At 39.8% G+C, this 136,383-nt stretch overlaps 4 protein-coding genes across 9 annotated transcripts; 1 reads left to right on the forward strand and 3 right to left on the reverse strand.

The window, feature by feature from the left end:
• The first annotated feature begins 4,305 nt into the window (after window positions 1-4,305).
• Window positions 4,306-79,178, forward strand: CYFIP1 (cytoplasmic FMR1 interacting protein 1). 4 transcript variants are annotated; one of them, XM_021546663.3, is made up of 31 exons: window positions 4,306-4,488; window positions 21,778-21,901; window positions 22,460-22,549; window positions 23,346-23,423; window positions 24,464-24,565; window positions 26,044-26,225; window positions 27,033-27,129; window positions 27,267-27,395; window positions 28,824-28,928; window positions 29,090-29,181; window positions 30,454-30,571; window positions 31,253-31,375; window positions 33,875-34,000; window positions 34,302-34,468; window positions 36,221-36,368; window positions 38,226-38,379; window positions 39,583-39,739; window positions 40,285-40,381; window positions 40,769-40,845; window positions 40,941-41,049; window positions 41,629-41,748; window positions 43,670-43,869; window positions 50,706-50,793; window positions 61,607-61,750; window positions 63,290-63,380; window positions 71,738-71,868; window positions 74,126-74,198; window positions 75,320-75,414; window positions 76,542-76,780; window positions 77,690-77,837; window positions 78,300-79,178. In XM_021546663.3, exons 2-31 carry the CDS (start codon window positions 21,785-21,787, stop codon window positions 78,462-78,464), a joined length of 3,762 nt encoding a protein of 1,253 aa, XP_021402338.1. In that variant the 5' UTR covers window positions 4,306-4,488; window positions 21,778-21,784; the 3' UTR covers window positions 78,465-79,178. The 4 variants fall into 4 exon arrangements, with proteins under 4 accessions (XP_021402338.1, XP_021402340.1, XP_021402339.1 ...); XM_021546665.3 differs by lacking the exon at window positions 38,226-38,379 and adding an exon at window positions 37,778-37,925 and having other exon boundaries at window positions 4,379-4,488; XM_021546664.3 differs by lacking the exon at window positions 4,306-4,488 and adding an exon at window positions 13,526-13,775.
• LOC110479391 (fibronectin type III domain-containing protein 9) lies at window positions 54,903-59,559 on the reverse strand. Its single transcript, XM_021546672.3, has 2 exons — window positions 59,147-59,559; window positions 54,903-56,847 (listed from the first exon to the last, which is right to left on the reverse strand). The coding sequence occupies exon 2, from the start codon at window positions 56,724-56,726 to the stop codon at window positions 56,055-56,057; it is 672 nt and encodes a 223-aa protein (XP_021402347.2). The 5' UTR covers window positions 56,727-56,847; window positions 59,147-59,559; the 3' UTR covers window positions 54,903-56,054.
• A 2,280-nt stretch (window positions 79,179-81,458) lies between the features above and the next one.
• NIPA2 (NIPA magnesium transporter 2) lies at window positions 81,459-94,242 on the reverse strand. Of its 3 annotated transcripts, none has more exons than XM_021546671.3 (8): window positions 94,129-94,242; window positions 91,110-91,166; window positions 87,296-87,356; window positions 86,715-86,930; window positions 84,966-85,022; window positions 84,061-84,151; window positions 83,366-83,526; window positions 81,459-82,431 (listed from the first exon to the last, which is right to left on the reverse strand). In XM_021546671.3, the coding sequence occupies exons 4-8, from the start codon at window positions 86,851-86,853 to the stop codon at window positions 81,794-81,796; spliced, it is 1,086 nt and encodes a 361-aa protein (XP_021402346.1). In that variant the 5' UTR covers window positions 86,854-86,930; window positions 87,296-87,356; window positions 91,110-91,166; window positions 94,129-94,242; the 3' UTR covers window positions 81,459-81,793. The 3 variants fall into 3 exon arrangements, with proteins under 3 accessions (XP_021402346.1, XP_031360020.1, XP_031360019.1); XM_031504160.2 differs by lacking the exon at window positions 94,129-94,242 and adding an exon at window positions 93,958-94,060; XM_031504159.2 differs by lacking the exon at window positions 94,129-94,242 and adding an exon at window positions 93,706-93,944.
• Window positions 94,243-97,873: 3,631 nt separating this feature from the next.
• Window positions 97,874-113,262, reverse strand: NIPA1 (NIPA magnesium transporter 1). The gene is made up of 5 exons (XM_021546611.2): window positions 113,075-113,262; window positions 109,857-109,904; window positions 105,873-105,963; window positions 104,460-104,620; window positions 97,874-103,206 (listed from the first exon to the last, which is right to left on the reverse strand). The coding sequence occupies exons 1-5, from the start codon at window positions 113,232-113,234 to the stop codon at window positions 102,695-102,697; spliced, it is 972 nt and encodes a 323-aa protein (XP_021402286.1). The 5' UTR covers window positions 113,235-113,262; the 3' UTR covers window positions 97,874-102,694.
• Between the last annotated feature and the right edge of the window lie 23,121 nt (window positions 113,263-136,383).

The raw sequence follows: 136,383 nt of genomic DNA on the forward strand, positions 1-136,383 counted from the left end.
GTGCTTTTTAATCTTACTAACTAAAGACTTGCAAGTTTTTCAGCTTTCCTCTTGTGCTACTTTGCACACTTACAGAAAAACCTTTCCTCACTGATTGCATTGGTATTTGCTAGCTGTTGTAGTGTCTTGTTGCTGCACTGTGCATTTTTTGCTGGGAAGGCTACACAGGATCATGGGTCTGAGGGCCTAGAGAGCTAATGAAGGGATAGAGGGGCAGGGCTGGGGTGAAGTGCGGGGCTAAATTGCCTAACATACATGCCCTGACTTTTGCACTGATGTCCTTATGACCAAAATGAATGTAATTTGTAATGGAATCAAGAAATATTTTAATGTGTGTTCATGTCTATCAGGGAGCTGGGTGGGCTCTGGTATGGCTTGGCAGCATGGTGTGCAGCAGGTTTGGAAAGCAGGGTGGGGGGACACAGGCCCATTGTACACACATATAGAGTTAAATCCCTATGAGTTTACAATAAAGCCTTGGTCTAGTGTTTCAGGGAGCTGGAAAGCAGAAGTAGGGAACCCTGCTTGCTCAGATCCATTTCAGATGGTGTCACTCAGCACTAGGAGGGAAATGGGAACCAGAGAGCTGCAGGTGTCATGTGCTAATGAGTATTTATGAATATGCAGCACACCTGCTGTTGTCTGCTGTGCTCTTGGCAGGACATGGGCACTCGGGGGTAGGAATCTGACTTTTCCTGGAATTAAAGGTAGGTATGAGTGACTGGATCACTGCATTTGTGTAAGGGCTTGAAGTGGAGGGCTCCTAATAGGAGTTACATGTTTTGGTAGCTAGTGTAGGCTTCCTGCTGTGGGTCAGGTTCTGACTTTGAGACCTCTGAGATGCTTGATCTCTTCTGCTTAAGCTCTCCCAAGTGCTGTGTCCTCTTCATAAGTGTCTGTCTCCTGAGAGCTGAAATAATGTGTTACTGTATGCAGTGTGGAACCATGCCTTCCTTGTTGAGCTTTAAACCTTTTGCCACATACAAAACCAAGTCTGTGTTGACTTCTGGTGTGAAAAATCTTGCCCAGTTATTTAGAGTATGGACAGGTGGCTGATATGTTGCCAGAAGTTTGATTTAATTTTTAAACACGATTTATAGACAATTACCTATTTTCTTGTATGACATCTCGTTCTTGAGGTCATCAGGTCTATTGTCTGACATGATTTCTTAAATAGCTTTATGTGTCAGGTCATGACAATTTCCTATGTTCTTTATGAGGATGAAGAATCTCTGAACTCAGCAGGTAAGAAAAATTAAATTAATAACTAGATATATTGTTAAGCTTAAACACCAAAATGTCTGCAAAACCAGAGAGTAACATCACCAGTTAAGACATAATAGACATCCAGTGGCAGAACCACAAGATTCCTGTTGAAGTTCTCAGGCTGCTGTGGAATGAAGCTCTTCAGTGTAATCCTGTGGGTTCCTGGAAAAGATTCTTTCATTGCCTTTGGATAAATACTTAAAAGACCATAGAAGAAAAGTAAGAAGAAAGTGAAATTAGATGGAATTCAGGAAGTAGACCTGTGGCTGTCCTGTAGCATAGTGCCTTGATCAAAGGCAAATCCAGTCTTCAGACAATTGCATTAAGCTTGTTACTACCATATTATCTGATACTTGTATGGTTTAGTTACAGGGTACATAAATTGCCAGGAGCATGATACATTACGGTTGCAGATCCTCCTAAAGATTGTTGACAGGCATGGGTTAAAATAAATTCCACCCAAGAAAGGATCTCAAACTGTCATAAGTCTGGCCTGATAAAAACCACACCTAACTTCCAGAGGCTAGGATATCAATTAGGGGCTTGATTGGGAATATGTAGATACATGCCTCTTTCGCTACACCTAGAAGGCCTGTGTTCAGTGTGATAGGGATAATTGAGAAGGGTGAATACAGTAGAGGGAGAAGCAGGTCATGGAGATCTGCTGAACATCTTAAATACTGTCATTGCAATCCTTAAGTTTCACTAAAGTGGAAAGAGCAGGGAGTTGTGGGAGCATTACAGAATTAAATCAGGCATCTGGAATGGTATTATGTGGGCTCATTTAACATGGTTCTGATGGGCATATCATATGTTACATGAGGCCATAGACATTCAGATGGTAAAAAGTGATTGCCATGTAATTCCTACATCAAATAATAAGAAAAAAACCAGCACAAATATTGAGTAGCTGTGTACCATCATCTACTTTTTAAATTTGATCTTATGTATAGGAATGCTAATAAAAAGCAGATTGCCCCAGCAGTGGGGAAGCAGCTCCTTTGACCACACAGTTATTTAGATGGAGATAGAAAGATCTGGGGCATCAGCCAATCCTTGTGACAAGCTGTTGTTTCCTGGACACAGGATGGTGCCAGTTGGCAGTTTTGCTTTTATACAAAGCAGCTGCTCCAGGCAGCTGGCTTTCAGCAAGTAGGGGAGCCACAGTGATGGTCTTGCTTGGGACAGGCTGGCAGACTATGAAGTATTGTCCATGTGGGGGCAAGCTGCTGTTGATCAGATCTCATGGGGAGCATTCGACTTTACTGTCCTTGCTGCTGTGGCCTGGTAACAGATGTCTCATTGCTGATGTAGGCTGAGTGGTTGTGTTAAGACAAGGCTGTTTGGAATTTGCACTTGCTCAGAACAAGGAAACAAAACTAATCCTGCTTTACAAAGATGAGTAATTTACTTGTCCCAAGCAGAGTTTGCAGAAAAGGGCACAGGATGGATGGCACTGGAGACAATCAGGTGACACTTTAGAAATGAAAGCATCCAGTTCTGGTTGTATCTTACACTTCTGCTTGAGCTGGGTTAAGAAGTTAGGTTGATAAAGAGCTGTGATGGTTGAAAGGAATTTAAATTAATTCATTTGGTATATACACTCAAAATGTTAATGAATATACACAGAGAAGAATAGCAGCCATGTCCTAGAAAATGAATTGTTGAGTAGAAAAGACTATGTTGCAGTACTAGGAAAAACCTATGGCTATTAAGATGTGTCTGTGATATGATGAAATGCTAATAATAACATTTTGCAAGGATGCATAACTTCTCCACAAGCTGTAGAACTTCTTGATAACATGGAAAGGGTGGAATAATTGGATTAGGTTATACTTGGAATAATGAAAACTGCTGGTCTAGGACCTTATCCCCACTCTTCACAGGCTTTCTTGTAGATGCTATTACAAAAAAAGTTATTTAAAGAAACTTGAGGCAGTGCAAACTTTTTGGGGAAAAACCCAGCAACCAATAATTGAAGTAAAGCACTAATTATTCTGTTCTCAGCACAAAAACCATTAATAGCACAGTTTCCCCTGAACAGCTGTTGAAAACAGAGACTTAGAAGTACTTGCTATGGCAACAGTATGCCGTTTGATTATGATTTTAGAGAGGGTTTTCAAGAATAAATAAAATATTGGATGCAATTGAAAGCAGACAAATACAAGCAAATAGGCTTTGATGAGAAATTGGAAGTTCCATGCTCTCAGGTGACTGTTCCCTATATGGAGTAGTCTGTGGATTCCCTCTGCCATAAAATAGTGGCTGGAAAGAGCAATCTTAACAAGCTTCTGTGAAAAAGAACGGGCAGTTTGATTTTGTCATGCAGTGTCAAGTTCATTAGATGGAATCTTGAACAATTAGGTAAAGCTGAACTTCAATGGAAGAACACTGCATAAAAAAGTAAGAAAACTTTAAAATGAGAAAGTACATATGTTTGATATTGTTTATAGAAAAGTTAAAGTGGCAGACGGTCAAACAGCAACCTGCCTAGGTTTTATGGTTTTGATTTTAATGAAGTGTGGTTATTTCAGATGCAAACACCACAGGCATGAGCACCTTCTGCAGGATATTTAAAGGGGTTTCCCACGCGATCCCGTTTGATTTTTAAAGGCTAGATTTTTCATCCTTACGGCTGGCGTCTTTCCCTTGCCATGCTAGCAAAGTTGTGAAGTGGGAAGCCCCGGCACTGACCTGGTACTGCCGGCCCCGGTGCCCCTGGGGCTGGTTTTCCTGCAGTGGTGCTGGGGCGGGCACCGGATGGCACTGTGCGGGGTTTGTAGGAGTGGGCACGGTCGTCCTGGGCGTAATTTGTGTTCCGAGAGACAGACTGGCCCGTGTACAGGGCACAGAAGAAGTGGCTTTCATTAACAGCAAAGGGCCAGTCCCGGACGCAGCTCCGCCGCCTGCGGTAGCTCCGGGACTACTCCCGGCTCCCCGGGAGGAGGAGGAGCCGGGGCCGGAGCCCGCCGGGGGCGGGAAGGGGCGGCAGGTTTGGGATGAGGAGGAGGAGGAGCTGGAGCGGCAGGAAGGGTGTTTCCCTGCGCAACTCCCGGCTGAAGTGACTCAGACAGGAAACTCCCTGCCAGGCGCGGCCCAGGAGCGGAGCCGCCGGGCCGACGCGACCCTCGGCGGCCGGGCCGAGCGGACGGACGGACGGACGGACAGACGGGCTCCTCCCGCCGGCGGGCAGCGCCGCTCCCGGGAGCCGGCGGAGAGCGGGTGAGCGGCGCTTCCCGGGCCCCTTCCCCGAATTCGGACGCTCCATCTGCGGCGCCGGGCGGCTCCGCGCCCCGCCGCGCCGCTCTGGCTGGTACCCGTGAGCCCCGCCGCTTGTCCGGGGTTGGTTCGCCCGCCCGCTCGCTATCTGGCGCTCCGCGGAGCTGGGAGGTGCCGGCGGTGCCGCGGGGGTCCCGCTGCTCGGGCGGAGCCTGGGGGCGGCGGCAAGGGCCGTGCGAGCCGCGGGCAGGCGGCCGTGGCCTCAGGCGGGCTGGGTTCCTCAGCGGTGGTTACCTAAAAGCCATTCTTGGTTTTTGTTTCTGGGGGTAAGGTTTAGCTTGTTCCCGCTCACGCGTGGCCCTTGTGTCTGCAGCACTCGAGTGGTCAGAGGTCTGCCTCCTAGGCTGTCTGGATGGGGAAAACATAAAAGTAAAAAGCTCAGTTCAGGTTCATCTCCCTCTTCAGAGGAAGGAGGTGATCTGTAGTGTCTGTGTAAGGACGGGGAATAACTTCCTCATGAGGAACTTGAGAATTATCCAGCAAAAATAACTATGCTGTAATGACAACAGCGCTATAAGCTTGAAAATCCCCACATGGATGGTCTGCCACCTCATCCCTCCTCTCTAATGAGCAAAGGTGAAGACAGACGTGCACTTCATCTTTCTGAGTATCCCTGTAGTTCATCAACATCTTTGCTAATTTTTTTGCATTTCAGCAGGCTCTCATTGCCTTGAATTTTATTCCTGTGCTCTTTGATGGCAGGTTGAGGTAGCATTTAGACATGTAAATGGTTGTTTGTGCCAGGAAGGCTGTTGGGAGGAAGTTGTGTTTGTGGGATGCAGCCAGTCTGCCTGAAGTGCTGGCTGGAGAGCATGTATTGGAGGAGGAGGAAAGCTAGCTGGAGGAATTTCTTCTTAATTAGAAGGTCATACCAGCCTTTTCTGTAAACTGTGGGAAATGGAAAGCTTAGGCTAATGAGGACTCTAGTCCTTATTGCATTCCAGTTACTTATTTGGCATAACTTTATTATAATAAGCTTACTGATCATGTACGTATGCAGTCTTGTGTGGTAGTGTTTTCTTCAAAATTGAATTTATGATAATACTGTAGTGTAAGTCGGCAATCTCTGAATTATGTTTTTATTAATTGTACTTAAACTGTTTTATGCTCAGAGAATGTCTGAGCTATGTGATAGAAAAAGCATTGCTGCTCCTTACTTAAGTTCTGATTCTCGACTTCATTTAAGTCCCACTTCTACCTCTAAAAAACTTTTTTTTTTAACTTTTGTAAACAGAGAGTTTTTCCTGTTCTAGTGTAAAAGATTCTTTAAGCTTTCGCAGGCAACTGGTCCGTGAAGTCTGGCTGTGTAGGCAGCCAGTTGTCTCTGTAGCTGCCAGGAGGGAGGAGGAGGAATTTGGAAGAAGTCTGTATAGCATTGGGAAGGCTTAACCCCAGTATCATGAAAGCTTGCTTGGCTTGCCTTCTAAAAAGTGTACATCAGTCTTTCTTTGTAGCAACTTAGATTTTTTTTTTTAATAGGGTCTATGTACCTGATGGACTATCTCTAATGTACTTTGGTTTTCAGGTTGTCACAGCTTATTTATGTATTCTGAAAATAAACCTCTCTGAGTCTTAGGAAAACACCTAAATACTCCCCCGCCACAACATCCCTGCTTGAAAGACTTTGTTTTGTTTGCAGGTCTTGGATTTGTCAGTTTCTTTTGAGGGTACTGATGCAGGGAGTGGAGTGATGTTTGACAAACAATTCAGACTTTTCAGTTTTTATCTTCTGAATGTGTGAGTTATAAAAAAAGCTCATAGTGTTTTAGTGATGTACCTGTAATATTCAAATATTCATATTTATTAAAAAAATTCTTTTTTCCTCAGTTTGTCTTAGATAGAAATTGTCCTCTGGGCTTAAACCAACAGATTCTCTTGGTCCATGATGCTGACTTTGTAGCATAATTAAATAATTACGAGAAATCTGTTATAGCTATGTGTTCCATGTTAGATGTTTTCCTGACATACTCCTTAAATTTTGGGTAGTGCTTTGTTTATTCATTCTGGGAGAGAATTTTCTTGGAAGGTGGCTTGTTCCTGAGTGTAGGTTTTAAAATCTTGCCATAACTCTCTTGTCAGAATAATCAGATTTTTATTTTCAAGTTTGTTTGTTGAAGATTTCCGAGATATTGAGGTTGAGGTGGAAAATCCAGAGTAGTTGGAATTGAGCTGCAAGGTTGGAACAAAAAGATGGAACAAAAAAATCCCCACAAAGCTTGTTTTTTGTGGGAGCAGTTGTATTCAACCTCTGACCTGAAAGCTCCTACAACTGCTTGTAATGCTATACAAGAGAAAATTAGTTTTAATGTAATTTCCATGCCTATTTATGTGCCTGTCAAGTGGGTTTCATTTTACAGTTTTTGCCCTGCGTTCTCTGGGCAGGTTCTTCAAGTGGTTCCTTTGGTGTGCCAACAAGTAAAGTAAACTTGAATGCTGGGCAGTGAGTTTTACCCTGCTGAGTCGGAAGTCAGCTGTGCAATTGACTTCACTGCTCGAAACAGTGACTGTGTGAGCTCCTGAATTTCCACTGTTTATACATTTTAAAATAACTGCAGCTACTATGGCAAGCCCCAACTTAATAAGCAATTACGCTTGAACCCAGTGCTTGTTTACCTAGGGATGCTGCAGGAGCTTGGCACAGCCCAGGCGTGAGTGGCCACTTCAAGGTGGATCCATCAATGTGTGTGGGATTGTGATTCATTTGAACGGTCTCGAGCTTCCCTGTGAACATATTCTCAGGGATAAAGGCAAAGAGAGAGGAGTAAATGTAACAGAGTTATAAATTTTTGATCTGTAGAAAATATACCTTGTTACAAGTGGCCTCTGGCAGACTTGACTCTTGAAGGTCATCTTGCTACACTGTTATTTGTATAGACAGCAAATAAAAGCCGCCTATCCTTGTCCTCGTTTTTATGCAGAACTGAGACAGTAAAATGAAAGAAGGACATTTCAACGTTGTGAAATATGACTGTATGCCTACAAAAACTCACAAAGAGCTTGGTAATGGTGCTTTATATTTTAAGCTACATACGTCAGTTCAGTATCCTCTTTACTGCACGTCTGCCCTTAGAAGCTGACATTAGTAGGGCTCGGGGGCACACTTTGCTGTGTAATACTGATAACAGAGTGCGTATTGATTTGCTTTGTTAAAACGTAATTCCATTAATCCACATCACTGCCTTTCTGGTGGTAAAAATAGCATACGATGCATTGATGAGACTTGCTACAAGAAGACAGAGGTTTCAAAACAGCAGTTAATCTTTCTATCTCTTGGCACCAAAAATGTTACGAGATATTTTGGGTAGTTCATTATCTATCATAAACACACTGGCAAAAATCCTGAAGCTTGTTTTCTTCATAAGACTTGAAAGATTTTTCTCTGCATTAGTATGTACTGTTTACTGTCTGCCTCTGTCTATAAATATATGTGCACTCACAAATGTTTGTGAAGAAAATCCTCTATTCACACACTTCAATGTTTTGAGGAAAAAGTGGTTATCTTGGACTTAAACTGTAAAAAGTAGAGCTGTGGTAAAGGTTGGTATGGCACAAATAATCATCAGGCATTTGCCATCTCAGAAGAACCCCCTTTCCCTCAGACTGAGCACTAGGTATCAAGTGAACTTATACCTTTCTGCAGAAAGACCATTGTGGGAGAGGTGATTAAAGGTTGTGGGTAGCCAGGTTGAGCACAGATCTGGCTCAGGGTGTTGGAGAGGGAGCCCATCTCTCCAAGCCTTCCCAGCTGGGAGACGGTGGTGGTCCCTGCTCCTGAGAAGCAGCACTTGTGTCCTGCTGCTCTGTCCCTTCCCCACATTTTCTGTAGCTGTTTCATTCTGCCAGACCTCTGCTCCTGCTGGAAAGGACCCCAGGAGGGCATCAGTCTGATGGTGAGCTCAGGGAGGACTCTCAGGGTGGAAATCCCTTTGTTGCTTAATTAGCTGCCTGCTAGGCACCCACCATGTGGGACTTAGCCAGTTGTGGTCTGCTGTGGATTTGCAGCCCTCTTAGTCAAGCTGTGAGTCTTCTCAATGACTGCAGAGAAGTGAAAGTGAACATGGTAGTTCTTTGACTGGGTGGTTGTTCTGTGGCTCTCTGTGTGTGTGTTGCCAGGACAGGTGCCCTGGCCTAGGCAGAGCTTAAAGTGAGTGCTCTCCACAAGAGTGGATGTCCTACATGTTAACTTTACTAAAGCTTTTCTATTCAAGTAGTCAGGTAACACATATGGAATTGGCACTTCTGTTCTTGCTTTCATCAGAGGTAAATGTCAGGGCAGCAGGCTGCAGTGCCCTCCTTTTTCTGGTTTGTGAGTGCTCCCAGCTTACAAAGTAGTTATTTGTGGGGTGAACTTGTATGATTTCTCTTTGCTTGAACCATATACTGTGAGATTTTCTCAGTTTAACAGTCTGTCTTTCTGCAAGCCTTTCACATGGCTGGTTTTTGCAGGTCTCTTTTCCAGCAGTGTTAGTCAGGAGGTAACAGAGTGACAAACAAACTTTTTGAAGCTAATAATTACTCATTTGGTGGAAAAAAAAAAAAAGCCATTACTCCTCTCCCTCCACTGAAATCATCTTAAGAATTCAGGCAATGTATAGACTTATACTTACTAGATTACACTCTCTGCAAATTATTAGGAGGGTTGAGTCTCTGTGATGTTATTATGAATTACTTTATTCTAAAGTAAAAAAAAATTAAATGGTGCTTTTGGTTTTAGAAACAAATAGATTTAAAAACCAGTACTGTGGTTTTGTGCTAGGACATGAATCTCAAGAGTTGCCATGCTAAGTAGTGTTTCCAGCTGTGCAAATGACACAAGGTCTTTTGGAGATATTTGCTTTATGTACTACACCTATACAAGAGATTTGTTTCCACAGTTTAGGTAAAACTATATAAGTGCTGTACTTCACTTTAAAATACTTTAATTCTGATAGGGACATGGACACTTTGTTGGCAAGAAATAAAAATACTATTGACCTGAAGCTATTTATAGCCTTCCTTCAGTATAACTCTAATTATTTTAAGTGGTTTCAGTGATACTAAATCAATAAGGAGAGTACACTGAATTGTAGATTCTGAGGTGACGTTCAGGCAAACTGTCATGACACATGGCTCAAGATAGATGTGAATGCTTGTCAGGTGATATCTGAAGTAATGCTTTGGGTGAATTTTCACTGAAATAATATATTTTCTTGTATAAAATACTACAGATGATGAGCTTTTTCTGAGGAAAAAGAGAGCTTAAGAAACTAAAATTTATTTATTTTTGTTTTCTCTTCTACTCTGTCCTGTACTATTTCCTTAGATTTTTTAAAGAGAGCTATTAAACCATTATTTACTTCTTGTCTGATTCACTCTCCTCACAGAAATGCACATCATAGTATTTTTTTAACAGCTTGTTGGTGTTTTTAAAATTTTGTTTTCTTTTTAAATACCATAATTTTTCAAAATTGTGCATTATTATTGTACTGATTTAGATAATAAATAAAAAGCTACTTTTAAGCATGGATAGTACAAATTTGCCTAAAATATTTCCAACTTCCTTTTCAGATGAAGCTGTGTAATTTTTTTAACTGAAAGTGGAGAGTGTTGTATTGTTGACTTACCAAGTACCTATAGGTATAGAGAAGGAGTGGGAATGACAGCAGACAGCCTGTATTTCAGAGTAGTTTTTTTAAAGCCTTTGTTCATTTTTTAAACTCAAAATAAGGCAAAAAATAAATTTTTAAACTCAAAATAAGGCAACGCTGAAGCCAGAGCTTCAGCTTTCATTGAAAAAGCCTACTGGATGTAATGAATGCCTGACATGTCATTGGGGAACATAAGCTGGATGCAAAATGCAGAAGCACTGTGGAAGGGAGACCTGGGGGGCTGCTCCCAGCAGTGGTGTGGTGGGTTTCCTTCCCACAGGCAGGGGTGTTGCCAAGCAGACTCCCCTGAGAAGCTGTAAGACTGACCCTGGAGCAACCATCTGTGTAACTGGGCTAAGGAAAAGAGTGCTGTCCTCACCTCCCCTGAGAAAACAATGTTGTTTTTCTTTATTTCTCTCTGTTCTTGTGAAATAAAAGTACAGAACTCACATGCTCTATCAGGAACTGTAGTGATAGGACAAGGAGTAATGGGTTCAAACTGAAAGAGATGAAATTTAGCCAAAAGATATGGAAGAAATTCCTGACTGTGGAGGTGGTGAGGCACTGGAACAGGTTGCCCAGAGAGGCTGTGGGTGCCCAATCACTGGAAGTCTTCAAGGCCAGGTTGGATGGGGCTTTGAGCAAGCTGGTCTAGTGGAAGGTGTTCCTGCCAATGGCATGTGGGACAAACTGTATGGTCTTTAAGGTCCCTTTCAAACAAAGGGACCTTTATTTGGACTCATTTACTTATGAGTCCAAATAAACAGCTTGTCTAAGGCTGAGGAGTTGTGTTGTTGCTTAGATGGAAACCTGAAGACTCCAGACTCTTGTATTTCTCTTCATCTTTGAGGCTCATCTCTTTTACCTGTGACATGACAGTCTTCCATCCATTGAGGTGCTCAGTTCCCCTGTCCCCGGCTCCTTTCAGCCCATGTACACAGGTGTGCCCTTTTTGATTAAAGCACTCTGTATACACCAGACACAAAGGGCAGCCAGCAAAACCCATGCTGAGCAGGTGTGAGCAGTCTGTGATGGAAGATTTCATCCTGAGCCATGCCAGGCTAATTCCACGTGAACTTGATTTCCGTTCTCCTTTCTGGGGTGGTTAGTGCTTATGCTGCTCACTTTCTCATTCTTTGCAGAATGTTCACAGTGGGAGTGTTATCTTTGCTAAGTGAGAGAGCTTTTCGCAACTGTAGTTGTAGTTTCCACATGCTGTAAGTGCTGTGCTTCGGTGCTTGGCTTCTGTGCTAAACTTCAGTCTGGTCCAAAGCACTGCTGTGAAGCACTGCTTCCTACCACCCATGCAGCAGCAGGATCAGGAGCAAGTACAGGAGAAATGCTTGTTGAGAACAGCTGCGGGAGAGAGCAGCATCAGCAGAATGCAAAAATGGCAGCAAACAAGATTAAAAAGGGGTGTGGAGGAGTGAACTGGGTGAGAGAAAAAGAATGCAAAAAAGAGAACGGGAGGGAGTTGGTCAGGAAGGTGAAATGGTGCAAGTCAAAGGTGTAATACCAGAGAATATTAATAGGGTAAGGCAAGTAAGTGTAGCAAGACAGATCTCAGCACACCTAAACTAGAATGAAACAGTGCTTAAATCTCTAGCTTCATTGCAGTCTGAAGAGAGGTCAAATATTGCAGAAGGGGGTTCATTCTGTACATTAGTTAGTTCACTCAGAACTAACTCCGTTCTGTGAGAATTAATTAGTAAATCAGCACAAACCCTCTCAGCCATCTAGCCCCATCAACAGCAGATTTTTTTTATTTTACATTTGTGACATATTTTGGGCTTCAGACTTAGGTTCACAAATTAAGCAAACCAAACAAAGCATCTCTGTGAATTCTTGTAGCACTAGTGCCATTGCAGAGGGGGGTTGCATGCTGCAGGGCAAACTTCAGAGACAAGCCCTCCCTACTTGTTCATCTAAGTGGGATACTTTTGGAGGAAATTTTAGAGGCTTAGGCTTCCCCCATGCCATCGCAATGGATTAACAAATAAGTGGAATGAGCAAATTAATTTTTCATTTTTGAAGTGTGTGCATCCTCCACTCCAGCTTCCTACAGAGGGATAGCATTCCACCCTATATTTTAACTTTTGGAAATTGTATCTATCTTCTAAAGCTTCAAGATGTGGAATGATGCTGCAGATGCATGGTACTGGCCGGGCTGCCCTTTGAAATACCTGGTTGTTACTTGCTTGCATCATCATCATCCACTACAGATGCTGCTGCTGTAGAATTAGTATGTGCTCATCCATGTGCTCCTGCTGGCTGCTAACACTAATAAATTCACTCTTGTGGTGCCTTGCTAGCAAAAATATAGTGACTCCAGCCAGGTGCTATGGTACAGGAGTGCTGAGGTTGCACTGTGTTCTCTAGTTGTGGGAGAGTTTTCTTACTGATGCTGTAAAAAAGAGTAGTTAGTAGACATACACGTGGTGGCAGGTTTCAGGAAAGGCAATTCTGGACTACCATCAATTACCAGTCTTGATCTAGGGTTCGTTCAAAGAGCCTGAGATTTCCCCATTCCTAATCTGCTGTGATGATAGTAGAGTGCCAAACCTTCATTTTATTGGAAAGTGCTTGAATTAATATTGAAAAGGAAGTTACTTGACAAGCATAACTAATTGTTCTCTGAGTTCTGGTGGTCAGTGTGTCAGCAAGCCATTTCAGCCCCATGACAGCATCCTTAACACTGGTGTCCTTTTGACCTTGATTATCCTGTGGGAGGAACAGTACTGACTCACTGAAGTGTGGCTTTTAGGTTGCATTAATGGTGCTGCTGTTGCTTACTGATACTGCCCAGCATTCAGTTTTCCAGGTGATAAGACTGGTGTATCACTGAGCACTTGAACCTTGCTTGCACAATCATAGCACAGGCGTTGCTTGTGTAGAGATGTCAGGGATGGGGATTGCTTGCTGGGATGTTTCCCTGCAGGGAACAGAAACTGGACAGGTGGTACTGTGGATTGCATGAAAAATTCACATGTGACTGAACACAAAGAGCTTTTAATTTAGGAAGCTGAGATGTTCTTTAAAAAAAAGCCTCCCATGCTATTAGCCTCATGTTCTTCCCCCAGTCTATGGCTGCTTTTGGAAGCCTACAGTTATTGTGAGCCACATCACCCTGTAGCAGTCTAATACTAAATTAATCGTTTCTATTATATGGCCATTCTTCTGGGACTTGCTATGATGTTTGGATGGGAAAATACAGTGCTGGAATTTTTTTCTCTTTTTCACGTATTAAGCCTTTTAAAAAATTCCATTTGCAGATGTATTTTTGAAAGCTTAGCAGTATGTCAAATCTGTTGCACAAAGGACTGTCAGCTGCTGTTTGCTTTCTTCTGTCTCTTACTTTAATCAGGCAGGCCAGTAAATGATGTGAAAAGCATTTTGCTTTGCTCCTTCAGCTTATGCAAATCTGTTGCTTAGGAACGGAAAGGAGCTCCAGTCCCAAAAGGAACATCTTACGCTGATCTGCATGGCAAAAAGGCAGATTGTCCTGTCCAGAGCACAGAAAAAGAAATCCATCGTATTGCTGTTCTCTGAAGTGCTTTGGCTATCAGGGTGTTAAAATATTTTCTTCTCAGTCTGAATTGATAGGTAAGCACTTGAATGGCTGAAGTGTTAGAAATTTAATTAAAATCGAACTAAAAGGGAGTTTTTGAGAGAGATCTTGGAGATTTGAAATAAAATTTAATAATTTTGTAATGGCTGTGCTGTTCTTGGAAGAGAAAATCCATTCCTTTTGTTCTCATTCCATTACAAGGGTCCTTTGTGATTGGAATCTCATGGCTTAAATTGAGCAGGAACATTACACAGAAAATCAAATCAAATTTTCGTAATAGAAAAATTATTTAATTGATTTTTTGCAATACAGTAGCATAATAAAATGACACAATGGGACAGAAGAAACATGAAAATGTTGTGTTGCTATAGGGATAAAACTTAACTTCTGCTGCTGGCTGACCAATTCTATTCTTGCGGGAATGTTGTCATTAGTTGCCATAGAATTTGCTGTGGCTGGTCCTGAAGACCTCAGTTCAGCAGGCCAGTCAATCATCTTTTTAAATATATATTCATTTGAATTTCTTTCCTTCAGTGCTTCAGTGTGTGGACTGTGAATATCTTTGCTGCTCTTTTTTTTTTTTTTTTTTTTTGTGAATAATATGCTTCTCCCTCTTTAACTGCAGTACATAACATTTTCCTGATTTTCATCACAGAATTCTGTCTTTTTAAGTAGGGTAAACTTTGATTTATTTATACAAAAGGCATTTAAATTGTTTATTAATATTTATATTCATATATAATAGTTTATTTTAGGCAGAGCCACTCATGTGGATACATATTTCAATTAATGGATTGCACAGCAATTTTAATCTTCAGTAGCCATGGTACTATATTTTAATTTAAGATGCAAAGATTCTGCTTTTGCAGACTTGGGAAAGAATGTCAAAGGAAGTTGCTGTTCAAAGTGTAGACATACTTCCTCTTTGTCTTATTTTGAGCCTGGGAACATGTACAAGCACTTGGAGATCAAATGCATCTATTTAAAAACAAATGTGTCCAGTGGACTGAAAAAAGACATGGGGCATCCCCTCCCAAAATCATTTTTCAGTCAAATGAAACAATATTTTCATTCTGCAAAGTCAGAAAATATAAAAAAATTTCTGCAGTCCAGCAATTCTTTGTCATTGAAACTCCACCTTAATTAACTCACTCTTTGGCATGATGCCTCTCCATATTTTTAATATGAAATAATTTTTTTGCCGCTTTAAATTCCAGTCTTGGAGAGATTTTTGGGTTACATAATCAAAACCAATTCCCTTGATGTCCCAAAACACCTCTGCTTCCTTGGGCTGCATTCTCGAGCTAATATCTGCATGTGCTGCTGGATTTGCATTGTTTTATCTGCTGGTGTCCAGGGCTTGCACTGTGCTGGGCGCAGCTGGAGGTGGGGTGTGCTGAGCACATCTGCTCATCCCATTCAGAGACCTCTGAGTGTTCTGTGGTCACTTCTCCTGCCGTGGGGAAAGAGAGAGAAACTGTGCTTGAGTGGGTCAGGCTGTGCTGACCCCAGCTCAGAGCACGGTGCGAGGCCCAGGCTGCCAGCTGCAGCCCAGAGCTGCTGATCCAACCCTTTGTGACCAGGGGCCCCAAACTCGCCTCTCCAGGCTGGGAACTTGCCCTGCAGTTTGATGACTATAGGATGTGTTTTTCCTGGACTGGTTCAGGCTGTTAAAAGTGTAACTATCTGCATTTTGAATCCATGCATCCTACGTTTAAACTCAGATTTCTGTGAGCTTTTGGTTAAATAAAGTTAAATATGTGGAGAACAATTTTTTTTTTTTTTTTTTTCCCAGAGGTGTTTAAGGTACTAGTATAGTGTATAGCATGGTATCAAGAATGGTGAGATAAGATCAATGCTGATATTCCTCTGACTCTTCTCACCCGAGATTCAGCAGTGGCTCAAATCTTTGCACACTTGGCTCTTCCCACATGCCTGGCCAGGTGCTGTCAGAGGTGCTGGGATGGATGTGGCTTTTGGGGTAAGGAGGGAGAGGGTCTGTCAAGAGACAGTAGCAGAGCTGCTCCAAAGAGTACAGGACTTCAGGAGGGGTTTACTCTACTGTCACTGCAGAAAAAAAGCTCTCGTCAGCTGTGGGATTTAGATGTTAATTATTTTTGTTTCAGGGAAGTTTAACATTTTAACTCCAACTTCCATAAAGTAAAGCAAGAATTGCAATAGGCACAGTTGTGGTCACTGTCTGATCTTTCCAGTATGCAGCAATATCCTAGGAGGTGTACTGTAAGGAGCTGACAGCAAAAAACACCTGGAAATCTGTTTCCAGGTTATTACCTGCTGCAATCCACCGTGCTTGAAGAGGGAAGCCTGCTGTGGTACTGCTCTGATGGATGTGTGAGGATAAATCCTTAGAGATTTCAAAGTGAGCATGTCCTCAGGGTGTGAAACCTTTGAGTAAGTGATGCAAAGGAAAAAAAGTGCCTGTCAGTTGTGGGATTTAGATTTTAATTATTTTTGTTTATGTCAGGGAAGTTTAACATTGTTACTTCAACTTCCATAAAGTAAAGTAAGAATTGTCATAAAGTAAATGCCTCTGCTTGCTGTATCTATATCTTCTGAAGTTGGCTTTCACAGTAGCTTGATATTTTCTGCCTTTATTTTTACAGCTAAAGGACTGAATTATACTGTTTATCAGACTTCTGTGGGAATGTTCACTTGACAATCATAGTACAGGTGATAATGACAGTTTGCAAGTAATTTAAATGGCATATGTACTGGTATTCTCCAAGGACTTTCCATTCTTTCCGTATGTATTTTCAAGACACTCAGTGTACCTTTCGGGTTTTTTGAAATGTTTTGTGGTAGCATGATACCAACCTCATCATCTCCCTACCTTGTCTAACGCAGTCGTAACATTGCATCTGGTAACTTTTGTGGTGAAGGGCTTTATTTTTCACCAGTAACTAGATATCATCAAATCTAGTTATTTGAGATAGAATTTTTATGTTGGGAATCAATGTCTGTTTGAAACTCAGCTGGATAATTTCATAAGACCATTAGAGGACATTTCTGGGAAGTCCTGGCCATAGGCTAAAGAGGAACTGTGTGGTAATTTCTGCACTTATAAGAAGATCTCAGTAAGGGTACAGTTATCTAAGTTCATTTGCCTTACCTACATTTATATAACTTGGTTGCTAGCTACGAGTTATATCTGTTGGATTCTATGCACTCCTACTGAACATGTATAAGAGCTGTCTTGTATCATCAAGCATATTTTTTCCTGTTTTAGCTATTAATAGGCTGAGTCCTGCTTAACTCTATCACTGAAAGAAAGCTTCAAAGCTTGTTACTTAGCTCTCTAGTATTTGGGGGATTTTTTTACCTCTAAGTTTGAGAACGGAATAGTTACAGCAATCCTTTCTCTCTTTCTCTCACAGTGATTCTGAAATTAATGCTGTATTATCTGATTTCTCAGTCCTTATCTTCTGTAGTTCTTACTATTTCTTCTTGTCAGTTTTAATTATTTTTTTTTGTTCAAAAATTTTTTCCCCATAATTTGTTCCTGTTCATATTTTCTTACAAATAATCTGAAGTTTCAGGAGGCCCAAAAGAGCATGGCTGAGAGATGCATACTGGCTGTTTTCTGATGTGCTTGGAATTAAGAATATAGACCTTCTGCAAAGACTTAGACATTATTCTGTAAGGATGAAGATGTGGAAATGGTATCTCTACTAGGACTGACAATCATCTCCTCTAGATATCAAATCAATTGTTGTTAGCAGGGCACTGCTTACATGCAGTTGCAGGGCTGAGAGCAATGGTGCAAAATTATGATGTTTAAAAAAGGTTGCCAACTCTTTTTTTTGTGAACATTTTCAATAATAATCTGGTTCTGAAGTTAAATCAAAATGTAAACAATGCTAGAGGAGCTTCCTTTTTTTGGCTTGATTTTTCACATGGACAGAATGTGAGAGACAGCTCAGTGCACTTCTCTACAGCACAAGCTGTTCTGAGCAGGTCAGGCCCATGTGGTGTTCATCTCCTTCAGAAATGAAGAAAAACAGGATATCCTAGTTTAAGCTAGTCTGTGGCCTTTCACTAACATTCTAAAAAAAACCCAAACCCTGGGATTGATATCTCTTGACCCTTGGACATGGTGGGACTTGGTACTGTGAGGCTGAAGATCTTTTTAAACAGGGATTTTCTTGCTTTGAAATCCAGAAAAAGGAGCTGAGAACTGGCATAGGCATTGCTCTTTCCTGCTTAGGAAGTTGTGTGTGCTCATCAAACACCAGCATTTAGCAAAATATCTTGCTGGTGTATGTGATTCTCTCTCCTCAAGGGAGAATGTCAGACCATGAATGTTGAATGTTCACTAATTAAATTGTGTACAACCAGGAAAACATGTTCTTGTTCATGCATTTTTACTTTAGTACTTTAAGGATGGGTCATGATCCAAAGATACCAAAACGAAAAATATTACTTCAGAAGTAATGCTTACATGTCTTCTGCCCGAGAAAAGCTGCCCTGGGAAATCTCATGTGGGTACAGAACTGAAAATACAGCTTTGTAGGAATTTAGTATGAAAAAAATTCTCAGTTTGGATAAATGTCCTCATATAACTATAATGATGACTATGACTACAGTATTTTAGTCTGTTCTCATTTATGTAAAATCCTAATCAAACTTTTTTTAAAGCATGTCTTAGAAGTTTCTTATGTTCTCTGCCATAAAGGAATCTGTTAAAATATTAGCTCTCCTGCCCAGTAATTTAATCTGTTAAAAGCTCATGACTATTAAAGAGGCAAACCTATCCAAGTTTGTGTCTTGGGAAATTTAGCTTTTCTTAAATTAATTTTTCTGGAAAAAAAAAAAATCTAGTTTTGCCAGCCCTTCATCATTGTACATGAGAAACAGCTGTTGTCTTTTGGAACTTGTTTATCAACAAAGATAAAGAAGGGGAGAAAACCCCTGAGCCAGTTCCAGCTGTCACCCTGCCACTGCTGTTGTCAAAACTCCTCTGCTCACTTCTGGAGGGGCAGGGGGGAAACGTGCATCACACCCTTGCAACATTTGCAAATGTGTCAAAACTGGGCAGGAAGGAGCTGCTTCCTCTTTCATGTCTTGTTAGATACTGGAGTGCAAAGGCTGGGGAACAGGGACATTGAACTTGGCCAACCAAACACTGGGCATGTGGATACCTTTGGCAGAATCGCAAAGCGGAGATGTCAGCGAGCAACCTCAGAATCAGAAGGCATTTACAAATGTCTGTGCCCAGTGGCTTTTGTTTTCCTGCTTTGAGAAATGCTGATCTTTGGGAAATCATGCCGATGGACTTGAAAATATGTTCCTTCCTGTATGTCTTGTCACAACCCAGAGGGCAGCAGGAAGCTTTTGTTTCTTACTTCTGCCCCTGGCCTGTTAGTGAGCGTTTCCCAAACCTGTGCTATTAAACAGATGGCAGTGTAAGTCAGCTGGGATTTTGGGTTCTAGTTTTAAATTGTTTTCTAAGTATTAAAAAACAAGTCCACAGAAAGTCTAATGTCCTATAGTCTGAACATAGCTGATGCTGGAGGAATACTCCTGTGCATCTGTAAACATTGAGGACAAAAGCATGCAGGTGTGCTTTCAGAATTGGGATGTACGGGCCACATCTTCAGAATATTCACTTCTAGTGCTGAGGAGGTACAAGTCAGGAGCTTGGATTTTGTGAATACGTGGCTCTGTTCAGCAGGAGGGGCCCAAGTCATTGGTGGACCGTGTTTCAGGAGGAGAAGGAAGATGTGTGGACTGGGGAGAGGGTGGTGATACTTAACCTTGCATGCAGTGACACTTCCCCTTTACATAGATAGTTGCAGTAGGTTTTGGTATAGAACAGCTGGCCATTCTTCACTATGGGTTTTATAACAATTTTTGTTGTGCTTTCTTGGAGCCAATGCTTTGTGGCCATTTGCCTGTCCAGTTGGGGAGAGGGCTATGGGCCCATTGATCCCATCCTGTCATATCCCAGAGCAGCTGCACACTGGGTGTTTCTATTTTGACAGGGAGGCTAAGAGGATGAAAAGTTTTAAGTTGGGAGGAGCCTCTCAGTTAATGTTTTCTTTTATAGCTAAAGCTTGATATCTAGATACTCAGACTCATCTATAAAGTGCCTATAGATAGAGACTAATCTGTAGACTTGGCAGCTCAGTTTTCTCTAGGGTAAAACTGTTCAGTCTGACCTCCTCACAGGACTTTTGCCCAGCCATAGGCAAGTTTTTTGGCATGTGTTGATTTATTGAAGGGAGGACACCATGTTCTTTGCTCTAATTTGAGCATAATTCTATTCTCTAATTTGAGAATAATTGTGGTTCTTTTGTTGGAGCTTGATCTGGGTGTAGGCAGGTGTTGGGCAAACATCCTGGCACAGGTTTGCCAGCCAGCACTCCTGTCAGTCCAGTCCTTTATCCCTTTTCTGGCAAGGATCACAAATTGCACAATATGAACACTGGTTTATTTATTTACTTTAAGAAAAACTGATATGCTCAGGCTGGGAGCAAGGTTTGGGCTGGGCATTCAAGAAGAAACAGATGTATGAATTTTTCTGTTGGTTGTTATTTATAAAGTTGTTGGCAAGCTCTCTCCATAGCTTTGCAGCAATGGCTTGGTATGCAGGGTTGGTCTCTAGAGATAGACAGGTAATCAATCACTCCTGGTTGTTTTCTCTCCTTGGGTTTGGGTTTTGGTTCTGGTTTTTTTTGTTTGTTTGTTTGTTTTTGTTTTGGGTTTTTTTTGGTGTTTTTTTTTTTCTGTTTTTTGGTGGGTTTTTTTTTGCCAGCTGAGCCCTTCCTTGGAGGTAAAACTGCTCTTTCTGTGGATCTATCTTTCTCCAGGAATCTATAATTAAGAAAGTGAGGAGGTGTTTCTGCTCAGCCAGTAAAAGTTCAGTGAGTGGTGGGATCACCAGCCCATACCAGCTATCTTGCAGTGAGTTTTTGTCAAAGCTGCATTGGGATCTGCTTGTACCCTCCCTGTATGTGGGGATGGAGCAACTCCACGAGGGTGTCACATGCCAAGCAGGGTCCTGTTCCTCTAGGATATAGGTGCTCAGTGTTCCTTTCCTCCTGGTTAGAGCTGAGAGCAGTACTCAGCTGCTCCTTGCACCATAGATATGTTTTTTCTCTGGTAAATGAGGGAAAATAACACAAAAAATAAGACATCCTGATTAGATATATTACCTTAAAAATCAAAATTTTTTTACTCCACTGATGAGAATGTGTAAATCATTATACAAAAGTGGATGACTGAGTTGTTCCATCCTATGTTTTCTTCCTAAATTTTCACAATATCACAGGACAGGTACGTTTGGAAGGGTCTACAGTAGCTCACCTGGTCCAGCCTCCCCGGTGAAGCAATCATCCTGGAGCACAGGACTGCAGCCAGACAGTTCTTGAAAAGTTCCAGTGAAGGAGACTCTACAGTTTCTCTGGGCAACCTGTTTCAGTGCTTGGTCACTGGTCACAGATGGCCCAGATTTCTTCCCATTGCCCTTCTAGGTTCAGAACCCCAGGCAGCAGCAGCAGTCAAAGGTTAATAAAGATTGCCATGGCCCTGAGGAGTCTATCATCTGCTACCCAAAACAGAACTGGATGTCCTAGGGCATGAAAGACTGGAGACTGCTGGCACCTTTTGACAGCCTGGTCTCCTGAAGATGGCGTGGTTGTAGAAGCTGTAGTATGTGAAGTTTTGAAAGTACATTGGCTCAAAACTGAGCTTTAGAATCATCATTTACTCTATTTTTGATGTATTTCTGGTGTCCAGTAGTGGGGGAGGAGAAACATTTCTTTAGTTCCAAAAATAAGGACAGGGATGTTAGTCTAAAAAGTTTTATTTAAACTTGTATTTAAAAATCAACTGGGTTTCTGTTTGACTGTTTCCCTTCTGTTTTGGTTGAAGGGAAACTTCCCATTTTCCACAACATAAATAGTTGCCAGCTTTCATGTTACTCATTTGTTTACCATGTATATAGTAACACATATAAAGTTATACCTATGTGTATACATCTACATATCTACATTTATGTATGTATTTTCTAACCAGGTGCAAAATGACTGCTCAAGTAACTTTGGAGGATGCCTTGTCCAATGTGGATCTCTTGGAGGAATTACCATTGCCGGATCAGCAACCGTGTATTGAGCCCCCACCATCATCTCTTCTCTACCAGGTATTTTCTCATTATAGGAAAAGGTTTTTACATTTCCCAGTGCTGTTAAGAAAGAGTATGTTTTGCCCAAAACCAAATTGTGTTCATATTGGCAATATGTATAAAAATTCTTTTCATAGAACCATAGAATGGTTTGGGTTGGAATGGACTTCAAAGATCATTTAGTCCAGCTCCTCTGTCATGGACACTTTCCACTAGAGCAGGTTGCTCAAAGCCTTAGCTGGCCTGGCCTTGAAGATTTCCAAAGATGAGTCAGCCACAACTTCTTTGAGCAACCTGTTCCAGTGCCTCACTACCCTCACAGTCAATAATTTCTTGCTAATACCTAATGTAAACCTACACTTAGTTTGAATCTGTTCCCATTTGTCCTGTCACTACATGCCCCTGTACAAAGTTCTTCTCCAGCTTTATTGCAGGACCCCTTTAGGTCCTGGACATTGCCATAAGGTCTTCCAGAGCCTTCTCTTTTCCAGGCTGAAAATGCCAGGCTCTCAGTTTTCCTTCATAGGAGACATGCTGCTACAGAAGACTTAATTCCATGTTTTCCTTTCTCTGCAGCCAAACTTCAACACTAATTTTGAAGACAGAAATGCATTTGTCACTGGTATTGCAAGATACATTGAGCAAGCTACAGTCCATTCTAGCATGGTAAGTAGATGTTTGATACACACATCTGTATTACATAGAACAAAAGGAGAGGAATGTGTCTTCTTGCAGTTCATTGAAAGAATTATGGTCACAGGAAACAGGTTACCTATTACCTACTTCCAGGAGGAAATAAGATGAAAAAGTGTGTGGCTTTTCTTTTTTTTCAAGCGCACTTCTAAAATTTTTTATAATTGCCTTTCCTCTTTAGCAACTAATATTGTTCCCTTCTTTCATGGTATTCTTGGAAAATTAGGAATACTACATCTTATAATTCTAGAGTACAGTTCACAAATGGTGGAATGGGCAGATAAAGCACCTGGTTACATGCTACTGAAAATCATGTATGTTTACATCAATCTACTTTTAAAATTATATGATTACTCCTTTACCTGTTTTGATTATTTGGATATTGGTACACCTCTCCTTTGCCAGGTAAAAAATTGCTTCGCATGTGCTGACTCTTTCATCCTTGAACATTCTACCTGGGTTCCCTGAATTTAAAAAGAAGAATAAATCCCATCACCCTCCCCCACCCCAAGATCAGCATTTCTGTTTATACTTATGGATCATAGTGTCATTAGTTTTGGGAAGAAAGAGCAACACATAAACTAGTCTAATGTGGGGAGATAATAATTGATGATATATCATTCAGCATGCAATACATATGTGTTTGTGTATATATATTCTGATAAGAGAAATAGGTTCATTTGGACAAAAGCTTGGAATTGACAGAAGACACATGGATATAATCCTTTTGTATTACAATTCCTAATTGTATTGAGTGTCTGCCCTACAGAACGAAATGCTAGAAGAAGGCCAGGAATATGCAATCATGTTATATACATGGAGAAGCTGCTCAAGAGCCATTCCCCAGGTAATGGTTGAAAACTCTACTGTCAATGCAATGTGAAAACTTCTGTCTTGTTTTAGGATGGATTTACAGAGACAGCTTTGTCAGTGAGATCCAAAGTGGAGTCTACTTTGGTTCCTGCATTGTTAAGCTGGGCATGCCATAGAACAGTGTCTTTTAGCACTTGGGGAGCAGTTGGACTTTATTTTTTTTATAAGGCATCTATAGCAATACCTCATGGGGTTTGTGTTAGTCTTACTTTTTGAATCAAGAGCAGTGTAGGGGTACTGTGTTTTAAAAGGAAAACTTTTGATTGTGGGATCTGCTTGAGGTCAGCATTTCAGTCAAGAGAATGGACTCTTCCCACTCCCCAGTTTAATTCTTAAATTCAAAACAGGTAGCATAGCATGTAACAATTAACGTTCAGGTCAAACATGAAGTTTCTAGACACTACTGCTTCAAGACAGCCACTTTCTAAAGGCCAGAGCTACACAGTGCATTCTTGTTCTGTATAGAAAAAAAAACATACTGTGAATAGGGCACAAGTCAGCTTCAAGTGTCTGGGAGTGGCTGTACAGGAGTGGGGTGGGAAGAATATTAAGAGGCATCAGAAAACTGAACACAATTACTTCCATGAGTTGACTCCTTCCTTTTTAAAGATTTGTAATGCAATTATTTTTATACTGAAATGCAAGGAAGGCTTATCCTCTGGTTTAAATATTTAGAGTGGAAGTCAGGTAATCTGTTTTAATTTACAGTTCTGGCTCTATTTTAGTGCATGATTTTGAGCAAGTGGCTTAATGTGGAAAGGTTACTCCCTGCACACCCTATAGAGGTGTTTGACAACTAAATTACTTGCTGTAAGGTAGAAGGAAAAGCTTAGGTTGTTTTGGGTTTTTTTACACTCAGTTAAGCTTAGATGATTAGCATAAGATTACCAAACTTGGAAATTTTTGTCTGTAAGTTTGTCTCTTTAGGATGATACTGCATTTGCTCAGGATCTTAGTTGCTGAGGCTTTATTGTGGAAAATTCCAAGTATAACAACCTCTTTAATTATCCACAGGTCAAGTGCAACGAGCAGCCTAACAGAGTAGAAATTTATGAGAAAACTGTGGAAGTTTTGGAGCCAGAAGTCACAAAACTGATGAATTTTATGTATTTTCAGGTAAAAGGAATGAAAACAAAATTTGTCAGTAGGCTTGTAATTTTATATTCCTGCTTTGTATACTTCATATTGTGTTCTCAGGTACTGAGCCTAGTCATTATTTGTTAGAAAAAACACACCATATTCTCTCACAGAAGGGCAGAATTTTTAATGCCTGTCTCAAAGACTTGAGTCAATCTCTGTTAAGACTTTCAGCATAAAATCAAATGTAATTGCATATAGTCCCTAGGCAGCACATGGGGACAGAGATCTGTCACTTTAGGAAGAAAGGAAGTAGAAATGTGTTTCGCATGTATAAAAAAACATCTCAGCACAAAAACCATTTGCTGGGGAGTGAGGGGTCCACAAGTCTGGACAGCAGAGCAGCAGGTGCAACATTGCTATGGAGATTCATAATTGAGGCAAGCTAACCCAGTTGTTGTGACCTGCCAGCCACCCGAGCTGGAGAATAGCAGTCTGTCTTGCCTTCTCCTCCCTCCTGGCAGCTTGCCATCTATTTCAATGGACTGAGGATGTTTCCAGGCACTATTCAGAGATGGTGCAGCTAGAGCCTGTGAGGCCGAGCACACAGGAAGTAGGAGATTGTTGGACTCAGTAAGACCCCCGGTTGGGGAAGACAACAGGAAATTTTGCATTTCATTCAATCTTCTTTCATTCAAGCAGATTAGAGCTTTAAAGTCAGAACAGATTTCTTTTTATGTTTGAAGTTGTGTCTTTTTGGTATTTCTAATCCATCTGAAGTGGCCCTGCTTGGAAATAAGCCCTCAAATAAACATGTGCCAGGATGACTTAACAGACCTGGCATTTACAGTGTGCTGTGGATTTTTGTTTGTTTGAAGGGAGGATTCCTATAATTTGCCTTTTAATTCCTATATACTTCTTCACTAAAGAACATGAAATCCCTTTTTTCTGAGGGATTTTAAACTTCACAGAATCACAGAATAGTTTGAGTTGAAAAGGACCTTAAAAACATATAATTCAACCCCCCTGCAGTGAAAAAGGGGTATTTTTTATTAAAGCAGGTTGCTCAGTGCCCCATCTAGCCTGGCCTTGAACACTTCCAGGGATGGGGTATCCACAGTTTTTCTGGGCAGCCTGTTTCAGTGCCTCACCACCCTCACTGTAAAAAGATTTATAGCCAATCTAATTTGACCCCCTTTTAGTTTAAAAAATACTACTTCTTGCATTGCCCTATTTTTTTATTTGTACTTTTAATTACTTTTATCTGCAAAGAAGAACCTTGGCTCTTGGGTCAAGCAAGCTTGGTGGCAAGAATCACTGGTGACACTTGCAGTACACATCAGATACACAGAGGAGGAGCTGAAAAGCCTGTACTCATGCCTTGCTAGTTTTGCATACTTTAAACATTTTTGTGCTTCACTGGAGCTTTTTCATTGTACCTAGGTACATGATGAAACTTCTTTCCTGGGAATGTCATGGCTTTTACTCCTTGTTTTTCTGTCTTTTGCTCCCATTAGAGAAATGCAATTGAACGGTTTTGTGGGGAGGTGAGGCGTTTGTGCCACGCTGAGAGAAGGAAGGACTTTGTGTCTGAAGCCTATCTGATCACACTGGGCAAATTCATCAACATGTTTGCGGTGCTGGATGAGTTGAAAAATATGAAGTGCAGTGTGAAGAACGACCACTCAGCCTACAAGCGGTAAGTGGCAAGGGGCAGCAGGACCCAGCCCTTTGCTGCCAGGATTCAGGCCTCCCACGAGATGGCAGCAGCTGCTTTTTTTCTGACAGCTTTTTCTTCAAGAATAGTGTTCCATGTGTGGGACAAACTACCTTGAAACTAGGGGAGGCTTGACTGCAGTTAGGCAGTTGAATACATCTGTTTTCTTCATGCTGTTCTTCCAGCAGCAGAAGGTTTTTCTGCCTTTAATGCTTCTGTCTTCGTGTATGCTAAATGCAATGCATGCACTTTGTTCAGTAAAGCTTCTGTTTTTAAGTTTGAGAGGAACAAGGCTTTTTGGTCACTTGTGCTACACCTGTTCTGATCTATTCTATTCTTGGCATCCATTTTTGACATTTGTATACTGAGAGCTGTTATACTTGTTCTTAAGATGCTTCAGCTTTGCTGTTATACTTGTTTTCAAGATGTTTCAGCTTTTCTGTTTAAAATACCTGTGATTGCAGGTATATCAGGGAAGGCCAAACACTTGGTTTCTCTAAGACTGACTTTTCCTAGGTTGTTGAGTGGCTTGGATCTATAGAGCCACAGCTGCACCCAGCTGAAGGATATAGTCAATGGTTTTCAATTTGTTTTTTCATTTCCTTTTTTATTGGACCACGTACGTAGGGGTATATTGAGGAATTTGGGATAGCAAACTAGTTTATTTTGGATAAATTAGGTCCATCTCTGTCTTCTAGTGAACTTTTCACCTTTTTTTTTTTGAGGAGATATATTTACTTGCAAACAGTCCTGGCCAAAGGAAATACGGTTTTTCTTCTGTTTTTAAAGAGCTGCTCAGTTCCTGCGGAAAATGGCAGATCCTCAGTCCATTCAGGAGTCTCAGAACCTTTCCATGTTCCTTGCCAACCACAACAAGATAACACAAGTAAGTTTGAATTGTCTTCTTGAAAGTTACCTAATGCTTTGCAAGAGTATTAAAATAAAGCTCTTCCATTTTGGTAGTAACATTTTTCCCAGTCAGTGTAACTAGTTAACTAATACCCTTCTTCTTTTTTTCTCCAGTCTTTGCAGCAGCAGTTGGAGGTTATTGTTGGCTATGAAGAGCTGCTTGCAGATATTGTGAATTTGTGTGTGGACTACTATGAAAACAAAATGTATCTAACACCCAGTGAGAAGCATATGCTTTTGAAAGTAGGTTTCTTTTGGGTACAAAATTAAAAAAAAATATGTTGAAGCAGGGTACAGATTGTTGCCAGTTGTTTTTTTAAAATGAACCAGATTAAACAAATAAGTCAAATTACTGCTTTTCCCCATCACTGTCTTTTTGTTGTATTACTTGCTAAAATTATATGAAAGCTTTTAATCTATTTTTGTTTTTCATAAATTGAAGTTGACCCATTTGAACTGCATCCAATTCTATGGAATTGTATTTCTATGAAGTATAATGACAGCAGAATGGAACTACTGCATTTAATTTTATATATGTGGCAAGGTTGTTTAAAAAGCTTTTGGAAGTGAGGCTGTGTATCAAGTATTTCAGGGAACAAGTATCTTGGAATTAGGAAGTCGGTTTAGTTAGCTGGACTATGTACCTGTAGTAAAAGGGTGCCTGGGCAGTGTGAGATGTGGCTGATTTTATCAGCTGTATGATGCAGTGGAAGAAAAGATATAGAGTAAAAGATAAAAATTTGCCTCATGACAAATATTTTGAGTCTCTTCAATGTTTAACTTTTGAAGAGCTCTGTTTATTAGGAGTAAGTGAAAGTCTTCTGAAAACACACATGAACTCTAGAGCATTTATGTTCTATCCACAAGGGTGCCCAGTGTGACTTTTGTATTTAGACCTTTTGTTCAGAAGAGATGCTTAGAACACAGTAAGTTGCTGTGCTTGGCTCCTGTAAATAAATACTACATAGAATCCAAGAATATGCTGAGTTGGGAGGGACCCATAAAGATCATTGAGTCCAACTCCTGGCCCTGCCCAGTACCATTCCCAAGGGTCACACCATGTGCCTGAGAGTGTTGTCCAAATGCTTCTTGGACTCTGTCAGGCTGATGCTGTGACCACTGCCCTGGGGAGTCTTCCTGTGCCCAACCAACCTCTGGGTGAAGAACCTTTTCCTAATAAATTCCTAACCTCATGTTAATTAAATACATTGGACAAAATGTAATTAGACTTTTTTTTTTTGATGCTTCTGAACTCTTGCATGTATAATTCAGAGAAGCACTGAAAGCCAGAGAAGCAATCATTCAAAGATATTAGATCTAAACTTCTGTTACCAGATCAGTTTGCATGTACAGAATTTGAATCAAAGAAAAGCTCTAAAAATAGCCAGACTCTCATTTCAGTTAGTTTTTTTTTTTATGCTAAACTTACAAACAAGCATCATCTTTTAAGGGTAACTGATCAGGCTAATGTCAATGTAAAAACTGCTAAAACAGGTAAAAAAAATAATTGTACAGAAATGTACATATATAAAAATATATTCTGTTTGAAGGAGGTAGGGTGTTTCAGGACTGGTTTTAAAATGTTACTTTTTTTAATTATATGAAGAACATATGTACAGGTTTTTACTTCAGAGGTCGTTTCATGGAAGGCTTAATTTTTTCCTTTTTCAGGTGATGGGCTTTGGATTATACCTGATGGATGGAAGTGTCAGCAACATCTATAAGCTGGATGCAAAGAAAAGGATAAATTTAGCCAAGATAGACAAGTACTTTAAGGTTGGTTAAGATGTGATTTTAAAGAAAATTTCTCTTGCATTTTAAATATATTTAAATAGAAAAAAAGATCACTTTGGGTTATAAAATGGGTAAATAATGGTTTCCTTTCACTATGCTTTGTGTCACTAATTTATTTAATCTGATTTGTTCCCTGTGTACAGCAGTTGCAAGTTGTCCCACTGTTTGGTGACATGCAGATTGAACTTGCAAGATACATTAAGACCAGTGCCCATTACGAGGAAAATAAATCCAGGTAGGAAGGAGAAAGGAACAGAAAAAAGAATGGAGCATCTGGGATGGGGAAGGTCTGTTTAAAAGAGTGTATTTTGATTTTCATACTCACCTGTTAGTCCATGGGTCTGTGGTAATTAATAGGATTTTTGCTTCATCATCTTTTTGGTGTGGGTATTTCACTATTAATGTAATTAGTGTAATGGCTACAACTAAAGAAACAAATGGTTTGAAAACCTTTCTATGCTGCTGAGCTCGTTCTTGTGTCTGTGACATTTCTTATACTCTGGGTTGGAAGAAATTAATTCTATCTTACACTAATTTAGCTTTTATTTTTTCCTTTAAATATGAAACTTTCTTTAAAAGAAATGAAGGATTTTACTAAGCAAGGTGAGCAGTAGTAGTGCATGGGTGAATAGGCATGTGTACATTTGTACATCAAGCAGCAACTTAGCTTATCTCCCCCGCACATTTTTTTTTTTTTTTTTTTTTTTGGGCTAGGTGTGCAGCACAGCAAAATAGTTGGAAAATGCAGCCAGTTGTTGCATTAATGGATCCATGGTTTTTGGTTTTGCTTTGTTTTAGTGAACCTTTCTGTGCTCCTCCAAAACCTTGCCTCTATGCAGTTACATCAATTTAGAATGTTGTGCTTTGCATTTTAATTCTTGCAGAAAAAAAACCCCACATAACTTGCATGTAATTGCTAAGAGAAAATCAATGGCAATGGGCCTACTCAGCTACTAAAATATGAGGCTACTTAACATGACATTCTTGGTAGCATGTTTTGTGTGTGCCTCTTTGTAACATGTTAATAGTCTTGATAATGGCTTTTTTTATAGCTGGGAGCATACTGTACACTCTTCCGAGTTCAAGAATAATAAACAAAAAAGTATCTGCAGGTGGCTAGATGTATCTTAAAGTCTATGCCTGTACTTCTGCCCTACCTTTTAATCCTTTCTGGTCTGTTCCTAAGTGCCCTTGAAGAGAGGTACTGGTTTGTATTTCATAGCAGCAGCCTTTAAAAAACAAAAAGAAAAACTCCCAAAGCAGAAAATAAAACATAACAGTTTTTTCTTAAATGGATGAAGTGCTATTTGAACTCAGAAGGGCAGTTCATCACTAATGGCTTCTGCAGGGGTAGAGGTGTGAAGAGGGAAAATGCTTCAAACAACAGAGAAGGAAAATGAGTAAAATAAAAAAAAGTAATGCATTATGGATCTTTCTTTGCAGTATCTATTGTGCTGTTTATTGTTAAATCTGATTTCAGTGGGTGTTTTTTTGTCTTCTGAACCAGATGGACATGCACGTCTTCCAGCAGCAGTCCCCAGTACAATATATGTGAGCAGATGATCCAGATCAGAGAAGACCACATGCGTTTCATATCTGAACTGGCTCGTTACAGCAACAGTGAGGTGAGTGGGGTTAGAGCTACATGTGCACATCACTCATTAACAGTTTTTATAAAATATCAGAAAAGCAGGTAAATCTCTGGCTAGCTAAATGACAACCTTTGCCACCTGAGTCAAGAAAAACTGGCTGCAGGTCTAATTCCCATTCTCTGAATTATATTTGCACTATTTAAATTTAACATAATAATGACACATCATACAAACTCTAACATCCTTCAGCCTCTTTCTCTCTATGTATCTCAGATTTATCCTAGAAAATTTTGTGTGTCATTTAGAATGTGCTGTCTAGTCCTTACTCCAGACAAGTGCTTGTAACAGTTTAAACAAAGCTAAGATTAGTAAAAGAATACAGAAATGCAGGTGTATACACACATTTATACATACATAGTATATAGAGACAACAAATAATTATGCATACCATATATAATTGATATCTTAAATTCATCTGCAACAATATTGTGGTCATTATACCAGTGATTTCTGTCTCTTGTGCCTCTTGACCAAAATCTGTGAAGTTTCCTAAGTCTCTAGAAGAAAAAGCTGATGTTAGATGGAAAGGCAGGTGTTGGTGCATGATGCTGTTTTAGTGCTTCAATGGATGTAGAAATTTGTGGATGCTGAACACAGCACATTCTGATGTGGATTTGAGTGTGGAGTTTTTGTGTTTTTTTTTATAATGTCTAGGTGGTGACTGGATCTGGTCGACAGGAAGCTCAAAAAACAGATGCAGAATATCGGAAGCTCTTTGATCTCTCTCTCCAAGGCCTGCAGCTTCTCTCCCAGTGGAGTGCCCATGTCATGGAAGTGGTATGTAACATGGGAAATAAATACAGATGAAAAAACGGTGGCTTGGTGAGGTTCGACAGAATAAAATTGCTTTGCTTTACTGGACTGAAAAATGTATGTTGCATTTTCAAAGGATCACTGAATATTCTGAGTTGGAAGGGTCCTAACAAGAATCTTGTTCCATTAGTTTCCCTCTCCCTTCACTCCTTTTCTCCTTCTGCTTCAAACCTCATTCTTAGTGGATGGCACATGAAGTCCACAGGATCTAGGAGTAATGTTGCTGCTTTGAACATCCAGTAGCTCGTAGCTCACACAGTACATTCAACTTGTTCAATTTAATGGATAGGCTGTCACCTGTGAACCTTCACAAGATGTTTTAATGTCACTCTTGATACAAGCATTTTGTAGGCTAAAACTTCATCATTTCCTAATAAACATTGTTTAAAATTATATTGTTAGAAACATCTGTACTGACATGCAGTCACTGAGGAGGTGACAGAACAGCTCCAGCTGGCTGTGTGTAGACATCACCACTGAGTAAATAGAAACATGTATGGTTTTAACACACAAAAATGGATGGAAGGGCTCCCATTGGCTTTATATTGGGCTTTTAGTCAAAAGGAAAGTAAAGGCAGGAAAAAGAAAATGTGTGAGGAGATGAGGGAGGGGAAATAAAGAACATACTGAGTTGTTTCTCTATAGTGTAGTAATTTATTTTTAAAACAGTGTTATTTTTAAAACAGTTAGAAAAGTGACTGTGCTTTTTTCCAGTAAGAAGCTGCTTAAGGTAGTAATTGAAGAGAAGGATGCAGGAGTCCTTGTTATGCTGCAGATGCTGGATAAAGCTGTGTGCCTTAGCTGAACCAAAACGTGTTCTAGGAAGGGTTGAAACGTGACTTACTGTATGAGAGGAGCCAGACTTGCTCCTCTTCTGCCTCAGATGTGTCAGGGACATGAAATAATTTGCACTGTGTGACTCCACAGTGGGCATAGCTGGTGAACCAGTTTTCTCTCTGATTTGTATTTTTAACTGCCTCTTTTAAAAGCCAGTAGATGAGTCATACTTTTCCCTGTATTATCCTATCTCTAAGTCCATAGTGTGTTTAATGGTGAAATCTTGTTCTCCTTTTCTCTTCTTAAAGGAGTTTGCTGTCATCTATTTCTTGCCTCTGCAGCTTCTAGACTTGCACCCTTTATTTCTGTCATCACAAATTGCTGCATCCAGGGTCTCCTCACAGTGAAAATCTTCCTATTTTATTATATCTCTGCGAGAAGTCTCTCATTCTTAGCTCTGTTTCTGTCCTGCTCATTCCAGGACAAACTTTCTCTGGGATTCACAGCAGGTTTTTTGAGTATTCTTACCGCTTTTCATTGTCTTTCTAGTTTAAATGGATTCCCATAAATATTTCTCATCTAAGTTCAAGTTTGTGTTCACCTTCTTCCTGTCCTACTGAGAATTTATTCTGATACAGAGTATCCTAATTATTTACCTGTCTCCACCTTCACTGAGTATCCATGAACATAGTTACATGCATCATGTTCAGATAAAAACTTGCAGCATATGTTTGTTGTGCATGTTAACCCAGTCAGTGTAATGCCCTCAAAGAACTTCTTTATTTAATAATTTCCCCAGTGCCCTCTTTGTAGCTCTCAGGTTGCAGGGTGTGATGCTCCTCTTTGCCATAGGTGAATTGGTGCTGTTAATCCATTATAGTAGGCACAATATAGTATATTACTCTGTAATCCATTATTTATGCTAAGGTGGTGTCAACCAGATCTTGCTATGTGCTGAACTCAAACTTTGAGAAAATTGTATTTAAATGTGACTAGGATTTTTCACTTGATGTACCTTGATGGATATTAGGCCAGCCTGACACTGCTCAGGAACATTTTGAGCTGTGTTTGCAGTGGCTGAAAAGGCAGTATTTAAGAGAAGTGCATGCTGTGCAGATTATATTGTCACACATAATACAGCTATTTCCACACCTTTCAGCCTCATAAACTTAAAATCAAGACCCCTGAAAAAATCTCCAAACCAACAACAACCCAGACCTGAAGCTTTTTTGTTGTGTTTCCAAATCTAAATGTGAATATTTCATCAAGTAGAAAGCTCCTCTTTTTATCTGTGGGTCTGATGGATTTTTTTCCTTACGTTCTGAAGTCTTTCTGTGTTTCTCATATTTGAAGCAGAGAAGAAACTTTTGCCTGTGTTAACATTTGCACAGTAAAAAACACCATAACTTTGAGTTCCATTTCTTTGGAATAATACAGAATCGATGGTTTTCAGGAAAAGTTTTTAGGAAAATTATTGTTTGGCATTTCCACCAGGTAGTAGTTTCAGAATTTATGCAAGATTTGAACATATTACCAAATACTATTCTTCAACTATATATTAAAACACTGCAGTATTTCTTAAAGCATGTTATTTGTGTCCAGCTGTATTTTGTGTTTCTCAGGCATTTTTGTTTCTTTTTGTTCCCCCCATCTTTTTTTCTTCCTCTTCTGCCTTGTGAACTGCAGTACTCTTGGAAGCTGGTGCACCCAACTGACAAATATTCTAATAAAGATTGTCCTGACAATGCAGAAGAGTATGAAAGAGCAACAAGATACAATTATACTAGTGAGGAGAAGTTTGCTTTGGTTGAGGTAAGAGAAATGTTTTTCTATAGGGATTTTCCAATGATTAATTCTATACAAAAGAGAACATTCTCTATAAGCATTTTGCATACCCAGTGCAAAAAGACAGCCTGCCCTGTGCTGACTCTGAAACAGGCTGTGTTCCTCCATTCAGTAAATAGGAGGAGAACAGCAAATCTATCCTTTGTCATTTGTAACTTGTTAATTCCTCTTTTCTCAATTTTTGTATTTAAAAATCCATCTTTTGTGCAAATATAGAAACAGATTAAGAAAAATACATTTGTCTGTTTTGGTTTTTTTTTTTTTGCAGGTGATTGCCATGATCAAAGGTCTTCAGGTGCTGATGGGACGAATGGAAAGTGTTTTCAATCATGCCATTCGTCATACAATTTATGCAGCTCTTCAGGACTTTGCCCAGGTCACACTTAGGGAGCCATTAAGACAAGCCATTAAAAAGAAGAAAAATGTCATTCAGAGGTAGCATTACTGTTCTCATATTTTTCTCTATTCTTTTCTCCAGACCTTAGTAAATTAGATGCAGAATTGCACAGATGTTGAATTTTACCTAAGTCTGTACTCCCACTCTGTCTGGCATTCATGGTTAGCTTGGTTGGATACAAGTTGAAGTTGGAGCAGGCTGAAGTTAAAAATGAATGGCTGCAGCAGGAGTCCAGGTTATCCTGAGCCTCTTAGGACTACTTTAGGAAGTCTTGTGTTCCCTGTTGTTTATTTTTATTTTAAGAAAATACAAATGCTGTAATAATGAAAGCAAAATCAGTGTTTGTATTTTGAAGAAAGGTTTCAGTTTATGATTCCACTGTTTCCTTTGTGTCTTATGTTTATCCCATTCTCTCTTCTTTCTTCATCTCTTAGTGTTCTGTGTTATTTCTCAGCTGTTGCTGCTTTTGGTTTATTAGCCTTACACTTCTCTTCCAGTGCTCCATCTGGCCATGCTGATTGGTGACATTTCCTGACCTTATTTTTTTTTGTCCCAAATTGTTTGCTTTTAATCTTGACTTGTTTATCATTAGTTTACTCCCACATTTCTTTGCAAAGCTCTTAGAGGTGAAAGTCCTTAGCTAATTAGGCTATTGCTAAGTGCTCTGGCTGCCGCAAAAATATCATCATAAGCTAAAAATAAATAAATTACTCCACATTATCAGGTTTGCAGGGAGAGTGTTTTTGTCACAGGATTTTAATGAAATAGAAAAATATTACTTTCATACCTGTTTAGATTTGGGATGAGACGTTTTCTCGATAATTCAGCACGCCACAGATTATGTCTGACTGTGTTCCTGGCAAGTATCTGAGTTCCAGTTCAGTATTTGGACCTAAAAGTATGAAACTGTGTAAATTTCAGCTGAGTTCTGGAATGTGAATGTCTTCTGGAAACAGGAATTCTGCTTTTTAAAAATTTTAAGCCATCATTGTCTCTCTTTAATTTGGTTAATAATCTGCTTTGGTTTGATTGAATGCTAATTGGATTAATTGTGAATATGTATTCATATTAGTATGAATTTGGTTTGATTGATCCAGTTCTGGGGTCCTTGACACAAGAAAGATGTGGACCTGTTAGAAAGGGTCCAGAGGACCATGAGGGTGATCAGGGGGCTGGAACACTTCTGATATGAAGACAGGCTGGGAGACCTGGGGTAGTTCAGTGTGAGGAAGTAAAGGCTCTGGGAGGCCTTATTACAGCTTTCCAGTACTTTAGAGGGGCTTATGACAAAGAGGGAGAAGGACTTTTTTATGCAGGCAGATAGTGACAGGACAAGGGGCAATGGCTTTACTGAAAGAGGAAGGCATGTTTACATTATGTATTAGGAGGAAATCCTTTATTTGGAGGGTAATGGAGCACTGTAACAGTTTTCCCAGAGAAGTTGTGGGTACCCTATCCCTGGAAGTGTTCAAGGCCAGCTTGAATGGGGCCCTGAGCAATCTGATGTAGTGAAAGGTGTCCCTGCCCTTGGCAGGGGGAGAGTTGGAACCATATGTTCTTTAAGGGGTCTAGTCTACCTTTTCTGACAAACAGCATAGAGTGGTGATTTTGTGCATGTGTCATTCTTGAAAACATTGGTGAAATTCTTTGTTCTTGGTTGGAATTATCCTGAGATCCTGTATGCTTTTGCAAAGTTTCTGTGCTCATGGAAGAATGTTTAAAAAAATGAGAAGTGTTCTATCAGGGCACTTGGATGTGCTGCAGTCTGAAGTCGTGGGAATTGTGTTCAGTGTTTTGCAGGCCATAAGGAAGACAGTGTGTGACTGGGAAGCAGGTCACGAGCCATTCAATGACCCAGCTCTAAGGGGAGAGAAGGATCCCAAAAGTGGTTTTGACATCAAAGTCCCAAGACGTGCAGTTGGGCCCTCCAGCACTCAGGTATTTTCCTGTCTGGTGGTTGTGATGCCTGTCAACAATTATTGCATGAGGTGTTTTCTTTCTGTCCTGAACTATTTTACAATTGCAGGTTTTATTGTGGTCTTTTTTAATGCTAAAAATCTACTCTGATTTATATTTGCAAAATTAGATGCACATAACCAAGATCCTTTGCCTGGATTGCTGTAATTTTCTACTCTGATACATAATTTTTCCAAGGATTCAATCTCTTTAGTTTGATTTTCTGGGAACGAATATTTTCTCATTGCGCTCCTAATGTTTTTAAATAATAATTTTGAACTGTATGAATTATTTCTTGACTGACTCAAGACTGACTTCTGTCTCTGGTATGGCTAGTGAAATTTTTTTTTTCTTAAATCACACTATTTAGTAGATGTCTAGTAGTTTTAAAATATTTTAAAGTATAAATTAATGTCTGTTAAAATGTGGGAATGTATATGACTTCTGACAAAATCCCACTGTTCAGTAATGAATGATAAAGCTGGTCCTTAGAATCTAATTTGTCTGCTGCTGCCACTAAAATGAGATATTTCAAATGTTTCTGTGGTAGTCATCAAAATCCCATACCTAGATACTCATGCCTGTTACCTCCATATAGTTCTCTTTCTTATTTCATTTGTGGATATGTTTGGAGAATGTATGGTCTGATATTTGTAGCTCATCTGAGAAAATGAGGTACTGAGTACTTGGGGTGAAAAATTGAAGGCAACTGTGGTTTGTGAAGACAATCTTTTAATACCTAAAATGTGTGGGAAAGAGAGCACATATGGTTAATAATTTTGGATAATACAAAGCTGCTTAGTGTGTGATAAGATTGGTTTAATGAAGATTTTGTTTTGATAATTGCAGAAAAAATGTTTTGATTTCTAATTTCCTGGGGTGAAAGAAAGGGTTAAATATCACCACCAGTTTGCTTATCCTGTGCTTTAAGGACTTTACTTCACCTTTGCAACAGGCTGTTCAGAGTATGTGGTTCTCTCTGCTTTTTCTGCTCTTGGGCTGGCACATTTGTCTGTCTGGGTTGACAGGAAGGCAAGAGGTCAAATATATCCATTTTAGATAGGTTTTCCTCAGTTTCATGTGGTTCTAAAATGGCTGTGTATGAATGGGTAATTGGTGCTAAATCATTTTTGAAATAATTTGATAAGCTAATGGCTCTCTGAGCATTCTCTGAAATTAATGGTAACTTTCCCTTTGCTTGAGGGAGCCCCAGATTCAGTGATTTTTCTGAACAACCTTTCTGTATGACCTGCTCTGCATGCTTACTGTGCTGCTTTTCATTTTTAACAAACTAACATGGTTTCTCTGCTTCTCTTCCCATTCCTTATTTACCCATGTGTTTTTATTAACGGATTCTCTTCCCCTGCCTGCCCCTGTCTGTTGGTTTTTAGCTCTTCATGGTTCGCACTATGACAGAGTCCTTAAACTCTGCTGAGCTGTTGAAGCAGCTCAAGTCTCTGGGATTGGAAAAGCTATTGCATGTGACACACAAGTTTCTGAGGCAGTCCTACATCTATCCGCCTCTTTTAAACTTTGGTGGTAAGACATTACTTATTACTTTTACTTTTTGTGGTGATGTGAACTGTTCCACTGCAAATGGTCTGCTGCTGTCAGTGGAGGTCCCCTTGGCATGGGTAGGCATTTGTGCTGGTGTGTAGGCTAGTGTTGCATCTGTTCCTCTTGCCTCAAAGGCTTTTATCCACACAGTGCCAGTTTTCAGTTTGAAATGGAGCAGTCGCTTACTGATAGTAATTCTCAGTGTTGCTCAACTAATGTACCATGTGTATTTTCCTTTTTTCCCTCCCCTTTCCACCATAATTGTTTCCTTTAATGATACAGCTTTACATGGTGAGAACTATGTTAGAGTCCCTCATTGCTGACAAAAGTGGTTCCAAGAAAACCTTGAGAAGTAGCCTTGAGGGGCCCACCATATTGGACATAGAAAAATTCCATCGCGAGTCTTTCTTCTACACTCATTTGATAAATTTCAGTGGTAAGATATGTAGATGATCAGTGTCCAGCTTAGCATGTCCTAACACCTCTAACACGATCTGGAAAATGTTTCCGATTGCCTTAGTCAACTTAACCTTTGGTTTATTTATCAAAAGCCTTGGTCTGTGCAAACTTTTTCTGAGATGGTACTTAGCATTGTGGTGGGATTTTTATTTTTACTTGTTATACGTTTGTTTATAATGCGTCAAATTTCATATTGTTACCTCCTTTTTCTATTTTCTTTATGTATGTACTTGCATAAACAATAAGCCTATATACACACTGAAATTTTTTTAAAGGAAGTAGGTTTTGTGTTTTGGGAAATTTTTTTTGTTTTTGTTTTGAGTACAGAGGAAACAAATTCTCTGTTGTGGTAAATTTGATGTCATTTCACTACTCTTACTATTCAGTTAATTGTAATCGGAAACATGCTGTCCTAAAGAATTCACCTACTGACATTGAGTGTACCTAGTCCTTGTCATCACCATGCTGTGTTGTCTTTCATTTTTGTTTTGCTGCTGGTCTCCTTTACCCTTGGAGAAGAGGGAGCCTGTTGATACCAGTCATAGTGCTGCAAAAGGTCTTCAGAAGGTCTTAGTGTAAAAAGTGCATTCCTGTTTTAGTTCACGAGCCTTCAGGAAAGGCAGGATTGTACCAAATGTTCTGGAGAGGTGGGAAGCACACCTCTGTGCCCTTGATGGCATCCTTAGAAACTTCTTGTTTTAATCCCTATTTCATCTGTCTGTCGGTCATTTCCTGCCCATTTAACCAACAGGAACATGTGGAGCAATTCAGTCCTCCATAGGGAGGGGTGGTACTGGTAGTTCCAGTGCAATTTTGCCTCCTTCACTTACTGCTTCCCAAATTCAGTGTATGGCTTTCTCAGACCCCAACTGAGAAATTAAACTTGAAATCCATTTTTACTGATGTACCCAGTTTTTATGTTTAACTGATAGTCTCATACAGTTCCACTCCTTTTTTTCTGTAAGAAGGCACTACATTGGGGGCCAGTGAGGAGTTCAAAACTCTTACAAAAAGTCATGGGCTTTACATTTTGAATTTGCTTTAGATTATACGGCTTATGTACAGCTCTAGTGACTTGCACCTGCTTTTTTTGTTTTGCATTGCACCATCAGAATCACAGTTGTATTGTACCTGATGTATTTGTATGAGAAGTGTAATTCTCTCTTATTCATTCTGAAAGAAACCCTGCAGCAATGCTGTGATCTGTCCCAGCTGTGGTTCAGGGAATTCTTCTTAGAGCTGACCATGGGCAGAAGAATCCAGTTTCCAATTGAGATGTCTATGCCTTGGATTTTGACGGATCATATTTTGGAGACCAAAGAGGCATCAATGATGGAGTAAGACCCATTTGTGATCTTCCACTGAATGATTATTCTTAATGATTGCCATTCCTTATTATAATGTTGCTCTTTTAATTGGTTTTAACAAGTAGTCATTGAGAAGGTATTTTAAACTTTGATAAAATTTTTGTCTTACATTTGCCCATTTTCAGTCTCTTAAGTTTTGTTTTTGAAGTGAATAATTGAAATGCTAAAACTTTCATATCATTCCACCAGCCATGTATTTTGCTCTTTGAGTTCTCCTTATTTATTCTTGAAAGATGTCAAACATAATGTATAGTGGTTAAAGCCTAGTTCCATGAACAGCTACATCTAGAAAACAAGTTTTAGATTTCATACATATAATTTATAACCAACAAATAATTTCTTAAAGGAAAAATTGCGATCCTTTTTATATAAACTGAAAAAGGAAAATACCCTGTTTTCATGAAACAGTTGTGGATTACAATATTGACTGGCTTACATCATCTTTACTGCACCATCCTAAAGAATCATGACTTTTGTGCACATGTAACTCTCATGTTTTATTCTTTTTCTTGCAGGTATGTTCTGTATTCTTTGGACCTTTATAATGACAGTGCTCATTATGCACTTACCAAATTTAAGAAGCAGTTCCTCTATGATGAAATTGAGGCAGAGGTAAAGTAACCTTACTTACTGGAGAAAAATCATCTGTACCTGAATGTGAAAATTATGCTAATGGGAAAGGCCTTTTTAAGGGATTCAGAACAGCTGGAGATAATAGAAAAACTGAGAAGACCAACCAGAGCATGAGTAACTGGTTGGGTGATATGTTGTGAGGAAAGCTGTAGACCTGTGCAAAAATGCCTCACAATAATGCTGGAAATTGTAGACCTGTACAAAAATCCCTCACATTTATGGTGAAAATTGATCGAAATCTCTTGTACTGGAAAATTTGGATCTGTTAACTTCCTTAACTATGTTTGATCAACAGTGGGAGGTCTTAGATAAACTGTTTTTTTAAGTTTTAAGTATCTCTAGACATATCATATTTTTCTCCCCAAGGTAAACCTGTGTTTTGACCAATTTGTCTACAAGCTGGCAGACCAAATATTTGCATACTACAAGGCAATGGCTGGCAGGTAGCTATTTATTCCAGTATGAGAGCTTTTCTTAACACTTCTCTGTTCTGCTTTGCTGTTTACTATACCTTAAGCATTTTCTTCCTTTCTTATAGCCTGCTTCTGGATAAACGGCTGCGTTCAGAGTGTAAGAACCAGGGAGCAACCATTCAGCTGCTGCAGTCCAACCGCTACGAGACTCTGTTGAAACAGAGACACGTTCAAGTGAGTTAACTCCTGCCATCTTGTATCTGAGTTGATTGGCAGCTTTCCAGTGGTGTTGATTTATGTAGGTAGACAAAACTCATTTTGTGCTTCATGTTCTGTCATCTCAGTAGCATAACTGAACACTTGAGATCTGCTTTTTTGTCACGTGAAGGTGTAAATTAAGAAGGAAAACTTACAAGATCCTATTTTAAAACAAATGTCTGTTGCAGTTAGGAAAACATGAGCCAAATAGGAATGCCATGGGTGGTAGCATTGTCTTCCTAGTAATGTCTTTCACCAGTGTTCAGTATGTTGTTGGCACAATGTCATTGAAGCATAAGATGCTGATGTAAGTACTTAAATGTAGATGCAATGTGTACTTTTAATTTTTTTTTTTTTGTGAGAATTGGGATGCAAATTGGAGTACCACATTTGCTCATGAATGTATAAATTTTGTCCATCTGCTTTGTTTCAGTGTGTTTGGGATGCAAGTTCACAAAGTGACAGTCTGTTAATCTGGGGAGTCTCATAGTCCTTGTACAGTTTGTCTTGTACCCTGGCTGTCAGTTCAAAGCCTCACGGCATGTTTTCCTTTAGCTCCTTGGCAGGTCCATAGACCTGAACCGACTGATCACTCAGCGCATTTCGGCCGCCATGTACCGGTCCATGGAGCTGGCCATCGGCCGATTCGAAAGCGAGGATTTGACTTCCATCGTGGTGAGTGTTGTGCTGCCGTTTTACCAGATCACTGACACACCAGTTGAGATGGAACTACCCCAAACCTACTGCAGCTGAGGGCCTTGGGAGTAAAGTGTAGAGAAGGCATGTATGCAGAGCTGTGAGAAAACAAGGAAAGCGATCACCTTGTGATTTAAATTTTTGTAAGCGCCCATTTCTACACGTGCTTATAAATTAATTGCACATCAAAAAAACAGCCTTGTGCTCGGTAGAATCAGAATTCGTTGATTTACTCAGGCAGCTTGGTTTTGTAGCAAGACAAAAATAATTTTTTTTGTGAAGGAAAGAGATCTGACTTGTGCCTATGGAGGAAGAGCATCTGTGCAATATTGAGGTGTCCTTTTGAGTTAGTTTCCTGATTAAAATGCTAAGAAACAAATTTTATTTCAAGACAGCATAAATTTGACATGTAAACATGCAGTCAGCAAGAAAAATATCAGGCACATTCAGTTCTGCTGGAATGAAAAATTAAAATAAATTGAAAGTTGTACAAAAGAGTTTACTGTTGTTCTTTCTATAATAAGATTTTTGCCAATGATATTTTGTCATGCAGTTAACTATCATGGTTTAATTTCATTCTTTACTGAAGAGAAATCAAATACTGAGACCATAGAGCCCCTAGACTTCTGAATGCTTGGTTTTATAGCTTTGAATTATTGAAACGTAGTTTTTTTTTGTTATGTGTGGTACACTCTTAGTGGCTGAGTGAACAGAAACCATCAGTGATGTGTTCCTTAGGTCACAAGTTCTTATTCTTTGAGTAAGAAAGTGACAAAACTAAGAGTTGTCCCTTTGCCATGGTCCTTTTTTTTTGTTGTTGTTGTTTTGTTTAGGTTTTTTTGTATTTTTTTTTAATTTATGCAAAATATTTTCTGTTGAAAACTGGTTGGTTTCCTCAGCAAGAAAATGATCCTGATAGATTAAGTAATTTGTAGTTTCTGCTGTTTTTCACAATAAATAAAATAAATCGAGGTATTTACAAGACTAAGCTATTATTTTCTCCTCAAACTGGACTTAGTTCAGTTTTCTTGAACTAACTTCTTCACAGGTTTAAAACTCCTTTGAAATATGGAGCACTAAAATCAGAGAGCACTCCATGGGAAGATAGTAGTAGTTTGATACACAGCTAGAAGAAGACATTGGATATTTCTTCAGTAGGTCATTGCACATTAATCTTTAAAGCAGTGCTTGGATTTTTTTGAAGTAAAGGTTGTGTTATTTGTGCTTGATGTTTTCAGTGTCTGATGTCAGATATGGAGTTATTTTATTTTATTTTAAAGAAATTTCCAAAACAGATTGTAGGAATTTCTTGTCAAGAGGAGAAACATTATGAAATGCAGTACACATATATAGTCATGTAGCCTGCAGCTAGTGATTTTGTGGATACATTCACAACATTTGTTAATGTCTGATCTGGTCTTTCATTCCATCTTTTTATCTCCTTCACTGAAGTATACCATGAGAAGCATTTATGGTAAATGTGATGTTAGGAATAACATTACCACTACAATGGTTAGTTCACCAGTTACTCTACTGAGCAGAAGTTACTTTGTGATTGCTTGTAAAGTAGGAAATGCAGAGAGGTGTTTCTGACCTATGTCTGACCATATTTAAATGTTGGAGTTTTAAGTTTTGCTCCGTGGAGGAAGTGTTGGTAGAAATCTGTGTTTGAGACCTATCTGCATCTGAACACCCTTAAAGTTTCAGAAGGTTTAAGAAACCATCCCAAGAGTACTGATTATTTCCAGCCCTTATTTTTAAAGTAAGACTGGGAGAGAGTCAATTGCTCCTTTTGACTTCTTTCTAGTCTTCTCTTCCCTCAAGTTTATTTGTGTACTTTGTTCAGCTTCTCCACTTTATTAAATGCATCATTCTCTTTCTTTCCTCTTGTTTTTTGTAGGAGCTGGATGGCTTGATAGAGATAAACAAAATGACTCACAAGCTTCTGAGTAGATATATGACCTTGGACAGCTTTGATGCCATGTTCAGAGAAGCCAACCACAATGTTTCAGCCCCTTACGGCAGAATCACTCTCCATGTCTTTTGGGAACTCAATTATGATTTCCTTCCAAACTACTGCTACAATGGATCAACTAACAGGTTAGCAAGGCAGCTTTTTTGTTTGCAGCTTTTTATTTATTCTACCACCCTTTTGCAACTTCCTTCTTAGCAAGTGCTGACAAGTTCATCTCCATTCATTTGGTGTTTTCCACTTCTAAGGCTTTACTTGAAATGAAGCAGAATGAGTCATTTTACCAAGTACTGCTAAATGTATGAAAGCCTGTTATTTGTCCACAATAGGAGGCAAATGGAACCACAGCATCCAAATTCTGACATAGTTATGATACACTGAAAAACAGAGTGTGTCAAAACACTGCTAAGTGTATATCAGGAAGTTATTTTCAAACAGGATCCTCAAGGGTGAGATGATGGAAATAAAATTATATTCCTGATTCTGTGCTAGTGTGAAGAAAAAGATTGTTTCTGGAGAAAGGAACAGTTCAGTACTTACTGCAAACTGCAATTGTAGCCTTTAAGGAGAGTGAGTTATGGAAATAGAAAGAGGAAGGTAGGATCTAAGGTCTGAATGAGGGGGAAGGGGAAGCACAGTGTTCAAGATTTTGCATATCTGTGCTTCCTGCTTGTGTGCTGTTTTTAGGATTTGTGCTACTTTTAGTCTTTACTCAGGTTTTGGTTAAAGCCCCATAAAGTAACAGTAAAGTGATAGTGAATATTGAGCTTTAGGAAGAGGAGGAAGCCTGTTCTCATGTTTTACTGTCTCCTTGGAGAGCTTTCCTTGTCTGACATGTTCTGTGATGGTTATGTTGTACTTTAGATCCAAGATTCTGTCTGCAAAGGAAAAAAAAAAGTGTATTTTTTTGTGGTTAAGTTTTACCCGAGAAACTTCTGTTACAGGAATCTGTTTGCATGGGAAAGTTGAATTTAGTTCCAAGGGAGCTTCTATGCAGTTAATGTATCTGGAGATCAGTATTTAAATAGTGTGCTGTATAAAGAATCATATAAAAATCTTGATGAAATGCTACTCTTCCACCCATCAGCTTTATTGAAAGGCATTCAGTAGCTCCTGTACAGTTTAGTCTGTGTTAATCCTGGCTGCAAAAGCTGACATACTGCAGACCACAGTGCTTGGGAAATGAGTGTGAGGTGCCAAAGGACATTAGCAGAATCCTGTAGCACTGTGGTTTGTCTGTTTTAAAAATCTGTGCAAGAATTGAGTCAGGCTCAGCTTGCTGGGTAATTAATTCAGGATAATTAATTTAAGAGATGTTAAAGGGAGCCAGATCTTAGGCAGTATGTGTACCATGTGTCTGATTTCATCACAGAAGTGCTTTGGTTTCAGTCAAAAGCTGCAGTATGGAGAGAATTAATGTATGTGTTGTACATGCTATACAATGCCCTTTGATATTTTTGGTGAGAGAGAGAACAGGAAGTTTTTAGCCTTTTTATAGTCCTTAAGCATGTTCATTGTTGCCTTGCTGTTAGCATGAACTTTAAATTGATGCACTCTCTCTGCATTCAAGTATAGAGGTTATTGAGTGCAAACACAGGAGTGCACTGTGAGGAGCTGTGTGAGAGCTGCTGGTTTAATGCTTGACTCTTCATAGGTTTTGTCTTGCATGAAGGTTACATGTAAGCGAGGGAAGAAAAGTAGTAATTAAAGGCTGGAAGAAAGAGAAATAATTGTGATGAAAAGCAGAGAGGTTACTTGGTAGTGTGAGGGGCTGGAGGCAGAATTCCTAGAAAATGTGTAATACCTGTGGCTAGTCTTCTTTTAATATGATAACTTGATATAAGGGTTCTTCTTTTAAAGTTAATGTTTTGGTCAGATTAACTTGTTTCCAGTACTTTGTGAAGCTCTTTTCCCAAGGATGCTTGAACATGGTAATTTCATATATATGTAGAAGCATTCAACTATTTAGAAACCCTGCAGGTTTAGCTCAAAAGCTAAAGCTCTTCATGAAGTGCTGAAGCACATTGCATGTTTAATTATTTGGGACTTAGGAAATTTTTTTTATATCTGATAATGTACTGAGATTAAACAGTGAGACTGCTATTAAAAGATTTAGCAATTTAATAATTGGAGTTGCCATTTATCTGAAATTTAGCCTCATTAATGCTGGCCAGCTGCACAGACTCAGGGGCAACAGTTTGTGGAGAAGGAATGGAGAGATGAGTGAGGGTACCTTTGCAGATGGGCCTTAGCAGTGAAATCCAAGGGTATTTTTAATCCACTTTTTGACCATCATGAAAGAAAGAAAACAAACCTTTGGATAGTGCACAAGCATATGAACTGCAGGTGAGGACAAAGCTGTCTCTAGTCCAGTGTCCTGATGCTGTCAGTAGCCACGAAGGGGCTGAATATGAAAACAAGGGAGGCTTGAGGTGATATTTCTCCCAGGAGACATGCCAGCCTGTAGCAGCGATTAGGTGTTTCTGTAAAACAAAAATGGTGGGATGTTAGTGCATTTGTAGCCCTTTACAGGGGTATTTATTTTTCCCCATTGGTTTGTCCCATCCCTTTTATAAAGCTGTGTGAGGCTTTGGCATTCATTATGTGCTCCAGTGAGGAGTCTGACATGAAGTTTGTGCTGCATCTCTTTTAGATGCTCTCAAGCTTTTGTACACCAGTTCTTTTACTGAAAGTGACCACAAACAGGTGTTTCCCACTTGTTGTCTTTTCTGTACTGCCTGGGATTGTTTTTCAAGAGCCCACTCTCCTGTTGGCCCTCAATGGCATGTCTTCTCAAGCCAAGTCTTTCCACATCAGAAATATTTGTCATGCTTAGGCCTGCATCTCAACTTTTTCCTTGTCAAGTTAGGTTATCTAGATTCAAATGACTCAAACACTCAGTCTTTGTTCCTTTTCCACTGTCTGTAGTGTCCCTTTTTCTGCTTTATTTTCTTTATTGTTTCTAAACTGATATTTTCCTTCCTTGACAGCTTGCTTTGTACTAAGGACTAACAGAGGAACAAGTGTGAGACAGCCTTATATTTATTTGAATTGAAGATATTCTGTGCTTTCTTGACACAAATGATACAAGCTTCTGGAGACAGTAGTCAAACTAGTAGCTTCATCTCCTTTAACACATTACCCAAATCTGTGTTCTCTGGTATAAATTCATGTGTATAGCACTCTTCCAAATGTGCAGTTTGACATGTTTCTTCCAAGGGTACAGATTTGTCACAGAAGGAACAAAAAGACCAGCTTTTTATTTTTCTCTCTTCCTGACAACCTCTCCCATTTCCTTTTGCAAGCTCGCTCTCTCTCATACTGCTTTTGAGACTGGTTTTCAGAGACAACAGCTGTGTCTTCTTGTGTTGCATATACTCTGACAGTCACTGTTCAGAAAAATTCTCAGCCCTTGCACATAGTGCCGGAGCAAACCTGAAAAGTAGCAGTGAAAACCATCTAGTTTCTGCTACCAAGATCCAAATGGTACAGGGATATAGGCTCATGGAAAGTAGGGGTGACTGTAGTCAACTACCATTCCCCTCCTAAAATAACAGGCAACCAGCCAAAGTCTTTCTGCCAAAAGGAAAAGTGACAGCAATGGGTTGGCAGATCTCTTACTCTCTCATGCAGTATTTTCCTTGTTGTTTCCTCTGTTCTCTCCATCTTGGCAGCTGTGTTTGAGAAGGGCGAGTCAGATCTAGTGTTCACTGAGAGGGAGTGTAGGGCTACCATTAGTTCTGCTAGACAGGACAAACTAATTTGACCATGCCTGAAGCAAAAAGTGTTCATACCAATTACACAGGGAGGTGCAGAGGAATGCTTTCTGTAGGAGCAGGGAGGGAAGACTGTCATATCTTATTACTTCTAAGATGAAGCTCAGAAAGTTTATGTATGGGGTTTGTCTGACCTGGTGCCTGCAAGGCAGCAGGCTCATTGACCAAAGCAGTCTCTTTCAGTTATCTCCTTAAATAGATTATAGTAAAATCATAGAATCATTTAGATTAGTGTGTGAAGTGCTCACTATGAACTCTTTCCTGGTAGGTATCACAGAAAAATTAATATTAAATTATTTGATCCCTAAAACGCCTAATTTGGGGGCTCATGTTGTCCTCTAGCAATCACTTGCAAAGCTTTGGTAAGCCAGTAGGCTTTTCATCTGCTTAATCTGCTTTGACTGCTTGCAACCTGTTCTGATTAAAATGGATAAATTGCTGTGAGATCATCAACACTGATTAAAAATGAAACTGATTGTCTTGGAATATACTGAAACCTGTAACCTACCAGCATCCAGGGGAAAGTAAAAGTTTGCCTAGCTTTAGCTTTGATATTCAAAGAGCTCCAATCCTTCAAAGAGACGTTCCTCTTTCTTGGAGGGGGAGCAGAAGGAAGCCAACCAGCAGAATGTCAGAAAGAAAGCACACACATAATACACATGGACATTGAAAAACTTTGAAGAACAGTAGATGATGCTGTAAGGTTTTCATATAGCCCTTCATTTTTAGGGAAGAAATTTCTAATATTTACCTGAATGATATGTTTGGATTAGTCTGTAGATGAACTGTAAGGTTTTCATATAGCCCTTCATTTTTTAGGGAAGAAATTTCTAATATTTACCTGAATTATATGTTTGGATTAGTCACATTCCTTTAGGATGATGCACCATTTCGGCTGCTGTAGCCTCAATCTTAGACATTGCCTCTCCATAATTTAACAAGTGGCTGTTCTATTTTGCCCCTATCTCCTTACTCTTTTTCTTCCTATCTTAGCCTCTTTCACCCAAGACAGTATAAGCAAGTGTGTTTGCTTCAAGTCTTTAAGAAAACTTTAAGACTACTTTGCTACTACTCTGAAGCATTAGAGATGGAGAAACCCCCAAACATGCAGAGGAGCACTAGGAAACACACGAGTTACTTGAGCATTTACTTGCACTGACTGGTTTGCTCACAGACACTAATTACATTGTAACTGACATATACACATACAATAACTTTTTGATAAATCTAGGAATTATATCATGAGATGCACCCACTTACATGTTGAAATACTCCTTTCCTTGTGAGTGTTTTAATTTAGTAGTAACAAATCAGCTTTTGCCAAATAATGTCTGCACACTGAAACCTTATCTCAAATAACATGATATCTCTTATGATTTTATTTTAGAGATACTCTTAGGGCTTGAAAATTGACGTCAGTTTAAAAAGGAGTGGGATTTAGAGAAAAAAAAAAAGGGGGAATAGAGTAATCTCTGGCACTGTCGTATGTTGCAGATTACTTTGAATTCCATCAAATGTTTGCATCATCTCTGGTAAACTCATTAATGAAGTATCTGCAGAATACAGACTCAAGTAATCTCTCTCAAAGGAGTTTTCAGTTTCTGTGTAAGTGAGAGAGAATGGGAGAAACTTGCAAACTGAGGAAATAGAAGTGTAAGGAGATCTAAATAATATATATAGTATTAAAAATAATGCATGTAAAGAATGTATTTTTCCTCAAAAGCTCTAAATGCAAACTCTTTCTGGACTACAGCAAGTACAAGTATTTTTGGGAAGAGTGGCCAAACTATGTATGAGCAAGTATCTGTACCTCTTTTTGAGAATGCAGGAAATATTGTTCTGAAGTTATAGATTCTCACAGGAATGATTCAGAAATAAAACACAGTGGAAGTAATTTTAAGCAACATGATGTAATTTATATTGTTCTGGGTGAAACGATTTTTGATTAGCGTGGCTGTTTTTGTTTTTAGCTAGAAGACAGATATATGTTAAAAATAGAGAGTCTCTGTTCTTTCTAGGAAGAATTAATAATGAATAATTAATTTTATGTGCTGATGAAATGCAAATACTTGAAACAAAAAAAGATCAAGATATAATTGTGTAAGGCAAGTTTTATGATACTATTTTGTAAGGCAAGTTTTCTTTCCTGAAACATTTTCCTAGATATGTTTGTTTTGCTCAGTTATGACTCAGACCAGCCTGATACTATACAACCATTTAATGTACACTTCTTAAATAGCTGTTTTTCCTCTTTGTTGTTTATATACAGCTTTGCACCATTTATCAAGTGATACTTTTTAGTCAAGGTAAAAAATAAAGTAGCCATCCAGCTTGTAAACACACATCCCCTAAGAATTTTCCTCTGTTTAGTGAAGTTAAGCAGACTCAGAATAGTAGTAGATATTGATTAACCTCTTCCTGCACTAAAACTGAGGTGCTGCCAAATGTGCATTACAGAGTCAACATGGAACAAGGGGGAAGGTTTGTGATGCTTGCTCACAAGAGAACTGGGAGTGGTCCTTCAGACTCTGGTGCCCTCAGTTGTGAGTGGAATGGCTCATCCTGTCTTTGGCAGTGCTCCATAACTTTGTAGTTCTCTCACCATCCTCTTAACAGTATACAAACGTAAAGCTAAGCATGATTTTTATTGGTAAATGCTCACACTGAAGTATGATCAAACTTTTGAAACATTGATTTTGCTGCAAGGATTATACCCTTCCTCATGACTTTTAAAAAAAAGTTAACATCTAACATATTTCTCCTGATGTGAATTTTGGGGTAAAAAGCTCTGAAACATTAAACAGGAATGCCATGTTCCTCTTTGAAGGCGTAATTCTTTCTCAAGGACTTAATTTTGCAACCATATTGTGCCCTGTGAGAGGCTATTGCTACTTTGTTAGTTACTTCTCTGTTTGCTGGCCTGGGCTAGTGGTGAGGAATATTTTGGGATCCTGCACACCTTGGGAAGGAAGAACAGTAATTGTTGAACTGCAGTATTATTTGTGTCCATGCTTTTGGGCAATTCAGGCTGTGTGCTTCCCCAGTTAATATTAGGGCTAAAAGGCTGCTGGTCTGGCTTTGACTGTGTGTGCAGACGAAAGCAGTCTTCTGCAGGGTAGGGGGCATTAGGTGCACACCTGCTCACATAAATATAAATAATGAATTCTTCTTTTTATTTTTGTATATAGATTTGTTCGGACCGTGCTGCCATTTTCTCAGGAGTTTCAGCGTGATAAACAGCCTAATGCACAGCCACAGTATCTCTATGGATCAAAGGTTGGATTTAATTCCCTTTATCTTTATGGTTTGCTAATGTTTAAAGGATTTTTTTTTAAATTATAGAAACTATGGTATATGAAAGTTATTAGAAATGGACTGAAATGCATTTTATGTGTATTTTAAATTGAACATACGCTTTTTTTAAGACTTTGCTGTGAAGCTCACCATATGTTTCAGCCAAAGTGCAGTTGCTTAGTCTGATGGGTAGTCTTATCTGACAAAGCTAAAAATAAACTCTTCTCTCAACCACCTTGCATTGTTCAGTTGCTTACAGTGGCAGAGCAGACTGAAAGTAAAGATTAATTACTCATTAATTACTCATCTGGTAAAGTGAGAACAAGAGCCTGTCTTGGGTGCAGCTCTCCCTTGTTCCAGTGATGAAGACTGTGATCACAGAAGAAAAGGGAATAGATAGGAAAAACTGCTTCAGATGTTATCTGACTTAAAAGGACTATAGATTCTGACCATCTTAAACTATCAGATACCTAATTAGTTAATTTTTTTTTTTTTTTAATGTAATGTCTCTTTGTACTCTACAACCCCAGAGCTGCAAACTTGCAGTGATGACCTTGGTGTCTTGGCTATCTCATCTTCTGTATTAGCATCATATTTCCTGCTTTGCAGTTAGGTGGCTGGGAAGGTTTGTGCAAGTTTTCAATAGATGGGTACGTGATGTGCAGTCACATACTCTGTCCCTATGGCAATCCCCAGTACTGAGGTTGGAAAGAAGCTTGTGTGGGTGACAGACTGGAAGAATACTTGGCAGAAGAGAACAGCTGTGGGCTACCCAAGTGAGGAAAGTTAGCCTGTACTCTCACAGGACCAATGCTATGCTCATGTGTGATAGATTTGTTCTCCCTGATCACTGCAGATTTATTTTCTTATTCTTCAGAATTATTACTTGTGTCTTAATGACAGTTAAAGACAAAGTACATTAACATATATTTGCATTTTTTATATGTAGTCAGAAATATTGATCTACTTCAAACAGCAGTAAAAACCAGCAGTGCAAACCTTCAGCAAATCATTTGGAACTATATGATAAGGTGTCACTCTAAAATTTGCAATGTTTTCTTGACTATCAGGGTAGCAAGATGAAGTATGGAAAAGATAAATAAAAATATAAAGATTAAATTAGAGGGCAGACAATAAAAAAGCTTAAAATATTTATTATTATTTAAAATTATTTAAAATATGTACTCAGTTATATGTCTAATTTATGCAAGTGAGCTGTAAGTCTTATGGGTGGCTGCTCTCAGTATACCTCCTGCTTAAACATGAACATAATTAGTCCTTGTCTTACTCTTATTTTCTGCACATCATAGCATAGTTGTATGGTGCAGTTTCAACCCAGTAATCTAGGTTTTGAGATATCTCAACAGTTATGAATTTCAGTGCTAAAATATCTGCTGCATTTGTAAAACTTTCATGCCTTTAAAATATAAAGGAGGTAGAAAAGGATTTACATGTCTTAATGTGGAATGTAACAGCTGACTGTCTGCTCCTGTAAATAGTGTTTTATGTAATTGTTCTCCAAAAAAGGAACAGTATATTATAGGAAAGTGGAATTTTCTTACATTAGAATTATTGTGTTCCTTACTATTTTAGGAACTGACCAGATGCAGCATAGAAGAAAAGCCTGACTGAATTTCATAGAGATTGCTAACTTAATTTATCTAAGTGATGATACAGTGGGGTGAGTGACAGAAGATTAACTGGGGTACCCTTTTTTTTGTCAGTCAGGTTACATTAATAAAATGAATTTAGCAATCTTCCCACTGAGAGCTATATATTTTCAGAATTCTTGAATATTTTTGTGTATGAGCAGCAGCAATCAAGGGGGTAGGTCTTTCTTGCCTTTCTGGGGCAAATTTTATAACTAGATAGGCCTATATTAGAAAATACTCAGGACTCTCTCTAGTTTTAAATCTGAACAAGTGCATATTTTTTATTCTTGAATTAAATGTATTTTGAAATTGAGGATATCTGGATGGAGTTTTTAACATTTCTACTTTATATAGCCAGTACAGATAGGAATTGTTACATTATAGAGGCTGCACTACTACAGGAGTAACTAAAGAAATTTTTTGTTTGTGTCTCAAAGCATTCACATATTCCCAGATATTTCTAAATGGATCAAAGCATCTGGTCTACATTACTGAGTCTTGATACTTAGCACAGAGTTGTAGTAACATTCTCTTTAGCACCTAAAGTTTTCTGAATGGTATCTTCATGTAATTAGCAAAACAAAAACCCACAGATACAGCTTCCTTCTTCTGGTTGATATGGAAGCAGAGCTGTCAGATGGGAAATAGCCAGCCTGCAAAAGCTCTTTAGCCTTTTATGTGAGCTGGATTATTTTAAAAGTTTGGTTGAGCACGATCACTGAAATCCCTTTACTCAGGTAAAGTACGTGTAGGATTAATGATATTAATGTTAGCAGGTTGGAATTCGGCAACATTGGGTGAATGCATTAAATATTTTATAATATACATATAAGAAAGTATCTTTTCTGGGGAATTGAACTAACTTTCCATGAAATACTTGGTTCTATAGAGGTTGTGTAGACCACAATTGAAGGGCTTTCTATCTGTCTTATACAGCATTTTCCAAATATTGTCATGTTTTTATGTCTCTGGCACTTTGTAGTTGCTAACTCGTTTATTTTGTGAAAAACACATGTTTGAAAGATACTTCTCACTGTGAATATAATGTTTTTTATCTACTGTTGGTGCACAAATTAAAGTCAGTTTGCACTATGTTGCAACTTGCTATCAGTTTGGTAATCACTTGGAATGTTTGCCCCATACTTGATGATTGTTAATAGTGAGTAGTGAATAATCAAATCTAATACAGAACTGCCTGAATGAACTTGAATTAATCTGTAATAAAACTTTCTCAGCAAGAAACAAAGAATCGTGTAGTTCTGTGAGCATGTGATGACATGAGTTTTTCAAAACTAGAGCAGAAAACAGATGACACTCTGCATGAATTGCTCATTTGCAGCAGCTGCAAGATGGTCCATTGCTTGTGAGATGGTATAAATGTTTATCTTAGTAGCACACAGCAAACTCTGTGGGTGGCATGGTTTTATATTTAGAGAAGGTAAATCCCTTGGGAGGCACTACCATGGTAGCTCTTTGCCTTCTCAGTCAGATATAGGCATGTCTTTTGGTTATTTGTGTTTGTGTATAAATAACAAAATGCAGTAGGTGAATTGCCTCAAAACTGCTTTAAGCAGAACTGCTCCTTGTTCTTGGTGTGGTGTGTACATGTGTATTCAATATAATGTATGTCTATATATGTATTGGACTGCCTTAAAACCCACATAAAGAAACGGACATACAGGGAAATAAACAGGTCTCCAAGAGCCCAAAATATTGGCAGAGATTGACTGTGTGTCTCTTGGCTTCATCCCATTAATATTAAAATAATCTTTTCTTGATGAAAACCCAATCAGAGAAGTGTTAATGTTAATTTGATTACAAGATAATTTTAAAGCATTTTCTCTGTTCTCGCTACCCAGGCACCCCTTTATGGCACTAATCCTGTTGTGTTGGCTTCATGTAACACTGTCATTTGAAACAGCAGTGAACTGTTATTCTCACAGTTTTGAGACTGACGTGCAAGACAAAGAAAAACATGTCAGTTGAAGGAAGTGCTCTGCAGCAGGTGGAGAACACGTTATTGCTAACTTCACACAATAAAAATGCCTTTTGAAGTGTTTTCTGAAAGTCATACTCGCCCCCATTCAGCAAGTGTTCCGTGTGTCATGCTTATCCTACTCAAAAAAAAAAAAAAATGTAAAGAAAGATTCCTCACACTTATGCCAGCTTCTCCTTAGCACTCAGAGTCGGTGCATTTCACAAGTTGTGGGAATTGTTGTCAAAATAGAGTAGCTGAAAAGATCCACTACCTGCTGTGAAATATTCATGGGGAGCTCTCCTGCCAAAATTGTAACCCCCCTTAGCTGCCAGGACCGGTGGAGAGGGATGGCAGCTGCCCAGCCAGCAGCTCTCCAGCCTTCACTGGTGCAGCCGAGCTGTGTCAGAGAGAGAGCTGACTTCACACATACATTCCTACCCAGAGCAATTAAGTGTCTGCGATCACAGTGCACCTTTGGTTTTTTTAGGCATAATATACAGCAATACTAAGATTTATTATGTTTTTATGGAACACAAATGCACTTCAGAGGTTTTAAACAGGGTGACTTGTACATGTAAATCAGACAACACTTGTCACGTTGTGAGGGTGAGCAAATTTCTGTCCAAAGGACCTTGGCACTTTGCCATGAAGCTCAAGGCAGAGTGAGATGATCAGCAGGTTTTCTTGTTACAAAAATAAAATGCATTTTGGCATGTTTTTACTGTTTTGCCCCCCTTCATTACATAGAATGTACTGTGCAATTGGAAAGAAATTTGCAGCTGATTAACACATGTTATCATTAAAACTGAAAGGGAAAGAGAAAAGGAAGGACCAGGAGCTGCATCTCTGAATTCCATTTCTCTGCAGGGAGTCTCTGGCCCATGGAGCAGAAGGTAGCTTGAGGTGGGAGCAGAAGAGTGAAAAATAACCCAGGATATATCCTTAATTAGACACATCCTTACAAAGTCACTATCTTGCATGTATTAGACTGAGGGAAAATAAGACAGATGGGAGGATACAATTAATTACATTCTTACATTCTATGACTGACCTCAGTGCACATGGGAGGAGTGGACAACACCATGGGCAGTGAATTGTGTTGTCTAAGTATAGTACTGCTTGTAGTGTGTGTTTTGGGAAGCAGCTGGGATTGTCAGGGTAAAACTCACACTGGCAAACCAGTGCACTCTGTGTGTATGTTCCAGTTGCCTATAGTGTAGCAGTCTGGGTTGCCATCTGAAAACTCCTACTCAGTTTTATTCATGCTAGTTAACAAAAATTATTTTGGTCACTTTTGGTTACTTTTTATATTTGTTTGCTGTTTTAGGCTAAATAAAAGCAATGAAAAAAATCCCCTTAGACTATAAACCAATTACTTGCTACATGCTTCATTTTTAAATAACGGAGGGTGTCTGAAGTGCTCACTTCTTGGGCATGTGGACCTTTGCATACTGTTTGCAGGCTCTTGGAAAGGGTGTGATATCAGATGTACATCCAGGAGTGCTGCAGCGAGCAGTTGGAGCTCCTTGTTGTGAGCACCAACAGTGCATGTGATGCATTTGAAGTAGCTGGGTACCTTACGTAGCAAAAATCTTCTCCTGGACAAAACATTTCTATTTTATAGCAGAGCAATGTCCCGTTACTGGGACACGCTCCTGACTTTTAGAAGATGGCACAATGGGCTCATTGCACACTGAGGGATTCTCTATGATTGTGGCCAGCTGGATGCCACCTGGATGCTTTTCCTCAGCATCCTGTGTGTGCTGGCTCTGCCTGCTGAGCTCATCTGAGGCGTGCGCCGCGCTTTTGGTCCATGGCTCCTCATGCTCTTGTTTGGAGGTCCTGTTGCGCTCTTGCGAGCGCTCGTGTCTCCTGCGGCACAGCAGGTGCAGGCAGCCGTAGAGCAGGACTGCGGCGATGGTGAGGAGCAGGACGCTGCTGGTGAGCCAGATGCCCAGCGCCAGCTCTTTCTTGGTGCTGCTCGCCGAGGCTGGGTCTCGTTCCAGTGTGTTAAAAACTCTGCACTGGTCGCTGGAGGGGTTTGCGGACTGGCAGGTCACGCACATGATGTATGTTGTGAGGGGAGTCAGGTTTTCGACAACAAAGGAGGAGCGAGTGGTGGGCACCCTCTCTTCCCTCTGAAAGCTCTTTCTGGAGTAGCTGGACAGCATGCTGTTCCAGTTAGGGTGGTACATGATGCTGTAAAAGCTGTCGACACAACTGGCCATTTTTGGCCAAATTACCATTGCTGTGTTTCCTGTGATGTTTTGGATGGTTATTCCCATCAGGATGTTGCTTGGGAGGTTTTTTCCCCTCTCTTGATGCTGATCTCCCTGTGGAAAGGGAAGATGTTCTTTGGAGAAGCTGCAGCACCAAGGATGTTGTTTGGATCTTAATCGTAGTGCTCTGTAATGTAGGAATGGAGTTTGTTAGGAAGGTATGCTCTCATCTTTGGCACTGCAGTGTAAAAATGGGAATGAAAGTTCATAAAGTCTGGGGTGTTTTAAAATGTGTATTTCTCTTCCAAGTGAAAGGGTAAAGATAAACTTAGAGAAATTTAACCAGAGCTGCTGCCTGTACAAGTGACCAGTTGTATCTTGAGAGATGGAGAATTTACAATTGGGGAATCACTCCCTTTCACATTTTTTTCCCAGGTGATTGTAAAAAAAATGCAGCAGGTGTTTTTTTCTCTAGTCTGTGTATCTTGTATTTTATGTTAAGTGGGAAGAGGGGTTAGCAGGAGTGGATATAGAAGAATAAGTGCCTCTACCATCCACAAGTCTTTAGTTTTGCCAGTCACAATCAGTTGAAGAACAAAAGAGTATGTGGAAACCTGACCACGTATTATTTTGTCTCCGATATCTTATGTTAGTTTCTTATTTACAAGTTCACATAGGAACAGCTTCCCTATGAAGACAAGCTGAGAGACCTGGGGCTGTTCAGCCTGGAGAAGAGAAGGCTCCAGGGAGATCTTACAGCATCTTCTGGTGTCTAGATACAGCAATACAGCTGGAGAGGGGCTTTTTATGTTGGCAGATATTGATAGGACAAAGAGAAATGGCTTTAAGCTTAAATAGGGTATATTTAAATTAGATATTACAAAGAAATTCTTTGCTGTGAGAGCAGTGAGGCACTGGAATGGGTTGCCCAGACAAGCTGTGGAAGGTGTCCCTGCCTGTGGCAGGGGTGTTGGAACTAGGTGATCTTTAAGGTCCCTTCCAAGCCAGACTGTTCTATGATTATGTGATACTCTCTGTTTTGCTGGTAAATTGCACATCTGTAGCCACTGCAGCTACACTGCAGCAGTGGCTGTGAACACTGCTGGTATCAGTATCACAATATTTAGTCTTGATGCTGGTCAGCCTCTTGGAAAAGCTTTGTCAAGCTTAGTGAAACACAGCTTTCACTATGTTTTACCTTTTGGATAAATAGTGGGGATTTTAAAGAAATTACTCTCTGCTCTCTGCTGTTTTAAGTAATTTTATGTAATCCCATAGTCTGTCTGCCCTGAATTTATACTCCTCCTCGCCCTCAATTCAAATTAGAAAATCTGCCAGTATTTTGAGATTCTCAGCATATGTAACCACTGTGAATAGTGAAAGGAAAACATCTCTTTTCTGCAATTTCTCTAAACACATCTATTAAAAAATATATAATAACAACCAGTGGATATTTTCATTTGTTTGGCTTGGGTTTTATTCTTTTACTGTCGTGATGGTAACTTTTGAAAAAGAGCTTACCTCAGCAATTTAATCTGATCCCTTAGTTTGATTGTCAGTTTCCAGTGGCACTCATGGAAGTTTTTTACACTTTGATAGTTTCTCTTTTTTTTTTTTTTTTTATGGCTATAAATGCCCATGACAGTAACACTGTATTTCATTGTTTATGACTTTGTTGTGAAAAATAAATCAAATATACTTTTTTAAGATCAAGTTTAAAATGTTACATTTCCTTGCTAAATAACAATTAATTATTAAAAATTCTTCTGAGGAAGAAAGATTGTGAGATTTGCTCATAACATATTTTGAAATTTTTCTGTAATACAAGTATTTTGTACTAGATAGGAGGCTTGGAAAATGTATATTTTATAAGATATTTTTAATGGGATTTAGATAGTGACATTACATTAATAGTAAGAATTCTGTGCCTGTTTATGTATGAGAATTGTTGCTCAAGGGTTTTGGATTCTACTTACTGGGAAGTGGGAAGAAAAATATGTATGTTTATTTTCATGACAGTGTAAAACCATGGATATGACTGATCTGGGTAGATGCTGCTTTTCTAGTTCTGTGGTAAAGGCACCCTTTCTAATACAGCAACAATATAAAGGAACTGAGTTTGCTATCAGATGAACTTACCAAACAGACACATTTTGGCATCTACCCAGCTACTGCAGATATTATAATAGGGTGCATTAGTGAGATCAGAGTTATACTTCCTCAGTTACCTTATGTTTAACTGGTAGATCCCTATTACTTAAAATTATAATCTATTTTTTAGAACACTTTTTAACATAGCCTAGGAATGATTAATTTCAACAGTTTAATCCTCCTAGCATTTTGTAAGTAGAACAAACTGTAATTAAATAACAATAACACATTTCTATTGTTACAAACCATCAGTTATTAGAAAACACACAATTACTGACATGTAAATGTTTGGAGAAGCCATCTGATGTTTTATGGATCATAAAGTCAGTACTTACCGTCGCTCCCTGATGGAAATTCCAGAACAGAATTGCTTTATGGTGATGCTGCTGTGAAATGTTGCAAGCACCAAATTTTTTGTATCCCTTTCTACATGAATTATTTCCTGACTGATCTCTGTTTGCCAGTTTGCTCTTTCTTCTCCTCAGAATCTCTGGATTGAATTCTCATTGCTTGGTGATTTCAGTTTTTTTCTCTGATGCTGCTGGTGGCATGATTTCTTTGTCTCTTCCACTTAAATTCCTGCAAGAGCACATCTTGTCTAAAGATGCTGTTGCCTTGCTTTTCAAAGACCACACACAGGAGAAGAAAATAGTGTCTTTTCCCCCCTCTCTTGCTTTCCTCTCCTCCCCTTGACAGTATGCTGCCTGAGCATCCCTGTTATATACTCTTGTGTGTGGACCAGTGATGCTGTGAGTGATTAATGTTAGCACTTTGATGACATCAGCAACTAACAACTCTTTCTTTTTTTTTTTTTTAATTTAAGTAGGGGAGGGAGCAAGTATAGCTTAAAAAATAATGAACAGCAACTTCCCCTCCCTCCCTTTCCACCTCCACTCCCCTCTAGTTAATGGCTTCTTCCCTAAGGATTTTATGCCTTTGTGTCTCACTGGGGGGGAAGTGGTGTTGGAGTGTAATGTTTTTTAAATTCCTTGTTGCAGTTTAGAAAGATCCACTAATCCAATGTTTACAGGTGGACTGTGAATTTTAGGTACTTCCCCGTGAGGTTTACATGTAGGGTATATTTTTAGATTGGCTGGCTTCTTATTGTTAGGTAGTGACAAATGTTTTAAATACCAAAATCATGTTTTTAGGACTTGCTTTTCTATGACAAATTCCTGCTGTGTGAAGAGACGTTCCTTCCCCTTAACCTTATGGCAGTAAAAGACCTTAACCCACTAAAATAAAATTCTCCATGTGCAGTAGCTGAAATAGATAGTTCTGACAGGTTTGTTGTAGGAGAGCTACCTAACTGGAAACATCAAAACCAAAAAACGAAATCTCATCTCTTAGGGGCAGTTGTGTAAGTCCTTAGTTTATCAGAATATTCATCTGCACATATGTTCTTAAGGTTTTACCAGTTCTCTCTGCTGTCTTTGGCCCAGACCTCATTTTTGTATGTGGAGAGCTATGGAAATGCACAGGTGGTACTAGTGGGACGCAGCTTTAGGCTGTCCCCTGGTGGGACACATTTGGAGTTTGGCCTTTTAGTCAGCTCTGATGTAACAGCAGGACTGTGTTATATACTAGGATTCTAATAGTTATCCAAGTGTCTATTTCAGTTTGCATCTAGAATTTTTATATTTCTAAGACCTCAGTTGGAAACTGGTGTTTATATAGAGACATGCAACATAAATAAAAATGTGCATATTCTATTCTGATTGCTTCAAGAGATGATTTTTAAGTCCTTTATAAGAATAAAATCCTTCAAGAGCTCGGTAGAGTTTTCTGAATTGATTTCCAATTAGCTTAATGCTGTGTGTTTACAGTATCTGGTGTTGACTTGCATGGGTAGTTAGGGCAGGATCTGGATTGAAGAGAATGTTCTTCATGGAAAATCTTCTGTTACAATTGTGTGTGAAGTTGAAAGTTTAACAGTATGCTGTTTAGAGAGAATGAAATTTCGAAAAAACTGAAGGAAACACACTAAGAAAGGTGGCCAAGATTCCTGCTAAAATTATATTTCAGGTTATTAGGAGAACAACCCACTTGCAGAAACGGAGGATGCTAAGTTAGTCAACCCCGCCTAATCTGCACCTTCAGCAAGCAGTTCCTAAATCCTCACATCACATCAGTCTGTACAGCTGTGTTCACTTTCATGGAAGTAAACGTGACTGTGGCAAAGCACCTGGTCCTATTTATACAAATCTTTTTTTCCAAATAATTTCTATGAGGTTATATCCAGACTTAAATTTGCTTTGATCTTGTGTACAGCAAAGGGGTTTGAAAAGGAAAGATCCTTATTAATTAATTAGAGAGGGATTTTTTTTTGTAGTTGAGTACTCAGAGACTTAAAACACCTATTATGAACAGAAAATGGAGGTAATTTCTTTCAAGATGTTTTGCGCATGAAATGGAAGATAAAGGAATAGAAGCTGTGCTTTAAATTCAGGGATATGGACATGGCATTGACTACTTTTACCTTTTTATGCTTGTGTAAATAGAAAAGTACAAAAGAGAAAGTGTTTGTGGCTTTATAAATGATAAATGGAAGATGTCTGCTTGAAAAAAAAAGTGCTTACAAATTTGTCTTGCTGATAGAGAGATTTTTGTTGATGTTCCTGCCTGAAGAGAAACTGCCGAAAGAGAAACTGTATAGTTAAACCTCTTTGAAAGACAGTGAGATACAAAGTTTTTATTTCAGTTTTAATATACTTTAAAGTTATATTCAAATTACATTATTATTGAGCTACAGGCAGACAAAATTTTCATTAATCATATCTGTTTTCTTGTTTTAGGCATTGAATTTGGCATATTCCAGCATTTACAGCAACTACAGGAATTTTGTTGGTCCCCCTCACTTTAAAGTCATCTGTAGACTTCTTGGATATCAAGGCATTGCTGTGGTCATGGAGGAATTGCTGAAAGTTGTCAAGAGCCTGGTATGCTAATTGTCTTTATTCTTCTGCTAGTCCACATGGTTTCTTATAGGAAATGTCTCAGGAAAAACAAAGTGAAATTGAGATCCTGGAAAAAATAATTAAAATAACTTCCATTGAAATTTGATATAAGCTGTGCTTGACAGTACTCAATGTCTTGTGTGAGCAATAGAAAGAAGTGCTTTGGTGCCCTGAGCAGTGTTTTGAAAATTTGGATTCTTCATTGGAGATTCATGCAATTTGTGCCCTGAGCTGTTAGGGCCTAGGTAGGCCCTGGAAATGTATGAGTATTTTAAATTAGTTTATTTCAACTTAAAGACAATACTGTACATTCACTTTTTTTTACTGTTCATTCACATTTTTTGAGAACAGCTGTAGTGTGCTTTTCTGCCTGCCACTTAACTTCAGGGCTCTCATTAATGACATCACTCCTTAACAACAGGAGTTTAACCTCTGTGCTTGATTAGCAATGCTGCTCAGGCCAGTTTTGAAGACATTATCCACACAGCCTGGGTATCCTGTATTGGAAAGGGCCTTCTTTATAACTGGGAGGAGGCTGAGGTGCTGGCTGTTTGCTATACTATTAGAATCTATATATACAGCCATAGTGCACTGAGGTTAATTTAAGCCAAAGAAATTATATTTTCCTCCCTGTTGCTTGTAGGAGCATGCTGCCAAAATAATCCAACTGTACCAAGGAAAGCCGTGGTGTTTGTAATCGTACTTCAGGCACTTGACACATTTGGCAGTTTGTTTACAGTAATTCCCACAATGTTCTAAGTACATTTTTGATGTTCTAGAAAAGCTAAATCCTACTTGAAAAATGCTGTAATTTAGTCTTCAGAGATAGAGGAAAACACTTCTGTTTTTCAGGGTTTGAGTGTCAAGTATTGGTTTGCTGTGTTTTATGAGAGGGAATTTTTTATAACTTAGTGGTAAATTGTCTCAATTCATTAAAGGTGGCATTGAACACTTGGTCACTTATAAAGAAGATTAAAAGGCCTGGGGAGGGTATCCTGCTAATGCCTGATGCGGCTGCTCAGATGTAGGGGAACAGATAAGGGAGAGGTGTCTAGTGGTAAGAAGACAGGCTGACTGCAGGCTGGGACTATCTCAACTGGTATTGCCCAGAAGAACTAGCTTGGGCTGTTGCAGCCAGTCCTAATCACAAGGGCTTTTTTCATGTTGCTTTTGAATACATTCAGATGCTTTTTGAATGGTTTTGAAAACATTCAAATGCAACTTTTTAACCAAAACCCTAAAAGTTAGTTAGACAGTAAAGAGTCTGTAAGAGAAAAACATATTTTCCTTTATTACCTTCCTGGCCTTAGCTGTTGTGCCATTCTTCTTGTACAAAGATGGTTAATGCCATATGAAGTCTTTAAATTTGAAAAAGTTGCCTTTTTAAAGATGATGACTGGCAGAATTAAATGCAAGATTTTTTAGAGCTGCTTCAGTTCATGTATAGTTTGAATGCAGTTTGTTTTAAAGTTTCATAGTTCAACAGCACTGACATGTTTACATACATCTGTTTTCTCTTAGTTACAAGGGACCATTCTTCAGTATGTCAAGACCCTAATGGAAGTGATGCCTAAGATTTGTAGGTTACCAAGACATGAGTATGGTTCTCCAGGTTAGTTTGTGTTTGATGTTACCTTAGCAGCCTTAATAAGATGATACTAACCACTATCTTCTGAATCTTTTATATCTGTTTTTCCCTCCCTCCTTTTTTTCCTGATAATCAGATTTTAGCCTGGCTTTGCTTTTGTATTTTTTTTCCCATCAAAAGAATCATTGAATGCTATGCTTTCTGAAAGTTTTAAGAATTCTGTATGTAGGAAAAAAGGATGACAATCTGTATACACACAGTTTATGACATAATTGATCTTGAGCTGGGATGTCCACAATAGTTTCTGTTTCTTGCCTTTCTCATAAGCGTGCTGAGCTTTTACCTCAGCAAGTTAGCCTCTCACATTTTTTCTGTTTAAATGTCTAATTTAGATAACCCGGTTCTCTAGAACAGCCTCTTTTCTCTTTTCCTTTGCCCTCACCAAATGCAAGATAAAAGGAGTGATACTGGGAGGTAAACTGGTCCTGCCAGAATAGTTGTGGCTTGTGTGGGGTGCATCTTAGCCTCTCAACAGGAGGTGTGACAGTTGCAGAAGAAGAAATGGCATTGAAAGCTGCTTGCCACTATGGAAAAATAATTGGCTAATTAGTATTTATCACATTGTTCACTGAAATTCTGAATCTGCTTTCCCCTTCAAAATATTCCTCCTTCACAACTTCTAATTAACACAAATTAGTCCTTCCATGTGCCACCCACCTCCTGAGTTTATTTTTCCAGAGTCACTTAGTTTTATTAAATGCCACTCTGGAATGAGGTTGGGTTTTTTCTGCTTCCCACAGCTTGCTTGACGTTCATTACCAATGTTAAACGAAATTGAGGTCTTACTAAGTGTTTCCTTCCTGTTTTTCTCCCTGGAGCATAGAAATGGATGAATCATGGTAGTTAGGAGTATAAAAATAATCTCTCTGAGGCTTTTAGCCATTCATTAAGGTCTGACCGCAAAAGCAGTAGGTATTCTCAAATAGAGATAATGCATCACCAAGATCTGTGATGCTACAGGTGACATTAGGAAGCTTGCCAGAAATTCTCACCTGTAAGGGCTAAATATTTGGCAGGAGATGCCCAGGGATTTTAGGAGAAAACTTTCTCTTAAGGTTGAAAGACAATCCATCCTACAGGAAAGGAAGAGCTTTACTGGTGCAAGGGTAATGAACTACTTTGACCTCATATTTACTATTCCAAAAGAAATGCCATTTGTTTAGATGCCTACTGTACCAAGAGATCAAAGCAACTCTTGGTTTTACTATGGAATATCATACTTAGTTTTAGAATTGGACTGGCTCTCAAAACCCTGCCTCATTCTCTGCTCCTTTACTGCCAATGTTCCTGTCAGGTTTTGTCTTAACACATACAGTTTTCCTGTTCTGAACTATTTCTAGCAGAGGACACATAATAACCCCCTGGAGAGTCTCTTCCAAGAAATGCTGACAGCCTTTATAGCACAGTTATGCTGTCTCTCCCTTTCCTTTCCAAGTTGCCAGACAGAAAAGGCTTGTGGAAGATCAGGACACCTCCATTGCTGTCTCACATCAGGGAGAAACTGCCCTGTGCTCCCTGACACCTCCACACCATGGAGCTGTCTGCCCTTGGAACAGCACTGGCTGATGAAGGAAAACATTCTCTGTGATGAGGATGTGCTGCAGATTTTAGCCTTCACTGGGATAGGAACTGCCAGGCTGTAGAAGGGCAGGCTCAAAGCATGCTCCCTTTTGAGTCACTGTCCTCTCATTTCTGTGCTAAATTCTCCGCTTTAGCAGTCTTTGCCACACCTTGTTTGTGTTTTGTCACAGAAAATGCAAGCCAATACACACCAACTGTTGTCTGTTCCCTCCTCTGCCTCCAAAAGCTTCCTCAGAAGTTGTTAGTTGTAGTAAGCCTGAGTGCTGTGGGGTATGTCTGTGTGCTGCTTTTATTCTTTCATAACAAATAATTTAATAACTTCTTTATAAGTGGCACAACTGATATATATAGACCAAAAGCGTGATAACAGACTTTAGATGAAGTATGTAGATTCTCATCTATCTTGATTCAACATGCATTTATTAATTCAGAATTAATTTCCTGAGTCTATTCTCCATGGATTTAAGCACACTCAGTTAGTAAGCCTCTAGCTCTTTCATGCACTTTAGACTTTTCAATTGGAGAGTTTTTTTGGACTCTGCTGATTGCAATTCCTTGGCCCCTTCATAATCAGCCTTCTAGACTTGTGGATTTCTAAATGGTGATTTATTGCTGCTAAAAGGAGCAGGGTACAGACAGTGGTATCAGAGTTGTTCAGGACTCCTCTTTGCCAATGGGTTTGTTTCCATAGGAACAGTCTAAAGCAGTGGGGAACTTGTTCATCTTGTAGTCATAAAAATATTTGTCTAAAAATACATTAAGCATAAGGATTTTAAAAGGGACCTTTTAAAGGAATATTTGCCTTGTAAGAGTTTAAGCTTGAAATTTCATCTTAGAGGTAACATTTGCTTCTGCTATTTTTTGAACATTTCTGCTTTTAAGGAATTGAGTATCCTGCCACTCTGAAGTGTCATTGAATACCATGAAGAAAAGTAGTTTGTCAGCTCTGCTGTGAGATGAGGCTCTTGTCATTGGTATACCACCCCTCCAAAACAAACTTTTTAAAATATCAAGGACCTTAGCAAGATACAAACTTCATGAGAAAGTAGCCAATTTGTGTATTTTTTCCTAAGTGTAACATTTCCATGTTTCTTCTTTAAAAAAAAAACGCCGCATAACAAAGTCAAACCAAAGAAACAGAAAACTCAAAGCTGGTTCAGGACAAAGCACTTGTTATTCTAGGCCATGACCTCTTGAAATCCCACAATTTGGCATGGCATTTTGGGGAATTCCTCCAAAGCCGTGTGCCCCACTGGCTGCTGTGTTCCCATCTCTCCCTGGGCTGATTGTGCTGCTGGCAACAGTGTGGGAACTATTTCTGCACATCAGTCTGGCAAAAAAAAGAGTCTTCCACCTCTTCTTTTTCTGGAATATTTCAGGTCAGAGTCTAATAGGAACTGCAGCAAGCCTGGTCTGGGAAACGTGGGGAAGGGCATCAGTGGCTGGAGGCTGTGAGGGAAGCATCACTTGGGGCATAGCAGAAGGGTTTGTAATTCTACATGTTATCCCAGGTTTTTGATCAACCTCAGATAAGGAGGAGAAAAGTTCAGGTAAGGGCACAATGGCTTAACTCCACATTGGATAGAGGAAATGTATTCATAGGTCTTCCTGAAACCTGCCCAGTGGAGACAGACTGTTGGAAAGATTTTAAAGGAAAGCCAGATCACCTTGATGATTTTAAGAGGGTGGTAAGAATTCATTAGATATGCAGAAAAATTGAATATTCCTTTCTAGCAAAATGAACACAGTACACAGGCTCCATGGTCATAAGTCCTGGATACATGTATATGCTTAAACCTGATGAATATTTCCATTGAAGGGAATGAATGGCAGCACTGTTGATATGCAGAGTTAATGATGCCTCTTGTAAGCCAAAGAAGTATTTGGATGCAGCATTTGAAGGTCTCTGTGAAAGTGAACATAAATTAAAGGTGATTATAGCACCCAGTTTCTTGGGAGCAGCTGTGCTATTGCAGATTAGTAGATTTTATTTGATAATAGTCAAGTCAGTTCTTTGCAGAAAATAACTCAAAACACAGCTAGACCAAGAATTATAATCAAGGTCCAGTTTGTAGTCAGAAATTCAGTTCTATAATTAATACCTCATTTTTGTCCTAATCTTTAGCTACCAGAATTGTTACAAGCTCTGGAACAAGCTCTGTTTGATTTCAGTCTGTAGGTGTGAATTGAGAAATGAAAGGTGACCAAAGTGAAGGAATCCAACCAGCTTTGAGTTGGTGTTGATTTTCTCTGACTTCCTAAATTAATCAGTGTACAGACTGCACAGCTGAAACTTGGCATCTGCTGTTTGAGTGCTGGTGAGATAGGATTTTGGAAGCAGAGAGGGAACCTAATCCTTTACTAATCTCCTGTACTTTACTGATCTATTCTATATCAACAGTCTTTGCTTCTGTTGAGCTCTGTGCAAATCAGAAACTGGGATTATATAATCAATTATTATGACACCTAATGTTGTCCCATCTGCAGGAATAGAGGGATTTAATTAAAACTGCTTTCTTGGAGAGGGGGAGCAAAAAAACCTTGATTCATTTACCTTGCAAAGTTCTCTGTATATATAACTAATTCAGTAACTTATGAATTCCACCCACAAACAGAATTAGAGGAAGAAGGAAGGTTGCAAGCAATTAAGTGAAATTAACTTTCCTAAGACACTTATTCTTTTTCCAGGGCTTTAGTAGGCATGCATAATCTTTCATAAAAATACACTTCTGTGTAATGTGCACAGAGTGTAATTTGGAATGGCATTGCTCAAACATTAGTGAAAACATGATTTATTTCTGCCACAGGACTCCACTGGGGAGCAGATTGGTCTTTCATAAGAAATTGCCTGTGTAGCTCTGTAAACATTATTTTGTTTTGCTGGTAAATCAAGCTCTTGATCTAAAGGGAAGAAGTACACTAATGATGGCAGCATTTGGAGCATCTGCATGCTAAATACTGGCTGTCAGATTTTCAAAATAATATCACAATTTGTTCATGAATGTGTGTGGGTGTGCATATTTGTATATCTGTATATGGAGACTGGGACTTAGAGTGAAGAAATAAGGAACTTTGTTAAGAACTTTGAGAGGAGCTCTGTCACCTGGAGTGACTGTAAAAGACAGTTAGTAATTTTTATGGTATGAACCTCAAGCCTCTTTGACTTTTACTGTTCTGCTGCTTTTGAGTGGACTTAATGTCTCATTTTTGTTTCAGTCACACTTTCAATATGAATCTCTTGTTTCTCGCCACAGTTCTCTGTGCTGCTTGTGGTTTCTCTCTGTGCCATCCTGCTCCTTCATATTTGCTTCAGGTGACATGGGTTATTCTCAGGATTTCACTGACCGTGAAAAAATATTTCTTACCTTTCCAGATGTCAGTCTTTTTTCCTGAAACTCCCCACAAAATCCACAGGTTGGGTAGGAGATTGAATGGAATCTGAAAACCCTACTCTTTGCGATCCCTGTCATGACCAATGGTTGTTTCCATGTTGCAGCAGCAGAATCTTCCTTGCTGTTCTGCTCAGCTTCTGTTTCTCACCAAGCTGCTCCCCACCTACCACACAAGCTAAAGGGAAGAGCATGTCCATGGCCACGCATGTCACCAATATCCTGTTTGCTTGGATAGTGCTTTCTCTCCATGGTGACCCTTTGGAGAAGTCCACAGTTCCTTGTGGTGTTTCACGGAGTCTTCCAGGCCTTCTGATGGTTCACCATCAATCTCTGTGTATGTGACACAGATCATAAGACCAGAAACATGAGTAGATGTTCTAGTTTGATTTCCTCCATGGCACAGACTTAAATCCAGGATAATACATCAGACATTTGTTTGCAGAAAGTCTTGGAATGAGGAAAGTATTTGACTTCTTGCAGTTCATCCTTAGAAAACCTTTCTTTCTAGATGTGGAAATCCTTTCATCAACAAACACAAAAGAAAAACTAGGGTGTGTAACTAAAACACACTGGAAGTTTGTGATAAAGCTGATTTCAGTTCCCCTAACTTTGCATTTTCTTTCTAGCATCAAAAACTTTTTTGGGAAAAATTTTCAACCTTTTCAGTCTGATCTTTAAAACAGGAGTCCTGGTATTCAGCACTGCAGCATCCTATTGCCATGGTGGGCAGGTCTGTTTAAATGACAAACACAAGTATTCACTGCTCCTCACACACCTGGGGATTGTGACTGGCTGCTAGCCTGCAGTGCTCAGTGAGCACGGACAGCCATTCCCACAGCTTTTCCATTCCACAGTCCCTGCATTGTGGGGAGGTGGGAATTGGTGATGTGCTGGCATTGTTTGCTCTTTAGCTAGTTGTAAATGTGTTACTTTGGAAGAAATTAAGCTCAGCAAGCACTCACTTTGTCTGACCTTTCTCCATCAGTTTTTCAGTTCTGTTTTTCTCTGAAGTCACCAAAGTACTAAAGTTAGGTCTGAAATTCATCTCCATGTGGAAGCACTCATTTACTGTTAATTTTCTATTGACAAACAGTTCTTTGAGATGTTAACAGAGCCAGATGTGCATCCTATGATCATACACTTTACAGATGTTTTGTGTTACTAATTTTAATGATATGAGGCTTTCTGTAGAAGTATGTGGGTTACCTACGTAATTCTTTCCTTCACTGTATGTTTTCAGTTTCCTTTGTGTCAAGTTTTGAGTGGGTCTTCAAAGAGACAAGAGCAGCTTTGGCTGCTGTAAAGTTGTTTTTGCATGAATACCTAAGTCTCAAAGGTGAAGAGTTCAGAGAATTAAAGTCCGTGCTTTCTGGAATAGAGTCCCAATGTCCCGAGCAGAAGCAGCAGCAGCTCCTACACCTTTTTTTTCCTTCTTTCTTTTTTTTACCTCAGTACAGGGGGATTTTATTCATAAATCGTTCAATAAGCTAAAAATTATTCTAAAACATTCTTCCTGCACCAATTCGAGCTTGATTCTAATGTGCGAAAGTAGTGTCAGTACACAAAATCTACATATATAATTCTATCTGTTCTAGCTAGATATGCAAGCAGTGTTCTGCTATGTTTTCATTATGCCTAGAGCTAAATTAATTTTGTGAAATGTAACACTACTGAACTTTAAGCTAGGCTTTAGGCCTTTTTACTAGCTAATACAGTTTCTTAAGGCACTTAAGATATATTTCTACTTACTTAAACTTACACTCTTACTTCATATCTGTGTGGCTTAATGTATTTCAGTTTCTCTAAAGGTTCCAATTCAATCCCTGCATGCCTTTCTCTCTCTGAGGGACCCAGAGGCTTCTATTTCATGCATTCCAACACCTCTGAATTTGAAGAATTTCCTTGGAAGAGATACGCTGCAGGCTGGATTTCATGTTTGTGTGCTCTTTTCAGCCATTGCCTCATTGGGTAGATAGCCAGGTCTGATCTCCTGCATGAGAAGTGTTCATCAGCTGTGTCAAAGGAGCTCATGGGAAGGGGCTGAAGGGCGTCTGTGTTATCTTTCCATGTCTTCTCTCAATTGCTTTAGATGCAGTTGGGTGGAGATTTATCTGGCTTGATTCAGTGTAATGGAAGTGAATTGCTATGTGCAGCATGCAATTTGAAAGCTTTTTATGATGCATTTTCTTCTCAGTCACGTGTTTTGGTGTCTTTTTAGAAGGGACAGGCTTGTGCAGAAAGATAGAGCAATGCTGCAAAGGATTAACTTGCAAAAACTGAAGAGCTATCTGACCTATTGTAGTTTCTGCTTCTCTTCCTCTCCCATCCTGCACATGGCTTTAACCTCTGAAAGATAACCAGACTGGGTCTCTGCAAAAGCTACTGAGCCTGTGTTTTCTTGGGCTTCTCTCTAACCAAGGGACTGTACAGCCTTTCTGGGGCTGGAGGGCAAGGACTGGCTGTCCATCAGCGTGTTACACATTGCCATTGTTTAGGAGAAGTTTGGTGGAAAAGATACATGATTATGTAGACTATGTGGGTTTGAAAATCATAATTTTAGCTGTTTTTAACAGCTTTTGCAAAACTTTGACAGAAACTGTGTTCTGGTTATGCTTGTCAGCAGGATCTGGTGTACCCTTGCCTGCAGAACTTGACTTGCTTTGAGAGGTCACAGATCAGCTCTGGCCCTCTGGCACTGTCAGAGTTATAGCCTGACACTACCCTTCTTCCCTGTTATCTGAGGTCTCAGGTCTGTGCTGGCTCTGTCATCCATAAAAATAGCAGCTGTGAATTGAGTGTGTCAGTAGTGCAGCAGGTTGGGGAATGGTGGCTGGAACAGGGCTTAAAGCAGATGAGAGCTCTAGTCTCTCTTCCTGCTCCTGGGTATTTTTTTCTTAGCTCTTACACTGGCTCCCTTTTCCAGGAGTGGAAAGTTAGGCACTCCACTTTGCATGATTTATCCAGTTAAAAAGGTCAGTGCACTGGCATAATGCTTCATAATCTCTGAGTTTTAATGCATTTAAATGCTGCTCATTTCAGTTTCCTCTGGGCTGCACATCTGGAGATGTAACCTCATGTGCTGATACATGGAGAGGGAAGTCTAAACCTGCGCCTGTGGTGTTTGGAGGCACAGTGTATGGAGGCACATTTGTGCAACCTTTGAATAGACAAATTGGTTAGAAAAGGGTTTTTGAAGCAGAAATTTAAATTAATCCTCATCTCTATGACTCTTACTCACATGGCCAGTATCTTTTGTCTGCTTTCCTGAGGTAGCAGTGTGCCTGTGTGGTCATCACTAGGTTTGTTCTGGCTCCTGAGACTTTTTTTTGACTTCTCTTCTGATTTCAGGTATCTTGGAGTTTTTTCACCATCAGTTGAAGGACATTGTTGAATATGCAGAACTGAAGACTGTCTGCTTCCAGAATTTACGGGAAGTGGGAAATGCTGTCCTGTTTTGCCTCCTCATTGAACAGAGTCTGGTAGGTGCCTGCTGTGCTAGTTTAAAATCCATCTGTCTCTCAAAATGTACTCTCATATTTTTGTTACTAACGTCATCAATAACAAGGTTGAAATCTGTGAGTTTGCTGTTACTGATGGGCAGATGGGTAGGAACAGTTCCCTGCACTCATCTCTCACAGTCTTGCAGGGGCTTTCATGTCTGTTAGATACAGCGATGCCTGACTTTGCTGGGTGAGAGACATTGCCTCATGTATGGAACCTGAGGATCTGACATTGCAATCTTCACCATAAATTATAATCACATATGCCACTCCTGCAGCCAGTCCCAGTGTGGCCACTCTTTATGTCAGTGAGCTGTGCATCTGGTACTGCTGTATTCCTTTCCTGCATGTCATTCCTGCTGAGGTCTGAAACATCACAAGGTTAACGTCGACATCCTTGGACGTCCTCCTTGCTGCTTGGATGGCTGACAGTGGTGCAGAAATTCACTCATCTGTCCTAGCTTGAACAAAACTCTGAAATGTGTCAGTCTTTCAGCTGCTTCTGATATATCTAGAGTTTACCTTACACTGTGTAAACCTGCCCACAGCTGGCAGCACGGTGCTATAATTTATCTTTATCCCTACCTCCAGTTTTCTTTTCCCACCCTTCTCCCATGTTATTATTATTTGTTGATCAAACAAAATGCTCAGACCTGTAATTTCTTTGTTTTCAATGCTATTGGGTACTTACAGAGGAAAGGTGGGCATTGATAATGGATCAGAACAGCAGCAGGTCTGCTGGCTTCCTTTTCCTTACCCACATGGTGGTGTTGAATGTTAAGTGGGGAGTGTCTCTTCCTGCTGTGCATGCAGGCACCCTGCCCAGGCTGTGCCATCTCATGGTGCTGCTGAGGTTGGGCAGCATGCAGAGATCTTTGCTGACTGCAAACGAGCCACGTCATTTCCTCAGCAAGCTGGCTAGGGGCCTGCTGTTGGACAAAAATAAACCCTCACGGAAGGCTTCTCTGGGGTGTATTAAAGCTGTCAGTGTTAGATAAGGTAACGAAGACAGGCTGTTCCTCAGGATTCCTGCTCATGGTGTTAGAGGATCCCTCCCTCATGGTGGAGTGCAATCGTAGGGCTGGGGGTCACGCAGCAAACCTGTAGTCAATAATGGCACAGCGGAAACAGAATGAGAAGCTGGATTCCTTTGGGTTCAGGCTGAGGGGGTGCGTGGTGAAAGGGCAGGCAGGCGAGGGCCATCACTGCCTCCTGGGAGCATTGAGGGTGTACCAGCGTGACACCAGCATGGAGGTACCTTCTTTGGGACACCACCGAGGTTACCCTTTCCGGTCACACACCCCACTACAGACACATCCAGTCACCAACGTACTCGCTGCCTCACCTCTTGTTTTTGTCCTCAGTCAGGCCCCCATGTCCTGTCATGTATTTAAATATTTTTCCATTGTGGTCATCCCTCATAGCTAATCTAGATTTTAGCTCAGTGTAATTCTGAGTATATCTGTGGTAGTGGGTGGGTCTCATGCATTTCCCTGGTTGACACCAAGGAATTAGAAAAGGAACTGGAAAAGGTGCATGAGCCCCAGCACCTTGCTAAGAATATGGATGATGACCAACTTTTCTAATATTAGTGCTGAGGGATTACAAATTAGTATGGTCTCTGCTTCAAAACTGAGGAGAGGGTCATAGCAAAGTCATGCATCTGCTTCTGGTCATCTGCATTTTCCGTGTGTACACACAGGAGCAAAGAAACAGGAGACATCTGTTTTCCTTTCCCCTGTCCCTAAAGATGTAGAATACTTCCTAAGACATGATTCTCTGCTGTTGTCGTATGTCTCAGCCTGCCTGGCAGGGAGACACTCCCACCACGATAAGCTCCCATTAGGATCATGGGTTGTGGCTCTGGTAAAAATAACCAAGCAGTGAGTCATCTTCTTCCCCCTTTTGTCTGTGCGGGAGCTGTCTGCCACTTTCCCACCGAAATTACTCATTCTGCATTAGTTTATTTAATAAATACCCGACCTTTATGAACTGCCAGCTGAGGGTGGGAGGGGAGTTGCTGGAGTTTCTTTGGGAGTTCAGAGTGACCTGGTGGAATGAAGTGGTCCTTGGGAGTGGTCCATGAGGAGAGGCAGCGCTCGGAGCGGCTCCTGCCGTGGTGACAGAGGCTCGCTGCCCTCTGGTGTTTGCGCAGCGGCATCGGCCTGCCTTTGGAATCCCGCTCCGGGGACTGATGCTTCTGTCCTAAATGCCTCTCGTTTTCTTTCTGTCCCAGTCTCTGGAGGAAGTGTGTGACCTGTTGCACGCGGCGCCATTCCAAAACATCCTGCCCAGGGTTCACGTGAAAGGTATCGGCAAAGTGAAAATACCTTCCTCGGTAATGCTTTCCCCTTTCCCTCCCTGCTGACGTGCTTCCAGTAAGCACCTCTAGCCACAGCGCTGGAAATTACAGGACAGAGGTATCAGATCCAGGTCTGTTTGCCTGGCTGAAAAACAAATGTTTCCTGGGGATGCTCTGTGCAAATTACAAGGGGAAGAGGAGGAATGCCATGAAAAAAAGCAGGATGGATGCCCAGGGGCAGTATTATCCTGCTTTGTGGATACAAGGAGAGGCCTTTTTGAAGCTGCTGTTTAGAATTTATAGAATTGTCAGTTAAATGGAGTGTAGTGAGTCTGTCAGCAAGTAAGTAAATAAAGGTGATCCCTGTAGATTTTTCACTTGCTTTTCACTAAGCTGAGTATGCAGCAGTGAATATTTGCAGGATTGCTTCCTATGGTATCTGCTCTCCTCATCTTTCATCATCAGAAAGTGACCTGTTCCCCCTCCCCTTTGCCTTCTCTTCTTTTTGTGTTCCTCCTCTGTGTCCTTTGTTTTCCATTTCTCACTGCTGGAGAAGCTGATTTGTTCTGCTTGGAGAGATCCCTTCAGCTACAAAACTCTGAGAATATTTCCAAGCTCACGATAGCTACTTGCATCTCTGCATAAAACTAACCAGACCATTGTAAATGGTATTTTCCCATTTGCCAAAGAACATTTCCCACTTGCCGGTGTTGAGGAAGTGCCAGCTGCTTTTTAGCCTTGCTATACACAAGATGGCATCCTCATTTTACCTCACCTTCTAGAGATAAACATTTTATGCATAAAGACAACTTAGTTGTCTTAGTACAAGCGGGGGGTCAAATATCTTGGCAACAGCAGCATAACAGAGCTGTATATTCTTCCTTGAATTTACTTAATTAGATGTACTCTGCTACAAATCCTCCTTTCTGTTTGCACATGTAATGTAGCATTTTAAAATATGTGTGTATTGCTCTAAAGTGCATGGAAGATTTACCAGCTATGTAATAGTAAAATTGCCTAAAAAGAACACAATTTTCTTCCTTGCTGGGTAAAGATTGTGTTAAAATAAGATTTCTCTTGGTTAATTGCAATTTATGATTTCTCTCTTCACTTTCTTTTTTCTTTCAGAGGGTGAAAGACTTGATGCTAAAATGAAGAGACTGGAATCAAAATATGCTTCACTACATTTGGTTCCTCTCATTGAAAGACTTGGCACACCCCAGGTAATCTTTCTCATTTGTGTCAGAGGCAATTCAAGAAATTTCTGAGCATCAGAAAGCCTGTCCTAATAGTTCTGTCAGAACTTCAACCTGCACATCCAGCTTGTTCACACAAATGATTTTTATTTAGATCCATAAATTTGGAAAAAGCTGTTAAAGCTTAGAAGTTTAAAACATTCGAAACCGAGGCAGAAGTGACACAGAAGTGACATTTGGGGGAAAATGCTAATTGATACGTTTATCATGAGATACCCTCCAGTGTAAGGTCCAGCCTGGAGCTCCTCCTGCAAATTCCTGCAAAATGAAAAGCAATCGGTTTTCTTGTGCACATGTATATATGTTTTTAAAACATTTTGTCAATCTTAGCAACTAAGAAACTCTTAGAAAGTGAGTTGTCATTTGAATTGAGGTCTCCTGGAAACAATGACCAAAGAGAACATTTTTGAACTGCCTTTGCAGGTTCAGCACTGTTTTCCTTTCTCCTGGTGTGAGGGTGCATTAATCCCCTGCTAATCTTAGCAGTTTACTAGTGGTTGAGATGTGAATAGTAGAAAGTAAGAGCAGGATGCCCCAGAGTTCAGACTGCTGTTGTCATCGTAGGTGCTGCAGTTCAGTAGATGCTGCTGTGCTAGGAGAGAGCTGTCTGTGTGATGGCACAAGCTGGGACAAGCACAAGCAGCATTCCTCTTTTGGATTTTGTCTGAGCCTGTTGGTGCTCCTCTTTGGAGCTTTCTCATCTCTAACAGCAGCAGCTGAGGGAGGTGTGCAAGAGAGTGCACGCAGGAACTACAGCAGAGCACTGAACTCTTTGGTTTTGCTTTCTGCCTCCATTCAGACAAAAAATTCTTTAAACTTCCCTGAGATAAATCCAGGACTAGCATTACTGCAGTTAGTGTTACTTACTTTAAATCTGCTTAAGAAGGATTTTACAATTTTCTCTGAATGTTTTTCCACTCATCTGATCCCCAGGTTAGCAGTGTCTGACCTCACTTTAAATCAGAAGACATTTCTCCTAGAATGAGCCACGTGAAACTGAAAAATGTACATTATTTTTTTTTTTAAATAAAATTCTGTGGTGAAGTGGCTGTTACCAGATTTTATGCTTTGTTTCTCTGTTTGTTTCTCTCCAGCAAATAGCAATCGCAAGGGAAGGCGACTTGCTGACCAAAGAACGTCTCTGCTGCGGGCTGTCCATGTTTGAGGTCATCCTGACGAGGATCCGTTCCTTCCTGGACGATCCCATCTGGCGTGGACCCCTGCCCAGCAACGGGGTGATGCATGTGGATGAGTGTGTGGAATTCCATCGCCTCTGGAGCGCAATGCAGTTCGTCTACTGCATCCCCGTGGGAACGCACGAGTTCACTGTGGAGTACGTGCTGCCAGCTGCCCGCAGTGCCCTGTGGCAACAGTGCTTGGCTTGTCCTTGTTGTGGCAGCGGGGCTGTGCCTGTCTGCAGGAGCTTAGTGCAGAACCAGGGAGAAGTGCTGCCATCACCATGAGGGGCTCATCATCCACAAACACAGATATTATTGTTATCTGTAGTGAAAATAACCCTCTATTTTAAGTATTGCCAGTGTATAATGAATGATCCCGTGACAAACAGGCCCTAGCAAGTGTCTTTCAATAGAGGTCATGCCCCTATGGACACCCGGCTTAAATAAAATAGCAGAATATTTGTGCATCTAACTTTTAACAAGTATTTTTTCTCTGAATTTAAGATCAGGAATTTAACATGATTAACACAAGTTAACCAGGAACTGTTGTTTGTTCTTGGTTTTGTTGGTTTTGAGAATATACTTATTTTGAAAAACTGTTGAGCTGTAACATGCTGTTTACTGAGCAATCAGAAAAGAGCATAGGGCATTTACTTCCTTTCATGCCTGCAGCCTAAAAAAGCAGAGTGGTGTTGAATTCCCATTTTGTTTTCTTTGCAAGTGTTGTTTCCACTGAAAATGAAATGTAATGGCACAGGAGTCTAATGGGGAGTAAATGTTTTTGGAGTAACTCTGATATGTGAAATTCAAGGAGGAGGAGGAGGAGTTCTGTTTTTTTTTTGTTTTTTTTTTTTTTTGTTTTTTTTTTTTTTGTTTTGTTTTTTGTTAAGTATCTATTTTAATTGTTTGTGATATCTCCAATGATAATTAATATACCAGAGCTTTTGCTTTCTAGATTAATGTCTAACATATTTATTATTTAGTGATGTGGCTGATTACTGAGTGTTTGCTGTGACTGTGTTTTGAAGATGTAGTTGAAACCTGCTCTGTGATGTGTTTTCCAGGCAGTGCTTTGGGGATGGCTTGCACTGGGCTGGATGTATGATCATCGTGCTTTTGGGACAGCAGCGGCGCTTTGACGTGTTGGATTTCTGCTACCACCTGCTGAAAGTCCAAAAGCACGATGGCAAAGATGAAGTTATCAAGAATGTGGTGAGTTGAAAAATATCTGTATTTATTTACCTTAGTAATTAAGACAACAACTCTGAGCTGTTTTTACTCAGATGCAGCGTAGATGTGGCAATCCTTTTTTAGAATGAATGCTGAAAATGAGGACACCAGGATTTTCAGAAACAAAAGATTAAGGCTGGTGGGGTTGGAAGACTGGTCAAGCAGAATTCTGATGTCACAAATATTTTAGATTTTCTTAATGCCTTCCATCTTATATATGTTCATTCCCAAAATGACAAGGCAGGTGTAAACTGAGCTTCTTTGTACTCAAAACAGCACTGTCAAAAACCAAATTGCACCGTGTATTTCCACTGGTTTAGCAGTGCAAGGGAAACATTTGTAAACATTGCTGGGAGAGATGAGGTAACAGCATTTGCTGGTTTTCTGGCTAAGGTATTTCATATCCAAAGCTAATTCCTGGGTCTGTTCTTTTGATGTTTGCAGCCTTTGAAGAAAATGGTTGAGAGAATTCGCAAGTTCCAGATTCTAAATGATGAAATAATTGCTATTTTGGACAAGTATTTGAAGTCTGGTGATGGAGAGAGCACACCCGTGGAACATGTGCGCTGCTTCCAGCCACCAATTCATCAGTCCCTTGCCAGCAACTAGATTCTCACCTAACAATACTTTTTGCACCTCTTTAGGCTAAAAGTGTGAGGAAAAAAAAGCAAGAAATAATACCCACACCAACAGTTTTGAAGAATACTCTCATCTGCATTTTTCAGTATGCCTGTGCTATTTGAATGGCACACTGTTCTCTCCAGTCTCCAAGCACAGTAACTGTATACAATCCATACTTATTTTTCTAGACTAAAATTTTATACACTTTGATTAAAAGCCTGTAAGATTTTTGAAATCTCTGCATTCCTGTCCAAGGTGGCCATTTTAGACTGGACTGGTATAATCTTCCCCTGAAGCTACAGAAATAATGGCTGTGGAGGGTAAAAAATGGTTCTGTAGAAAAAATTTTTAGAAATCAATAATTGTTTGTATTAGAGCCTTAATTGCTTAATTTGCCTTTATTAAAAAAAAAAAACAACAAAATAACAAAACAAACTCTGCTTGTGCTTTGTGAATAATTTTCTAGTCAGTTGATTCCTTTTCCTGTTTGCAAATCTATTTTCAGAGATCAGTAATTATGGATATGAAGGCTATTTAAAGTGTTTCAAAGTTATTTAACATGGAGGTGGCCAATATGAGTCTAATCTTTTAAAAAGATGAAAGTTTGAGTGATTAGAAGGGGGACTGTTTACTTTTTCCTAATGAGAGCTTTAACACAGTTTATATTTTGGTTTGCAATAAATACCTGTGTACACAAACACATTTACAAGTGATGAGGAATTCTTGTTTAAGAGAATCTTGACTACAGTGATCAGGTGTAATCTATCCCAGTACATAAACTCTAATGATGTTAATCATTCTTTATTATGGAAAGTATTTGTTCAATTACACTTGCCGTATAATGCAAACATTGCATCAGTAAAATTGTAAAACTTTGCAACTTTAGAAGTTAAATTTTAAAGCAAACCATTCAGCCAAAAGTAGTAACTTCTGCTTGCTTACTCCAGGATCCTGTCAGCTGGCTTTGGGATCAGCCCTAACCAAGATGTTAAGATGGCCAAAACACACAGAGACAGATAATTACATGTTTTACCCAGGATATGGGTTTGTGGAGATGTTACTTGGTTTGTTTCTAACCTATAGCGTGAAACCAAGAATGCATCCCTTTGAGAACCTGTTTTTCTTCCTTCCCTCTTAGTAGTTCATGGCTAGGTTACAGTACATCTTTTCTCCTGCTCAGCTCTTTCCAGGTGCTTCACAGCCATGGAACTGATTTTAACAGTGGGTAGAAATGTGCATCTGACAGAAGAGGTACACGGGAAGTGAGGAACGTGTAGGTACTGGAGTGGCAGAGAACTTGATTTTTAGGAAGGAAATTAACTGAAATTTCCTCAGCAAAACAGGATGGAGATTTTCCAGGCAGTCTATCAGCAAGTTTCACAATCACAGGTTTCCCTAGCACATCTGTGATTGAGAGCTGCCATTCTGGAGTGGTGTCTCTCATGGTGAGAGTGTACACAAGGCTGTCCGGTGCATGGGAGACAGAAGTCAGAAGCACTCGTGTTTTGTCACACCACTTTGTTTACAAGTTGTTTTACATATTATTTTCTTTAAGAAACAGTCTTTTAGTTCACAGAAGACTTTTGGTCAGCCAGATGCTTCCCAATGATTCCAGCCTTAGTTAAACAAATTAACAACTTTCCTAATTTGCTGACATCATTGTTGGTTTAAGGATGTCTCACACGCCTGAGATTTTGGCTTGGCACTGGTACAGAAATGGTTAACTAATAAAGTTCTTTTTATTTAAGAACTGTTTAAAAATAACTAATCATGATGTGAATCATTTCTGATTCTTACCAGTTAGCTTTCAGCAGTAAGAGAATTGGTCTCTTAACATCTTAAAACTACTAATAAATACATATTTTATGATCACTAAAGGGGGAGAAAGTTTAAGACAATTCAGACATTAGTCCTAGGAGATGTTTGTTTCCCATTTTTATAATGTAAAATTTTATTATTTTTCAAAAAGGATTATAGACTTGATAGAAGCTAAATATTCTTTGCCTAGTATAACCTTTCCTACCTAAAAGGAAAAATGCAGCAAGGTGCACAAAAGGCATAACTTTTTAATTTCTGATTAGTTCTTATCAAAAATCTTTTTATTGTTTGATACCTTCTGACACCTTTGACAGTTTTCTTGTTTGACTCCTCCTGTATGTTATGACATGTAAGAAAGGAAGGCAGCAGAATTTTGTTTCACAGGTGATAACTTGGGTTTTTTTCTGTCCTAGAAAAAAATCTTTATTTCTCTTAAACAGTAAGCACTAAATCTGACTAAATGGAACAGTAACTATTAGTCTCTGTGACAAATATTTCCATTTTTCACATGCATGGTAGAAAGTTCTTATAAAATGTTCTTCCCTTATTTTTATTTTCTGCCTTTACTAAAGTGAATTACCATCTACCTGCCTCACTCCTCCCCTCCCCCCTTTTTTTAAAGCAATATCATTAATGTTTCTTTTTTTTTTTTTTGGCTCTTTTTGAAAATCTCAGTGTTGCAGCAAACAAAACAGCAATTCTGTGAGTTCAAGCTGTAACATCAGGAACAAGAACAGGTCTGCAGAGCCAGGGCAGCATGGTGCAGCACAGACAGACCTGACATCTGTTACAGAAGAAGAAGGAGCAGCTTCTTTGGCTATGAGTACTGATTCAGAGCCTTCCTTCTGCATAAATTGTCATGGCAGGAGCTACCATCTCACCTGTCCACTCAGAACACAAGCTCCTGCCTTCCTGTTTCTGCTGGCCAGTTACTCTGATTTGGTAAAATTGGGGTTTTTTTTATGCAAATCCAACAAGTTTTGCATGCAGCTTTACCTAACCAATATTTTCAAAGGATCAGTTGTGCTTGGTAGCCTTCCCTTTTTTCTTCTACAAACTAGGACAGGAGTAGTTGCTGCAGCTCCTGTTTCAATACGGTTACAGTCACTCTGTGGTCAGTCAGGGCACAAGGATTCAGGTTTGCTGCAACCTTTTTACCACCAATGCAGAAATAAAGCCATTTATTTTTGATAAAATTGTAATTAGTGCAATACATCTTTAAAACAGAAGAAAGAAATGAAAGTATTTACACATAACTTAAGCAACAAAACCAATTGTGGTCTGAGGTCATTTTAGTACTTTTTAAAGTAAAAGTAAGGCAAATAAAAAACATTTCAGTGTTCTTTATCCAAACTAATCAAACTCAAAAATCAACGATTGTCTACACATACTGTTAAAAAGTACATGACTTTCCAGACAAGCTCAGACATTTCACAGCAGGGAAAAAAAAATTCCAGGGTTACAGAATTGTTCTTTTCTTAAGTAACACGTAGATATTTTCAGAAGGCTGACAGGCTTCCATTTCTTCTGGCTGAGAGACTCTCAGTGGATTGCATTTCACCTAGGCAGGAAGAACTTTCTTCATCATCATTAAAGCTGTCATATGTGCTCAGCAAAGTGCCATTTGCTGCTCTATCATCCTTCCGCAGAGAGAGGGGCAGGTTTGCTAGGGTGAAGTTAACATCTTTGAAGGCATGCAATAAAAAGATCCCCACAATAATAGTCAGGAAGCCACTGAAGGTGCCAATAATGTCATCAGCCCCCATGTGTTGCCATTCCTTGAAAAGGATGGCAGAACAAGTTAAAACAGATGTTGTGAAGATTACATAATATATTGGAGTCACTATTGAAGTGTTGAATATATCCAAAGCCCTGTTTAAATAGTTGATCTGCGTGCTCACACAGACAGTAAGGCTTAGCAGCAGAATCCAAGACAATGGATGCTTCAGCACTGGTTTTCCTGCAAAAAGTTCCTTTATAGCAATGCCCAGACCTTTGACACAGGAGACTGATAAGGCTCCAATTACAGAGCAAATTGTTATGTACACGAGAATGTTGGTCTGTCCATGGCGAGGTCCCACCACACATATTAGAATTAAAGACACAATGACAACGAGTGTTGCGAACACCACAAAACCTGTGGTTGGAGGAAAAAAAAAAATCTTGTTATTTATAGACACAGTTGTTACTTATGGACTCTATCTATCAGAAGCAGGGGTATTTATCTTAGGGGTGCAGGGAAAACACTCATTAACAATGGGACCGACTCAGCTTAAACAGAAGAGTTCAGGATGTTTCTCATTATTCCTCCAACATCACGGTTTAGATGATTTCAGAGTGAGCAAGCCAAAACAAAGGTTGTAGCTCTGGCATGCTGTATTACCTTTACCAGTCTACTGGCAAGACTACTACAGGATTAGATTACTAAACTGCCTTACACCCAGTCTCACTGAAGTGTAGATGCCACTAGACACAGGCCTGAATGTGAATTGAGTCTTTTTTAGGAGATATGTTTTGGCAGGTGGCTGTATTCATCAGCAAGTTTCCAATAATCAGGTCATTCCTTAAGAACAACTTTTTAATCTCTATGCTGGCTATTTCCTCATGTTTAAGATGAGAATTGCCTTTGTATAAATTGTATTTTGCAGACGTGCATTTGTGTGTGCCTCATCTTCCACATGGGCGTAGCAGCTCATCTACAGGACTTTAATTCTCAGCAGACACCACAACACCTACCTTTTCATTTTAAGGACAGGTCAAAGTTGGGCTTAGAGGTGACACACTTCAATCAAAATTTATAGAAGTTTTGTTTATCCACCTGTGCTGCTGCATTTGTTTAAACCACCACCTCAGTGGTTGCCATCAAGGCACTTTATTCAAGGCTAGACAAGTTCATCTCGCCATCATGCAAAGTTCCCTACAGAATTATGCTACAGAATTCAAATCTCTACTTCTTTTGGACATGTCTACATGAAGGAGACACAGGCCATCTTCCTGGAACTTGAATATAATGAAACTATAAAATGAAGAAATGATGAGCTGTGTACAGCTCAAACCAGCATTTTTCTTACCTGGATCACCTAGTTTGTGGGACATTTCATCCAAAGTTTCTACTTCTTCCTCTTGTGGAGCATGAATTACCATCACAGTTGATCCCAGTATACTTAACAAACATCCTATTTTTCCATGTAAATTGAGCTTTTCATTTAAAAAGAAGGATGACAGAATGGCACTAAAAATAAAGGCACCAACAAACATGGGATTAGTAATATTCATTTGCTCATCAAGTTAGATTGTTTTGACTGTACAAGTCACTTGCAAACACAATCTTGAGCTTAAAAATAGCTGTTTTCTATCTTGAGATACTTGCTGTGGGCAGAACTACCTGTTAATATCTGGCATCTCTGCCTAGAACCCCTTTTTTATGATGCCTGCCAAAAAAATGCTGTATCTAAGAACTTACAAAAATAGTTTTCGAATGACAAAAATCTTTACTTAGGAATGAAAATACTGCTCTGCTGGGATCACCATGTTTTTGAAATGCAGAAGACAATGGCTTTTTCCAGAGATGGACATGTAGATGCATAGATGCATAGAACCCTTTTATAACATAACCACTACATATTTTGAAACTTAAAAGTTATTCCTGATGTTTATAAGCACTCCATTGTGAAGAGTGCATCTATTGCAGCATAGTTCAGTGACATATTTCTAAAGAAATAATTTTCTGCCTCAAGTCACACTGCTTTCTGTTAGTGTTTCTTACCTTACAAGAACACTGAGAGCCCCTAGAGGAGTCACTAACGTAGCTGGTGCAAAAGCATAGGCAGCAAAGTTCGCTACTTCGCCAGCTCCCACTGCAGAGGAACAGCAATTAAAACCCAGGAGTTAGGTTGTCTCCTGCAAGAAACCTCTGATCCAGGGCAAGTAAGTGTCTACAGTGTTCATGTAGACACAAACATGCAGCAAGGGAACAATGCAAAATTCTAATGACAGCATTCAGCTAAAAGTACTAGCAGGACCCACCCCTGCCCCTCATCCCCACTATTAAGTTTTAAAAGCAGACTGTGAACTACATACAACAGGTATTAGAATTAATTCTACCAAATCAGGAGGTGTTTTATTTTAGTGTCTGTGCTGTAGTTCCCCAGCCTGCCAGCTTGACTCATGAAGTTCTGCATGGAGAAATCTGAAATAGCAGGATATAGCACAGCACATACAGTAAGCCATAATTACCTAAATACAGACAGTAACTTGAGAGTTCAAGCAATGACAAAGACTAAGAAAACGGGTATAATCCCAAAATATGTTTCCCTTTAAGAAATCCTATATATATATAAGCACTTCTCTGCTAAGACAAAAACCAAAATGCATATGGGTAGCAAAGGCATACAAAACTCAATGTCTGCCTAGTTCCACTGCACAAAGAGGGCAGTTATATTAAAGGAAGAGCTTCTGGTGTGAGAGAAGTTATATTAAAATCTGAAATTCATCCATCAAATCACCAGGTGATAGTAATACAATACTACCATGTATTGTAGTAATGTAATCTGGTTCCCTTTTTATAACCATGCTGCCATCTGTGGCATAGTTATTTATTAAAATTATATAATGCAGATTGCAATTTTAATACTTAGATGAATAATTTTTGATATAATTTTTGATACTTACTTGAAAGAAGTCCAGCCCACCACAGCCATTCCTTAAGGTATGCATGACCACCTTGACCTAAAATTGAAAGAATGTTGGCTATTCCACTAAAAACATTGACACCCTATCACTTACAACACTGCCATGACATAAAATAATTTTTACAACCCATGCCCTTAAAAACATGAGCAGCATTTGATACCTAGGCTCTCTAGGTAAAAGGGTTGAAATCAAAGCATCTTCAGTTTCTGATGTGCCTGTGCCTCCTACAACCAGTTATTTTACTTCTTTTGTGTTAGAAATGGCAGTTTTGATCATATCTGCATTACCCTGAGAAACAGTTCTTTCAAATCACTGAAATTACATGAAAAGCCAAGTTATGTGTCTCTTACTAAGACTGATGCTCTGCAGAAATTGTGCATGGTTTGGATGTGGTTGATTACATGTGCAAGCACATTTTCTGATTCCAATCCAGGGTGCATGAATTATGTATCTTAAGATCAACCATCTTTTAGAAGCAAAGATGACAGGTACTGAATAAAAATAGTCAGAGTCAATCTTCTGAATCATCTGAGGATGCTGTAACTATCCTACCTAAATTTATCTTCTTTCAATTTAAAACCATTGCCCTTTGTCCTGTCAATACAGGCCCTGGTCAAAACCAAACCAAACCCAAAACTAAGTCTCATCTCTTTTTTTATAAGCCTCTTTAGGTACTGGAAGGTGCTATAAGGTCTCCCAAGACCCTTTTCTTCTCTAAGTTTAACAATCCCAACTCTGTCAGCCTATCCTCAGAAGTGTTCTGTCCCTTTGATCATTTTCATGGACCTTCTCTGGACTTGCTCTAACAGGTCCATGTCCTTCCCACACTGGGGATCCTGGAGCTGGATGCAGCACTGCAGGTAGGGTCTCACCAGAGCAGAGGGACAGAATCCTCTCCCTTGCCCTGCTGGTCACACTTCATATGGACACGTGGCTTTTTGGGCTGTGAGTGCACATTGCTGGGTCATGTCCAGCCTCTCATGTACCAGTATCTATCTCCAAGCCCTTCTGGGCAGGGCTGCCCTCCATCTGTTCATCCCCCAGCCTTGTATTGATATCAGAGGCTGCCCTGACCCAGGTGCAGCACCTTGCTCTGGTTCTTGTTGAACCTCATGAGGTTTGCACACACCCACTCCCCAAGGCCATCCAGGACCCTCTGGATGCCACTTCCTTTGCTCTAGAGCACCAAGTGCCCCCCTCGGCTCGCTGTGGACCACAACCCCACTGCCAGCACACTCAGTCAGTGCCACTGTCTGTATGTATCACTGATGAGGATTTTTAAAAGCATTGCTTCCAGTAGGAACCCTTGAGGTGCTCTACTCAGCACACTCAGTTCCTACACATGATTTTTAGTTTTCTCAAACAATCTCCTGACACCCAAACATGGTTAAAACTCTCTTAAATTCACTCATTCAGGAGCACATAGTTAAGAGTGCTGCTTGCAATTTGCAAGTACAATTTAGACTTAACTGACATACAAAGGAATCCTTTGACAAGTGTCCCCAGAGGGCATTACATATGCATTAAATAGCATGTGCCACACACACAGTTAAGGGTATCTGACACCAGAGAAAAAACACAGCAGCTCCATGTTTCAGATTTCATATACATGTAACAAAAAACAAAAAAAGTCAAAACAAGATCATTAGTTTAATGAACAGAAGTAATCTTCTGTTAAAACAGCAAAACCTAAACATCAGCAATGTATTAAAAGATGTATGTATTTACCTGCTCTCATGGAGCCTTTCCTGGCTAACCGGAGGAGACCCTTCTTTTTCAGGATGAAACTTCCTCCAATGAAAATGCTGGAACTCATAGCCAACACCAGACCAATACAGAAGTCATACTTCCCACGAGTTTGGCTCATCTCGTAAACCACTGAACACTGTCACATTGATCAATGAGGAGCGCAACTTCTGATACTCAACAAAAAATGATGCAACACTGAAACATGAGCAAAATAAACACATTAGAATTAAGCTGGTAGAAAAAGGTGCTGCATAGGAAAATCCTCAACAGCTCACATGACTCCTGCAAGTGGCTCTGCAAAGAGTGGTTAGCAAAAAAAAAAAAAAAAAAAAAAAAGGCAATCTAAAGCATGTGTAAGCTTGCACTAAGAATAAGTAACTAAGTCTGAACACCGGGAAGGAAGGATTTCTGACCTGGCATATAAAAACTGAAATCCAAACAAACAAAAATTCTTTGAGAAGCTTTAGGGAAATTTTACAAATATGTCATTTATTTCTCTTTTCACTGAGCATGCAAGTCTGTGTCTGGCACACCATGATACTGATCAAAAAATTACTTACATTGAAATCAGTCTGTAAGAGAGTTTGAGAACAGTCGCAGCATTTCTTCCATATAAGCTCCCTAAAAAAATGAGAGTATTAGAAGGCTGTTTAATCACATAGCCATTTCTATAATACAAACAAACCTCACATGCATGCGTATGCAATTACTCTTTAACAGGAAGATCTGGCAAGAAATAAGTCCTTTGTTAAATTATTTTACAGTTTCCCATACTTGTGTGAAGCACCTTTCAATATTACTTTTCCCTGTACTTTTATGCTTTAAACTTTCATTAATTTGCTACACCTCTAGGAAAACCTAACAGAGAGCTACTGGTAGGTCAGCATTACAACTGAGCACAGATCCTCTTACTCACACCCAGTTAGGCTGTGAAAAAGTAGAGAAAAACAATAAGCACTCAACATAGCACTACTCAAAATACTGCATGAGCCACAGTTCAAAATTCTCAAATCCATTTCCCTTAATCCTTGCACAGTAATTTTTAAATCTTATTTTGTAGGAGAAACTACGTAAACTATCTAGAAGAGAGTGCTTTCACTTTCTATAAACTTTTAAAAATAAACTAGATTCTTGCATGACACAAAACCACCTAACAAACGAAACTAAGAAAGACAAACCATCAGTGTGTGAGACAGACCAAACCCATCTCACCAACTACATAAAACATTATCCTGGTTTTAAATTCAAACAAGAGGTTCAGCCCCTTGAAGTTTTCAATGCAAGGAAAAGACGTACGACTTTTGTGACTGTTCTCTCCACCATCTGTTCTAGCACGTGTAAGGCACTCTGTTCAGGTAATCAAGCTAAGAATGTTCTTCCAGTTCCAGCTGGTGCAAAATGTGACAGTGGTATAGCATCACCTGGGGGAGGGGCTGTTTTGCAAAGTTTTATGCTTTACTGTTTTTTTCCAACAGTTGCTACTTTAGGTATATTACTAATGGGATTATTTTTACTTGGGTAGCTTTTTATAAAAGAGAACTCTCCATATTGGCAAAACCAATTTTTTTCCTTTTCTTCTCTCCCTGGCTTGCATACCTTCACCTACACTGACAGAGGAAAAGAGCATCAGTTAGTACCATCCTGACGCCTTCCACCCACTGCATTCCAGAAACAAGGAAGGAGCGCAGGCTGCTTTTCTTTGCAGCAGAGGAAGAATCTGATTGCAGAAGAATGAAGAAACTTGTGTGCTCACAGGTAATTTTATGAATTTACACTTGAAAAGGATGCTATACTTCAAAACTAGTATTTTTATTTTCCCTCATGTCTCAAATACACTGAAGTGCCCTGTCACCCATTTTGTTAACCTTGTAAATGACTCAATTCGCAACCACTTAAATTACATCAATTCAGATAAATTGCTGCTAGCTCTTCCCATCACATTTATTTGTCCTCATAGACATAGCCAGTCCCATTCCTGCTTTGGCTGGACTGCCTTATTTCCTCCTAAGTTTTATTCAGATGTCTACAGTTGTAGACACATGTCACACAGTCATGGTGGACCCAGCTTCCCTCTGAAGAGATCTGGTTGCCTCTGTACGCAGCAGATATAATTTGCATGTGCAGAACTGACGTGGAAGGTCAAACCAGTATCAGGCACTGGAAGTTTTACACTTTAGGAAATCAGGGCTTTAATTCTAACCCTGAGACTTACTAGAAGAAGAACTAATGCATGCTTATAAACATAATCAAGAAAAATTATCTACGAGCATGAGAAAATGCCATGAAATGAGCAGTGTCTGGAATAAATAATGCCTCTCATTTTCTGCCTTGGGACATGCCAAAGCTGTTACATTCCAGCAACCAGGGCCACTACTACGTTATAAACAGAAAAGCCAGAAAATGTAGGAGTTAATAAAGCTGGCAGTCTTGTAGTTCTGCAAAGGTTCTCTAATCAAGTTCACAGCTGATTTTAACACATAGAACACTTCATCCACTCAGGACCAGCAGTGTCATGGAGGAGTACTAGCTTCCTCCTCTGATTTCAGAGAAATAAAGAAGGGCTGAGACTCTCCTACTCACAGAAACTACAACATCTACAATGCCTCCAAGAGCCATTCATTAAATTAATTTCCTGTGGATCTGCTGGTGTCATGAGTCATAACTCCCAGTGTGCAACAGTGCAATGACAGACCACACAGGGAACTGGGTTTGAAGGTTATCAGAGAGGGAGAGATGGAGAAACTCAGAATGTGAAAAAAAACCTGTGGGAGATAAGCAAATCCAGATTAGCCACAAAGTTTTTTTTGCTTATTTTCAAGATGTAACCAAATACATCACAAATGCTAGCAAGATACAGACTCTCTGATCTAAAACACAGGATAACACTTCTTTGCCTCTTTGCTCAGAAGTCATTTTCTCTCAAAAGCAGCACAAACACAGTGCTACAAAGATGTTACATTAATTGCAGCAACTGACCTCTCTAAATATTCGGAAACATTAAAAGTGGTTTAATGAGAGAAGTAATATTTTACATTTAAAAGCAGATAAGCATAAGTAAGAATATGGGAGTTATCAGCCAAAGAAAATCAGTATCACTTCCACAAGCTGTACATTATATGTAAGCAATAATTAGAGCTTGGAAAGGCAGACATGGTGCATTGTTCCAACTTTGCTTACTTGGCCACGAGCCCCCTGGAGTAAAGTAGACAGTCTTAAAAGACTTACAAGAAATAACCTAAATATACACTGCATTATTTAAATTCAAGAATCTTTTTTAAACCTGCTCTTTTCAACTATGATTAGGATGATGCCATTAAGCAAAAAAAAAAAATGACCTTAAAAGGTCATTTACTTCAACCCTTTGCCATGTACTACATAATTCACTGCTGCTCCTCATTATACATAATTCAGCCAAGCTTCTCCCATGAAATACTTGCAAAGGAAACTTCAAAATCTGGCAGCCATGCTTTGATGCCATTAGCAACTCTCATTATTTGATCATCTTTACTTTTACTACCAAATTCCACTGCTGAAAAAAAGATACAAGTCCCTTTATCTTCAAATCCACATATCAGAATTACCCTCCAAGTGCCTCCTGCTGTGCCACCTTCTGAGTCCTTTCCCAAAAGTTTTTTTTAAGTGCAATTTCAAAAGCTGTATATAGTATTGTAGCTTGAGTTATTATCACTTCTGCAATAAATGGTAGACTGTATTTATTTTTAAACATCCAAACTAAGTGGGGTTTATAGCCCTTTTTCTGCAGTCACCTACTGTTGATTCATTTTCAACTTCTCTATTAGTATAACCTCCTGCACTTACATAGCAAATTACTCCTGCCTGGGTGTAATACCTTACATTTATTCCTATTAAAAAACCCTCTTTTTTTAGAAATGTTTCCTGAAAACATTTAACCAAGGTTACATACTGGAAATCCTTCCCTGCCCAATGGTATTGACTATTTCTTTGTTTTTTGAGCCAGATCAATAACATTAAACAGCCAAAGATTCAGACATGACAGATTTTTGAACAAAAGCCTGCTTTGACAAGACAATAATACTCTAGGTACAGCCATTCTGCATCTTTTGAACTGTTCTCTGGTATTTTACTGTCAATTCTGCTTAAGTTTTATGTTTTTAACATTGGAATTAAGCACCTTTAATGCCCTCCTAACCATAAAGCTTGTCAGGGAAGAAAAGGAGGTTGAATCAACAAGTTGCTTTAACCAATACACACTGACTATTATGTGTCATGTTGGTTATTATGTGTTCCCTTCTTCCTTTCCACAAACATAAAACTACATGAAACAAATATTCCCTAAAAAAACAGAAATCCAGTTATTCAGTGATGAGCCTCTAGAAGGCTCATAATACATACCAATCTTACTCCAAAATCCAGAGGCATTCACTTCTTAAGTATTTCCAAGTTAGGTTTCTAAAACAGAAATCAAAAATAGCATTAATTGGCATGTTAGGAATTTGGCAAAAAATTATGTCCATTATTTCAAGACTATTTAATTTTCATGCATGACACACAAGACTTTACAATGTCCATCTATGCTGCAAAAAGGAAGAGGATTTTTGTTTTAGAAACACTTGTACAACAAATCAGTGTGATTTTAGATTTGATCTTCCTTAGACACATCTTGCCTGAAGCTGTAGTTATTTCATCCCTTTGCTTTTCACTTCACAAATCAAAGAATCTAACCTGTGATGTAAGTTATTCTTTAGAAGGTACCATATTAATGTTGAACTAAACACTTTCCTAGCTTCATTCTGTAACTAACGTGCTAAGGCATTTTTATTGCAAAATAACTAATATCAAGTTTTAATTATTTGCTTTGATATGGTGAATTTTAAGATAATGTTTATATAGAATCACAGAATATGCTGAGTTGGAAGGAACCCACAAGGATCATCAAGTCCAGCTCCTGGCCCTGCACAGGACAGCCCCAAGAAACCTACCATGTGCCTGAACACACAGAAGTTTAAACTCTGGCAGGCTGGCACTGTGACCACTGCCCTGGGGAGCTGTTCCAGTACCAGCCACCCTCTGGGCTCGGAACCTTTTCCTCAAATCCAACCCAAACCTTCCCTGACACAGCTTCAGGCCATTTCCTTGGGTCCCGTCACTGGTCACCAGAGGGAAGAGACCAGTGCCTACCACTCTGCTTCCCACAATTAGGAAGCTGTAGATCCTGATGAGGTCTCCCCTCAGCCTCCTCTTCTTCAGGCTGAACAGACCAAGTGGCTCATACAGCTTCCCCTCTACCCCCTTCACTGTCTTTGCAGCCCTCCTTTGGATACGCAGAATGCTGGGGCAGTGGGGAATATGAACACAGAAATGTTCTTAGAAGGTTACCAAAACCCCCCAGATATACCTAATTATTAAATCCAAGCCTTCCTCAGTCATATTTCATCCACTCACAAGCGTGTATTTTAAACATACGTATAGAGAGAATATTGATGCATAGACACAACAGAGTGTTAGGATAAACGAGTTCAAACCTTAGTGCACCTTTAAAAAACCAAGACGGATGCACGCAGTACCTACGGATTCTGTACACACTGTTTAGGAAAAAATACCTTCAATTTTGTACTGCACATTTGCCCCAATACAGGATACAGTCTTCCAGCTCTGTCAAATTAAAGACTGCCTAAATTTATACAAATAATTATTTACATATTATACACAGGCAAGCTAAAATCATATTTATGTTATATATATGCACATACATGTGATACATAACATTATATATATGCATATATATATAACTCAGAAAGCAAACCATACCTTAACTATCCTAAAGTTGTCTATTTTAAAAGGTTTACATAAACTATAGGGAAAATTAATACTTTAGAGCAGATTTCTATTTATAAAGCAAAAGCAACAAGCACTTCATCTTATGAACCCAGAAGGAAACAAAAAAATTCCACATCAAAAACCCATTCTTTGCACATGCTGCTTGTAGTTGTTCTATAAAAAACCTGACCTTTAATTAAAGCACTTTCACATAAAGCTAGAAAGTATCTTCACTGTAACAGTGTTATTCATTAACTGAATACAAACTACAGGCAGTGCTTTATAACTGATACTGCATTGACTGTTTTCACGGAAAGCTATCAAAATAGACTCAAGATAAGACTTGCCTCATCTTTGTTGCACCTGGCACATGAATTCCACTCTTGTGGGAGGAATAACCAGCATAGGGTCACTGAAGTTCTACCTTTGGTATTTAATATGGGCAGGTTCAAATTTAAGATAACTCAGGAAGCTGAAGTCCAATCTATACATTAGTCACAGCTACTCTTTTGACATGACTGATAACCTGTTATAACATGCTTTCTTGTCACCAGAATTTTATCATCAGAATTAAGTACTTTAACAAAAGCAGAACTAGTGTGACACTGAATTCTAAATCCAGTGATACCAACAAAACCTTATGAAATAATTTTCTGCCGATGAAGCTGTGAAAAAGTCCTAATTGTACACAACAAGGCACATCAAAGGCATTAAGATAGAACCACACTGACTTACATTTATCACGTTTTCAATACAAACAATGTTAAAGCTATTGTAATGAAATAGAGAAAGTTGACTGTTCGAAAAAGATTGGGGAAAAAAAAAACAGGGACAAAGGAGTTAGATCCAGGCAAAATCTTCACAAAGTATTTATGAATGAGCAAAAATCTTTACTCTGAATCACAGAATCAACTAGGCAGGAAAAGACATGCGAGATGGAGTCACACCTATGAGCCAGCCACCACTATGTCAATAGACCTTGGCACTGAATGCCATGTCCAGTCTTTTCTGAAACAGCTCCGAGGACAGTGTCTCCACCAGGTACTTCCCTGGTCACCCCATTCCAACATCTCATCACCCTGCCTATGAAGAAATTCCTTTTAATGTCCAAACTAAACCTCCCCTGGTCAGCTTAAGACTACAATGAACTACAATGCAAAGCTATGGTTACTTTTTCCACGTCAAAATGATCCACCAGGGCTCCGAAGTTCTGCTGCAGGTGCTCTGGAAGCAGGCTGGACCAAACCGAAGATGAGCCCGCTGAGGTCCGTGGTTAAGCACAGGCAGACGCCAGAGCGGGGCACAGCGGCTCCAGCACGGGCAGACCCAGCACAGTGCACCTGCACGCCTCTGCCCGGCGGGAGAGCCCCGCAAACAGCGCGATTCAGGGCTTTAAACCTCGGCCTCTCAGAGCAAAGCGCACCTTTCCCACCGCGGGCAGACCACCCTGGGGCTCGTACAGCCGGACTCAAGGCCGGCCCGCGCCCCGCTCGCTCCTCACGGCAGCGCCCGGCGCGGAGGGCCCTGCGCCGAGCTCCGCTAGGCAGCCCCGCCTCCCCCGGCCGGGCCCCCTCCCCGCCTCTCCCGCCGCTACCTGCGCTCGGGTCCGCTCACAGCCCCGCCGGGAGCGGCGAGCCAAGACGAGACGGGGGCGGGGGAGGCCGGAGCGGGCGGCGGGAGGGGCCGGCGCCCGTCCGCTGCAGCGCCATGAGGGGACGGGACGGGGCGGGGGGAGCGGCAGCGCAGGCGAGGCGGTGTCCCGGCCCGCCCGCCCCTCCCGCCGCGGTTCCGGCAGCGGCCGCCGGAAGGGGCGCGGCGCGGCCCCGAGCTCCGCCCGGCGCGGCGCGGCCCTCCCCGCAGCCCCGCCGCGGAAGGGCACCCGCCGCCCGCCCGCGCCGCGCGGATTTTACACGCGCAGAAAATCGTAGAGTCACAGAACGGTTTGGGTCGGAAGAGGACCTTGAAGATCATCCAGTTTCAACCCAGCCTGCCCTGGACAGGGACGCCTTCGACTAGAGCAGCTCGCTCAAAGCCCCATCCAGCCTAGCCTTTACCGCTTACAGAGATGAGACATCCGCAACTTCCCTGGGCAACCTGTTTCAGCTCCTCTTCACCCTCACAGTATGGAATTTTTCTTAATATCTAATCTAAAACATGCCCTCTGTCACCTTGATACCATTCCCTCCTGCACCGTCACTACATAAATAGTATTGCCCCATCTTTCCTGTAAGATTCCTTCAGGTACTGGAAGGCTGCAATTAGGTCACCCCGAAGCCTTCTCTTTTGCAAGTTGAAATAAACACAAGCTGTTTACTGTAAGGGAGAGAGACATTTTACTGAGCCAGGTAAAGGGAACGGTTAATGAATCGAATTAATCCAGGTCACCCACTCTCAGCACGTACTTTAACCAAGCTGTTTTAATCTCATTAAAAGTAAATGGATAAATACAGTTAGACAAATATTTGTCCTTTCACACAGGACTGTTGTCTTTGAAACAGTGCTAACAAGCATCAGGCTCAGAGGATTCTTTGGTTTCTTCACGACTATCTCTGAGGATTGCTTTACCCAGCTGCCTTGTAACATTAAATCTGAACAACCAACACTGCCAAAATACCTGTGGTAGGTCCACATGTAGGATTCAGCTCTGCCTCTTCAAACTCAAGACTTTTGTCACATCCCTTAGTGATAGTAGTTCCTATTTTTTTAGTCTTCTCAGGATTTGTGTTGACATTTTCCCAGTCTGCACTAGCAGCTCCTTCATTTTTACTACACCTGGAAGACCTGGAAACAAAACCAATCTTGGCTTTCCCTTGCAGGATACCCATGACAAAGCCACTCCTCATCACATTACTTGCTGTGTTATATCTCATTAAAAATGGTCCCTCGCTCTGAAACAAAAATTAAAATTCTACACCACTCAAAGCACATGGAAAAATGTTAGGCCTATTTTTTTCTCTAAGACAACATTCCATTCTCCAATATAAAACTAATCTAGTATTCTTGACATGAACTTTGCACTCACAAAATAGTATTGTATGTGTGTGAGTATATAAAAATATACTTTAAGATTAAAAAAAACTGCTAAGCAATTGACAGTAATTGCCTATGTACTGACACAGTAAGACACTGGCTTTTCTGTTTTACCAAAAGATATCAAAATTGTGAAGTCCTTGAAAAAGTTAACAGCTGGTGAAAATGGTTTCTCAAATGGTTTAAAAGATCAAAACCTGTACCACCTAAACCAGTACAGTATAAGCAAAGCATCTAAGTACTGATAGCTAGATTCAAAGCTTAAAGGAGCCAAAGAACTTCATGTGCCTGTGATAATGCCAAATGCTGATGTGTATGATTTAAAAGTAATGTCTGAAGCAAGTCAATTTAGTCTTCCCCTTCCACTCTTGTCTCCCTCTGCTCTCCTCCCTTCAAAAACACCTCTCAACCAAGCTAAAACAATAATGAATAAGTACCTAAAAATATTAACTGAACACCTCTAAGCAGTTTAGACGTTTGTGGAACTTCAGTTGTACTGTTAATCCCCTCTCTTGTGTTTTTTCAGCTTCAAGTTCTACTTAACATACGTGCAACTGTTCAAAGTGCAAATTCAATGCTTTCCATTTTGCACAAAATCTGTCACATTAAATATTTATTTCAAAGCCAAGGGACGTGTTCAGTAATAGAAAATACTCAAACTATCTCAGAGTAATTTACAACAGCACAGAATTTCAGGCATGTTTGCTGAGTATCTGGCAAAAACTCCAAGCATGAGAATGGTGGTAACCTGCCTAATTTAACCTGTTCTCAGGTGCACAAACCATCCTTGCACCCAAGGAATTTAATGAGAGTGGTCAATGTAGGTCCTTTTGTGTGGCTGTGGACAGATTTTTTAGGGCTTAGTATCTACTTTGTGTATAAATATCTTGTAAAATTTAAAAGGGCAAAGAGCAAAAATACACCTGTACAACCTCAGGAAGCTTTAACAGGGTCTCTGCTGACCACTCCTCTGCTGTTTTTTTGTAAAGACAGCTGAGCAGAACAAAGAAACCACATCTGTAAGTCTACCTGTGCAACATCTACAGTGTCACAAGGAACTTAAGGGACTCTGCTTAAGACTTAAATTTATAGAACAAACCTCACAAAAATCAACAGGAACTTTTTTTTCTTTCAACACAATGAGATTTTTGCCTTTAATGCTCTTCCAATATGAACTGCATTGCTGAGATAATTAACTGTGTTGCTGAGAAAAATATGCTTAGGATTACGTCCCAGACTTTCAACAACACCAGTGGTGTAAATGGCACATTTGCCTTTACCACAATGCTGCTACCTTAGGGGCCTAGCTCCTGACATGCACAAGACAGGGATAGCTGAATTTTCTTGCTAACAACATACAGACTCCTTATCCTACGTACTTAAAAGTCAGAGATGCTGCATGCAGAACTGAAAGCCTTTCAAGGTTTCTGGTCTATCTTTGTACATTCCATTAATATCATAAATACCTTTAAAAATAAAATTGCAACAAAAAATACATACCAATTTTTTCCACTGCATACATTTAATATTATTGAGGAGCTAGTTTCCTTGTTTAAAGATAACTTTGAATTTTGACTGGCAATATTATCAATGCATCCCCTAAAACACAAATGCACAGAATGAAGCAGTTCTTAATCATAAATCCCATTAAAAAAACAAAAACCCAGCCAACCAAAATCTAAGACACACACACACACACACACAGAGAGAGAGACTCTAAGTTATTTATTTGCCAGTACCTGATACAAGAGGCTAGGAATTTCAGATGAAGAATGAGATGGGCAATCACTGTAATTTTCCAAGAAATTCTTTCTACAGAGAGCTATTATTGCAGACAGTAAATTAGACTTGTGACACAGACTTCTTTACAGCTGTTGCCACTTGATGCACACCCAACTGTGGAGCAGTAAATCTTGAAATAGAAGCTCTAGCAAGTACCCGATGTACAGCAGTGCAGGAATAGAGCACATGTTAACCCTGAATACACAGTTTGAAGTGACACAAGCCCCAGCAAATATTTTTGCCAGAGAAGTCTTTATTCTACCTGTGAGCGACCTTCAGTCCAATGGAGACATTAAGACTGCAGCCTGCTGGTAGGTACCGGTACAGGGCAACTGAGCCCTTCGCAGACCAACTGATGTGTACTCATGCAAGAATCTGCTACTCTGATTAAAAGCAAAGTTGCTATTTTATGAAAGGGTAATGGAAACAGTTTAGGCTTATGAATTGGAATTAGCCTGTGAAGCAGTGTGTGGGAAACCTGATTTCCCCCCGACCCCATTTGCTAAAAACAATTCACAAAACAAGCATTGAGCTAGAAATAAATCATTTATTTTAAAACAATACAGGTTAATAAATAGATTAGTTATCAGAAAACTTAATAAATAGCCTTTTATAATTTACACAAGGCAAATACAACATGCCTATAACTATTTTTTAAAAAGCAAAGAGTAAGCTTGACTTGTAAGCCATTAACAAATCTATATATACATTATTTGGAAGCTAATAAAATAAACCGCTTTTATGTAATCTGTAGTAACTATATTGCAAGAGCATTGAAGCAACCAAATCTGGCATTGTATTTTTGTTGCCAACTACCTTTTCCCTATATCCCATTAGAACTACTTTTTACATTCCAGGGAAAAAAAGGAGGGGGGGGAAATTAAAAAAAATAAAAAAAAAAAGAAAAAAAGAGAAAGTTACACAGTTTTAAAAAATTGACTTAAAAATACCCTTTTTGTGTAATCTTTTCCAATATTTTCCACTCTATAGAGCAACTGTCTGGGGAGGGATGTGGACATGGAAGGACCCAACACAAGCACAAACAATAAAGAAACCCTAAACTTATTTGCAGCTTTTAAAAAGAAATTTCTTAATCCATAACATTTCAACATTGCTGTCTGATACACTTGGGCATTAGTAATGATAACTGTTGACAACATTGGTGCCTAACACAGTACACATTGAAATTCTGCATTCTGTAAGCCCACAGATAGCACCAAAGAATTATTACAAAGATAACAGGTAACAGATAAATATTTGATAATGCTTGATTTAACAGTAAAACTTCAGCAGTTACACCATCTCAAGACAACCAGGGAATATCTGTAGAATCCTTGATGTCTTATATATATGAAAAAAGGATGGGGGGGGGGTTGCAATGTGCAAACAACTTCCCATTTAAAGTACCCCTTATTTATTAACTCCAAATTTTTTCAAATGCAAAGCCTGTATTTTTTAAAAATAAAATGAAAGCTCAAGCTCACTTTCTAGTATTTCAACAACTTAATCCAGTGTTCTGATTTTTCAGTGCTAGTTACTTCAGAAAAATACATATGTTCCAGTAAAATCAATATTATTAACAGGAAGCCTCACTTGTCAAACTGTGATGATAGGTTCTTATTGATGTTAGTTGCAGTTCACTAATAATAGGCTCTATTTACACATACAGAGTCCTGGAAAGTCAATACAGCAGATAACTTGTTTAGATATTTTTCTTTTTTTACAGAAGTACTTGAAGTGTAACAAATGTGGTTTTTTGTTGTATCAAAAAGGTTTCTTTTCTCCTACTGAACATTTGAGGGGGTTTTGTGTTTGATACCTAATAGAGATCGTGATTGACAAATGCAAATCCTCCATACACTGAAGGGAAAATTATTAAAGAGTTATCCTCAAGTGAGTACCAAGTAAATATGTTTGACATGTATAACAGAAGTCAGACATACAGAGTGAAACACCTTTCCTGTGGATTTGAACATAATTCAAATGCATTCCACCACTGTAATGAGCCCACTTTTTCTATGTGTAGCCTCTCCCACTTCTAGTTTGGAATCACAACTGAAGTCATCTGGCTTGCAGCTATCAATGCATATAACACAATGAGAACATGAAAAAAGCAGACCCATGAGGGATGCCAGAGCTCAGGAGACAACTATGCACATTTGCTCCCTGAGATGATGGAACTTGGTTATCTGTCTTATTCAAAGTGCTTACTTGTCAAAGGGGAGGGGAGAAAAAGAGGGAACAGCTAAAATTCAACTTCTACAGTGCCTCCTTTTAAATCAGAAAAGTAATGGGACTAAAAAAGGTAGGACACCTAGAAAGAGGAGGGCGTGGGATGGAGGGGTAAAGAATTATATCAACAGTGACAACAGAAAATGCTAATACATTTCTAAAGTTAGAACTGAACCAGATCCAGGTACAGCAGAACTTGAAAGAGCACTGCTACACACTGAACGAAGTAGCAAAAATAAAGCTTCCAGTTACTTAGCATTCAAGAAGTAAAAGGCTGCAGATACAAATGATGTGCAAGGCCACGAGAATTTCTTTCACCTTATGTGCTGGCTTTTGACATCTTTGTTTTAAACATCAAGATTAATCAGACATTTCTAGAAAGCTCATCACAGATGAGGAGCAGCTGGGGAGAAGAGAAGAAAACTGTGCTGATACTTATCAGTGGTTACAATGGTCAGAGGACCACAGAACACGGTTGTTACTTTATTCTTCCTCTGCATAGTGAGCACTTACCAAGTAAACTTCATGTGGTGCAGAAAATGTCAAGGTTTAGACAGGGCAATCAAGTTATTCTGAATCTAACATTTACTAATAATTTGCATATGCATCTAACATACTAGGACAGGCACTTTATAAATAATTAATAATTAATTTTAAAAACAACTAAGACAAACAAATATGGCTAAAGAAGGAGTAGGATGAGACCACAATAATTTCCATTCTGACCTAAAGATTTTCAGAGAAGTCTTCAGAGATTGAAGGCTAATACAAAACCAACATACAACTCATGATCTCTGAAGCTGAATTTTGAAAAGACAACTTGACTGCTTCAGAAAAGAGATAACATTGTTTTAAAAAGTAGGTTAGTACAGGTCTTATAACCTATGTGCAATTCCAGGTTCAATTGAAAAAAAAGGGGGAATTAATATGACTAAATATGAATGTTTGCTGAGAACCAAGATGCCATCTTCCAATCAATACTGGACAGAGGCTAATTTTACCAGGTTTCCTAGCCCAATTACTCTCATCTACAATTCTAAGACTTTCTAAAACCTTGCACAATATTTGAAAATCCTAGAAGATGGTCTTTTCTCTATTAGAGCTATTCTATTTCATTAAGATACCCAGTTCCTGTGTGTTGGTCTATAACAATGCACATTTCTGCAAACTCAGAGCCATTCCCTGCAATATGGAGTTTTAAAACAACCTTGCAAATAACATAGTAGGGCTCTTACTCCCTCAGAAGAATACCTTCAGAACACTAAATCTTTTGGATTCACTTTTGCAATTATTGTTACCATTAATAGGGCTTACAAGATTCATTTTAAATGAAAATGGAGGCCGAGTTTTAAGGAAATCTCAATTCAGGTCAACAAAAAACATCACAAGAGCAGACAGTATCACTCCTCACTAATCAGCATCCATGGTCCTGTCAGGCAGCTACAAAATGACATTCATCATTTCTTGATAAAATATTCTGATTTTTCTCAAATACTGTCTTGTAATCACATTGGGATTTTCTGTTTTCTTGGGAGATATTCTGAACTAGAGATGCTGAGCTGCACTGCACTCTTGCATTTTTGTACTTAGATGGAAACAAACATTAATTGCTTTTCAAGCTTTCAGCTTTTTGACTCATGATGTTTTTGCTACCAAATATAAGTAGAACATGAAATTAACTATTTCATTCTTTAATGTCTCAATATTCTGTAAATGGTTTAAACTGAGCTGTTCAGAGTCATCCTCATCATAGCTTAAGCTGGCTGTATTTCTTGTCAAAATATTACAACTGAAGTGTTCACACAAGTCTATGAATTACTGATCTGACTATTAATGTTCCCATCAGTTACCTAAAACTCAGCTCTTTGAATGCTTTCGGGTTTTTTTTTTTCAGTCTTTAACCTCCTTTTCCCACGTTACAAGAACATCAGATCTTCTTTTTTGAGCTATGAGAAATCTCATGCTCTTCTCTCTTAAATTTCCTTTTTGTGGTCCCTATTTTTTAGCTGTTTCACAAAATGATCTCCTGCATTTAGTCACTAAACTAAACTAAAAGTATGCTGGACTGATTTCAACACTCCTCTTCCTATTAGGACTGTGAGTTTTTCAGAAGCTGTCAAGGCATCCAGGGGTTTCAGTTCAGGTTTGTAAATTCTTCCAAAAACATATGGTCCTTCTAGATGCTTTATGTGTTTAGAATTTGAATATAGTCCAATATTATAGACAATGAAATTGAATTATTAAACTGGTATAGGCCATCTGAAAAAAATACATTCAAAATTATGCAGTATTTTTTGATTGCAAAGGCACTGAAACAGTTCCGAGCTGCTTACAGATGAGCCACCATGTAGGCAGTGAGCCTGTGCATCATTTCCACATCCTTCACAGTCTTTCCACCTGCTCCCAATTAAAAGTCTCAGATGAATGTAGTATGTCTTAATATATGTAAGTTACAAAGAAAAATGCATACCTGGACACTACCATGAGCTGATAAGTAATTAGTGAAAGATATTTAAGGGTCCACAGCTCTCTATAAAGATTTCAATTTACAATTCCCCTGTGTCTTCACCACATGGCAGACAAAGTTGCCAAGACAGTCACTAAAAAGAACAAATCTACAGTCCATGATCCAACAAATTCACAGCCTTGACAGTGAAGACGTTGTTATACCAAGATTCACAAACCATTCCACTTACTTTTCCCCTCTTATTTTAAGGTATACATCACTTATGATGAAAGGTATCAGATTGAGTGCATTAGAAACTGATGTCCTCTGCCCACAGAAATGGTACCTCAGAAGTCACAATACAAGCTTTCACACAAGTCTGTCAGAATATTCACAGAGCTTTTCTGATGGACTACCTTTTACAGTGAGGAAATACATCGGTCTCTATGCTGACTCAATTAGTAGCTCCAATTAAGGTCATTTATTGTGTTGACTAGGTTACATGGACAGCTGTTCCTTTGAAACTGGATGGAGGCCTCCAATTCATTTCACATAGGCCACCAAATTGTTAGAGGGCAGTTACCAACCTGAATCCTATTTGAAATGGTGACCTAGAAATGAACGGCTCTGCATCCTTCCCTGAGCCATCCAGTTTCCCCTCAGAAATATTTTAATCTGTCTTCATGTTAGGTTTGTTTAAATCTCCAATATTGAAGTTGAATTCCTTGAAGACTTGTATAAGAACAATTCCAATAGACACTGTGGTGAATCCACAAGCCATGCCCAAAAAATCTACGACTCCTACATTACTCCATTCCCTGAAAAGGATGGCTGAAGCCAGCAGGACTAGGGTGGTAAACACAACATAGTAGATGGCACCAAACACAGAGGAGTCAAAACACTCCAGTGCTTTATTGATGTATCTGAACTGAATGATAATGCTACATCCTAATACTGCCAGAAGTACCAGACAGAGGTACAGAGCCCTTTGGCTTGATGGGTTATTGTGAAAGATATCTTGAGCAGCCAGCCCAATGCCTTTTGTGCTGGGAACAGTGAAACTGCCCAACAGAGAGCAAATACTGATGTAAACCATAATATTAGTAGGTCCATGAGCTGGAGCTATCCAGAAGATAAGCAGGAGAAGCATTAGCAGCACTATGCAGAGATAACCCACGAAAACTGGAAAACAAAAAGAAAACAAACAGTATCAAGATAAGAACTCTTGGTCTTCTAAAGATTTTAGCAGGCAAATCATGTCCTAGCAGTGGCTTTGAGGTATACATCACAATTAAGATTTGCTATTGAAGATAGACCCAAATCACTGAGCTTCCAGAAATATTGGCATCCACGATTGATGTTGTCATGTTCTTTGGGAAAAACAAATGTAGAAAATTACACACTGCGGCACATTTGAAATGGATTTCAGATAGCATTTTTAATCTTATTCTCTTTTCCATTAGCACTATACTCTTTAAAGTCTCCTAAGACAGACAGAAGGATAACACCTCATTCATAATCATTAAGGCACAGTGTGTGGATCCAGCAAAGAGCTTAAACATAAAGTTAGATCCCACTAAGGTGAGCACATGAGTAGAGACAACAAACATGAGGCCATATTATTTACATTATACCATCACTACATGTATAAGACCAGTGAAGGACATTTCATGCTTTACAGTTTTTAAAAAATACATAGCCAATGCATTTTGTTCAGATTTAAATGGTAAACTAAGACAAAATTTTTTTTTTTCTTTGTTTGCAGACGTTTTGAATAGCTGATGTTACTAGGTTTGAGTATCTCTCACTTAAAAAAAAACCACAAAAAACAAAGCAGTTTAGCTCTTAAGCAAGAAAAATAAAAATTGGCCTGGAACATATTAGTACCAGTATGTGTCTCACCAGCTGGTGAGAAAGAACAGGCATTTCAGCATATGTCTCAACAGCCTATTTCTACATACCTTTGTTGTGTAAATAAATCTCGGCACATAACCGGTATTCAGTATAAACTTTTAATTTAAAAACCATGGAGAAATAAAGGAGAGAAGAAAGACAGTATTTTTTGGTTTGTATAAAACAACTTAAATGGAGGTCCTAGATTTATACTTTTCATTTCTAAATAGCAAGATACAGTCTTTCATAATGTTACAAAATTACAAGTTCAACTGGCCATTGTCTGAGCTTGCTGTGCAGGATAATGTTTTCAAAAGTATCCATGCTCTCCTTTCTGCACACATGTCCCAATAAATACGACAAGTTCTAAGAAGAGTGGGGCATAGTTTTCTTACACAAAACCTGTACTGATCTGCCTCTGTCATGTCATGACTTCTTCATAAGTCAGTTTCCCTACCTGGTAGAAGTGGTAAGCCTCTTCCTCAAGCATGCTCCTGCTCAACCTCAGAAAATCATTATGAATTAATGAAAAAACAAATTACCTGGATTTGTAAGCTTCTCTTCAAGCTCAGCCTGAGTCGTTACACTCTCGGACTTTGGGGAATGGATAATGAGAACAACAGACCCAGCACAGCTCAGCAAACACCCCAGCTTGCCAAGAATATTCAGCTTCTCTTTCAGCAGGTAAGAAGCTAAGATGGACCTTTGAAAAGAGGAAGAAAAATAGAAATTTGACTACATCCTGTTAATAATGTTTGACAGTGCTGTGCCATATGAATTTCCCCTTTAAAGGAGTATTATCAAAAACTGATAAATTCTCAAAATGTGTTTATGACTTACCTGAGGAAAGATTAATCCATTTCCAGTTTTACTCAATACTTGACATCTCACCTTAGGGGAAAAAACCCAAAACAACACAACAAAACAAGACAAAAATCCCAACAAAACTCCTAGCCACAACACCCCAAAAAACAAAACCACATCACCCCCTCAAACCCCTCCCCAAACAACCAAAACCTCTCAAACCAGACATCTGGCCCCAGAGGCAGACATCTACGCACTACCAATTTGATGAGCTGACAAAAAGGCCCATTTCATAGGTGCTAAGCAGTCATGAGATAAAAGTAACCTTTGGTTACAAAGATCCCAGGGCTGGGCTCAGATATGTAGTTGACCAAAGTAAGCAAAAAAAATAATAGGTGGTACTTAGAGCACCATCAGTGTGCTTCATAGTCATAGAACTAAAGAGGGACATGAAGCAATGCCATCTACACTCTGAAGCAGATGATCAGTGTAGTCACAATTCAGCAGGCAACAGAAAAATCTCAAGGCTTTGTTTTCAAAGAGTTGTGCTTTTTTACTGCAGTGGTTCCACAACTGTAGCTCATCTATTCACAAAATATTCATTACATATTAAACTCTTTAAACTCACTGCCTTTTCTGTGCCTATCACAAACATAACTTCTAAGAAGTTGGGGGCATGCGTGTACAAGGAACTCTCTTGAGTTTTTCTCCTTGGAAAGAGGCCAGATCCAATGAAATGAAATCAGTATCAATAAACACAAGTGAGCTATCCACAGCTGTGGATAGCTGGGTAGAGAAAGACTGTGAGACAAAAGGAAAGATCAGCATAGTAAGGGAACTGTGAACAAGAGACAGGCAGAAGAGTCCAGAATAACCACAGACAAGGGAGGGGAAAAAAAAAAAAAAGTTTATCTGTTCCAAATAATAGTGAAAGCTAAAAGCAGAAGATATTCAGGAAAACCCTTCTTCACCACTGCCTTCCCCCAGCCATACTTTCCTGGGGAAAAATAGGAGTAGGTGACATTGTAACACATCATGAACAGCCATAAGCCTAACATTTCTCAGTGGATCTCCAGGGAGCACAGAGTCCATCTGACATTTTATTAAATAGTAATGACATCCAGATAAGAACAAGAAAAGCAAACTCTTACCCAAATGGAACGCCAAGAGCTCCCAAGGGCGTCACTAGCACAGTTGGGACTGCAGTGTAGGCCAAGAAATTCCCTATTTGACCCAGTGCCACTGTCAAGAGAACCAGAAATAAGCCTTTAAACTCCTTTGTAAAAATAAGTAATCAAAACTTGCCCAATACTGTTTGGGAAAGACTGACCTAACTGGAAAACAGATGTTACAATTTTCTTAGTTCTGTTAATTTTGCACATAAACAAAATGGCTGGAAATTTTCTATAGTGTTGTATTTGTTAATACAGGATTTATATTTGCCACACAAGATTATCCAAGTGGGCACAGTAAATAATCTAATTTGTAACTTCTCTTAGTCAAATATAAATAAAACTATGAATTAGAAACACTCATGGATTATAATCTCAGTATTACACTCAAATATTTGAATGAGGAGTAAAAGTATATCTAATCCATGGTTTCATCTTTAGAATATGCATTCACGTAAAACAAAAGTACTTGATTATAGTTCCTAATAGCAGTGCTAGTATTTTTGGGGGAAATGGAGACAGTGCTGAGGAATCTTCTACTGAAACACTAAGCACATGCATAAGGGCTCTTCAATATACTACATCAACTTTTCATAACACTGTGTAACATCCAGAGTCATTCCTGACTGTAAAAAGAACATGCCTGACAAAACACAGTAACAGCCTCAACGTTATTTTTCTTTCCTCCAGTAAAAGCAAATTCCAAGATATACCACAGTGTTGCACATCACAGCTGTGAAAACAGTTGTGTTCAAGTTTTCAGATAAAAAATAAAAGCTGGATGGTTTTGCAAGTGCTGGCAAGTTTATAATAGGTCAACTTGCATAGTTACAGGGTCTGTGGTAATTGGCAAGAAGCTAGAGATTGAGCACAAATTACATACTGCTCAAATTTCCAGTTGCAGTTAAAAGCCATTATCAGCATTTAAAAACATTTCAAGAATCCAAGATGTATTTGTGCTCAGGCTGGCACTGCCCTCAACTATCAAATATCATTACGATCACCCAATTTTTTACATCTGCAAAGCATTCTGCAAATGTTAATTAATTTACCAATTTAGCTCACATTATCAGTAGAGCTGAAGACCTGTGTAGCCTACAGAAAATATGAAGGAGACAAACAAACTCACAAAACTGCAGAGTGTGGAAAAATTATACTAATTAAATTCACCGAGGCTTTCTCTATATGCAGGAGTGAGATGGAGAAATTGATGAACAGCATTTCGAAGGCACAAAAGACAGTGGTGGTCTCTCCCTGTCCCTGGGAACAGAGTAACTCGGTTATCAGCCTCAGGCTGTTTGGAGATCTATGCAGCAACTCTGGCATTATCTTCAAGGCATCTGAAGGCATTGGGGCAGATCTTGGATGGAGAATGGTGCACTCTGCATTTCTGCAGATTTCATACATTTCCAAATGACTCGGACAAAAGGTTGCTTTTTTTTGGAGATCAAGTGTCTTAACTTTTTGTTGGAAGAACTCTTTAACAGATGGACAAACATCAATCCATAACGTAGATCTCCAAAGTTTCAGTCACATGGAACATATTGTAAGGCAACTGATCTTACTGGAGATTTTCCATATCACCATGTAGTAATAACCAGTAGTACTAACAGTCCCTTACCACTACAAATGACAGACCAGGACTAGTTAACATCAATTAAAAAAAAGAATCTCAGTGATTGTTACCATCTACCTGATGTTGAGGACCTTTGCTGCCAACCTATCCAGTCATCTCTGAACAGAAATTCCTCATCAGATACATCAGAGTGCTGTTAAGTCAAGACATGACTTCAGTTTGTGAAGGCACACCAAGCTTTTAATATGATAAACAAGTACCAGTACCCTTGAAGTTACTGCAACAAAAAACCTGATGCACACTGGCATGTTTCCATTAGCAAGGAGACCAAGAGTAGACCTGTACAGCAAAGGATATCTATTCTAGGCATGCCAGGGGGTTTATTTCAGACTAACTTCAGCCTGCTCCCACTAACTTCAAGTCTATTTGCAGCTCACATGCATCAAGTACATTAAGTATGTTCCTAGAATTCATCTTCCAACCTACTTTCATTTTAAAGACCAGGTTAGGAGCCCCAGCTCTGCTATGAAATGTTAAATACAGCCCAATCTATGGTGACAAACAGGAGATGCACTTCACAAGTGTACTCCCCATCTGTAATACAACACTAATGCAGATGTTTTCACTATAAGAACCAGCCACATCTATGCTGCTATCAAAACCTGCACTGAAACTAATTAATTAGCCAATTAATTAGTTTAATGATCATTGAAATACCTGTACATATGCTGCAATCACTCTTTTGACTACAGAGTAGGGAAAAATCCCTTAGCAGAATGTGCAGCCCTTCCTCTGAAGTCTTCAGTAATCCAGTGAATCCCAGGGCCCCCAAACAGTTGGGCATCATTATGCTGAGTCAGCATGCCAACACAGAAACACTTATTCACCATCTGAACAAGTTGAGAGAGTTTATGTGGCTTTTGTTAGTCATCCAAACTCCAAATTCTCTGCTTGAGAAAATGATGTCAACTGTTATCATTTCACCCAGATAACTGGGGGTATTGCTAATTCCACAAGTAACACTTTTCCCCTAATAGCACCTTTCTCTGCATCCCATAGGTACCCTGGCCCTTGCTATTGCTGTTTGTGACTGTGCTGCCATTGTGAATCTGTAATATCCACAAATAATTCCTCTTGCTCGGTTCCTCGGTAAAGCTACTAAGGTTTTGTTTTGAAATACCTGTGTCTAGCTACTGCAAAAAAGCCAACTGATGCCATTCCCTTCAGCTGTTTTGCCTTAATTAAATTCTGTCAACTCTTTTAAGCATGAAATTGTTTTCTCTGATTCACCAAAGATAAGTCCTGTAATAAAACCTCCCTTTTTTTAACTCCTTCTGCTAGAGATTAAATGATGAATTCTCAAATTCAGGAGCCTCAGGAGTAATAAACAGTGACTGATGCACAGATTTACTTCTACTTAGGCAGTAGTGATCCTGTCAGGGGAGGAAGCTGTCAAAGAACTACTTAAACTTAGGTTAAATGAGCTGAGAGCTGAGGATTTTCCTTCTGAAGCTCTGTTGGCTTCTACACTTGCTGTGACCTTTGTCCTTCAATGGGATCGATTGGTTTTCATTCCTTCTGCATAGCTTCAAGATAACAAAACCACAAATCAGGGACTTACCTTGCTACCACAAAACCAGGGGCACAACTGGACTCATATACTTCTCAGAAAGAGCATCAGAACTTTCCAAATAATTCACAAAAGGCTGGATTAGAGTCTAAAGGTGCGGTATGATTCTAAGCTTGTGGGCAGGCTGATGTGTAAGGGGAGAAAGCTAGTTGCTCCCCATGCTCCAGATTCACATCAGAGAATGAACTTGGTGTTAGCAGAGCTACAAAGATATTAAGGGTAAAATTACACTGATCTCATATCAGCACTACAGAAGGCTTTGCATTAATCTTGCCAATTAAAAGCAAAACTCTATCAGTTGAACAAGAAACCAAAAGCATTTTGGGTTTTTTTTTTTAATGGAGGCTGGTTAAATGCTTTCTGATCTACAACATAACATGTGCTCAATGAGCCCTTTTGTGCAGAGCAACAATTTTTAATTCAGCTTTGACTTTTATTAAAAACTGAGCTGGCCAGTGCAGTACAGAGACACAAACCATACAGGAACCTAGAGTCAGAGCAGTATGTGGCTGCCAAGGGCTGCAAGTACCAAAAGATGTCTGACTTACGTTTGTCCCAGCTCTTTGCCTCTGCAAACACCACCAGGCATGGTAGCCATAGTAAGAGTTTACTAAAAGTGGAATATTTCTAGGGATGAAAATTCCTTGAAAAGGGAGTGTAAGATTCAAGACGAGAACCCAGATTTCCTGATGTCTCCTATCATCATCTAAGCAAAGCTCTCTTTAAAAAAAAAATTTAATTTTTTAAAGATACTTACTTGCAATAGTGCCCGACCACCATACTATATCAGTTAAGTATGAAGTACCTGGAAGTATAGGAAAATGTATCAGAAAAATATGAAATCAAAATATTGGAACTATGAAACAACACTCTCGATTATTAAAGACCTTAATCTTAAACCTATTCTTCAAGGCAACTGAATCTGAGATTAAAAAAAAAAATAGAGAGAATATTGGATTTGGCTTATGTTTCCAAGTAAGACCTTCTTAAGATAAGGTGTTAGTCAGAAGTTCTGGTTCCCAGTTTGAAGTACCTATGTGATACTAATGCAGTATTGTGTAGAAAAGCATCCAAAATATCACCAAGTGCTTCTGAGGGTGACATTTAAACATAGGAATTAGAATCACTTCTAGGAGAACTGTAAACCTATGGACACAGAACATGAATTGGCTCAGCTAGTTTGCTAACACAACCTCAGTGAAACTGTAGCAGAAAAATTGCAGCTGGGAAATTGTTTTGGCAATTTTGGTACACAGGTTTGACAGGATCATGGTGTTGCCTGATCCTCCTGCATTTAAGCATTGGGAAGTGCTACAACAGCCTCTGAATTCCTAACACAGCTCACTGTTTCAGTGAGGAGTAAAAATTCTGCATTGTCCTTAGTGCCTCCCAAACTGGAGGATGATTATTTTCACTGTCATATTATAAGCTCTTGCCTTGGGATGTGCCCAGGTGGAGCCTGTGTACCACAGAAGTTCTGCTTCTGTAGAACATCAGGGCTCATAACCACTTCCTAAACTGAAGCATGGCCTTCTCTGGGCACAACCTTGGCATCAAGTCACACTCCTATATTTTGCTCCTCTTTCGAGCAAAACAGCTCTGCAATAATTTGGGAAGATGCCCTCTCAAAAGCTGCTGGAGTAGTAGGAAATATTGTACCTACCCTGAAATCCCAAATGGAAGAAAAACACAGTCATCACTAACTCTAGAGACAGAGAAAGTATTAAGCACTTGGAAATCACACTATACAATTGAAAAGAGATGAAATATGACTAATGAAAATGGCCAGCTTTAGAGTGGGCGTAGTAATTTTTTAGACTTTTTTTATTGCATATAAAATAAAACCACTGCTGGGGGCAGAAATTGTAGAAAATATTGACTCAAGTAGGGTAACTTTGCAAAATATTTGTCACCCACTGCTGTTTCTAACTAGACAAGGATTGCTAATTACATCAATACTATATTATTGATTCAAGAGACAAGACAGAAGAGACGTGAAGTGCCTCCTTGTTAATTATACAACACCTGCTGAAGACAATGGAAAGAAGACATCATTTGACACTGGCCATCTCAGGCTCACAGCTCCAACTGCTAGATTCAAGGCGGATCCCTACTGCTTGATAACATGAAATACAGGGAAACCTGGGGTATTTTCCTGGATGCCTCCTCACTGAGCATGCCAAGAGAAAGAACTACAAAATGCTCAGCAAGATGCACAAACACCAGTAGTATCTTCAAAACAGGAAAATTTACAGCTGCTAACACTGAGAAAGCAGGCACATGCCCATCACTCACTTAACCCAGTGCTCCACTGAAAGCTCTTCAGTAAGTACACTCAAAATGGAAACTTCCTCCAGCTGCCTTGGGAGGCAAAATTATTTTTCTCTTGTGTTTGCTCACTGTTTCCCTTACAAAAAAAAAAAAAAAAAAAAAAAAAAAAAAAAAAAAAAAAAAAGTTTGTATTTATGATGCAAACATCATCTCTTTGTGCACAATCAAAACATGGGTTACAGCCATCTTGGCGGGAAAGGGAGACTATGCTTGCAAAACAAAAGTTTGTCTGATGCCTTTAGATGTAAGATCATTGCAGAAAAAGCAAAAAATACTTTTTAGATTAGGCTGCCAGGTTATAGTGACATAGTTCCAAGCTTGCTTTTCTCCACTGCATTCATCCTGAACATGCTAGATGCAGCAGGCAATGGAAATACAAGTACAAACAAATATATATATAATACTTATTTGTATATTATTTGTATATGTACATATTTATAGATGTGCAACGTATACCGAGAAAATACTTTTTCCTGGAACTAAGAAGGATTTTTTACAAAAAAGAGTTCATAGAACTTATGGACACATGCTCATACACAGACGCCATCACCTACAAAAACAAATGGCTACTGACCACAGTAATACAATTCAAAGGCATGATGCAACCTGTGTTTACAGTCTTTCCCTTACACAAAAGCATGATACTAAAAACAAATAATTTTTTTTAAATTGCATTTTCCTATATTCAAAGCATGAAGATGCAACTAGCAAATGCTGTTCAGCTACATGCTTTGGGGAGCTCAAAGTTCAAAATAAAATTCAGAAGACCTTCACACTTGTGAAATTACAGCTTTGTTTTGGCTAAACTGTCTAGACAGCAGAGGCAGCTCCTGAATAAGTTCACCTCAGGAAATAATAATGAAGTGTGGGGTTTCCATATGAAAAATTTAAGTAATAAATTATTTCATGTTACTGCTCTGTCTCTTCTCAAAAAGAGGAAACCACCATGTGACTGATACAACTTGCGTGTGTCTCTGGAAGTGCTGGAATAACAAGTGACGAGATGTGCTGGTGCTGTTCATGGCAGGAAACTATCCAAAAAAACTTTACCACAGAAACTGGTGGTAAAGTCCCACGAATACATGAAAGAAGAACCTGTGTATGGACAGAAGTGCAGACAACACACAAGTTCCCAGTGCTGTGTTACAGCGCGACAGCCCAGCGCGCTGACCATACATCATACAGCTGTTGCTGATGCGCAGTTAACAACCGCTCGCAGCTGCCCCGCTAATACATCCCGACTGACCCCACCTGCGGCCTCTCCGCTCATTTATCACCCCCCTTGCGCCTCCATCCAGCCATGGACCTCTGATGTCAAACGCGCTTAAGGTGACAAACTGAAGCCGGCTCCCCGGTGCAGACGCCGGGAAGGTGTCCCGCACACCAGGCGACACGGCCACCCCCCCCAGGCTCTGACAAGCCCGTCCTCCCTCCCCTCGGGCGGGCCGGGTCCCTCGGCGGCGCTGCCGGCTCCGGGCCGGCGCCGCCGCAGCGCGGGGAAGGGCTGCGGGGCGAGGGAGGCGGCCGGGGCCGGGGCCCGGCACCCGGGAGGTTCCCGGGAGGTTCCCGGGAGGTTCCCGGGGGGCGGCGGGAGCCCGGGGAGGGGCGCTGCCACCCGCCGCCACCGCAGCGCCGGGCCCTTACCTCTCCCGCGGGCCCGCACGATCCCCTTCTTCTGCAGGACGAAGGTGGAGCCGTTCACCAGGCTGGAGACCACGGCCACGCTCAAGCCCAGCGACACGGCGGCGGGGCCGGGGCTCTGCGCCGCCCCCTCGCCCGCTGCCGCACCGACCGCCATCCGCATGGCCCCGGCGAGAGCTGCAGGCGCGGCGCTGCCGGGCCCAGCGCTCCCGGCGGCGGCTCTGCGCCGGGACCCGCCCTGCGCCGCGCTGCGCCGCGCCGGGGGCGGCTCCGGGCGGCGGGGCCGCGGCTCCTGGCGCGCGTCCCGCGCGGGCGCGGCAGCAGCGGGACGCCGCGGCCGCCGGGCCGCCCTTCCCCGCGCCCCCAGTGCCGCTGCGGCGGGTCCCCGGCGGCGGCAGACAGCGGGCGAGGCTCGGAGCTGCGAGCCTTCATGGGCAGGGGTGCGGGACGAGGTGTAGGGGGATGCGGAGACCAGGGGGATGTGGAGAAATGTGCACAAGGATGTGGAAGGAGGAGAGGATGACAGCAGGGCGAAGGGATGCGGAAAGACGTGCAGAGGGTTATATTGTGTTATATATTGTGCAGGACACGCGGGTCCCGCCGGGCCAGTGTTTCTGGTGTGGGAGCAGCGCTTCTTTCCAGCGCTCTCGCTTTCCCGTGGGGTTTCTAAAAATTCACGTTGGCTTCCCGGTCCGCCCGACGGAGGGATGTTGCGACGGCAGGACCAGGCGGGGGTCAAGGCTGCCCTTACAGCCGCCGCTGTGACCTGGAGCTGCGGCTCCATCCACCCTGCCGGGTCAATGTCAGGGGCAGAGCCGGACGCTCAGCCAGGCGCTGTGTGGCTGCACACTGGGAAAGCTTGGCCTCTGCCGGGAGTCGTGCACATTGCCTGAAAACTGGGGGACACGTAATCACTCCTGCGGTAAATCCAAGAATCCACTTTTATTTCCAGAAACAAGTTCACTCTCTTCAAATGGCAGCCAAGGTCAGATGCTTGCATTTATGAACCTCCTCTCTCAGCTATCACTCAGCATCTTCCAGGGAGGGCAAGAACAGAACACATCCTGCCATTGCAGAGGTGGGCTGGAGATCCCTCTGGCAGCAATACAGCTGGGCCATCACAGGGCCACTCCTGTTTGAGAGAACTCAATCTCTCAAAGATGAAGTGCTGAGATGAAAGTAATCTTCCTTGCTCAGCAAAATATTTTGTGGCAGGTATCTCACTGCAGTTCATACTATTTCTAGATACATGTTGAAATAAATCAATCCATAATGCATTCTTGTGGCAACATCCATCTAAGGAAATGAGTTATGGTATCTTGGCTTAATATAAATGAAAGTGGAAATTTTTGTAAGTTTTAGCAATTGGGCATGGTTCTTAGAATGTATTTTGGCATTCCCAGGAAATACGAGTTTAGAAAAGAGGCAAATTCCTGGAAATATTTTTCTTGTCTGCATATTTCTTGATTTGCCTACACTGCTTGAGGCAGCTGTCCTAGGAAGGCACAAGAACTGTGATGATTTTTTTAAAGGCTTAATGGCAGGATATGTAATACTTACTGCAGTACTGCCCATATTTTCACCTAGGTTGTTTCATCAGGTCATTGTATCAATACTGAATGTAATAGAAGAGAGGATTCATCCTTGTGAGACTCACAAGACCTGCAAAATGAGTACACAGGAGGTGGAAGTACAGTTATCCATAGCAACACTTGGAAACAAAGATGGAGGTGAAGACAAATACAGGCTAATTATAAATATCCATTTCTGATCTATATACAGCCTAGTAACATGTACAGAAAAAATTATTACAGGAAATAATTTATGCTTGCACGGTGGAAAAAATAATATATATTTAACAGCCTTTGCATCTAATTATCAGACAAGTTTCTAAACACAGCTCAAACCTGGACAATTTTTATACTCAAAATCTCTCTCTGGTGTGGTTGAACTAAGACAAAAGCAGGTACCAGAGGTCTCAAGGAAACAATTTCAATCCAACCCACTCCAACCATGTCATTTTAATATCTCACTTATAAAACTAATATCCTACTTATAAATATTATATATGTCTTTCCAAAGTATGTATTTGGATAGGCAATTCTAACATACCGAATCTGCCTTATTCAGTAGTTATTCTTGCACTTGCCATATAATAGGTATAATGTTCCTAAGGATTAGTCATAGACTCAATATGTGCAGCAATGATAAATATTACATTTGCAAATATCTTGAAAAACAGCCTGACATCACCCAATATCTGCTTTATTAAGTTTGCAAATAATTTGGACCAAGACATAAAAGTACCTCAATGAAAAACAGCTGTTATTATTTGAATGGAAATAAAATGACCTTTTTTAAACTATTAAATGTATGGCACATATAAACTCCTTAGGTCCATCTAGTCTTCTGGGGCTAAGTTTCATTGTGATAGCATCATTTCTCCTGCCTAAGCTGTGTCATCATGTAGTCCTTTGGGTGAATTTGGCTTTGACCTTGCAATGCTCAGTATTACTGATATCAGCTTGATGTCTCATGAACACACAAATTGCATAGGAGGAACCTCAGATTTATGTGGCATTTCCTCCAAAAAACTCTGCTCCCCTCCTTTAGCATGGGTATTTAGGGTCAGCCAAGAGGTAGGAGGAGTATTTGTTAGACTTTTCTAAGTCTCCAAATGGAGGGATGAGTGATTGAGGTAAGCTGGATTTCAAAGTGAGTGTGCAAAGTTGGTAGAGGTGATGCCATGGTTTTCTTCAGGGGCAATGGGCCATTTGTGATTAGGATGGTTTTTTTCCCTGATTTTAGAGGGAAGAAAAATGCTTGTGCCTAATCTAAAGGAACTGACTGCTTCCTCTGTAGTGCCTTGGATTCCTCTGTTATGGTTGGTTTATGTACAAAAAAAGATTTTCTTAAAATTAAATCAGTTGTTGGGCTGTTTTATCAAAGCTAGAGGAAAATCAGATAATTCTGTATCTGACATAGAAGGAAAATACAGTAACCGAGCCCAGAAGATAATCTGAAGCTCCTTATAAAATAGCTGGGAGAGCAGAGTGGAAGTTTACCAACAGCTCAATCAGACCCTGAAACAACAGCAGTAAATCTCCTTGGCAGAAGCACTATAAAGATCCACTGTGCCAGCAACTGAAGCAGTAGGAAGCGAGATTGTAAACTAGACAGCGAGAAGGCAGCAGCAATCCTACTTTTCTAGCTCTTGAGAAACAAAGACCAAAGTAAGGGCAGTTTTATGAAGACTTGTGTAATTATCCACTGAACCTAGGCCAGAAAAGAAACCTAAAAATCCTTTATAGGCAGTCTTGATCAGTTGCTTGGAGTATAAAACATGGCTTTGGTATAAGTGTGACATCACTGGTGCGGGTGGTCTTGCTTTGGAAAGGAAGGGAAGGGACCTGAACCTTTGTGGCAGTCCAGCCCTTGATTTGCTATGGGCATACATATTTATGGATGGGAGAATGAATGGAAGCCTGCTGAAATGTACTGCTCTGCAAAGATGGGTCTTGTCAGCTTTTTGGTTCTTTGTTTCATTAACAAGGGATTTGTTGAGTCTTTGGGCCCAGATTTGGGCTTTTAAAGTCCAGAGTGATCTTTGTGAAATGAAATTGTAGTGCTGAGTTCTACTGCACTGTTGACAATGGCCACAAGACTGGCTCCTCTGCAGCTAGAACTAAAAATTAAGCTCAGCCTTGGTGACTGAATTTGACTGTCTAGGACTGCAATGAAATGTTGCTTTCTATCTGCAATACTGAGCTCACACAAGCTTCTGTGGTGTCTCTGTCCAGTGGGTTACAAGAGGAAGGGTAGCCCTTGGCATACACCAGCTCTCTTCAAGGGCAGAACGGGCTGCAAATCAACACAACTCAGAGCAGTCTTAAGCAGGAAAGTGAGGGGTGGTTTCATTTTTCAAAGGGTCCAAGGCTGGTGCAAGGAAGCTTGTTAGTGATGCACAGGTCTGGTCTGAATGAGTAATGAAGGCTTGCTGCCACTTTTGCCCATGGAAAACAACTTCTCTGCTAAATGACAGTGGCCACACATAGTTCTGGTACTTGGAGAATCTCAGCATCCTGAAGAGGTGGTGCAAGACTGATTTTAAGTTATTGACACAGGAAGTATGGCAAGACTACTGCAAACAGACCATACCATTTCAGCTTTCCTGCAAGGAAAACAGATCTTTTCAGAGAAAACCTGTCCTTCATGCAGCAGGCAGAAGTCAGATAGCTAGTCCTGATAAGTGTGCATGATCATGCTGCAGAGAATCCATGCTAATTAACATCATGTCTGCTCACATTTGCTCTGCAGAATGACTAGGGAACACAGAAGAAAGCAGAGATTTCCCAGTTAATCCTGTAGCAGATGTTATAGTTCACCTACATTAATTGCAAACTCTGACCAGGACATTCTTTTCTATGCTGATTTCCAAAAGCTGATTACAAAATCTTAATGTGATGAGTATAGCATATGTAGATCCAGCTCTGTTTCCTCCTGTATTAGGAGTGCGGTAAAAGCCCAGCATGGTATTTTAGCATGAACCTTTACAACTGGGCTTCCAAGGCATGGTCATCACAATCATCCTAAAGCCCTCCCTGCCTCTGGCTTTATTACAATATCTCAGTGAAGAATTTGCCTGCCTGTCTTTCCCATACCTTGTCTGTTAAATAGACATACTGTTCTTCTATTTGAGATAAAGGGAGTTCTGGCATGTGATTCAGACTTACAGGTGTTGTCTGTATGTTTTATAAACTTTGACATGGTGACCTTTTTTGCTTCATATGTTACATACCTAAATAAAGCATAGTAATAATTGAATTACCTGTGGTCTACCTGTGGTTACAGGAAGTCTCTTCCTGTTAAGCTGGCCAGCTTCTGAATTCCATGAGTGAAGACTACATTTTAGGGTATACCTTGGAGTTTTGAAAAATTAAAATTCTCTCAAGTGAGGAACATTTGAGGCACTCTAATTAATCAAGTAAACTCACTTGTCAGACTTGCTGGGTAGTTCCAATAATGTATGGATGGATTTTCTAGTATGGATTTTCGATTGTTCTTTGGCAAAACATTTTTTCTAGCAAACACCTCAAGGAATATTGCAACCAGCTGGCAGTTCAGAGATCAATCTTTGTACTCTTGAGCGCAAACTGTACTCTGAAGCTGGAATGTAATGATAAATTTTATTTTTATGTGGGTGCTTTTGAATGGGTTTTCACTGGTCACTGTTGTTGGGAAACTGAAAATGCATTGCAATATATTTGAATTTGATTTTTTCCCTAACAATAGGATACCATGAAAATGGCCCCTATTTAATTAGTTTCCTCTTGAAGCTTCACTTTCAACTGACCATGCATTTGCAAACTGTAAAGCCATTGTGCTTCTGGGACCTGGTTATTTAGTTCCAGGTGTTTGCAGTATGCCACCATAGTAATATGTTCTATTGACTAAATATGTACCTTCCCAGCAGCAAAGCAACATTTGAAATCTCACTCATCATTACATCTGGGAGCACAAAGAAACAGTCTGTCTGCTCTGGGAGAACAATGCAGAGATGCTGGGATTCCCAGCTAATGGCCTAAACAGAGTTTTAGCTGAAGAAATGATGATAGGCTGATGCAAACTGTTTCTAGGGAGAGTCTTCCAGATAGTCCATGATGGAAGGAGGCTTTCTGTGATCCGCTACAGATAAGGGCAGCTGCAGACACAGCTACTGCAGTAATTAATATTTGTTGTGGTTTAACCCCATCCAGCAATGAAGAACCACATAGCCAGGGTGGGAAAGAGAATCAGAAGTGTAAAAGTGAGAAAACTCATGGGTTGAGATAAGGACAGTTTAATGGGACAGAAAAGGAAGAAAATGATGATGATGATGATGATGATGGGGATGATGATGATGGTGATGATGATAATATCTAGAAGATGTGTAGCAGTTGCTCACCCCTTGCTGACCAATGCCTAGTCATGTCCTGAGCAGGGACCCTGGGCCAGCTTCCCCCAGCAGTTTATATGCTGACCATGTTACCCTGTGCTATGGGATATGATATCCCTTAGGCCAGTTTAGAGCAGCTGTCCCAGCTGTATCCCCACACAACTTCTTGTGCCCCTCCAGCCTTCTTACTGTCAGTGCGTGAGAAGCTGAAAATTCCTTGACTTAGTATAAATACTACTCAACACAAACTAAAAAAATTATGTGTTATCAACATTATTCTCATACTAAATTCAAAACACAACACTTTACCAGCTACTTGAAAGATGATTAATTCTATGCCAGCAGAAACCAGGACCGTACTTAATATTTAAAATAGAGTTTAATATATAAAACATCTGGTTAAAGAGTTGTAATGAAAGCCAGCTGTTGTAGTTATTGACCTATGCTGGAAGGAAACCATTTGTCATGAGGTTAATCTTACTGTGCTCAGCAGATGTTCATCCAATGACAATCATTGCACATGCTGTCAGCACCTTTTAATAAGACATGGCTATATTCATTTGTATTAATTGTGGCATCAAGATCTCAGATAAGTTCAGAATGGTATTGTCACCTTCTAGGGAAATCTATCTTCTCTAGATCCTGTCAATGTCCATGCTGAAATGTCATTTTCATAGAAGTTCTTATGTGATAGGTCAACATTAATGTCTTGTTGTACATCATGGATCCTAACATATTTGGGGTTTTAATGATGACTAAAATGTTTGGGTTGAGTTTGGTCTGACTTCATACAAAGTAGCTGACAAGAATGCTGACTACTTAGGTGAAATTGGAAGCCATGTTTCTTGTCCTTAGCAGATGAGGAACAAGGGAATGGGACAACTGAATTACTAAGTTTCTTCTTATTTCAGCTATTCTGTTTATGTATTTGAGGCTCTCTTTGACATACATCTGTCTTAAGGATTCATTTGATAATGTTTTTTCTTCAAATACTTACTCCAAAGGGTTTGGTCCCTCTCACAGTTCTACTGATAATTGTCACAGTGTTATATTTGTCCAGGATATATGGAGATTGTGATTACTGGCACCCTGACAGCAACTGGCTTTTGAACAAAAGGTATTAGGTGGTAAACTTTCAGAATCAGTTTGGAGAACAGGAATCCCTGTGCTTACCTGTCACTAACTTTGAAGTGCCAAGAAATGCTTACTGGCTATGTGAGATATCCAGCAAATACTGCAGACACCTTCAAGGCAAGTCTTCCTGTGTATAGACTGCAGAGAGATAAAATGGTCTTTGATGTACATCATACTGTCTCTAGTTTTACTGATTAAGAGTATTTTGATTATGATTTTAATGATAACCACTGCTGAAATGAGATCTTGTGGTAGAGAGTCATGGATGACCATAACAATAATAGTGTCTCAAGTTTAATGATCTAATCTTAAATTCAATGAAATTATGAGGTTCCTTTGTCAAATAAATGCCACTTTAAAAAAAGAAACAGAAGAAAACAACAGTTTTTAAAAGGAACCTGTGAACAAAAGAGAATTTAAAAATCTTTTATTTCAGGACATCTTTTCTTCAAATGAGACTGCCTGCATAATAGAGCTGTGAAAGGAAGATAATTGCTACTTCAGCAATAGAACAGCCAGAGCGCCCGAAGCTCCCTCCTGTCTGAGTTTTAGACAGTAGCTGGAACAGAATAATTCTCTACCTTAATGTTTCTTTTGGACTCTGTTTGGCTGACTTCAGTTTTGCCAACCCCAAAATTGATATTGGGAGACTTCCCTCTTTGGGACCTTAAATAAATCATTGTTTTATCTGTTTGTTTTGTTTGTTTTGCCCCCCTCCTCCTCCTACCATTCCTTTTAACATCTTCTGTTATACCCAGGGACAAGGACAGGTGCTGAAACATCTGCCATATTAGAGCAGAGAAGGCTTTCATCCATGGCTGTTAGAATTTCCTCAAAAAGCAAAAAATTATCAATGGATCTAAATGGAAAGAACAATTATAGCGAAATCAAAGCCATAGCTTGCCTTGCTGCTTCAAGGTGGGCTACCACCACACAGGGGCTTGAAGAAATGATCCCCATGCTGAGGTGCTGATAAAAAGTGGATGGAAATGTTTTTTTTCTAGCAAGTAAGAAAACAAACCACCTGCTATTTGCAGTAGTGCTAAAATAAATACTTGTGAACACTTGCTGATCTGAACTGTGAAATGAATGCATTACAGTTAGGCTCCGAGATTCAGAACTAAGCTCTTCCAGTATTTAAATTTGGGCAAGTGAACCTACTAACAGCGGCGTGGTGAAAGTGGCACATTTAAGTGCCACCTGAGCATCTGGACTGTGAGCCTTCTGTTCCCCTGGTTCACTCATGTTAGGGCATCTTCTTGCATGCACAGAGGATTGCAAGCAAAAGCGTACAGGTTTTTGAGTACCCAGCAATTATTCCTTGGTGAATGTGCACAGTAGGGAGCTACCATGGGGATAAATAACCATGGGGATAAATAGGCCTAACACATCTGGCATGCAAGCCTCAGCACCCCAGGGCAACATGTTCTTCTTGGTCACACCATTGTCATCATGTGGGAAAACATCAGTCTTTGTCACTCCTTGGAGCAGGATAATTCTCTGTATTGATGAGCTGTTGTCTTTTACCTGCCTTTTCTAACTTTCACATCAGAACTGTTCTCTGGAGACCTTGAGTTAATAATGAATATGAGTCAACACTTTCACTTCTTTTTTTTTTTTTTTTTCTGGGTATTTTGTTTTGGTTTATGTTTGCTTTTCTTATCCTGCCTGGCTTTCTCATTGCCTGACAACAATTTTCTTCACTAAAATTACACATCTTAATTAATTAATTGGATGCTGGGCTGTGGGCTACTGCTTATGATCTTTGGAGAGGACAAGGCATTTTAGCACAACTCTTCTAAAACTGATAATGGATGCCTCATTAGGGATCTGGGGAATACATCTTCTGGTGAGGGAAGATGGCCTGTCCCTGGGGAGCTGCTGAAAGATGAGCAGGGAGGTAGGAAAGCAAGAAAATTACCTGGGAGCAAAGTGCTTAAAAAGCTCCCTTTGGGTGAAAGACAGGCTTCACTAATAAAGTATGGTTGAGGCAATCTGTAGATTTTGACAGCTGCAGGGAAAAGCCTTCTTCTTCTGTTGTCTCTTTGTCCTGCTCAGGGGTGCTGATTTGGCTCTGGCTTGCAGCAGTTACAGCCTTCTCCTGAGTCCTTTCTCAGCCTGGCTGTCAGGGGCCACTTTGTCCCCTTCTCCCTCTGCCCTCTGCTTGCCACCTTCCCTGCTACACTCCAGCCAGCATCACCCTGCATCCATCCTAACCAAAAGCAGCTCTTACGTGGGAGGAGCATCCAAAATGCAGAACACACTTATGGTGAGGGGGATGTAGAAAAGCAATCTGAGGACTGCTGGCTCAGTGCATCTCCTTCCACACTGCAAAGGGAAAAGCAGCACTTCTCTACACTCCAAAATAGCAAGACAACATTTGAACGCCCAAATGCCACTGTGTGAATGCCACTGTGTGCATATGTGACGGGGCTTCTCCTTTGTCACAGGAAATACCTCTGTAGGGGCCAAGTTGTGCTAGTACCTGTCTGACTCCCAGGGAACAAGCTAGGGAAGCTGGCAGAATAGATATCTGCTCTGAAAAAAATTACAGGTATCATCTCCCCACCTTCTCTGTCCCCTCCTGGCAGTTGTCCAGCCTGTCAGACTTGCCCGGCAGTAACTTAGGTATGAATATTGCAGTGCCCTGCTGTTCAGCTGCCCTGTCCTTTGGGGTGGTGCTCGGCGGTGCTGCCTCCAACAGAGGGAGCCTTGGGTCTGTGTCCTGTCACCGCATGACATGAACCACAATCTGCATCATTCATGCAAAACGTAACAGCCAGGAAAACTGTAATTTTGGCTGCTGGTCTTCACTTGTGATTCAAATTTTAACAGAAAAATTTTCCCTCTCCTTGTCGGAGGTTTCAGAGCTCCCTCTCTGCTTTTTCTTTAATGGATTTTTTCCCCCTACGATATGTTTTCAAATTTCAAACTCTTCTAATCTACTCCTCTAAGTATTTTTGGTTACTTACCTGTGTTCCAATGACTAATGTTTTTGAAAGGGTGTAGCCTTGTGTTTTTTATCTCCTTTCTAGTCAGACACTTAAATATTGCTGCAAAAGGTTTCCTACAGTGAAATGTAGAGGAAATGGGAGATCAATATAGATTATTGAACTTTTATGCAACAGAAATCATTATCTTTGACCCCATACCTATATGATAGAATTAAATGAACAATATCCTTGCTGTGAAACTGTTTTTCTTCCATGTAAGAAATACTTACAAAGTGAATCAGCAACTTAACAGAAGCGTGTGTGTTTTTAAAGTTTGTTTGAAAGTCTGGACAGTTTAGATGGCCCATGTGGGTTAAGCATAAAGTATTTTTAAATGGTGTTTCAGACAAGAAATGGCCAAATTTAGCTCTTCCATGCAATTTTAATTTGACCCTCTAGTGAAAGTGTATGCTGATATAGCAATATTGCATCATAAACCTATGAAGCACTGAACCTGTACAAGAAGGAGTCAAGAAGGAGACTACTATGAGGCAGAGATCTTCCCTTCTTGGAGAAGTTGAAAGATGTCAGATGGCTTAGGGGTGCAGATGGACAGGTCTGTAATTTTCTTCAACACCTGTGGGGTGGCTGGACTGTCCTGTACTGCTGTCAGGGCCTATGAGCTATATCATAGCAGTGCTCCCAGCCACCTCCCTGACATGCCTGAACTGCTGTATCTCCAAGACTGAGACTGATTTGTCACCCTGCCTTTGCCAGTCACCTGCCTGCCCAGCCCAGGGACTGTGCCCTGCTGGAGAAGGCACTGCCTGCCCAGTGGTCACCCTCAGCTCCTGGCTTGCCTTCCCTGATAGAGCAGCTCTGCTGCTGCTGCTCCCTGGCAGTCAGTGCAGCTCTTCCAGTGCCATGGATCCTGCTCCCCAGCAAGAAAATGTGTCAGCAATGGTAGTGAAAGGGGGTAATTCTGATATTAAAAACTTCTTGCCATCCAGCGGACGCAGAATTTGGCCTCATGAGAAAAAATTGTTACAGAGAATAGGCTGACCACTGTCCCTAACAGGCTGAAAGAATTTTTTTTAATTGAAGTTTTTGCCAAGTACAAAATTGGCACAACAAAATGTCACCCAGTCATGGCATACAAACAAAATTTTATGGTACTGAGCAACTTCATTTTTAAAGGTCATTGCATTCTGATTCTCATATCCTGCATTTTAGATAACTAATAGGCAGTACCTCCTTTATTAACTTTTCTTAAAAATAATAGAGGTAAATATGCCGTTCACATTTTAAAGTCTAAAATTCATAGATAAATGAAACAGGTATGAAATGACATCAGAGAAAATTCTAACACATGCACTTTTAAAGTAAATCATTGCTTCAGCAAGATGAACACATTTACTACTTGAGATATAGCTGTTTCTGAATGCTGATCCATGCCTGTGGTTACAAGACATCTAAACTTACCATCATTTTAGCTGGGTCTGTATTTAAATAGTTGATTGAACTTGGATGGCTCTCTACTTCCCCATTTCTGTGCTGCATCTAACATGCTTGGGAAGACTAGGATAAAATAATGTTGTTATAGTAAGTCTGTCTTTAAAAATGAAAAGATTAGAGTTTTTGCTTGACATTATTATTGCAAAAAACTGATTAGTGAAATAGCAGAGTAAATTTTGGATAATGCTTTCTCTTCTCAGCATCCCTTGTTTTTGTTGCTCCTGTGCACGTTCCTCCCACAATGTGGAGCTCTGTCACAAAGGAAATAGGCAGATGGGTTGGTAAATCCTAAACTTGCCCTGAATAGCAGCCCTATGCTGAATTCTTGGGCAGTAGGCCAACATTTTGGAGGTTCTTAAATAGGAAAGCATCAGTGCTATATTAAAAACCTTGTTGTAATGCCTTAAATAAATTTCTATACACTTAGGGAAGGAAATGTAGTGTTTAAGGTAAGCTATCTGTTGCAAAACATCAGCCAAATACTTTCAGCTCTCAGAGTTGCAGCCCTCGGTTCCCAGGGTCCTCTTCCCTTTCTTGCCCAGCATAAATCTGAATTTTTGTAAGTTATGGCTCACTCAAGGGCAAGATACTGGAAAGCTCAAATACACAGGCAGCTCTTGTGAAATAGGCAAAAAATAGGTTCTTGAACGCATATATGAGAGGAATACTTTATGTTCCTTCCAGAGAGATAGTTGACTTTATCCTTCAGAACAAAGACAAGAGCTGATCCCAAACCCTGGCAAATCTCATTTTAAGCCATTTCAGAATTGCTTTCTTAGGCCAGCAGCTGTACCTGTGCTATATGGTTTACTGTACCTGTATAGACTGATTACACCAGCATGTAGGTTTCCTCCCATCCTTTATGGCAAGGGAGGCCTAAGGTGTCTGAAATGTTTTTGATCATTGTACAGGTCTTGATTTAATCTTGTGCTATGTGACTAGGAAAATGGAGAATGCCACTATTGAGTATGAAGTAGTATCCCCATAGTGGATACTTACCTGTGCTTCAACATGGGAATGCTGTGTGTTAAATACCTAAGAGAAAGTCATGTCTGTGGGCAGCAGGGAGAAAAGCTGCTTCCTCTGCAGTTGCTGAGTTTTGATCACACTGGTCCTTGTGGCAGCAAGGCAGAAGGGACTGGCTCCTGTTCTGTACCAGCAGGACAAAGTGGTGGGCAAAGTGGGCAAGAAGAGAGTCAAGGCTGAAGGAAGTATGGAGAGGGGCAAGAAACTCTGGTTGAAATGGGGAGTCTGTCTCCACAGAAGGTAGTCCCATAACCATGCATCAGAGGTCATGGGAGTGAGTTCCCATACACTCTTCTCTGGATGCTCCTGCATGTGCTTAAGAAAAATCCTGACTGTGAGGTGCTTTTAGACTTCAGCGATATGGGAGAGACTCCACAGCTTGTAGGACACATTTTCAAGTCTTTTTAATGTGATTCACCTGGCAGATCTGAGAACAAGAGTCACACAGAATCCATTTGGCATGTTTATTCCAGGAATGTTCAGCCACTGGAATGGTAACTGGTGAAATTATAGTGTTGAAAGCATCATTGATGTTCAGGTGGGATAAAGTCTTAGATGTATCCGTGAGAAGAGAAACATCTGGAGAAGAACAAAGGATTTATTTGTTCCTCCTACTGAAAGACCTTCAGGGCTTCACAGTGCTTGATGCCTTTGGGGCTTTTGGTCTGTTTCAAAGGATAGTCTGGGTAGCTTGTTGCTCTTAACTGATAATTTTTGATACTGTGTGTATGTGCTCACTAACGTGCAAGATGTTTGTGGTCTAGTCTGTGATGAAAAAATAATCAGCTATGCAATGTTTGATACAGTTGTTTCACTTTCTTGTAACTTTGAACGATGCATTTCTTCTCAAACTTCTCAGTCTCAGCCCAAGGGAGACTGAATTAAAATTAGAGGATCTTATTTTTTGATACAGTTTCTTGTACTGATAATTGAACTGTAAGCAATATTACTGTTATGATATTTCTGCCTTAACAGAAACTTAACAGAAGACCTGTGTGGTTAACAAAGCTAAAGTTTAAAAAAATGCATCAAACACTCTAGACAGAATCAAATGTAGATAATTCCTTACAGTATTAACCTATGTGCAAATATATATGTAGACTGTTACTCCTAAAGAATAAGGGAAAAAGATCTAAAGAAAGGAAGTGTCAACTGGGAATTTCCATTTGTCCAGGTTTCTTTCAGGCCCTTCTCTAAAGCCCAAAGCACAGGCTAGCAGAAAGGAGATTGGAGGCTGAAGACAGGCAGGATTAGATGACAACAGTTAATTATCCCTTTGCTGCTCGAGGACCCTTTGTTATCTGTAAATGTTGAAGCTGAATTCTCTTCTGGAGCACTTATTGCCTTTGAGGAGCAGGATTTGCAGGAGGTTTTCTTTTAGTAAAAGAGTGGATGATGCTGAGGAGAATGGATGTGCCTTTGAGAGGCTGGGTCGCACTATAGCAGAAACTAAAACCAGCACAGGCAGGGGAGTCCCTGGTAGCACAGTGTGGGAGAACAAGGGTGCCTAGAAGGGTAGCCAGGTACAGCCCTTGCTGCTTCTTACTCACAGGTAAACACATGTCTCTAATAGCCTCTTCCTCTCTTGGAAAAATAAAACTTGAGGATAAAATTGCTGTTAACACAGGCAAGCATTCTTTCCTGTTCCTCATAAATAGTCTTTCCACCCAAAATCCAGTTCCTGCAAAATTATTGTATGAGTAAATGACATATAAATGAGGCCTATTTGAAGGAAAAATGCTTTTTCCTTTTTAATAATTCATTTTTTCCCTTTTTCTCCTCAAATTTCAAGTACAGACTGAAGTTGATTTTTTTTCCAACTAGATTCATTATCTCCTTTTTGCACTAGAAAAGGACCTGATTATCTCTGAGAGAATGGAGGTAAAAAATTAACTCATGCAACAATTTTAGTAAGACCAATGCTGGCAGAGGCACTGAATCATTTGTTTTCCTGCTCATAGTGGTATCTTACATATAAATCAATAATTACATTTCTTGGCTCAATCTTTACTCTGATGAAGCAGGAGCAATATCTGAGGCTGCTGAAAATGTGCTGCATTACAACTGAAGAGTGAAGGAGCAGAAACAGTGCATGAGAGGTGCCCAGAGCAGCAGCTGGGCTGGGACATGTGGTGCTCTTTGCTCTGCCTGTTCATGAAAGGTGAGGATAAAGCACAGTCAGAGAACAAGGTGTCTTCCATGTGAGGCATCTTCTGGGAGAAAAGTTGGCAGTCAGCTCCAGAGTGGCCTTGGTCTTGGGACAAACGTTTGCCACTGTTTGAGCCATCATACATAGTCAGCCAGGCAGCCAGAGCAACAGCAGGCAAGATCTTGATTTTCTTTGCCTTTCATGCCAGAAGTGGATCCAGCCATTTCCCAATTCAGGGACTCAAGACAATTTTGACAGTAATTAAGAGTATTTCAACAATATAAAACATGATTTTAGGCTAAATCTAGCCTAAAATAGGTTGAGACTACTAGGATAATATGAATTTTGCAATTATAATGGCTGTCCTTTTTCAATCAACTCTTAAAGTCTGTTGCAGGAACACCTGCAGTTACAAGACTAGTGAAAGATGATTTCCTGCTTTAGGGCAAATTTGGGAGGAAACTCCAGAAGGGGTCCCTCTAGAAAGCAGAGTCAGGTGGCCCCTTCTCCTACTGGTTCAGGAGAAGACTTCCTTGGAGAAAAGCAGGAAAAAAAATGTTTACTTAATAAGCAACAAAATATTTACAAACATAAAAATGAATAATATTAAACAATGGAACCTCTTGCTGTTCTGAAGAGATGGAAAATTCAGAAAGTCCTTTCTGTGAGGTGGCTTGGCTTGCTTAGTCTCTTATCAGTCCCTCCTGTGCTGGATGCCACATCCTGGGCCCCAACGGGCCACAGGTGTGAGCTCCTGGTGTTTTTCTGGGTTTTCAGTCCAGAGCAGGTTTGAACAGTTCCAAGAAAAAGAAAAACCACAGTCCAGGGAACATCTCTGCCTCAGCTAGCTAAAAATAAAACTAACTAAAAAGCAAGGGAGAGCTCTCTCCCACATGTCCATGCTGCAGACAACACCATCTGTGAGAAGGAAAACTCTTCTCTCTAATGTTCTTGAATACAACTGCCTCAGACATTCCACCACCTCTCCTTCTTCCCCTCTTCACTCTCAGATATAGTTTTAATAGTGCAAAACTTATTTCTGGGCTAAACAGACAAATGGGGATACAATTCAGCATCCTAAAGTCACCCCGAGACACATGAATGATAGCTACATTTAAATTAAGAGAGAGCTGAGCTCTCAAAACAGTCACAAACAAATGTATATCTCTGAAAAAGCATAATAGAGAGATAAAATCAGGAAGCCAGGATATTATATGACTCAAATTAATTTTCTTAGAAAGACAGCTAGTACTGGCATTGATCCAGAAATGTAGCTTAAAGAGGCTGAAAGAAATATTAAGAAATAAACCAGTCTGAAGCATAATTGTGTGGATGTTTTGATAAAGTGGAAGGGATTGTGGAAAGATGACGGTTGAGGGAAATAAGCTGAGCTTCTTTATTTTAAAGAAAAAATTCAACCTATTTTTCTTTATGATTGAAACAAAAAAAAAAAATCTAAGCCCTGTCTCTGTCTAGTAGTTAAGGCACTTTCCTGCTATGCCATGGATGAGGGGCCAGTGCAGCAGCACCATTTCCATCTTCTCTGGCACAAAGAAGAACAAACACTTGAGAGCTGCCCTGATATCTCTTGTGCAGCGTACTATACAAGCCAGTAAACCTTGTGTAAAAAGGCCATAATGTGTGTAGGAAAGGGAGGACATGCTCTGGAAGTCTCTTGCCTATAACTTTTGAAGACTTTGTGCCCAAGCCTTGTAGTGTCACCTGTTAGTGGTGCAGACCTAGGTGTATAATGGTTACCTGAATTGTCTTACAGCCTTCATATGATCAGCCCTCTGGGGCTGCAGACTTAAATTCCAATCTGTCAACTCTATAGAGCCTATGTGAGCAGCTCCATCCAACAGCTGTGTGTATCCCATTGTGCTGGTTGCCTTCTCCAGTGCTCCTATGACCTCATGGTATCATTACAATCTCCATTATTTTCTTCCAGGAGTCAAAAGATGTGGAATTAGTATTCCTTCAGAATCACCTTTCCATGGATACTCTGGAATTAGCAGGTCTAAGTTAATTCTCACAAAGTTATTTGAGACCATATCTGCATTAGTTATACAAATACATCTGGAAACACTTTGGAAATTATAGGAAGAATGAGATGTTAACATTTGTCTGGCCTTAGGATGTCTTATCTATCATTTTTGGATAACTAGGTGTTGGATTTACACTGATGCTAGGCAAAATAACAGGTAAAAAACTGCTATAGCATTACTGAAGGTATGATCAATTCAGTAAGGACTACAAACATTCCAGATTCATTAATTTATTGAATATAACTTGCTTACTGGGCAAGCAAGTTCAGGATTGTGGGTATTTAATGCACCAGCTACAGAGTGTTCATATGTGTTGCCACAGAAAGATTAGCAAGATCTAATCATGCGATATATTTATAATTGAATATTCGTAGCTGTGTTCCAATGCAGATGGAGGTGCAAAGCTCATGCAAAGACTTCCTTCTGGGAGAAGAGGAGAGACATGGTCTATTGACTGACCTTGAGCAGGCAAAGATGTTTTTCCCCTTTCTGTGTGAAGTCCCCCTTTTATATGATAATTTTTGTCTATCCCAGTAGGATAGAGCTATTGTGTTATTTGGTTATATGTGCATTACACGTCCCATGCTCTCTTTCATTTGCATCTCAAGGGGTGAGTAAGCTAATATGTTAATGGAGCTTAATGAGGGTCTTAGTTACTTTTGGTCAAAATTTATAGTTGACAAAAGAGGTAGAATAAACACTTTGATCCTCTTCCTCCATGTACTGAGGCACCTGTAGGGCCATCTGACCTTTATCAGAGTGTCTTTGTGTGCATCTTTATCTCCTCAATGAACCAGATTTATGACAAAGCTTGTTTTTCCAACCAGCCTCATCAATTCTTCACCACATTAAAGCAACACAGCTGTTCTGACCATTTGCCACACGGAAGGGCAGCACACGTGTCCTACTCTCATGGGGCAGAGAAACCCACCCTTGCATAATTGGGGTTGCATCAAATTTGGCCCAAGAACAAAAAAGGCAATGAAGGGGGTGGGAGCTGAAAAAGAAGAGGAAGGGTGAGTGTATTGTCAAAAGCAGTTTTTTGTGAGTAGGATGAAGCACCTCAGTGAACAAGCATCTGAATGTGCAATCTTGATATGGCAGAGGACTTCCAGAAACAGGCAATGTGACAGAACAGGATGTCTGTATGATGTGCTCTATATAACATAAAGAAATAGGAGATGCTTCTCTGCTCATAATGTTTCATAAGCATGTTGAAAAGCTAATGATGTAGAAAAGGGCTTGTAAATTATTTGAGAGATAAAAGGAAATGCCTGAGAGTGAATATCTTCAAAAACTTCCTTTACATCCCTACAGGAAATCAAACAGCAGTTTGATCAAAACATGTAATCCCTTCCTTATAGTGAGGAGGCATTGATGTTCTTCAGTTCTTGCTGGGAAAACCATCAAGAATAAATAGTTACTACTTATCAAAGATGTATTTCTTTGATTTTGTTTTGCAGAGGTAATGACCTGTTGGAGAGAACTCCCAATGGAAGACCTGGTCCAATCATGAGCTGCCCAGCAAGGGAAGGGAGAGAGCTGTGGCAGCAGGGCAAGTAGGGGCAGTGACCTCACTGACAAGGGGTGAGGGTAACCAGGCTCATCCAACAGTCCAGATCACTGTACAAGACTGAAATGATGAACCAAGCCTGAGGTCAGGCCTGGAAATCAAGACAGCAAGTCAAGGTCTGGGACACTGATAGACACTAGGTGTGGTAGAGCTGCCATGTAGTTTGGGCAGAGACCAAGGACAAGAGTCTCACCTTGAAAGAATCTCTAGAGAGAAGAATGGTCCCACCAAGGAAACTTCTTACAGTTCTGGTTCAAGGCTGGACAGCTGTACAACCTGGGGCCCAAGCAGTCAAACCCCTGGGAAATGGAGGAGGATATACTCAGACCCTGACACATCTTTGATTCTAGATGGCTTCATAGCTAGACTGGGTACATATTTTATGCCAAGTGCTTTTGATCCTGAAAGCATAAAATTTTACAACCCATGCTATATTGAAAAAAATGGACTGGATGATGTAATAATTCTGAAATTAAGGTTTACAGTTGTGTGCATGATACAATCATAGAAGTTAGGTTCATTTAAGATGTGGAAGGTAATAGTGTAACACTGTGGGGATTAGAAAATATTCAGTGAAGAGGAACCCTTATATCTTGCCAGCTTTTTCTTGTTCACCTCTGCAAATGGGTAGTACAATAATTACAGTCTCAGTCTTCTTTTGATCCTTAGTTGCACTGAAGTGCTTTATTAATGTCATTTTAGAATCTGCAACATTAGGCTTTTCTGTTTAGAATTTTTCTGGTTCTATGGTCTGTAGTTCATTGCCAATTCTTGGTTCATGCTGTTCCTTCCCACTCCACTGTTTGCAGTAGCTTTGCTCTCCTGACCTGGAGCACCTGAGCCGCTTGATCCCAGCTCCCAGTACTCTGGCCTGAAATGCTGGCAAGCGCCTCCCTTCTGCCCCTGCTGCAGAGAAGACCACCACCCCCAAGCCTCCCCCACTGTGAATGAACACTCAGACCCCAGTGTGTGTCTTCCAGGCTGCTTTCAGGTGACATTTATTCAGCGTGCTGGCCGTGCTCCAGGCCACTGGGTCTTTGCTCTGGACACATTCAGATGCCTCATGTGACACAGTCTCTGAGCCAAGGCTTGGGCTAGTCCAGCCTCTCTTAAATTGTATAAACAGGCCTTGGACAGAGAGGCAAAAATGGCCATGCTTGAACTCCAGGAAATGTAAGCTGCGACCCTTTCTAATAAAAAATCACAAGGGGAGCACTTCAGCTACTCTTTTTTCATGAAGAGGTGGAAGGCCTCTTGTAAAGGCAGACATTGAATTATTAACCACTTACATGGGCTTCTAGTCACCATACCTCTTACCTTCTTGATGTTAAGAAATGTAATTCCTTGGTAATTATAGAAGGAATTTCCTTGTTTTGATCAAAGTATTCTAGAAATTAAAACAGGTGTTTTGCAATGTATATATAAGGGTAGATTGCTAGCAATAAAAATCTGTTTATCTGTAAGGCATGCAGCCAGTGCTGAGGCTCCTAAAATGTTTCTTCTCTCCAATAATGGTAGTGTGGGTAAAACCCACCCTCTTCTGTCCTTGATCTCCACAATGTCACCATTGTGAAGTGGATGAGTTCCAAAATACGCAAAACTGTTAAACCTAATTGTTGTACAGTTTCAAATGCAATGGCTGCATAAATATCTGGCTCTTCTCCCAGACATTGATTCTGAACTCAAGTAAACCTGTTCTAGAATCAAAGAGGATAGGATTTTCAAGTTCATTGAGATAATCTGAGATTTTTCTTGCAATGTTTTTACATACTGAGATTATAGGTTTTGTTTAAAACTTTGGCAGTCCAGAGGTAGTCTCAGCATCAGCCATTTGGTTGCTGCCACTCAGAATTTTTTAGTTGTTTTTTTGCAAAGTACTCTGGAGGTCATTCACCTGCTTTTGCAGTATACTGTAAATCCTGGTGAATATTTTTAGCAAACTAAGTAATTTTGAGAAGTTCTAATCAAAAGATGCAACAATAAAAATTTTCCAGACTTATCTGCGACATAGCAGTACAGTAGGAGAGAAAATGTTTGCAGAGTTTGAATGATGTGACTTTTGAAGGCAGAGACTATAACATCTCATCCAAGCACTTTCTCTTCTGTACAATCTCTTCTGTACTTAACCTTGTTGGTGCTCTCTGGTAGTACACTGGCTTTTGAATATATTTCAAAGATATTTTTCAGAATTGGAGAACTCTGAGAATAAAATATTAGTTCAAGATTGTGCCATATAAAAAAAATCAAACATAAATTGGTTGATATATTTTTATTGAAGTCCATAACAAATTACTATACATTATAGTGATGAAAATAGAACTTGTGTGGTCTGTATGGCTTTCTAAAAGTCTTGTGGAAAATCAGGACCGCTCAAAGGTTGCAATCTTTAGTTAGATGATGAATTTTTTTAAGTACTAAAGATGGCTTTACAAGATGCCTTCATTACAAAAGGCACTGATCAGTGAACAAATGGATCGTTTGTTATTTTAGTTGCCAGTTGGGTTGTTAATGGAGACTAACTGGACACCATTTTCCACTTCTTCTCATGTCCAGGATGAATGTGTCAAGAAAATACATAGGATGCTTCTGAGAGCTAAATTTGAATGTAATATTTGCATAACAGGCAAAAATGTCTTACAGGGCAAAATCATATTTACTCTGTATCACCAGCACAGTATTGAAACAAGACTCTGAAAAGCTGAACAGCAAAGCTGAATTAATACATGCAAAGTGATTTTCATCTGCAGGGTTATTTATTTTGTACTTTCCCCATTATTATCTTTCTTTACTTTGTTGCAGTAATATTTTGGATGTACTAGAATTAGTGACATGTTAATTGCTACTGTCCATTTTGATGGACATTAATGCTTTAGAGTTCAAACTCTAACTTAATTTAGCCCAGTAGCAGCTCTTTCCAGCTAAACTAAGCTAACAAGACTGCCATGTAGATTTAATAGCAGGTACTCCATACCAGTGAAGTAAGGCAAGGCATCACTTAGAGTCAGTCTATCAAAATTGTCTGTCTATGTGGTGATTAATCTAGAAAACATCCAATGTACCAAGCAGCTGCAAAAGCACTGCAACTGATTTACTTTTTGAATTAGAATAGTGAAATATTAAAGCTGTATCAGATGTCCTCATTGCTACTGAAATGCCACTTGACCAGAGTCAGCAGCCAGCAAGCCTTTGTTACATGCAGAGGAGTTAGTGCTGTGTTAGCTACTGAAATGAGAGCTGTTTGCATAAATGGAAAAACTTCTGTCCTTATGTAGTTTTGACCACTTGAAGTATCATCCACAAAGCCACTTATGACAGTTATGTGAAGTAGTTGGAGACCTGTTTGTTGCTCATCTTATAAAGATCCAAGGTGTTGGCTATTTTTGCCCCTGTTGGACTCCATCAGGGAAGCTAATTTTCAGCTAAGACAGTGTGAGACTCTTCCACAGACCAGTAAAAGATGCTAAAATCAGATGTAACATATGCTTTCCAAAATGTTGAAGATAATTAAAACTTACACTGATTTCTTAATATATGAAAAATCTTCCAGAGTACATACAACCTTGTATGTTTCAGCATCTCTTACATCACTATACTTGTCAGCAGGGGATTGACAAAGTGGTGAGGATGTTACCTCAGCATTGTCTCTAATACTCTGGACAATTGGTAAAAAGTGAAAAATTAGGGCATGAGTGAGTTTATGCGCAGTAATATTTGTATGGGTAGGCCTTTTTAGATCCTTTCTTTTGTTTCCAGTTAACTTGCCTTCACTTTGTGGTAGCAGAGTTTTCTCTCATCTATTCTGTGAAGTGTTCTTGTGATAAAACTGCATTAAATGGTGGAGTAACTCCCTGAACTTTTGGACTTTGTTCTGAATAACTCCTGTATCTGGTACCCAAAAGGAAGGATTCAAGCAAATTACTATTATTTAACCAGTTAGTGAACAATGAAAATAGACAATACAGCCTAAATTATTATTCTAAAGTAATTTTTAAAACAGAAATGTCTGGAGCTATTCCTCGGGGCTGGAGCATTAGAGAAAAATCTCACTGTAGAAGAGTCTTCAGTAGAAAGCATTTCCTAGTGAAACTCATGTTAGATTGCAGGTCTCAAAAAAGAGATTATACTGGGGCAGCAGAGGGATGGGCGATGACGCCTCTCTGATGACCAGTGGCAGCTCACATGGAAATGGAACAAAATGCTGTCAGGGGAGGTTTAGGTTGGACATCAGGAGAATGTTCTTCACTAGAGGTTCACCACAGGTGGTTGCCCTGCTCCCCATGGGAATGGTGATGGCACCAATCCTGTCAGGGTCTAAGAAGTCATATGGCTAAGTTTTAGGTAATCTTGTGAAAAGAAGGGAGTTGGACTTGATTATCTTAATGCATCCATTCCAACTTTAGAATAACATAAAATATCTTGATATTCTATGATTCTATAGCTTAAATGATATGTTTTTGCCTTACCAGGTTCCTAAGTAGATTCAGTAACTGTTTTTTAAAATATATTGTCATGTTGTATTTTGGAATTAAATTATTTTCCTGATTATTATGTACACGATAAATATATTATCATAGCTTGTTTTTTTTCTATTAAACATTGTAAAGGTATTATGACAAGAATCATTGTGTTTGTAGTAATATTTTTGTTGAGGTGACAAAGGTTAATAAATTTGATTTAAATTTGGACATCATAATTCCTGCTAAAAAGTATTCTGATAGTGCAGAGGAGCAGCACTGTCATTACAGAGAGGCTGTAATGACAATTTTGAACTACTAATTTCTGAACAGAGAACTTTACAGTCAAGACATGAATTGCTAACCAAATCTAGTTTGTAATTTCCTGGGAGTAAGCCAGCTGTAATGTAATGTAACAAGACTAACATTACTGGAGTTACTGCATTTAACTTATTATCAAAATTGATTTTAGAAATGAGATGAGAGTCCAGTGACCTCTCTTCTTAATTAAAAAAAAAAAAATAAAAAGAATAAAACTATAAACGTGG

The sequence above is a fragment of the Lonchura striata genome, chromosome 2, assembly GCF_046129695.1.
Source record: "Lonchura striata isolate bLonStr1 chromosome 2, bLonStr1.mat, whole genome shotgun sequence".
NCBI lineage: Eukaryota > Metazoa > Chordata > Aves > Passeriformes > Estrildidae > Lonchura > Lonchura striata.

Coding starts and splice junctions, on each gene's coding strand:
- CYFIP1 (XM_021546663.3), top strand. CDS start 21,785: ATGACTGCTCAAGTAACTTTGGAGGATGCCTTGTCCAATGTGGATCTC. Junction 41,050..41,628: donor TGAAACAGAGACACGTTCAA/GTGAGTTAACTC, acceptor GTTTTCCTTTAG/CTCCTTGGCAGGTCCATAGA. Junction 75,415..76,541: donor AAAGACTTGGCACACCCCAG/GTAATCTTTCTC, acceptor GTTTCTCTCCAG/CAAATAGCAATCGCAAGGGA.
- LOC110479391 (XM_021546672.3), bottom strand. CDS start 56,726: ATGGGAATAACCATCCAAAACATCACAGGAAACACAGCAATGGTAATT.
- NIPA2 (XM_021546671.3), bottom strand. CDS start 86,853: ATGAGCCAAACTCGTGGGAAGTATGACTTCTGTATTGGTCTGGTGTTG. Junction 85,023..86,714: donor GAAAGGCTCCATGAGAGCAG/GTAAATACATAC, acceptor TTTCAATTTTAG/GTCAAGGTGGTCATGCATAC. Junction 83,527..84,060: donor GCTCTCAGTGTTCTTGTAAG/GTAAGAAACACT, acceptor CTTTATTTTTAG/TGCCATTCTGTCATCCTTCT.
- NIPA1 (XM_021546611.2), bottom strand. CDS start 113,234: ATGCGGATGGCGGTCGGTGCGGCAGCGGGCGAGGGGGCGGCGCAGAGC. Junction 104,621..105,872: donor GCTCTTGGCGTTCCATTTGG/GTAAGAGTTTGC, acceptor CTCTTTTCAAAG/GTCCATCTTAGCTTCTTACC. Junction 103,207..104,459: donor AGAGAAGCTTACAAATCCAG/GTAATTTGTTTT, acceptor TTTGTTTTCCAG/TTTTCGTGGGTTATCTCTGC.